This window comes from Scyliorhinus torazame, chromosome 23 (assembly GCF_047496885.1).
Source record: "Scyliorhinus torazame isolate Kashiwa2021f chromosome 23, sScyTor2.1, whole genome shotgun sequence".
Classification (NCBI taxonomy): domain Eukaryota; kingdom Metazoa; phylum Chordata; class Chondrichthyes; order Carcharhiniformes; family Scyliorhinidae; genus Scyliorhinus; species Scyliorhinus torazame.
The window spans coordinates 29,132,828-29,277,006 of record NC_092729.1 but is presented as its reverse complement, the minus strand read 5'-3'; positions in this window follow the sequence as shown (position 1 = coordinate 29,277,006).

Here is a 144,179-nt window from a genome sequence, read left to right as displayed (position 1 = left end):
CCTATCGTCCCTGCCTCCACTACCTCCTCCGGTAGTGAGTTCCAGGCACCCACTACCCTCTGCGTAAAAAACTTGCCTCGTACATCTACTCTAAACTTTGCCCCTCTCACCTTAAACCTATGCCCCCTAGTAATTGACCCCTCTACCCTGGGGAAAAGCCTCTGACTATCCACTCTGTCTATGCCCCTCATAATTTTGTATACCTCTATCAGGTCGCCCCTCAACCTCCTTCGTTCCAGTGAGAACAAACCGAGTTTATTCAATCGCTCCTCATAGCTTATGCCCTCCATACCAGGCAACATTCTGGTAAATCTCTTCTGCACCCTCTCTAAAGCCTCCACATCCTTCTGGTAGTGTGGCGACCAGAATTGAACACTATACTCCAAGTGTGGCCTAACTAAGGTTCTATACAGCTGCAACATGACTTGCCAATTCTTATACTCAATGCCCCGGCCAATGAAGGCAAGCATGCCGTATGCCTTCTTGACTACCTTCTCCACCTGTGTAGCCCCTTTCAGTGATCTGTGGACCTGTACTCCTAGATCTCTTTGACTTTCAATACTCTTGAGGGTTCTACCATTCACTGTATATTCCCTACCTGCATTAGCCCTTCCAAAATGCATTACCTCACATTTGTCCAGGTTAAACTCCATCTGCCATCTCTCCGCCCAAGTCTCCAGACAATCTAAATCCTGCTGTATCCTCAGACAGTCCTCATCGCTATCCGCAATTCCACCAACCTTTGTGTCGTCTGCAAACTTACTAATCAGACCAGTTACATTTTCCTCCAAATCATTTATATATACTACAAAGAGCAAAGGTCCCAGCACTGATCCCTGTGGAACACCACTGGTCACAGCCCTCCAATTAGAAAAGCATCCCTCCATTGCTACCCTCTGCCTTCTATGGCCTAGCCAGTTCTGTATCCACCTTGCCAGTTCACCCCTGATCCCGTGTGACTTCACCTTTTGTACCAGTCTACCATGAGGGACCTTGTCAAAGGCCTTACTGAAGTCCATATAGACAACATCTACTGCCCTACCTCTTGAGTGTTCTTGCAGATATGGGGTACAGTGTGTCACGTGAAAAACACAAAATGTATTCATTAATTTGCTTGAGTAAACATCCTCTTCTTTAATTCAAAAATGAGATAATCCATAAAGAAAGTATTCTTAATGCACATTTCCTCCATTTAAGTGGTGAACAATTGACAAAGTGTGATAAGTAACTCCTCAGGGAATCTCCTTAATCCAACAAAATTGCATTCGCCCAAGCTTTTACAATGCCTAGTTGCATCTCTGGTCCTAAAATCTTTGTTGTCTTTCAATCTAAGATTTTTCTTTATCCATGACTGCAGCAGTCGCGCACATCCTGGAACCCAGGCTTTTGGGTATTGGGCAGAGCTGGATTGGATTGGAATGGTTTATTCTCACCTCCACCGGGGTACAGTGACAAGCATTGTTCTGCGTACAGTTCAGACAGATTATTCCATAAATGAAATGAAAATACATAGGGTATACATAAAATACACCATGTAAATTCATAGGCACTGGCATCGGGTGAAGCATACAGGTGTAGTATTACGCAGTAGAGAAGCGTGCGAATAGATCAGACCAGTACATAAGAGGTTCGTATAGGAGTCTGGTAACAGAGGGGAAGAAGCTGTTTTTGAGTCTGTTCGTGCGCGTTCTCAGACTTCTGTATCTCCTGCCCAATGGAAGAAGTTGGAATAGTGAGTCGGCCGGGTGGGAGGGATCTTTGATGATGCTGCCCGCTTTTCCAAGGCAGCGGTAGGTGTAGACAGAGTCAATGGACGGGAGGCGGGTTGGTGTAATGGACTGGATGTGTTCCCGAACGTCTGTAGTTTCTTACGGATTTAGGCCGAGTAGGTGATATACCAGGCTGTGGTGCAGCAAGATCGGATGCTTTCTATGGGGCATCTACTAAAATCGGTAAAAGTCAGTGTGGACATGCCGAATTTTCTTAGTTTCCTGAGGAAGTATAGGCGCTGTAGTGCTTTCTCGTTCGTAGCGTCGACCAAGGGTGGACCAAGACATATGTTCAGTATGTGCACACCTAATATTTCAAGCTGTCAACCATCTCCACCACGGCTTCGTTGATGCAGAGAGGAGTGTATAAAATACTTCACTTCCTGAAGTCAATGACCAGCTCTTCAGTTTTGCTGACATTGAGGGTGAGATTATTGTCGTTAAACCACACCACTGGGTTCTCTATCTCCGTCCAGTATTCTGACTCATCGCTGGTCGTGATCCTACCCACTACAGTTGTATGGTCAGAAATCTTGTATGGCACTTTTTACACAGACTCTTTTTACAGCAGGGTGCGGTTCACATAAACACTGTTTACAGTACGCACTTTTTGCATATACTATTTATAGCAGTGTACGGTTTACATAAACACTGTTTACTGTAGGGCACTGTTTACGTCGCCTTTACAGCAGTGTACGGTTTACATACACACTGTTTACTGTAGTGCGCTGTTGACATATACTATGTTTACAACAATATACAGTTCACATAAACACTGTTTACTGCAGGTCCGGATCAGATAGACTCTGTTTACAGCAATGTCCGGTTGAAACATTGTTTACTGTAGGGCACGGTTTAAATTGATATTGTTTACTTTAGGCACTGTTTGCATAGACTGTTTACAACTGTGTACGGTTTACATTAACACTGTTTACTGTAAGGCATTGTTTGCAGCAGTGTACGGTTTACATTAACACTGTTTAGTCCACTGATTACATAGACATTGTTTACAGCAGAGTACGATTTACAGAAACACTGTTTACTGCAGGGGACTCATTACACAGACTCATTTTACAGCAGTGTACGGTTTACGTTAACACTTTTCACTATAAGGCACAGTTTACAAAGGGTCTGTTTACATTAATGTAAGGATTACTTTCACTCTGTTTACTGTATGGTGCTGTTTAAATACTGTTTACTGGCGGGCACTTTTACATAGACTGTTTCCAGTAGTGTACGGTTTTATTTTCTCTGTTTACTGTAAGGCACTGTTTTCAGCGACTTTCCTTACAGCAGTGTACATTTTACTGTTTACTCTAGGACACTGTTTACATAATGTGGAGATGCCAGCATTGGACTGGGGTGAGCAGAGTAAGACGTTCAACAGCTTTGTTTCAAATGACTAGCTTTTGGAGCACTGCTCAGTACAGCAGTGTACTTTTTACATAACAACTGTTTCCAGTAGATCACTGATTAAAAATACTCGGTTTGCAGCAGTGTACGGATAACGTAAACCGTGTTTACCGTAGGGCTCTGTTTACCTTGACGCCATTTACATCAGCGGACGGTTCACATCAGCATTGTTTACTGTTGGCACTGTTTATTTAGACTGTTTACTGTAGGGCATTGATTAAATACTAGTTACTGTTTGGGACTCTTTATATAGACTCTGCTTACTGTATGGCACTGTTTCAATACTGTTTACTGTAGGGCACTGTTTGCGTAGATCCTGTTTATAACAGTTACGATTTACATAAACGCTGTTTACTGTAGTGCACTGTTTACATAAACTCTGTTTATAGCAGCGTACGATTTACATAAACACTGTTTACTGGAGGGCACTGTTTACTTCGACTCCATTTACAGCAGCCTACGGTTTACATAAACACTGTTTACTGTAGCGCACTGTTGACATAGACTCCGGTTACAGCAGTGCACGGTGTATCTAAACAATGTTTTCTGTAGTGCATTGTTTACATAGACTCCGTTTACAGCAGCCTACGGTTTACATAAACACTGTTTACTGTAGCGCACTGTTGACATAGACTCCGGTTACAGCAGTGCACGGTGTATCTAAACAATGTTTTCTGTAGTGCATTGTTTACATAGACTCTGTTTACAACAGTATAGGGTTTACATAAACACTGCTTACTGTGTTGCACTGTTTACATAGACTCTTATTACAGCAGGGTACGGTTTTCAAAAACTGTTTACTGTCGGGCACTCTTCACATAGACTCTCTGACAGCAGTGAACGGTTTACATCGACACTGTTTACTGCAGGACACTGTTTACATAGACTCTGTTTTCCAGCAGACTACAGTTTATGTTGGCACTGTTTACTGTAGGGCGTTGTGTCCATAGACACTGTTTGCAGTTGTGTCCGGTTTACATGAACACTGTTTACTGTCGGTCAGTGTTTACATGGACTTTGTTTACAGCAGTATACGATTTAATAAACACTGTTTAATTTAAGGCACTGTTCACATAGAGTTTTTTTACAGCAGTGTACGGTTCACGTAAACATTGTTTCTTGTAGGGCACTGTTTACATTCACTCTGTTTACAGCAGTGTACATTTTACATGAACACTATTTATGGTAGGACACTGTTTAATAGACGCTGTTTACAGCAGTGTGCGGTTTACATTAAAACAATTTGCTGAAGGGGACTGTGACATAGACTCTGTTTACGGCAGGCTATGGCTTATATAAATACTTTTTACTGCAGACAGCTGGTTTCATGGACTCTGATTACAGCAGCGCCTGGTCAACATTCACAGTTGTGTACGGTGTACTTTAACTCTGTTTACTGAAAGGCACAGTTTACATAGACTCTATTTACAGTAGTGTTTACTTGTCCCATTGGGCAGACGCAACATGGGTTCATAAAGGGCAGGTGTGCCTAACTAATTTATTGACATTTTTTGAGGACATTAACAGTGCGGTAGATAACGGGGAGCCAATGGATGTGGTATATCTGGATTTCCAGAAAGCCATTAAAAAGGTGCCACACAAAAGGTTGCTGCATCAGATAAAGATGCATGGCAGTAAGGGGAATGTAGTAGCATGGATAGAGAATTGGTTAATTAATAGAAAGCAAAGAGTGGGCATTAATGGGTGTTTCTCTGGTTGGCAATCAGTAGCTAGTGGTGTCCCTCAGGGATCAGTGTTGGGCCCACAACTGTTCACAATTTACATAGATGATTTGGAGTTGGGAACCAAGGGCAATGTGTCCAAGTTTGTAGACGACACTAAGATAAGTGGTAAATCAAAAAGTGCAGAGGATATTGGAAATCTGCAGAGGGATTTGGATAGGCTAAGTGAATGGGCTAGGGTCTGGCAGATGGAATACAATGTTGACAAATGTGAGGTTACCGATTTTGGTAGGAATAACAGCAAAAGGGATTATTATTTAAATGATATCATATTAAAACATGCTGGTGTGCAGAGAAACCTGGGTGTGCTAGTACATGAGTCGCAAAATGTTGGTTTACAGGTGCAACAGGTGACTTAGAAGGCAAATGGAAATGTGTCCTTCATTGCTAGAGGGATCGAGTTTAAGACTAGGGAGGTTATGCTGCAATTGTATAACGTGTTAGTGAGGCTACACCTGGAGTATTGTGTTCAGTTTTGGTCTCCTTACTTGAGAAAGGACGTACTGGCACTGGAGGGTGTGCAGAGGAGATTCACTCGGTTAATCCCAGAGCTGAAGGGGTTGGATTACGAGGAGAGGTTGAGAAGACTGGGACTGTACTCCTTGGAATTTAGAAGGATGAGGTGGGGGGGTCTTCTAGAAACATATAAGATTATGAAGGGAATAGATAGGATAGATGCGGGCAGATTGATTCCACTGGCGGGTGAAAGCAGAACTAGGGGGCATAGCCTCAAAATAAGGGGAAGTAGATTTAGGACTGAGTTTAGGAGGAACTTCTTCACCCAAAGGGTTGTGAATCTATGGAATTCCTTGCCCAGTGAAGCAGTAGAGGCTCCTTCATTAAATGCTTTTAAGATAAAGATAGATAGTTTTTTGAAGAATAAAGGGATTAAGGGTTATGGTGTTCGGGCCGGAAAGTGTAGCTGAGTCCATAAAAGATCTGCCATGATCTCATTGAATGGTGGAGCAGGCTCGAGGGGCCAGATGGCCTACTGCTGCTCCTAGTTCTTATATTCTTATGTCCTTATGTTTACTGTCGGGCACCGTTTTAATACTGTTTGTATATGGCACTTGTACATAGACTGTTTACAGTAATGTACGGTTCCCTTTCCCTCTGTTTACTGTAGCGCACTGTTTACATATGCACGGTTTACTGTAGTGCACAGTTTACATAGTCTCTGTTTACAGCAGTGTACATTTCACATAAGAACTGTTTACTGTCGGGCACTGTTTGCACAGACTCTGTTTACAGTAGTGTACGGTTTACGTAAACACTGCTTAGTGTTAGGCTCTGTTCTCACAGACTAGTTTACAGCAGTGAGTGGTTCACATAAACACTGTTTACTGTAGGCCCAGTTCATATATTCTCCGTTTACAGCATTTTCCTGATTAAATACATTGTTTACTTGAGGGCAATTTTAAAAATATACTATACCTACTGCAGGGCACATTTACATAGACTGTTTACAGTAGTGTACAGTTTACCTGAACATTGTTCGCAGTAGCGCACTGTTTACATAGATTATGTGTACAGCAGTGTACGGTTTACCTAAACACTATTTACTGTAGGGCACTGTTTACACAGCACTGTTTACAGCAGTGTACGATTTACAGAAATAATGTTTACTGTGGGGCATAGACTCTGTTTGCAGTAGTGTACGGTTTACTTTCACTCTGTTTACTTTCGGGCACTCTTTGAATAGACTCTGTTTACCAAAGAGCGCAGTTTAAATTCTGTTTACTGTTGTGCACTGTTAACATAGACTCTGTTTACAGCCGTGTACATTTTACAGCAACACTGTTTACAGTAGGGCACTGTTCACATTGACTCTGTTTACATGTCGTCTTCGGTTCACATAAACATTGTTTTCTCTCGGGCACTGTTTACATAGACTCTGTTTACAGCTGTGTACATTTTGCATAAACACTGTTTGCAGTAGGGCACTTTATATAGCAATGTCCGGTTTAAATATACTGTATACTGTAGGTCACTGTTTAAATATACAATGTTTACTGTAGGGCACTGTTTACATGGACTATTTTCAACGATGTACCATTATGGGTACGATTAACACTGTTAACGGTCGGGCACCGTTTACATAGACTCTGTTTGTAGCAGTGTATGATTTAAATAAAGTTTGTTTACTGTAGGGCACTGTTTACATAGACTCTGTTTACAGCAGTATACCGTTTACATAAAGACGGTTTACTTGCGTGCTACATATACAAAGACTCTGTTTACAGTAGTGTACGATTAATTAACACCGTTTACTGGCGGGAAGTGTTTAGTATACTCTGCTTACAGCAGTGTACGGTTTACATAAACATTGTTCCCTTTAGGGCACTGCTTACAAATACTCAGTTTCCAGCAGTGTACGGTTTGCATAAACACAGTTTACTATAGGACACTGTTTACATGAACTATTTACAGCAGTGGTCGGTTTACATTAACATTGTTTACTGTCGAGCAATGTGTATACAGACTCTGCTTACAGCAGCGTATGGTTTACATCAGCACTGTTTATTGTACGGGACTGTTTACACGACTCTGTTCACATCAATGTCCGGTTTAAATATACTGTTTACTGTGGGGCACTGTTTAAATAAACGATGTTTACTGCAGGGCACCTTTACATAGACGATTTACGGTATGTACTGTTTATATAAACATTGTTTGCACGAGCGCTCTTTTCCCTAGACTGTTTGTAGAAATGTACGGTTTACATGATCACTGCTTACTGTCCGGCACTGTTTAGATTATGTTTACGGTAGCGCACACTTTCACTCTGTTTACTGTCAGGCACAGTTTACATAGTATCTGTTCACAGGAGGGCACAGCTTAAATTCTATTTACTGTTTACATAGACTGTTTGCAGTCGTGTATGGTTTACTTTCACTCTGTTTACTGTAGGGCACTGTTTACATGGACTGTTTACAGCCCTGCACATTTTGCATCAACACTGTTTACAGTAGGGCACTGTTCACATAGACTCTGTTTACAGCAGTGTACGATTTACATGGACACTGTTTACTGTAGGGCACTGTTTACATAGACTGTTTACTGTAGGGCGCTGTTTACATGGACTGTTTACAGCCCTGTACATTTTGCATCAACACTGTTTACAGTAGGGCACTGTTCACATAGACTCTGTTTTAGCAGTGTACGATTTACATGGTCACTGTTTACTGTAGGGCACTGTTTACATAGCCTATTTACAGCAGTGTACGGTTTACATAAAGACTCTTTACTGTCCAGCACTGTTTACATAGCCTGTTTACAGTAGTGTACGGTTTGCATAAACATTGTTTACATTTAAGCACTGTTTACATAGACTGTTTTGTGTAGTGTACTGTTTGCATATTCACTGATTACAGCAGTGTACGTTTTACAAAAACACTGTTTGCATTAGTGTGCGGTTTACTTTCACTCTGTTTACTGTAGCGCACTGTTTACATAGACTGTTTACTGTAGGGCACATTTGAAATTATTTTTACTGTAGTGCACTGTTTACATAGTCTCTGTTTACAACAGTGTACATTTCACAAAAGGACTGTTTACGGTAGGGCACTCTTTACTCAGACTCTGTTTACAGCAGTGAATGGTTCACATCAACACTGTTTACTGTAGGCCCAGTTCATATATTTTCTGTTAATAGCATTGTCCGGCATAAATACGGCAGTGCATTGTTTACATAGGCAGATTACAGTGGTGTACGGTTTGCATTAACATTGATTATTGGAAGGCTCAGTTTGCACAGAGCCTGTTTACTGTAGGGCAAAATTTACATAGACTCTGTTTACCGTAGTTTATGGTTTAAATTAACACTCTTTAACGGAGGGCAATGTTTACATCGACTCTGTTTACAGCAGGGCACTGTTTAAGTAAACACTGAATACTTTAGGACACCGTTTACACAGCACTGTTTACAGCAGTGCATGATTTACATAAACACTGTTTCCTGTGGGGCGCTGCTTACAAAGACTCCGTTTCCAGCAGTGTACGGTTAACATCAACACTGATTATTGTAGGGCGCTGTTTACATACACGGTTTACAGCGATTACGGTTTGCATAAACACTGTTTACTGGAGGACACTCTTTACATGGACTATTGACAGCAGTGTACGGTTTACATTACATTGTTTACTATCGGGCACTGTTTATACAGACTCTGTTTACAACAACGTACGGTTTACATAAGCACTGTTTACTGTACGGGACTGTTTACATCGACTCTGTTCACATCAATGTCCGGTTTAAATATACTGTTTACTGCAGGGCACATTTTACATAGTATCTGCTCACTGGAGGGCACAGCTTAAATTCTATTGACATTAGGGTACTGTTTATATAGACTGTTTGCAGTAGTGTATGGCCTACTTTCACTCTGTTAACTGTAGGGCACTGTTCACATACACTCTGTTTACAGCCGTGCACATCTTACATCAACGCTATTTACAGTAGGGCATGGTTTACATTGACTGTTTACAGCGGTTTTCGTTTTAAGTTAACACTGATTACTGTAGGGCGCTGTTTGCTTAGACATTGTTTACAGTGGTGGACAGTTTTCATAGACACTGTTTACTGTAGGGCACTTTTTACATTGACTCTGGTTACAGTAGTGTACGGTTAAGTATCACTCTGTTTACTGTAGGGCGCTGTGTACACAGATGCTGTTTGCAGTAGTGTCCGGTTTACGTTCACACTGTTTACTGTAGTGATGAATGGCTGATGAAATTCAACGTGGGCAAGTGCGAGGTCTTGCACTTTGGAAAAAAGAATAGAGGCATGGACTATTTTCTAAACGGTGACAAAATTCATAATGCTGAAGTGCAAAGGGACTTGGGAGTCCGAGTCCAGGATTCGCTAAAGGTAAACTTGCAGGTTGAGTCCGTAATTAAGAAAGCAAATGCAATGTTGTCATTCATCTCAAGAGACAAAGAACAAAGAACAAAGAAATGTACAGCACAGGAACAGGCCCTTCGTCCCTCCAAGCCCGTGCCGACCATACTGCCCGACTAAACTACAATCTTCTACACTTCCTGGGTCCGTATCCTTCTATTCCCATCCTATTCATATATTTGTCAAGATGCCCCTTAAATGTCCCTATCGTCCCTGCTTCCACTACCTCCTCCGGTAGTGAGTTCCAGGCACCCACTACCCTCTGCGTAAAAAACTTGCCTCGTACATCTACTCTAAACTTTGCCCCTCTCACCTTAAACCTATGCCCCCTAGTAATTGACCCCTCTACCCTGGGGAAAAGCCTCTGACTATCCACTCTGTCTATGACCCTCATAATTTTGTATACCTGAAAGACTTGGAATATAAAAGCAGGGATGTACTTCTGAAGCTTTATAAAGCATTAGTTAGGCACCATTTAGAATACTGTGAGCAATTTTGGGCCCCACACCTTAGGAAGGACATACTGGCACTGGACCGTGTCCAGCGGAGATTCACACGGATGATCCCAGGAATGGTAGGCCTAACATACGATGAACGTCTGAGGATCCTGGGATTATATTCATTGGAGTTTAGGAGGTTGAGGGGAGATCTAATAGAAACTTCCAAGATAATGAATGGCTTAGATAGGGTGGATGTAGGGAAGTTGTTTCCATTAGCAGGGGAGACTAGCACCCGGGGGCACAGCCTTAGAATAAAAGGGAGTCACTTTAGAACAGAGATGAGGAGAAATTTCTTCAGCCAGAGAGTGTTGGGTCTGTGGAATTCATTGCCACAGAGGGCGGTGGAGAACGGGACGTTGAGTGTCTTTAAGACAGAAGTTGGTAAATTCTTGATTTCTCGAGGAATTAAGGGCTATGGAGAGAGAGCGGGTAAATGGATTTGAAATCAGCCATGATTGAATGACGGAGTGGACTCGATGGGCCGAATGGTCTTACTTCCGCTCCTATGTCTTATGGTCTTATGAAGGAGCAGTGCTCCGAAAGCTAGTGACATCGAAACAGACCTGTTGGACTTTAACCTGGTGTTGTAAGACTTCGCACTGATTACTGTAGGACACTGTTGACATAGACTCTGTTTACATTAGTGTACGGTTTACTTTCATTCTGTTTACTGCAGAGCACAGTTTACATAGACTCTGTTTAAAGCAGTGTATATTTTAAACAAACACTGTTTACTGTAGAGCACAGTTTATATAGAATCTGTTTCCAGCAGTATACCGTTTACATAAACACTGTTTACTGTACAGCACCGTTTATATAGAATCTGTTTCCAGCAGTATACCGTTTACATAAACACTTTTTACTGTAGAACACCGTTTATATAGAATCTGTTTCCAGCAGTATACCGTTTACATAAACAATGTTTACTGTAGAGCACTGTTTACATAGACATTGTTTGCAGCAGTGTACGATTTATAGAAATACTGTTTACTGCAGGGCACTGTGTACAGAGACTCTGTTTACAGTAGTGTACGATTTACATAAACAACGTTTACTAAACGGGCCATTTGCCTCGACCCTGTTTACAGCAGTGTGCGGTTTACATTAGCACGTTTTACTGTAGGGCAGTTTCCAGAGACACTGTTTACAGTAGTGTACTGTTTACATAAACAATGTTTACTGTAGAGCACTGTATACATAGACTCCGTTTACTATAGGCCACTGTTTTAATACTGTTTGTATAGGGCACTTTTAAATAGACTGTTTACAGTAATGTACGATTTCCTTTCACTCTGTTTACTGGAGAGCACTGTTTAAATAGACTCCGTTTACTGTAGGGCACTGTTTAAATAGACTCCGTTTACTGTAGGGCACTGTTTTAATAGACTCCGTTTACTGTAGGGCACTGTTTTAATACTGCTTGTATAGGGCACTTTTACATAGACTGTTTACAGTAATGTACGGTTCACTTTCACTCTGTTTACTGTACGTCAGTGTTTACATAGACTCTGCTTGCAGCAGTGTACATTTTACATAAACACTGTTTGCTTTAGTGCACTGTTTACATAGACTCTGATTACCGTGGGGGGCTCAACACATTCTGTTTACTGTAGGTCACTGTTTACATAGACACTGTTTACAGTAGTATACGGTTTACTTTCACTCTGTTTATTGGAAGGCACTCTTTACATAGACTCTGTTTACAGCAGTGTACATTTTGCATGGACACTTTGCAGTAGGGTACCGTTTACATTGACTGTTTAGAGCAGTGCACGGTTTACATAAACACTTTACTGTAGAGCGCTGTTTGTATAGCCTGTTTAAACTAGTGTATGGTTTACTTTAACACTGCTTACGGTAGGGCTCTGCTTAGACAGACTTTGTTTCCAGCAGTGTACGGTTTATATAAACACTGTTTACTGTACGGCACTGTTTACAGAGACTCTGCTTCCAGCAGTGTACGTTTTACGCAAACACTGTGTACTGTAGGGCACTGTTCCCGTAGACTCTGCTTACAATAGGACACTCTTTAAAGAGACTCTGTTTTCAGTAGTGTACGGTGTTCTTTCAGTCTGTTTACCGTCGGGAACTGTCTACTAAACTATGTTTACAGCAATGTACAGTTTACATCCACACTGTTTACTGTCGGGCACTGATTACAAAGAGTGTTTACAGCAGGTCACAGTATAAAAGTGATCCCCTACAGTGCAGACTTTGTTTGCACTGAGTGCTGAATTTGGTGCATTTGAGTGCGATAGTGAGAGTTTGCTGACCGAGGGAGTGCTGAATTTGGTGCATTTGAGTGCGATAGTGAGAGTTTGGTGACCGAGGGAGTGCTGAATTTGGTGCATTTGAGTGCTATAGTGAGAGTTTGGTGACTGAGGGAGTTAGGTGAGGAGGGAGTAAGGTGCTCCTTTCATTTTGTTTCCGACATTTCCGCAAAGAGTGCGAAGAGAGCCAGGAGTTTACAGGAAGTGTAGCTGACTGGGAGCAGAGTCGGAGGGCGGAGATCTAGTTAGTCCACACAGCAGCTATATTCTGTAAGGTAAGAGGGGATGGAGGCTAGGCCAGTTACATGCTCCTCCTGTAGGATGTGGGTGGTGAGGGATACCACCGGTGTCCCCACTGACTATACCTGCGGGAAGTGCACCCAACTTCAGCTCCTCAAAGACCGTGTTAGCGAACTGGAGCTGAAGCTGGATGAACTTCGGATCATCCGGGAGGCAGAGGGGGTGATTGAGAAGAGTTACAAGGAGGTAACCAGACCCAAGGTACAGGACAAGAATAGCTGGGTTACAGTCAGGGGGAAAAAAACAAACAGGCAGAAAGTGCAGGGATCCCTCGTGGCCGTTCCCCTTCAAAACAAGTGTACCGTTTTGGATGCTGTTGGGGGGGATGACCTACCGGGGGAAGGCCCTAGCGGCCAGGTCTCTGGCACTGAGTCTGGCTCTGGGGCTCAGAAGGGAAGGGGGGAGAATAGAAAAGCAATAGTTGTAGGAGATTCAATGGTTAGGGGAATAGATAGGAGATTCTGTGGTCGCGAGCGAGTCTCCCGGAATGTATGTTGCCTCCCGGGTGCCAGTGCCAGGGATGTCTCGGATTGTGTCTTCAGGATCCTTAAGGGGCAGGGTGAGCAGCCAGAAGTCGTGGTGCACATTGGTACCAACGACATAGGTAGGAAAAGGGGTGTGGAGGTAATAAACAAGTTTAGGGAGTTAGGCTGGAAGTTAAAAGCCAGGACAGACAGAGTTGTCATCTCTGGTTTGTTGCCGGTGCCACGTGATAGCGAGGCTGGGAATAGGGAGAGAGTGCAGTTGAACACGTGGCTGCAGGAATGGTGTAGGAGGGAGGGCTTCAGGTATTTGGATAATTGGAGCGCATTCTGGGGAAGGTGGGACCTGTACAAGCAGGACGGGTTGCATCTGAACCAGAGGGGCACCAATATCCTGGGAGGGAGTTTTACTAGTACTCTTCGGGAGGGTTTAAACTAATTTGGCAGGGGAATGGGAACCGGATTTGTAGTCCAGCAACTAAGGTAGCCGATATTCAGGACGCCAAAGCTTGTAATGAGGCAGTGGGGAAGGGAACACTGACAAAGGAGAGTACTTGCAGGCACGGAGAGGGGTTGAAGTGTGTATACTTCAACGCAAGAAGCATCAGGAATAAGGTGGGTGAACTTAAGGCATGAATCGGTACTTGGGACTACGATGTGGTGGCCATCACGGAAACTTGGATAGAAGAGGGGCAGAAATGGTTGTTGGAGGTCCCTGGTTATAGATGTTTCAATAAGATTAGGGAGGGTGGTAAAAGAGGTGTGGGGTGGCATTATTAATTAGAGATAGTATAACAGCTGCAGAAAGGCAGTTCGAGGAGTATCAGCCTACTGAGGTAGTATGGGTTGAAGTCAGAAATAGGAAAGGAGCAGTCACCTTGTTAGGAGTTTTCTATAGGCCCACCAATAGTAGCAGAGATGTGGAGGAACAGATTGGGAAACAGATTTTGGAAAGGTGCAGAAGTCAGAGGGTAGTAGTCATGGGCGACTTTAACTTCCCAAATATTGAGTGGAAACTCTTTAGATCAAATAGTTTGGATGGGGTGATGTTTGTGCAGTGTGTCCAGGAAGCTTTTCTAACGCAGTATGTAGATTGTCCGACCAGAGGAGGGGCAATATTGGATTTAGTACTGGGTAATGAGCCAGGGCAAGTGATAGATTTGTTAGTGGGGGAGCATTTTGGAGATAGTGACCACAATTCTGTGACTTTCACTTTAGTAATGGAGAGGGATAGGTACGTACAACAGGGCAAGGTTTACAATTGGGGGAAGGGTAAATACGATGTTGTCAGACAAGAATTGAAGTGCATAAGTTGGGAACATAGGCTGGCAGGGAAGGACACAAGTGAAATGTGGAACTTGTTCAAGGAACAGGAGCTACGTGTCCTTGATATGTATGTCCCTGTCAAGCAGGGAAGATATGGTCGAGTAAGGGAACCATGGTTGACAAGAGAGGTTGAATGTCTTGTTAAGAGGAAAAAGGTGACTTATGTAAGGCTGAGGAAACAAGGTTCAGACAGGGCATTGGAGGTCTACAAGATAGCCAGGAGGGAACTTAAAAAAGGGATTAGGAGAGCTAAGAGAGGGCATGAACAATCTTTGGCGGGTAGGATCAAGGAAAACCCCAAGGCCTTTTACACATATGTGAGAAATATGAGAATGACTAGAGCGAGGGTAGGTCCGATCAAGGACAGTAGCGGGAGATTGTGTATTGAGTCTGAAGAGATAGGAGAGGTCTTGAACGAGTACTTTTCTTCTGTATTTACAAATGAGAGGGGCGATATTGTTGGAGAGGACAGTGTGAAACAGATTGGTAAGCTCGAGGAAATACTTGGTAGGAAGGAAGATGTGTTGGGCATTTTGAACAACTTGAGGATAGACAAGTCCCCCGGGCCTGACGGGATATATCCAAGGTTTCTATGGGAAGCAAGAGATGAAATTGCAGAGCCGTTGGCAATGATCTTTTCGTCCTCACTGTCAACAGGGGTGGTACCAGGGGATTGGAGAGTGGCGAATGTCGTGCCCCTGTTCAAAAAAGGGACTAGGGATAACCCTGGGAATTATAGGCCAGTTAGTCTTACTTCGGCGGTAGGCAAATAAATGGAAAGGGTACTGAAGGATAGGATTTCTGAGCATCTGGAAAGACACTGCTTGATTAGAGATAGTCAGCACGGATTTGTGAGGGGTAGGTCTTGCCTTACAAATCTTATTGAATTCTTTGAGGAGGTGACCAAGCATGTGGATGAAGGTAAAGCAGTGGATGTAGTGTACATGGATTTTAGTCAGGCATTTGATAAAGTTCCCCATGGTAGGCTTATGCAGAAAGTAAGGAGGCATGGGATAGTGGGAAATTTGGCCAGTTTGATAACGAACTAGCTAACCGATAGAAGTCAGAGAGTGGTGGTGGATGGCAAATATTCAGCCCGGATCCCAGTTACCAGTGGCGGTACGCAGGGATCAGTTCTGGGTCCTCTGCTGTTTGTGATTTTCATTAATGACTTGGATGAGGGAGTTGAAGGGTGGGTCAGTAAATTTGCAGACGATACGAAGATTGGTGGAGTTGTGGATAGTAAGGAGGGCTGTTGTCGGCTGCAAACAGACATAGATAGGATGCAGAGCTGGGCTGAGAAGTGGCAGATGGAGTTTAACCCTGAAAAGTGTGAGGTTGTCCATTTTGGAAGGACAAATATGAATGCGGAATACAGGGTTAACGGTAGAGTTCTTGGCAATGTGGAGGAGCAGAGAGATCTTGGGGTCTATGTTCATACATCTTTGAAAGTTGCCACTCAAGTGGATAGAGCTGTGAAGAAGGCCTATGGTGTGCTCGCGTTCATTAACAGAGGGATTGAATTTAAGAGCCGTGAGGTGATGATGCAGCTGTACAAAACTTTGGTAAGGCCACATTTGGAGTACAGTGTACAGTTCTGGTCGCCTCATTTTAGGAAGGATGTGGAAGCTTTGGAAAAGGTGCAAAGAAGATTTGCCAGGATGTTGCCTGGAATGGAGAGTAGGTCTTACGAGGAAAGGTTGAGGGTGCTAGGCCTTTTCTCATTAGAACGGAGAAGGATGAGGGGCGACTTGATAGAGGTTTATAAGATGATCAGGGGAATAGATAGAGTAGACAGTCAGAGACTTTCTCCCCGGGTGGAACAAACCATTACAAGGGGACATAAATTTAAGGTGAAAGATGGAAGATATAGGAGGGATATCAGAGGTAGGTTCTTTACCCAGAGAGTAGTGGGGGCATGGAATGCACTGCCTGTGGAAGTAGTTGAGTCGGAAACATCAGGGACCTTCAAGCAGCTATTGGATAGGTACATGGATTACGGTTAAATGATATAGTGTAGATGTATTTGTTCTCAAGGGCAGCACGGTAGCATTGTGGATAGCACAATTGCTTCACAGCTCCAGGGTCCCAGGTTCGATTCCGGATTGGGTCACTGTCTGTGCGGAGTCTGCACGTCCTCCCCGTGTCTGCGTGGGTTTCCTCCGGGTGCTCCGGTTTCCTCCCACAATCCAAAGATGTGCGGGTTAGGTGAATTGGCCAATGATAAATTGCCCTTAATGTCCAAATTGCCCTTGGTGTTGGGTGGAGGTGTTGAGTTTGGGTGGGGTGCTCTTTCCGGGGGCCGGTGCAGACTCGGGGGGCCGAATGGCCTCCTTCTGCACTGTAAATTCAATGATAATCTATGATTAAACTAGGACAAAGGTTCGGCACAACATCGTGGGCCGAAGGGCCTGTTCTGTGCTGTATTTTCTATGTTCTATGTTTACATAAATACTGTGTACATTAGTGAACACTTTACATCTGCTGTGTTTACGGCAGTGTACATGGACACTGTTTAGTGGAGGGCACTGTTAACATTCTTCCTATTTACAGCAGTGTATAGTTTACAAAAACACTGTTTACTGTAGGACACTGTTTACTTGGACTGTATTTACAGCAGTGTACGATTTACATAAATACTGTTATCTGTATGGCCCGTTTACATAGAATCTGTTTACAGCAGTGCACAGCTTACGTAAACACTTTACTGTGGGGCGCTGTTGACATAGACTCTGTTTACAGTAGTGTACGGTTCACATTAACACTGTTTACGGTAGGGCACTGCTTAGATAGACTGTCTACAACAGTGTTCGGTTTACATAAGCACTGTTTACATAGACTCTCTTTACAGCAGCGCACGGTATAGAGAAACATTCTAGGGCACTATTTGCATAGACTTTGTTTACAGTAGTGTACGGCTTATATAAACACTGTTTATTGTGCTTTATGTAGACTCTATTGGCAGTAGTGTACGGTTTACATTAACACATTTACCTGAAAGGCACTGTTTATATCGACTCTGTTTACAGCGGTGTACTGCTTAGATTCACAGTGTTTACTGGAGGTAACTGTTAACCTACTCTCTGCTTCCAGCAGTGTACGGTTTACATAAATACTGTTTACTGTATTGGACTGTTTACAGAGACTCTATTTGTGTACGGTTTACATTAACACATTTATCTGAAAGGCACTGTTTATATCGACTCTGTTTACAGCGGTGTACTGCTTACATTCACAGTGTTTACTGTAGGTAACTGTTAACCTACTCTCTGCTTCCAGCAGTGTAAGGTTTACGTAAACACTGTTTACTGTGGGAAACTGTTTACATTTACTTTGTTTTCAGCAATGTAACGTTTATATAAACACTGTTTACAATTGGGCACTGTTTACATCGACTGTTTACAGCACTGGACCATTTATCTTCACACTGTATACTTTAGGGCACTGTTTATGTACTTACTTTACAGCAGTGTACCGTTAACATAGTCACTGTTTACTGTCGGGCCCTGTTTACATAGAGTCTGTGCAGGGCAAGGTAAGGTTTATTTAAAAACTGTTTACTGTAGGGCACTGTTTAGAATGACTCAGTTTACAGCAGTGTACGGATTACATACACACTGTTTACTGTAGGGCATTGTTTACATTGACTTTGTTTACAGCAGTGTACGGTTTACATAAGCACTGTTTATAATTGGGTAATCTGTTAACATTGACTGATTACAGCATTATGCAGCTCACATAAACACGCTTTACAGTTTACACGGGCATTGTACACATTGACTCGTTTTACAGCAGTGTACGGTTTACATAAAATGTTTACTACCGGACGCTGTGTACATAGAGTATGTTTACAGCAGTGGTAAGGTTTACATAAACACTGTTTGCTGTAGGGTACTATTTACATAGACTGTTCACAGCATTGCACGGTTTACAAAAACATTGTTTACTGAAGGGCACTCTTTACATAGACTCTGTTTACAGCAAGGTACGGTTCACAAAATCTCTGTTTACTGTAGGGCACTGTTTATGTAAACTGTTTACGGCGCTGTACAGTTTAAATAAACACTGTTACTGCAGCGCACAGTTTACATGGACTTTGTTTACAGCCGTGTACGGTTGACAAAAGTACTGTTTTCTGTCGTGCACTGTAAGCATAGACTATTTTTACAGCGGTGTACGGTTTACATAAACACTGCTTACTATAGGGCGCTGTTTACATAGACTCTGCTTACAGCAGTGTACGGTTTCCATAAACATTGTTTGCTGTAGGGGACTGTTTACATCGACTATGTTTACAGCAGTGTACGGTTTCCATAAACATTGTTTGCTGTAGGGGACTGTTTACATCGACTATGTTTACAGCAGTGTACCGTTTCCATAAACATTGTTTGCTGTAGGGGACTGTTTACATCGACTATGTTTACACCAGTGTACGGTTTCCATAAACATTGTTTGCTGTAGGGGACTGTTTACATCGATTATGTTTACAGCAGTGTACGGTTTACATAAACATTGTTTGCTGTAGGGGACTGTTTACATCGACTATGTTTACACCAGTGTACGGTTTACATAAACATTGTTTGCTGTAGGAGACTGTTTACATCAACTATGTTTACAGCAGTGTACGGTTTCCATAAACATTGTTTGCTGTAGGGGACTGTTTACATCGACTATGTTTACAGCAGTGTACGGTTTACATAAACGCTGATGACTGAAGAGCACTGTTTACATAGTCTGTTTGCAGCATTGCACCGTTTACAAAAATACTGTTCACTGTAGCGCACTGTTTATATAGAATCTGTTTCCAGCAGTATACTGTTTACATAAACACTGTTTGCTGCAGAGCACCGTTTATATAGTATATGTTTCCAGCAGTTTACCGTTTCCATGAACACTGTTTACTGTAGAGCACCGTTTATATAGAATCTATTTCCAGCAGTATACCGTTTACTTCAACACTGTTTGCTATAGGGCACTGTTTACATTGATTCTGTTTACAGCAATGTACGGTTTACATAAACAATGTTTACTGTAGGGCACTGTTTACATAAACATTGTTTGCGGCAGTGTACGATTTATAGAAATACTGTTTACTGTAGGGCACTGTGTACAGAGACTCTGTTTACAGTAGTGTACGGTTTACATAAACAATGTTTACTGAACGGGCTATTTGCCTCGACCCTGTTTACAGCAGTGTGCGGTTTACATTAGCACTTTTTAACTGTTGGGCAGTTTCCAGAGACTCTGTTTACAGTAGTGTACGGTTTACATAAACAATGTTTACTGTAGAGCACTGTTCACATAGAGATTGTTTGCAGCAGTGTACGGTTTATAGAAATACTGTTACTGTAGGGCACAGTTTCCAGAGACTCTGTTTGCAGCAGTGTACGGTTTACATTAACACTGTGGACTGTAGGGCACTGTTTTGATACTGTTTTTATCGTGCACTTTTACATAGTCTGTTTACAGTAATGTACGTTTCCCTTTCACTCTGTTTACTGTCGGGCACTTTTTACATAGACTCTGCTTACAGCAGTGTACATTTTACATAAACACTGTTTGCTTTAGTGCACTTTTTACATAGACTCTGATTTCCGTAGGGCACGTAATACATTCTGTTTACTGTAGGACACTGTTTACTGAAGTATACGGTTTACTTTCACTCTGTTTACAGGAAGGCAGTCTTTACAATGACTCTGTTTACAGCAGTGTACATTTCGCATGGATACTGTTTGCAGTAGGGTACCGTTTACAATGACTCTGTTTAGAGCAGTGCACGGTTTACATAAACACTTTACTGGAGGGCGCTGTTTGTATAGCCTGTTTACACTAGTGTATGGTTTACTTTAACACTGTCTACGGTAGGGCACAGCTTAGACAGGCTTTGTTTCCAGCAGTGTACGGTTTATATAGAGTTGAGGAAACACAAAGGCAAAAAAACCATAATGGGAGTTATGTACAGGCCTCCTAACAGTGGCCAGGACCAGGGGCACAATTTGCACCACGAAATAGAAAGTGCATGTCAGAAAGGAAAGGTCACAGTGATCATGGGGGACTTCAATATGCAGGTGGACTGGGTAAATAATGCTGCCAGTGGACCCAAGGAAAGGGAATTCATTGAATGTTTACAGGAGGGCTTTTGTAACAGCTTGTGATGGAGCCCACGAAGGGACAGGCCATTCTGGACTTAGTGTTATGTAATGAGCCAGACTTGATTAAAGATCTTAAAGTAAGGGAGCACTTAGGAGGCAGTGATCACAATATGGTAGAATTCAATCTTCAATTTGAAAGAAAGAAGGTAGAATCAGATGTAAAGATGTTACAGTTAAATTAAGGTAACGACAAGGGCATGAGGGAGGAACTGACGAAAATCGACTGGGAGCAGAGCCTAGTGGGAAAGACAGTAAAACAGCAATGGCAGGAGTTTCTGGGAGTAATTGAGGACACAGCACAGAGGTTCATCCCAAAGAAAAGAAAGGTTATCAGAGGGGGGATTAGGCAGTCATGACTGACAAAGGAAGTTCGGGAATGCATCAAAGCAAAAGAGAAAATCTATAATGTGGCAAAGAGTAGTGGGAAGTCAGAAGATTGGGAAGGCTACAAAGACAAACAGAGGATAACAAAGAGAGAAATAAGGAAAGAGAGGATCAATTATGAAGGTAGGCTAGCCAGTAACATTAGGAATGATAGTAAAAGTTTCTTTAAATACATTAAAAACAAACGGGAGGCAAAAGTAGACATTGGGCCGCTCCAAAATGACGCTGGTAATCTGGTGATGGGAGACAAGGAAATAGCTGAGGAACTAAATAAGAACTTTGCGTCAGTCTACAAAGTAGAAGACATGAGTAATATCCCAACAATTCCGGAGAGTCAGGGGGCAGCGTTGAATATGGTAGCCATCACAAAGGAGAAAGTGCTAGAGAAACTAAGAGGTCTAAAAATTGATAAATCTCCGGGCCCAGATGGGCTACATCCTAGAGTTCCAAGGGAGATAGCTGAAGAAATAGTGGAGGCGTTAGTTATGATCTTTCAAAAGTCACTGGAGTCAGGGAAAGTCCCAGAGGATTGGAAAATCGCAGTTGTAACCCCCCTGTTCAAGAAGGGAAGAAGGAAAAAGATGGAAAATTATAGGCCAATTAGCCTAACCTCGGTTGTTGGCAAGATTCTAGAATCCATTGTTAAGGATGAGATTTCTAAATTCTTGGAAGTTCAGGGTCGGATTAGGACAAATCAGCATGGATTTAGTAAGGGGGGGGGGACGTGCCTGACAAACCTGTTAGAGTTCTTTGAAGAGATAACCAATAGGTTAGACCATGGAGAGCCAATGGATGTTATCTATCTTGACTTCCAAAAGGCCTTTGATAAGGAGCCTCACGGGAGAGTGCTGAGTAAAATAAGGGCCCATGGTATTCGAGGCAAGGTACTAACATGGATTGACGATTGGCTGTCAGGCAGAAGGCAGAGATTTGGGATAAAAGGTTATTTTTCGGAATGGCAACCGGTGACGAGTGGTGTCCCGCAGGGTTCAGTGTTGGGGCCACAGCTGTTCTCTTTATATATTAACGATCTAGATTACGGGACTGTGGGCATTCTGGCTAAGTTTGCCGATGATACAAAGATAGGTGGAGCGGCAGGTAGCATGGAGGTGGTGGGGATGCTGCAGAAAGATTTAGACAGGTTAGGAAAGTGGCCCAAGAAATGGCTGATGAAATTCAACGTGGACAAGTGCGAGGTCTTGCACTTTGGAAGAAAGAATAGAGGCATGGACAATTTTCTAAACGGTGACAAAATTCATAATGCTGAAGTACAAAGGGACTTGGGAGTCCTAGTCCAGGATTCTCGAAAGGTAAACTTGCAGGTTGAGTCCGTAATTACGAAAGCAAATGCAATGTTGTCATTTATCCCAAGAGGCTTGGAATATAAAAGCAGGGATGTACTTCTGAAGCTTTATAAAGCATTAGTTCGGCCCCACTTAGAATACTGTGAGCAATTCTGGGCCCCACACCTCAGGAAGGATATACTGGCACTGGAGCGGGTCCAGCGGAGATTCACACGGATGATCCCAGGAATGGTAGGCCTAACATACGATGAACGTCTGAGGATCCTGGGATTATATTCATTGGTGTTTAGGAGGTTGAGGGGAGATCTAATAGAAACTTACAAGATAATGAATGGCTTAGATAGGGTGGACGTAGCGAAGTTGTTTCCATTAGCAGGGGAGACTAGGATCCGGGGGCACAGCCTTAGAATAAAAGGGAGTCACTTTAGAACAGAGATGAGGAGAAGTTTTTTCAGCCAGAGAGTGGTGCGTCTCTGGAATTCATTGCCACCGAGGGCAGTGGATGCCGGGACGTTGAGTATCTTTGAGACAGAAGTTGATAAATTCTTGATTTTTCGAGGAATTAAGGGCTATGGAGAGAGCGGGTAAATGGAGTTGAAATCAGCCAAGATTGAATGGCGGAGTGGACTCGATGGGCCGAATGGCCTTACCTCCGCTCCTATGTCTTATGGTCTTATATAAACACTGCTTACTGTACGGCACTGTTTACAGAGACTCTGCTTACAGCAGTGTACGTTTTACGTTAACACTGTTTACTGTAGGGCACTGGTCCCATAGAATCTGCTTACAGTAGGACACTCCTTAAAGAGACTCTGTTTTCAGTAGTGTACGGTGTTCTTTCGGTCTGTTTACCGTCGGGAACTGTATACTAAACTATGTTTACAGCAATGTACAGTTTACATACACACTGTTTACTGTCGGGCACTGTTGACATAGAGTGTTTACAGCAGGTTACGGTTTACATAAATACTGTTTACATTAGGGAACACTTTACATCTGCTTTGTTTACAGCAGTGTACATGGATACTGTTTAGTGGTGGGCACTGGTAACATTGTTCCTATTTACAGCAGTGTACAGTTTACAAAAACACTGTTTACTGTAGGGAACTGTTTACATGGACTGTATTTACAGCAGCGTACGATTTACATAAATACTGTTAACTGTAGGGCCCGGTTTACATAGAATCTGTTTACAGCAGTGGACAGTTTACATAAACACATTACTGTGGGGCGCTGTTGACATTGACTCTGTTTACAGTCATGCACGGTTCACATTAACACTGTATACGGTAGGGCACTGCTTAGATAGACTGTCTACAACAGTGTTCGGTTTACATAAGCACTGTTTACATCGACTCTCTTTACAGCAGCGCACGGTATAGAGAAACACTGTTTACTGTATGGCACTATTTACATAGACTTTGTTTACAGTAGTGTACGCCTTATGTAAACACTGTTTATTGTGCGGCGGTGTTTATGTAGACTCTTTTGACAGTAGTGTACGGTTTACATTAACACTTTTACCTGAAAGACACTGTTTATATCGACTCTGTTTACAGCGGTGTACTGCTTACATTCACAGTGTTTACTGTAGGTAACTGTTAAACTAGTCTCTGCTTCCAGCAGTGTGCGGTTTACATAAATACTGTTTACTGTATTAGACTGTTTACTGAGACTCTATTTACAGCAGTGTATGGTTTACGTAAACACTGTTTACTGTGGGAAACTGTTTACATTTACTTTGTTTTCAGCAATGTAACGTTTATATAAACACTGTTTACAATTGGGCACTGTTTACATCGACTGTTTACAGCACTGGACAATTTGCATTTACACTGTTTACTTTAGGGCACTGTTTATGTACTTACTTTACAGCAGTGTACCGTTAACATAGTCACTGTTTACCGTCGGGCCCTGTTTACATAGCGTCTGTGCAGGGCACGGTAAGGTTTACTTAACCACTGTTTACCGTAGGGCACAGTTTACACTGACTCAGTTTAAAGCAGTGTACGGATTACATAAACACTGTTTACTGTAGGGCATTGTTTACATAGACTTTGTTTACAGCAGTGTACGGTTTACATAAGCACTGTTTATAATTGGGCAATCTGTTAACATTGACTGATTACAACATTATGCAGCTCACATAAACACGCTTTACAGTTTACACGGGCATTGTACACATTGACTCGTTTTACAGCAGTGTACGGTTTACGTAAAATGTTTACTACCGGACGCTGTGTACATAGAGTATGTTTACAGCAGTGGTAAGGTTTACATAAACACTGTTTGCTGTAGGGTACTATTTACATAGACTGTTTACAGCATTGCACGGTTTACAAAAACATTGTTTACTGCAGGGCACTCTTTACATAGACTCTGTTTACAGCAAGGTACGGTTCACAAAATCTCTGTTTACCGTAGGGCACTGTTTATGTAAACTGTTTACGGCGCTGTGCAGTTTAAATAAACACTGTTACTGCAGCGCACAGTTTCCATAGTCGTTGTTTCCAGCCGTGTACGGTTGACAAAAGCACTGTTTTCTGTAGTGCACTGTAAGCATAGACTATTTTTTCAGCGGTGTACGGTTTACATAAAAACTGCTTACTATAGGGCGCTGTTTACATAGACTCTGCTTACAGCAGTGTACGGTTTCCATAAACATTGTTTGCTGGAGGGGACTGTTTACATCGACTATGTTTACAGCAGTGTACGGTTTCCATAAACGTTGATTACTGAAGAGCACTGTTTACATAGACTGTTTTGTAGCATTGCACCATTTACATAAATGCTGTTTACTGTAGAGCACCGTTTATATAGAATCTGTTTCCAGCAGTATACCGTTTACTGTAGGGCACCGTTTATATAGAATCTGTTTCCAGCAGTGTACTGTTTACATAAACACTGTTTACTATAGAACACCGTTTATATAGAATCTGTTTCCAGCAGTTTACCGTTTACATAAACCCTGTTTACTGTAGAGCACCGTTTATATAGAATCTATTTCCAGCAGTATACTGTTTCCATAAACACTGTTTGCTCTAGGGCACTGTTTACATTGATTCTGTTTACAGCAATGTACGGTTTACATAAACAATGTTTACTGTAGGGCACTGTTTACATAAACATTGTTTGCAGCAGTGTACGATTTATAGAAATACTGTTTACTGTAGGGCACTGTGTACAGAGACTCTGTTTGCAGTAGTGTACGGTTTACATAAACAATGTTTACTGAACGGGCTATTAGCCGCGACCCTGTTTACAGCAGTGTACGGTTTACATTAACACTTTTTACTGTTGGGCAGTTTCCAGAGACTCTGTTTACAGTAGTGTACGGTTTACATAAACAATGTTTACTGTAGAGCAGTGTATACATAGACTCCGTTTACTGTAGGGCACTGTTTTAATACTGTTTGTATAGGGCACTTTTACATAGACTGTTTACAGTAATGTACGTTTCCCTTTCACTCTGTTTACTGTAGGACACCGTTTACATAGACTCTGCTTACAGCAGTGTACATTTTACATAAACACTGTTTGCTTTAGTGCACTGTTTACATAGATTCTGATTACCGTAGGGCACTCAATACATTCTGTTTACTGTAGGGCACTGTTTACATAGTCACTGTTTACAGTAGTATACGGTTTACTTTCACTCTGTTTACTGGAAGGCACTCTTTACAGAAACTCTGTTTACAGCAGTGTACATTTTGCATGGACACTGTTTACAGTAGGGTACCGTTTACATTGACTCTGCTTAGAGCAGTGCACGGTTGACTTAAACACTTTACTGTAGGGCGCTGTTTATATAGACTGTTTCCACTAGTGTACGGTTTATATAAACACTGTTTACGGTAGGGCACTGTTTAAAGAGACTCTGTTTTCAGTAGTGTACGGTGTTTTTTCGGTGTGTTTACCGTCGGGAACTCTATACTAAACTATGTTTACAGCAATATACAGTTTACATACACACTGTTTACTGTAGAGCGCTGTTTAAAGATACTCTGTTTTCAGTAGTGTACGGTGTTCTTTCGGTTTGTTTACCGTCGGGAACTGTATACTAAACTATGTTTACAGCAATGTACAGTTTACATACACACTGTGTACTGTCGGGCACTGTATACATAGAGTGTTTACGGCAGGTTACGGTTTACATAAATACTGTTTACATTAGGGAACTCTTTACATATGCTTTGTTTACGGCAGTGTACATGGACACTGTTTAGTGGAGGGCACTGTTAACATTGTTCCTATTTACAGCAGTGTACAGTTTACAAAAACACTGTTTACTGTAGGGAACTGTTTACATGGACTGTATTTACAGCAGTGTACGATTTACATAAATACTGTTAACTGTAGGGCCCGCTTTACATAGAATATGTTTACAGCAGTGCACAGTTTACGTAAACACTACTGTGGGGCTCTGTTGACATAGACTCTGTTTACAGTCGTGTACGGTTCGCATTACACTGTTTACGGTAGGGCACTGCTTAGATAGACTGTCTACAACAGTGTTCGATTTACATAAGCACTGTTTACATAGACTCTGTTTACAGCAACGCACGGTACAGAGAAACACTGTTTACTGTAGGGCACTATTTACATAGACTTTGTTTACAGTAGTGTACGGCTTACGTAAACACTGTTTATTGTGCGGCGGTGTTTATGTAGACTCTTTTGGCAGTAGTGTACGGTTTACGTTAACACTTTTACCTGAAAGACACTGTTTATATCGACTCTGTTTACAGCGGTGTACTGCTTATATTCACAGTGTTTACTGTAGGTAACTGTTAAACTAGTCTCTGCTTCCAGCAGTGTGCGGTTTACATAAATACTGTTTACTGTATTAGACTGTTTACTGAGACTATATTTACAGCAGTGTATGGTTTACGTAAACACTGTTTACTGTGGGAAACTCTTTACATTTACTTTGTTTTCAGCAATGTAACGTTTATATAAGCACTGTTTATAATTGGGCAATCTGTTTATGACTGATTACAGCATTATGCAGCTCACATAAACATGCTTTACAGTTTACACGGGCATTGTACACATTGACACGTTTTACAGCAGTGTACGGTTTACGTAAAATGTTTACTACCGGACGCTGTGTACATAGAGTATGTTTACAGCAGTGGTAAGGTTTACATAAACACAGTTTGCTGTAGCGTACTATTTACATAGACTGTTTACAGCATTGCACGGTTTACAAAAACATTTTTTACTGCAGGGCACTCTTTGCATAGACTCTGTTTACAGCAAGGTACGGTTTACAAAATCTCTGTTTACCGTAGGGCACTGTTTATGTAAACTGTTTACGGCGCTGTGCAGTTTAAATAAACACTGTTACTGCAGCGCACAGTTTACATAGACTTTGTTTACAGCCGTGTACGGTTGACAAAAGCACTGTTTTCTGTCGTGCACTGTAAGCATAGACTATTTTTACAGCGGTGCACGGTTTACATAAACACTGCTTACTGTAGGGCACTGTTTACATAGACTCTATTTACAGCATTGCATGGTTTACAAAAACAGTGTTTACTGCAGGGCACTTTTTACATAGACTCTGTTTACAGCAAGGTACGGTTTACAAAATCTCGGTTTACCGTAGGGCACTGTTTGTGTAAACTGTTTACGGCGCTGTACAGTTAATGTAAACACTGTTTACTGCAGCGCACAGTTTACATAGACTCTGTTTACAGAGGTGAACGGTTTACATAAACACCGCTTACTGTAGGGCGCTGTTAACATAGACTCTGTTTACAGCAGTGTACGGTTTCCATAAACATTGTTTGCTGTAGGGGACTGTTTACATCAACTATGTTTACAGCAGTGTACGGTTTCCATAAACATTGTTTGCTGTAGGGGACTGTTTACATCGACTATGTTTACAACAGTGTACGGTATACATAAACGCTGATTACTGAAGAGCACTGTTTACATAGACTGTTTGCAGCATTGCACCGTTACATAAACACTTTTTACTGTAGGGCGCTGTTTACACAGACTCTGTTTACAGCAGGGGGCGGTTTACAGAAACACAGTTTACTGTAGGACACTGTTTACATAGACTCTGTTTACAGTAGTGCACGTTTTAGATAAACATTTTATAAGTCGGGCATTTTTAACATAGAGTCTGTAGAACGATACTTTTCATTGTACATCAGTACACGTGGCAATAAAAAAATCCAATTTAATAAGGAGCTGTTGCCATAGACTCTTTTTACTTTAGGGCACAGTTTACGTAGACTCTGTTTACTATCAGACACTGTTTACATAAACTCTGTTTACTATAGTGCACCCTTCTTGTAGACCCTGTTTACTGCTGGGCACTGTTCCCTTCGTCTATGTTTAGTGCAGGTTACTGTGTTAATAGACAGCCTTGACCGTAGGACAGCGTTCACATAATCTCTGTTTAGTGTCGGTACTGTTTGCATCTACTCTGTTTACTGCAGTGCACTGTTTAGATTGAATTCTCACTATCGGGGACTGTTCACATCGACTCTGTTTACTGGTGGGCACTGTTTACATAGCCTATGTTTACTGTTCTGTACTGTTTGCAAAGATTGTTTACGGTAGTGCACAGTTTACATCGATTCTGTTTACTATAGGCACTGTTTTGTATAGTCTCTGTTTACTGCCGTACACTGTTTATATAGACTGCTGTAGGCCACGATTTTGATCGATTGTTTACTGTTTTTACACGGTTTGCATAGGTTCTAGTTGCTGTTGGGAACTGTTTACATTGACTCTGTTTACTGTAGTGCACCGTTTACATCCCATTGGCCGAACGAGTCCAAATACCTCGGGGAGCTTGCCCCTTAAACTGGCAGGCCACCACATTCCTCCCCTTCATATTCCAGATGAACATTCTCAAATAACAAGCGAGCTATTGACAAAATGCACAACACACGTCTCTCAAAACAGTCTCTTTCGAGTCAGTCAGTCAGTGGACAGGTTAGTCCTCTGGCAGTCACGAAATTGACTGGCGGGAGCTTCAGCAGTGGAGGTGACGGGTGTGTTGGCGCTGAGTGGGCAGACTCTCGATAGGCGAAGATGTATCCATTCAGGTGGTTTCCCTGTCCCCTTCCGACATGAACACTACTGGGTTGATCCTCGGTGCAGCTTGCAGCAACATTACTTTCATTCACATCCATCTCACTGGGAAGCCTCCGCGCGCCAGGTGGCTCCACTCGCTCGGTGTCTGGTTCAATCCTCCTTCAGTGGTCCAGCTTTGTTTTTTAACACTCTCCCCCAAATGTTTTCACCGTCGGACACTGGTCCTATTTTGGTCACGACCGGTCCCGGATCCAGCACCGAAATTCTTAATGTAAACTAAATGACCCAGTACAAATGTCTTTTCTGCTTTCCTGGAATCGCTGTGTCTTTTCCGTTCATTCTGTACGGCCTCCAACTTCCTCAAACAACTTGAAAATATAAGATTCAATCGTGTACTGATGCGTCTGCCCATCAGCAGCTCGGCGGTTATAGTGTATGTGGGAGTGGGAGTATTGTGAGTAAGGACCGAGCCAATCTGATTTACAAAGGGGCTGAAGACTGTTGTTTCCTGATAGCCTTGACGTTTCGAAGTCTCTATCAGCAGATTCATTTGAAGCAGGGTGGCACAGAGCTTTTCAAACGTGTTCGATGCTGTTGGTCCTCATAAATGATTGGGATTCTTCACTTGTCAAAGCAGTCCCGTTAACTGAGACCAGAACCTCAGGTAACCCAAGGCTGGAGAATGTCTGTCGCAACTTTTATGCTGCCACCGATGAGGTTGTTGTCATCGTTTCTCGCATTGCCAAACACTTGGACTGAGCATCTCGAATAAACAAGGACATGGGACCGATCAAAGCGCCACCAATGTCGATGTACTGTCTCACCTCGGGGTGATCTGGTCACTCCCCGAAACGCATAAGGCCTCAGATGGAGAGCATTGCTGCACTGGACACACTGTTTGAGCAGGGTCTGCAGGTCAATGTCCATCCCAGGACAGTACCAGTAACTGCGTGTGCGCATCATCATTTTTGTCATCCCAGGATGGGTGCAGGGTGCTCCTGTAACAATAGCGTCCAAGTGGGAGTGAGGACGGCCACCCGAGATCCCCATAACACGCCGTGTTCATAACAACTCATCCTTTCTTATCTGAAAGGGTCGCAGTAATTATGCCCTATGATCACACGGCCAACCGTAGAGTCATAGAAGCATATACTTTACAGTGCAGAAGGAGGCCATTCCGCCCATCGAGTCTGCACCGGCTCTTGGAAAGAGCATCCTATTGAAGCCCACGCCTCCACCCTATCCCCGTAACCCAGTAACCCCACCTAACGTTTTTGGACACTAAGGGCAATTTATCATGACCAATCCACCTGACATGCACATCTTTGGACTGTGGGAGGAAACCGGAGCACCCGGAAGAAACCCACGCACACACGGGGAGAAACTGCAGACTCCGCACAGACAGTGACCTAAGGCGGGCAACGAATCTTGGGACCCTGGAACTGTGAAGCAACTGTGCTAACCACTGTGCTACCAAGCTGCCCACCATGCCGGACCATGTGCTTCATTCGAGTTATAAACGGTTTATTTTGTGTTCAAAGTGTTATCAGCCTCACTGATCCTGGAAAGTAGAAAAGAAGTGCAAAGCAGGAACGTTCTCCTGCGGCACCGGTGGGGGGGGGGGGGGGGGGGTTGGACTCTGAGGTAGAGAAAGAACTTTCAAAGTGTCCGCATTCAAAACGTGGGTGCCCAGCCAATGTTGAAACGTATTCCTTCAGATTTCTAACTGTAGAGCCGAGCGTAGGAATTTGACTGAAGATACGGCGGGAGGGGGGGGGGGTGGGGGGGGGGGGGGCGGGGGGTTGGGATATCAGGGAGAGTAACCTTATCCTCCCAAAACAATTCCACCAGGGCTTGGTGACCAGTAACAACTCTGAAATATAGTCAGAGACCTATTGGTGGATCTTCGAACTCGCACGGCCAGTCTCTGGCAATATGCTTGTTCAGCAGTTAATGTCCTCGAGGAATCGGTAACAGGCTTTTCCGCACAATCATTCACCGTATGGACCAGGACCGCCCCTATTCCACAAGAGGGCATGTCACAGGTGAGGATTATCTGTTTTGATGGGTCAATGTGGAACAAGAGACTGGATGACTGTTGAGCTCCTTTAACCTGTTCAAACGCTTCTTTCGGATGTTGTTCCCAATACCAGGAGAACCTGGGAGCGAGGAGCACCCCCCCCCCCCCCCCCGCACCTCTTCCCCAGCCTCCGACACCGAGCGTCCTCATCTCCAACCCTGAGATTTTTCCGGAACATGTGTGGTGCATAAATAAAAGCAGCAGCACATTTATAATTAGAAGTCGGTGTATTTTGTTACAGGCTGAATTGATCTGTTTAAAAAGCAGCTTATGCCACGTGTTTGCTTTCTGGGCTCGCGCTGCGGAAACCCGAGTTCGATTCCAGCTCTGTACAATAACTGACCTGTCACACCTTGTCAATTACTCACCACCTAAATGGAGGAAAAGAGCATTAACGATTCTCTATTATACATTTTTTGAAATTTCGGAACAAGATTGTTTACGCAGGCAAATTGATTCATCCATTTTTTTCCCCGTGATGCGCTGTTCCCCAGATCTCCAAGAACAGTCAGGTAGTTCGAAAGCATCCCGTACCAAGCAGTGTGCTTGATTGCTCCTCCTGCCACAAGCATTCAATCCCTCCGCCACAGCCATCCCAAAATGCACCGCAATAACTCAACAAAGTTCCTAACCTAGAAAGAGATCAGAAAAGATTTGCTGGGCTGCTACCGGACTTGATGTTTTGAATTAAACGGAGCGATTGGAAAGACTTGAACATTTTTCTTGGAGACGAGAGTAGATCAATATAGAAAGGAAATTAAGGGGCAATTTCGTGTGGCCAGTCCACCTACCCTGCACATCTTTGGTTTTGGGGGAGAAACCCACGCAAAACCGGGGAGAATGTGCAAACTCCACACGGACAGTGACCCAGAGATGGAATCGAACCTGGGACCTCGGCGCTGTGAGGCAGCAGTGCTAACCACTGGGCCATCCTGCTGTCCCTATTTGTCATTCTAACGGTGGAATGAATCATGTAAATTCTGCTTCAGAGGAAACTCGATCTAAGGTATTTCTAACAGCATGAATCCTTGAAGATAGAAACAATGTGCTTGCTGCAGTAAGGTGGAAGGGAGTGGTGTGCAATATACTCCAGCATTAAACACTCTCACCCCATTTCTCTCTTTACCATTCTCCTTTATTCTGTTTCTGTTTTGTTTCTATTGATATCGTGTGAAGATTTGATTAGCTGTGGGTCTCTTAAGCAAGATATTCTTCTACATTTTTTCCAGGCAGGCACAATCTGCGACTTTGTTGCTTTTTGCAATCACAGCAGACATGATGAATAATTGGAAATTCACAACACCGAAGGAGGCTCCTTGTTCCACAATTACTGTGCCTGTGCCCATTATTACTATTCTGCAGATATATGGTCAGATTATTGAAGACAAGAGTTGGGACGTCTTGCTGAAGTTCTACAGGACATTGGGAAGGACACACTTGGAATACAATGTACAGTTCTGGTCACCCCCAATATAGAAAGGAAATAATTAACCTAGAAAGAGATCAGAAAGGATTTCCTGGGCTGCTACCGGACTTGTGTTTTGAATTATACGGAGCGATTGGATAGAATGGAACATTTTTCTTGGAGACGAGGGTTGATCTTGACGTGGGCTATATAATAATGAGGGGCATAGATAAAGTAGATTTTCCCAAGGTTAGTGGAATCCAAAATTAGAGGGCATGGGTTTAACGTGAGAGGGGAGAGATTCAAAACGGTCCAGGTGAACAATTGTTTCACACAGAGGGTGTTGAGTGTCTGGAACGAGCTGGCAGAGGCAGTAATGGAGGCGTCGACAATTCTGCCTTTTAAAAGCATTTACATAATCATATGGAGGAGGTGGGTACAGAGGAATATGACCAATGTGGGTAATTGGACAGGCTTTGTGTAGTAAAAACTGGGCGGCATGGCCACGTTAGGCCGAAGGGCCTATTTCCATGCTGTAAACTTCTATGACCTGTCCCACCTTCCAGATCTGTGTCGCTGCAGATTCGAGCACATCATCTAATGTCCAAATCGGTTTGAAATTTTGCTGTGGGTGTCTGCCTCGATTTTTCTTATCGACAGTGAACTCTGAGGGAATGAAAGTGTCTGAGGATCAGGCAGCAACTGACATTGAGGCAGAAGCTCAGCTGTGATCAAACTGAATGTTGTGGTAGGAGTGAGTGGTCGTGTCGTCTCTCAATGTTATAATTTGCTATTAGTTCCAGTTGGCACAGCACTCTCAGCTCGCAGTTGTATATAACTGCGAGATAAGATTGATAAGTTACATCTTTCGAATAATGATTTCAATGTCCTGGGATATATTTCAATTATCTGGTCTGCTCTGCCTGTGAGATTGGTGGAGGCAGATACAACAGTGGCTTTCAAATGTCAATGTGAGAAACAACAGCAATGAAATGCATGCCTTTTGGGAAAAGGTCGATCGAGTGGGATTCAATGATCCGCTAATCTAAAGAGCCTATGAGGTTAAACGGAATAAATGTCCTCCTACGGTACTTCACGCACTTTTAAGTTTTTGGTCTCGTATGGCTGTGAGATGATGTGCACCAACATCTGGAGTTTCCCGTCAATGTTACCCACCACGGCGAGTAGGATCACGTAATCCTTTATATACAATGTGCCCATATCTAAAACGACGTCAGCTTTAGCTCACTGGTTACTTCACAGCGTCAACTTAATTATAAGTTCGAACCTGCCTCAAACATGTGTGTTGCATCAATAAAAGCAGCAGCACATTTATAATTAGAAGTAGGTTCATTTTGTTTAGAGGTTGCATTGATCTGTTTTGAAAAGAGACTTGTGCCACGTGCTTACTTTCTGATCTCACACTGCGGAAACCCAAGTTCGATTCCTGCTCTGTATAATATCTGACCTGTCACACTCTTTCAATTAATCACAACCGAAATGCAGGAAAAGAGCATGGAAGATTATCGATTGTACATTTTTTTAAATTTCGGAACAAGATTGGTTACGCAGGCAAATTGATGAATCCATTCTTTTCCACGTGAAACGCTGTTCCCCAGATCTCCAAGAACACTCAGGGAGTTCGAAAGCATCCCGTACCAAGCAGTGCGCTTGATTGCTCCTCCTGCCACAGACATTCAATCCCTCCGCCACAGCCAACCCTAAATAAACCGCAATAACTCAACAAAGTTCCTCGGGCAATTGTTCCTTCGGCAGTACCTTCCAGACGTACGACCACAAAGATTTTGAAAAACTAGACAAGCCCCTACTTTGGACAATCCCCAACTGGATCTTACCTCCAAATCACTCACCACTCCCACTAGGATCCATATTAACGTTCCTTCACGGTAACGGGGAAAACAATAATGTTGCTTCCGCCGTAAAGGCACGTTCGGTGTATTCAAACCTCAACGGCCTGCAACGCTTCAATAAAGCAGCTATCCACCACCTTCTGAAGGGCAGCTAGGGATGGGCAATAAATTCCGTCCGAACCAGCAACTCTCACGTCCAGTAAAAGTTATCTTCTTAATGCATTGGTGCTTTGAATTGCTTGGGCCTGGGATGAACTGTTCTCCATTCTTGAAACAAAAATATTGGGTACCCAATTCATTTTTCCCAATTAAGGCGCAATTTAGCGTGGCTAATCCACCTACTCTGCACATCATTGGGTTGTGGGGGCATAACCCACGCAAACACAGGGAGAATGTGCAATCTCCACACAAAGAGTGACCCAGAGCCGGGATCGCACCTGAGAACACGACGCCATGAGGCAGCAGTGCTAGCCACTGCGCAACCGTCCTGCCCCTGTTTGTAATTCTAACGGCGGAATGAATCATGTAAGGGGACTCCGACGCCGAAATTGTGTTCAGTGATTGGCCAGAGAATCCGGTTTTACTCCAAAATCGTGTGTAACCCCCCTCACCGCCCCGGACCATCCCTCAACAGACCCTCAACCCCCGCCGAAGTCCACCTGTCACAGGAACGGCTACCCCGCCCCCCCCCCCCCCCCCCCCAACCCCACAGACTGCGGCACCGTCTGCAACCGCCACGCCAGGAAAGTCGAGAGGACACGTGTCCCTCGCCATCGTGAAGTCGGCCCATCGGAGGCGGAGCATCGGGGGAGGGCCTCAGCTGATGTTCAGAGGCTGTCCTAACGGCGTACGTTGTTTTTGAGGGGTTGGAGCATGCGCAAAACTTGTGCTTCAGAGGAAACTGGATCGAAGGTATTTCTAAGAGCATGAATCTTGGAAGATAGAAACAATGTTCTTGCTGCAGTAAGGTGGAAGGTAATGGTGTGCAATGTATCCAGCAGTAAACGCTCTCTCCTCCTTTCTCTCCTTACCACTCCCCTTTGTTTCTCTTTTGTTTCTATTGGCATCGGGTGAAGATTTGATTTGCGGTGGGTCTCTTGAGCAAGACATTCTTCTACATCTTATTCCAGTCAGACACGTTTTGCGACTTTTTTGCTTTTTACACGGCTGTAAAAATGATGAATAATTGGAAATTCACAACACAACTCTTTGTTCCACAATTACTGTGTCTGTGCCCATTGTTACTATTATACAGATACATGGTCAGAAATTGAATACAGGATATGGGACGTCTTGTTGAAGCTGTACAAGACATTGGGAAGGACACGATTGGAAGGCTGTGTACAGTTCTGGTCACCGTAATATAGAAAGAGGGCGGAAAATATTTGCTCGGCTGCTTCCGGTCTTGAAAATTTGAGTTATAAGGAGCGGCTGGATAGACTGGAACATTTTTCTTGAAGGCTAGAGGTGATCTTCACAACGGATATAAAATAATGAGGGGCATAGATAAGGTAGATTTTCCCCAAAGGTACTGGAATGCAAAACTAGAGGGCATAGGTTTAAGATGAATGAGGAGAGAAACAAAAGGATCCAGAGGAACAATTGTTTCACACAGAGGGTGATGAGTGTCTGGAACGAGCTGGCAGAGGCGGTAGTAGAGGCGTCTACATTGTTGCCTTACAGAGGCAGTTACAGAGACAGATACAGATACAGTTACAGAGACAGTTACAGAGACAGATACAGAGACAGATACAGAGACAGTTACAGAGACAGATACAGAGACAGATACAGAGAATGTTACATAGACAGTTACAGAGACAGATACAGAGACAGTTACAGAGACAGTTACAGAGACAGTTACAGAGACAGATACAGAGACAGTTACAGAGACAGTTACAGAGACAAATACAGAGTCAGTTACAGAGACAGTTACAGAGACAGTTACTGAGACAGTTACAGAGATAGATACAGAGACAGATACAGAGACAATTACAGAGACAGATACAGAGACAAATACAGAGTCAGTTACAGAGACAGTTACAGAGACAGTTACAGAGACAGATACAGAGACAAATACAGAGTCAGTTACAGAGACAGTTACAGAGACAGAGACAGTTATAGAGACAGATACAGAGACAGTTACAGTGTACGGTGTATCTAAATGTCGGGAATTGTTTACATAGACTCTGTTTACAACAGCATAGGGTTCACATAAACACTGCCTACTGTAGTGCACTGTTTACATAGACTCTTATTACAGCAGGTTACGGTTTTTAAAAACGTTCTCCTGTAGGGCACTGTTTACATAGACTCCACTTACAGCAGTGCACGGTTTCACAGACACTGTTGACTGAAGGACACTGTTTTCATAGAATCTGTTTACAGCAGAGTACGGTTTACGACGGCACTGTTTACTGTAAGGCGCTGTTTACATAATCGCTGTTTGCCGTGGTCTCCGGTTTACATTAAGACAGTTCACTGTCGGGCAGTTTTTACATGGACTTTGTTTACAGCAGTATACGACTTAATAAACTGTTTAATTTAGGGCACTGCTCAAATTGATTTGTTTCCTGTGGTGTACGGTTCACATAAATCCTGGTTATTGTAGGGCACTGTTTACATTCACTCTGTTTACAGTAGTTTACATTTTACACAAACACTGTTTACAGAAGGAACAAATTTACATATACTCTGTTTACAACTTTGTACGAATTACAGACGCACTGTTTACTGTAGGGCACTGTTTACATAGACTCTGTTTACAGAAGTATATGGTTTACTTTCACCATGTTTGCTGTCGGGCACTGTTTCCATAGACTCTGTTACTGTACGGCACTGTTTAAATTTTGGTTACTGCAGTGCACTGTGTACATAGTCTTTGTTTATAGCAGTGTACATTTTACATATGCACGGTTTACGGTAGGGCATGTTTGCACAGACTCTGTTTACAGTAGTGCACAGTTTACGTAAACACTGCTTCCTGTAAGGTTCTGTTTACACACACTCTTTACATTAGTGCACGGTTTACTTTCATTCTGTTTACTGCAGGGCATTGTTCACATCGACTCTGGTGACAGCAGTGTACGGTGTATCCAAATGTAGGACATTGTTTCCATAGACTCTGTTTACAACAGAATGCGGTTTACATAAACACTGCTTACTGTAGTGCACTGTTTACATAGACTCTTATTACAGCAGGGTACTGTTTTCAAAAACTTTTTACTGCAGGACACTGTTTACATAGAATCTGTTTACAGCAGAGTACGGTTTACGTCGGCACTGTTTACTGTAAGACGCTGTTTACATAATCGCTGTTTGCCGTGGTCTCCGATTTACATTAAGACATTTCACTGTAGGGCAGTTTTTACATGGACTTTGTTTACAGCAGTATACGACTTAATAAACTCTGTTTAATTGAGGGCACTGTTCAGATAAAGTTGTTTACTGTGGTGTACGGTTCACAGAAGTACTCTCTCCCTCTCAGTCTCTCTCCCTCTCAGTCTCCCTCACCCTCTCAGTCTCTCTCCCTCTCAGTCTCTCTCTCCCTCTCAGTCTCCCTCACCCTCTCAGCCTCTCTCACCCTCTCAGTCTCTCTCCCTCTCAGTCTCTCTCCTCTCAGTCTCTCTCTCCCTCTCAGTCTCTCTCCCTCTCAGTCTCTCTCTCCCTCTCAGCCTCTCTCACCCTCTCAGTCTCTCCCCCTCTCTCAGCCTCTCTCACCCTCTCAGTCTCTCTCTCCCTCTCAGCCTCTCCCCCTCTCAGTCTCTCACTCTCTGTCTCTCTCACCCTCTCAGTCTCTCTCCCTCTGTCTCTCTCCCTCTCTCTCACCCTCTCATTCTCCCTCACACTCTCAGTCTATCTCGCCCTCTCCTCACCCTCTCAGTCTCTCACCCTCTCCGTCTCTCTCCCTCTCAGTCTCTCTCACCCTCGCAGTCTCTCTCCCTCTCAGTCTCTCTCTCCCTCTCAGTCTCTCTCCCTCTCAGCCTCCTCTCTCCCTCTCAGTCTCTCTCTCCCTCTCAGTCTCTCTCACCCTCTCAGTCTCTCTCACCCTCTCAGTCTCTCTCCCTCTCAGTCTCTATCACCCTCTCAGGCACTCTTCCTCTCAGTCTCTCTCAGTCTCCCTCACCCTCAGTCTCTCTCCCTCTCAGTCTCTCTCTCCCTCTCAGTCTCTCTCACCCTCTCTCACACTCAGTCTCTCTCTCCCTCTCAGTCTCTCTCCCTCTCAGTCTTTCTGACCCTCGCAGTCTCTCTCGCTCTCAGTCTCTCTCTCCCTCTCAGTCTCTCTCCCTCTCAGCCTCCTCTGTCCCTCTCAGTCTCTCTCTCCCTCTCAGTCTCTCTCACCCTCTCAGTCTCTCTCCCTCTCAGTCTCTCTCACCCTCTCAGGCTCTCTTCCTCTCAGTCTCTCTCCCTCTCAGTCTCCCTCACCCTCTCAGTCTCTCTCCCTCAGTCTCTCTCTTCCTCTCAGTCTCTCTCACCCTCTCAGCCTCTCTCACACTCTCAGAGAGAGAGATGAAGATTTATAGAGAGAAAGATAGATAGCGATACACAGAGAGCGAGCAAGAGAAAGAGAGAGATACAGAAGAAGAGAAAGAGTGAGTGAGTGAGATAGAGAGAGACACATGTAGAGAGATACATAGAGAGTGATAGAAATATAGAGTGAGATACAGAGAGAGCGAGGTACAGAGATATATATCGAGAGAGAGATATAGTTCCAGAGAGATACAGAGAAAGACATAGAGACACGCAGAGAGAGGTACAGAGAGAGAGATGAACAGACAGATACAGAGAGAGATACAGGGAGCGAGATACCGACAGCGATATAGAGAAAGATACCAAGCAGAGAGATACAGAGAGAGATATACAGAGATGTACAGAAAGAGAGAGAGTGAGAAAGGTACAGCGGGTGTGATAGAGATAGAGATAGAGAGAGACAGATACAGAGAGACAGAAAGAGAGAGACAGCAGAGAGAGATACAGAGATATAGAGAAAGAGAGAAAGAGAGACGCAGATATGTATAGAAAGAGACAGAGAGAGAGAAAGAGAGAAAGAGAAAGAGAAAACGAGCCAGAGAGAGGGAGAGACAGAAAGAGAGAGAACTAGAGAGCGAGAGATAGAGAGAGATATTCGGAGAGAGCTGTTACGGAGAGATAGCCAGATAGAGATTTGCAGCGAGGATGATAAGGAGAACGATACTGAGAGAGCGAGACACAGACAGCGTAATACAGAGAGTGAGATATTGAGAGGGACGTAGACATACAGAGTGAGATGCTGAGATAGAGCGATGCGGAGAGAGACATGCAGAGAGATATATACAGGGAGTGAGATACAGAGCGATACCGGGAGAGGTATCGAGAGAGAGATTACAAAGCAGAGCGATTCAGAGAGCTATATACAGAGAGAGAGGGGCACAGAGGGAGAGATATATACATCGAGGGAGTGCGTGACTGGGACAGAAAGAGAGAGGCACAGAGAGACAGAAAGAGAAAGACAGTGTAGAGCGAGAGAAACAGCAGGGGGAGAGAGATACAGAGAGAGATACATTGAGAGAGATACAGAGAAATAGATACAGGGAGAGAGAGATGCAGCTATATATAGAGAGAGATACAGAGAGATAGAGAGAGAGAGAGTTACAGAGAGAGATACAGATAAAAATATAGAGTCATGCATTGAGAGACATGCAAAGAGAGAGATTCACATACAGAGATACAGGAAGAAAGATAGAGGGAGCGAGATACAGAAAGCGATACAGAGAGAGGCGCCGAGAGAGTGAGATACCAAGCAGAGAGATACAGTGCGAGATACATAGAGTTATACAGAGAGAGAGGGAAAGAAAAGTACAGAGGGCGAGACAGAGAGAGGCGCCGAGAGAGTGAGATACCAAGCAGAGAGATAACGTGCGAGATACACAGAGTTATACAGAGAGAGGGGGGAAGAAAAGTACAGAGGGCGAGACAGAGAGAGAGAGACGGAGAGACAGAGAGCCAGAGATAAAGAGGAAGATATACAGAGGAACGGAAAGAAAGAGAGAGGATACACAGAGTTACGGGAGAGATACAGCGCAGGAGAGAGATGCAGAGAGAATGATACATTGAGGGGGAAACAGAGACATAGGTACAGAGAGAAAGCGATGCCTATATATATGTAAATATAAATATATAAGTCTATATATTTAGAGAGGGAGAGAAAGGGGGTTTAGATGGAGAGAGCGAAAGAGAGAGGGAGGTAGAGATAGATACCGAGAGAGATGGAGAGAGTTACAGAGAGAGAGGGGGATCCAGTGAGAGAGATAAATGGAGGTATAAAAAGAGAAAGAGAGCTACAGAGACAGAGCTACAGAGAGAGAGATACAGAGAGCGAGACTGAGACGGATACAGAGATACGCATACAGAAAAATAGAGACAGAGAGACATAGAGAGAGAGATGCATGGAGACATATATATGTATATATATATATATATATATAGAGAGAGAGAGAGAGAACGATACAGAGATGGATGCATAGAGAGAGGTATAGAGAGAGATATACAGGGAAATCTCGTGAGGGATATAGACATATATATACCGAGAGCGAGAGAGAAATTGAGCTGCAGAGAGAGAGACACAGAGATTGAGATACAGAGAAAGAGATAAAGAGAGAGATGCAGAGAGACAGAAAGAGAGACAGCGGAGCACCGAGAGGCACACAGAGAGATACAGAGAGAGAGAGAGATACATCGAGCGATATAGTGAGAGAGATACAGGGAGATACACAGACAGATATATATATATGTATATATATATATATATATATATAGAGAGAGAGAGAGAGTTAGAGACAGATATACAAAGAGAGATATACAGAGAGAGCTTGATATAGGGAGACAACGAGCTAGAGATACAGCGAGAGAGAAAGCGAGAACGATATAGAGAGCGAGATACAGAGAACGCGAGATACAGAGAGAGATATATAGAGAGATATACCGATACAGAGAGAGATACAGAGAAAGGTACAGAGTCATGCAGAGAGAAATGCAAAGTGAGGGATACAGAGAGAGAGATACACAGACAGAAATACAGAGAGAGAGATTCAGGGAGTGAGATACGGAGAGCGATGCAGAGAGAGGTACCGAGATAGAAATACCAAGCAAAGAGATACAGAGAGAGAGATACAGAGATATATATACAGAGAGAGAGAGAGAGAGAGATGCACAGAGAGTGAGATACAGAGAGAGCGAGATACAGAGAGAGAGATGTAGAGATAAATATAGAAAGAAGTACAGACAAAGATAGAGGGACATAAATATATATTTATATCTATATATATATATAGAGAGAGAGGTACAGATAGAGAAATGGAGAGAGATGTACAGGGAGAGATATAGAGAGGAATATATAGAGATAGATAGAGACAGCGAGAGATAAATAGAGCTACACAGAGAGATACAGCGATTGAGATGCAGAGCAAAAGATACAGAGAGATAGAGACAAAGAGAGCGTGACAGAAAAACAGCGAGATACACGCAGAGAGATAGAAGGAGAGAGAGAGATGCAGCGAGAGATGCAGTGAGAGAGATAGAGAGGAATGGATTCAAAGAGAGACGCACAGAGATATATACAGTAAGAGATAGAGACATAGATATATACAGAGAGAGATACAGAGAGATATATACAGACGCAGAGAGATATAGAGGAGGTTTCAGAGAGGGGTGGGAGGGAGAGAATGATAGAGAAAGAGAAAGAGAGTGTGAGAAATACAGAGAGAGGCACACTGAGGGCTTGAGACAGACACGCAAAAAGAATGATACAAGTGAGAGGCACAGGGAGCGAGATTCTGAGAGCGATACAGAGAGAGGTACCGAGACATAGACATCAAGCAGAGTGAGACAGAGGTATATACAGAGAAATACAGAGAGAGAGGGGGAGGTAGAAAGGGAGATACATATATATGGAGAGAGATATAGAGAGTCAGAAAGAGAGGGAGGCAGTGGATAAGCAGAGATGCAGGGAAAGAGATATAGCGGGGGGGGGGGTGGAGGAGGGGGGGGTAGAGAAAAGCAGAGAGATGCTTTGGGAGAGGTGCAGAGGTATAGATACACGCAGAGAGTGATGCAGATATATATGTATATATATATATATATATAGAGAGAGAGAGAAGTAGAGAGACACATATCGACTGAGATGCAGAGAGCGCGTGAGAGACACAGAGAGAGATATACAGAGAGCGAGAGTGAGACAGAGACGGATACAGAGAGAAACATACAGAGAACGCGAGATACAGAGAGACAGGTATCGAGAGAGATATAGAGATACACCGAGAGGTACAGAGAAAGATATAGAGTCATGCATAGAGAGACATGCAGAGAGAGAGATTCAGAGAGAGATACACTGGCAGTAATACAGAGAGAGAGATTGAGGGAGTGACATACGGAGAGTGATACAGAGAGAGGTTCCGAGAGAGAGATGCCAAGCAGAGAGATACAGAGAGAGATACAGAGATATACAGAGAGAGGTACAGAGGGCGAGATACAGAGAGAGAGAGAAATACAGAGATATACAATGCGAGAGCTCCGGGGATATAAAGATAAATACAGGGTTGAGAGAGATAACCAGAGCTACACAGATAGAGATGCCGAGATTGAGATGCAGAGTCAAAGATACAGAGAGATAGAGACAAATAGAGCGTGACAGAGGAACAGCGAGAGATACATAGAGAGTTATACGGAGAGAGAGATACAGCGAGCGATACAGTGGGAAAGATAGAGAGGTATAGATACAGAGAGAGATGCACAGAGATATATATAGTAAGAGATAGAGACATAGATATACAGAGAGAGAGAGAGACAGAGAGATATATGCAAACGTAGAGTGATATAGAGAATGGTTGAGAGAGAGGGGTGGGAGGGAGAGAATGAGCGACAAAGAGATAGAGAGATTCAGAGAGCGATACAGAGAGAAATACCGAGAGATAGATTCCAAGCAGAGCGAGACAGATATATATATATATATACAGAGAAATACAGAGAGAGAGGGGGAGGGACAGAGGGAGATACATGTATATAGCGAGAGATATAGAGAGTCAGAAAGAGAGGCACTGTGGATAGAGAGAGATACAGAGACAGAGATATAGCGGAGAACAGATACAGAGAGATACCTTGGGAGAAATGGAGAGATATAGATACACGCTGAGAGGGATGCAGATTATATATGTGATGTCAGAGAGTGGGTGGGTCTGAAGTCATGTCAGCCATTTTGCAGTTTAGATTTGCAGGTTTTTAGTTTCAGTTTTGAAAAGAGCTGGGTGTGTGCCTGTGTTTTGCAATGAGCTGGATCTCTGTCATCAAAGACTATCTCTGGATCATTCGGGTGATTTAAAGTAAAGCCGTTAACCTGATGTGATTTTGTTTCAAGGTGTTAAGTCTCTTGGAAGTTTGAAGGAACATTTTAAGGAATTATTTACTGATGCAATATTTTCTGAGTTATCTTTGAAGTAATGGGTGTTAATAGATCCAATGTTAATTTCAGATGTTAAGTTGAGTTCATAGAATAAACAGTGTTTTGTGTTTAAAAACTCACGTGTCCATAATTGTAATCCCACTCGTCGGAAAAAAGCCGAGTGCCAGGAAAAGCAACAAATTCATTATAGGGAGAGGTTGGTTGAACTCCATGATACATTTTGGGTTCTGAAAAAGCCTCTCACATAACAATTGGGAGCTCGAGGGGGATAAACGTCTATCTATTGGATTGGCTTTTGTGAACTTAAAGACAGTGAAGGATTGTTGCTTTTCCGGTGTGGTATTTTAGTTTAAGTGGGGAGAGTGTTGTAAACAATGGCTCTTTCAGAGGCTCAGAAGTTTTTTGGGGTGGAGAATGTTACACGTCGTACTTTACGGACAGAAACGAAAAGCAAACTGTTAGATTTGGCAAGAACATTGCAGTTAACATTACCTGACAAAATGCGAAAGGATTAGGTAATTCTGGCAGTGGTTAAGCATTTAAAGTTGCCTGAGATAGAGTTCGACTCATTGGAAATGGCAAAAATTCAGTTGCAAATTAAACAAATGGAACATGAGAAAGAATTAAAGCAGCTGGAATACGAGAGTGAGTGAGAGGGGAAAAAAGGAAAAGAGAGAGAGAGGAAAAAGAAAGAGAAAGAGAGAGAAGAAAGAAAGAGAAGGAGAGAGAGAGGACAAAGAAAGAGAAAGAGAGTGAGGAAAAAGAAAAAGAGAGAGAAGAAAGGAGAAAAGAAAGAATAGCCATCGCAGAACAAAAAGAAAAAGAAAGGGAGATACAGATCAGGGAAAAAGATAAAGAGAGGGAGTTTGAACTTCAGAAAATGGCCATGAAATATGACCATCAGTTAAAATTGGCAGACGTCAAGGGAAACTTACAGTTGGATGATAGTGATGAGGATAGTGAGAAAGAGCGTCATAGTCGAAGGCTTGGGGGGGGGGGGGGGAGGAGATCTATTTAAATATGTCCAAACATTGCCAAGGTTTGAGGAGAAGGAAGTGGAAGCCTTTTCCATTTCATTTGAGAAGATAGCTAAACAAATGAAATGGCCACAGGACATGTGGGTATTACTGATTCAAACAAAACTGGTAGGTAGAGCGAGTGAAGTGATTGCACGGAGGGGGTATCTGGAACGTATGAGGAGGTGAAGAAATCCATCTTAAGTGCATATGAGCTAGTCCCTGAACTTTACAGATAACCGTTTAGAAAGTTAAGGAAATGATTTGGTCAAACATACATGGAGTTTGAAAGGCTCAAACAGAGTAATTTTGATAGGTGGATAAGGGCTTTGAAAATAGACCAAACGTAGGAAGCTTTCAGAGAAATTGTACTTTTGGAGGAGTTTAAAAATTCAATTCCTGAGGTAGTGAGAACTCATGTGGAAGGACAGAGGGTTTAAACTGCGAGATTAGCATCGGAAATGGCAGATGATTATAAATTTAGCTCATACATCAAAGATTGGTTTCCGACATCAGTTTCAGCCGGTAAGGGATAGAAACTGCGGACATGAGAAATACTCAAGTGGTAAAGGTAAAGGTGATCTGATGGGAGACAATAAAGAGAGTACACCTCAGATGAAAAAAGAACTCCAGGAGGGTGGAAAAGAAATAAAAAATGTCAAATGTTTTCACTGTAATAAACTAGTGTTGGTGGTTGAAGAAAAGCACGGGGAAGGCTGATGTCGTAAAACAGGATAAGACAGTGGGGTATGTTGGAGTGGTAAAGGAAGGCCCACGGGAAGCGAAGGAGGCGCAAACGATTGCACAGCCTGTTCAAGAAATAATTGTTAAGAAGGTGTCAGATGTCTTCAAAGAATTTACTTGTGTCGGTAACGTTTGCTCATATGTATCAGGAGGAGCAGGTAAAGAAGTCACAATTTTAAGAGATACAGGAGCTAGTCAATCTTTAATGGTAAGAGATGAGGAATTATGTAGTTTGGAAAGAATGTTGCCAGAAAAAGTGGTGATATGTGGAATTCAGGGTGAGAGGAGTAGCGTTCCATTATATAAGGTAAGGTTGGAAGTCCAGTGAAGAGTGGTGAAGTGGTAATAGGAGTAATAGATAAACTATCTTGTCCAGGAATACAGTTTATCTTGGATAATGATATAGCTGGATCGCAGGTGGGAGTGATGCCTACTGTGGTTGATAAGCCAGTGGAAAATCTGAAGTGTTGAAGGACGAATATTGTGGGAGTTTTCCGGATCGTGTAGTAACAAGGTCGCAAAATCACTGTTAAGACAAGAGGAGAACTCAAAGAGTGAAGGTGTAGTTGAAGTGTAATTACCAGAAACGATTTTTGATCAGCTGGTTGAAAAAGAACAAGAACAGGTGGAGGATGAGGCAGATATTTTTAGTTCAGGCAAATTGGCGGAGTTACAACAGAAAGAAGTAAAAATAAAACGGATATATCAGAAAGCATGTACGGACGAGGAAGCTCAGAGTGTTGGTATATTGTTATTACCGTAAAAATGATATCTTTGTGAGAAAATGGAGACCTGTACATATGCAGGCGCATGAAAACTGGGCAGTTCATCAAGTAGCATTGCCGGTAGTGTATAGAAAGGAGGTGTTGCAGTTCCACATGAGGTACCAGTGGGAGGTCATTTGGGAATAAGGAAAACTCAAGCTAAAATCCAGAAACATTTTTATTCGCCTGGACTACATAAAGATGTAATTAAATTTTTTCAATCATGTCACACATGTCAAGTGATAGAGAAACCTCAAGCTGTGATAAAACCAGCGCCCTTAATACCCATTACAGCATTTGAGGAACCTTTTACAAGGGTCCTGATCGATTGTGTAGGACCGCTGCCTAAAACAAAAAGTGGGAATCAATACTTTTTGACTCTAATGGATCTGTCTACTAGGTTTCCAGAGGACAATCCAGTACGTAATATTATAATTAAAGGGTTTGTGGAGGATTATTTACGAGAATTCTTTCCGAGATATGGACTACCCTCAGAAATTCAATCGGATCAAGGAACGAATTTTACTTCAAAGTTATTCAAAGAAGTTATGAATAGCTTAGGAATAAGACAATTTAAATCAATTGCGTGCCATCCAGAATCGCAGGGAGCGTTAGAAAGGTGGCATCAGACATTAAAGACAATGTTGAGGACGTATTGTCAAGATTATCCAGAGGATTGGGATGAAGGAATTCCATTCATATTGTTCGCAATTAGGGATGCACCGAATTAGTCTACCAAATTTAGACTTTTGAACGAATTTTTGGTCATGAGGTAAGAGGACAACTTAAATTGATTAAGGAAAAATTGGTGGGTGAGAAATCGGAAATTACACTGTTGGATTACGTGTCAAATTTTAGGGAACGATTAAATAGAGCAGGTGAATTGGCTAGACAATATTTGAAAGAAGCACTCAGGAATGGAATTGCCGGAAGGGCAGGAGATACATAATAATACTGATCTTTCGTGTCACAAATAGGCTTAAAATAACATTGCAATGGAGATACTGTGAAAGGCCCCTAGTCACCATACTCCGGCGCCTGTTCGGGTACACTCAGGCAGAATTCAGAAAGTCCAATTCACCTGACAAGCACGACTTTCGGGAATTGTGGGAGGAAACCGGAGCACCCGCAGGAAACCCACGCAGACAAAGGAAGAACGCGAAGACTCTGCAGGGAATCGAACGGTAAATCTGGCACTTTGAAGCAACAGTGCTAACCACTTCTTGGGCGGTTGAAAGCTGCTTTTATTGCTGGTTTGAGAACTAATTTGTCCATTGCGCTAGAATTGTGTTTCCCGAATGGAACCGATTGTCAACAACATACACGCTATTAGTAGGTCAAAGTGTTCAAATTGACTGTGATATGGATGCTAAGACTCGTACTTTCGACACAGAAACACAGTGCATCATTCCAGTCAACAATACTGCTTTCACTCATTAAAATGTATCACGGGAGTATAAATCCATGATGGGTAAATGCCAGTTTTGTGGAAAAGAAGGACATTGGGTCAGGTCATGCCAAGGTCGTCAACAGGAGGGCCAGGTATATGACGTTACTTGCGGAGAGCCATTCCCCAGGGTTGTGAACCTCGCCCACCCCCTGCCTGTGGGGTTAAACAACTTCCCCCCTTGTTGGGTTAACTGTAGTCACCTTGTGGGGTCGGCACTGTTACATCGGACCTATTCTCATTCTCAGGCCGTTAAAATTGCCTGCCGACTAATTTTACATTTTTGCCATCTCCATATGCTGTCTGCTGCAACTAGAGTTCCAGCCTTCCCCTCTCCCCTTGTCTCTCCCTCCTGTCTCCTCATACCCGTATGCTTCATCCTTACAGCACCCCCCGCGCCCTCGCCTCCGGATTTACGCCCTACATCTCTGCCACCTTCTTTTGCCCTTTGTTTTCCCTGAATTTCTTTCTTTCCCCTCCTGTCTGCCAGGCACGCCGCAGCCTCCTCCTTCACTGTACTCCCCATACAACAGCTTACTCGCTAGTGTAGTGAATCACCTCATGGCCAGTCTCCCCTATTTATGCCCATAAGGCTCTCCCCCTCTCCCGCCATCCCCACATTTCTGCTCTCAGTCGTTCCTGCCGCTCCCGACTCTCGCAACTCGGTTTCTAGCCCATGAGTGGTCTCAGTGCCTGCCTGGACTATTCTCATGGACCAATCTGTTGGCCTCCTCCGGGGCGTGGAAATACTACTCTTTCCCTTTATAGAACATAGAACATACAGTGCAAAAGGAGGCCATACGGCCCATCGAGTCTGCACCGACCCACTTAAGCCCTCACTTCCACCCTATCCCGATAACCCAATAACCCTTCCTCACCTTTTTGGACACTCAGGGCAATTCTGTGGGAAGAAAGCGCAGTCAGTGATCCATATATTGCCAGGTGAAGTATGACATCTGTGTTAGCTTTTTTAAAGAGCGGAGATGTTGCTGTTATATTCGGCCCGGCGCTTGGCCAGATCTTCCACAAAGTCTTGGTACAAGCGGGTGGAATGTCCCTCCCACGTTTCCTCTCTTTCACCCAACTCAGGATTCGCGCTGTGTCCTGCACCTTGTGGAATTTAAAAATTATCGCCCGTGGAAGTTCACCGGCTCTGGGCTACTGTCGAGGTGACGTGTCCACATCCGGGAACTTGGCAAAGACCTGATCACTGACCAATTTCCCGAACATCAGCGATATATATTCCGTGGGGTTCCTCCCCTCATACCTTCCGGCAGCCTCATGATTCTTGGGTTTTGACGTCGAGACCTGTCCTTCTGGTCGTCGGGCTTTTCTTCTAAGCCACTCTGGGTCTTGATCAGTCTCGCCACCTCAGATTCGAGAGTCACAATTCGATTCCCTGAGTCCGTGGCGGCCCTCGCGAGGTCTCTCGCCATCGAATCTTGGGTCACAAGCCGGCGCTCCCTTTTGGCCACAGCCTTGTTCAAAGTGGCCTCTCTCAGCTCCACTGCTGTCTCGACGGCTGACCAGAAGATTTTCTTCAGCACATTCCTGCGGCTTTGGAGCTTGGAGGTGATGAAGCCCAAACGGCTGTCCATCAGCACATGGATCTGCGCTGAAAACTCTGTGGAGTCGGTCCTTCCTGGTCCCGTGCCACCTCTTGTGGCTGCAAACTCTGATGCTGAGATTTCCCTTTCCTCGTTCTTTCTGGCTCTTCCACCGGGAGGTTGGCTCTTTCCCATTCGTTTTTATTTATTTTTAGGGGGGTTTCTCGATCAGGTTTGAGGAGTGTGGCTGGGGTTGGTTGGGGGGTGGGTGCAGGAAAGGGGGCTCGTGGATATGTTTGTACTCGTTTGATGGGATTAACAGGTCGTAATCGAGGTATGCATACGAGGCTCATTTTATGTGCGACCTCATAGCTCATCGCCACACCGGAATTCCAGAACATTCTTCAACTGCTGTCTGAACTGAGTCTGTGAAACGGCATAAATCGCAGTGTTTGTGCAGCAACTCAGGAGCTGCAGCATGAAAGAAAATTCCAGAACATAAGCATCTAAATATACAGACCGATACATCAAAAAATACATCCGCCACCATATCGAATAAAACATTACCATTGACCATAACAAAATGAAATTGGCCGATATAACAAACAGTAAAATGATGGATTTCCTTCGGCTCTCCATCTCTGGGTCTCTGGGACAGGCCCCACTGCTGTGAGCCCGGAGTCTCCTGCGGGCCCTGCTGCTCAGAACAATGTGTCTGACGGTGAGAACATTGAACAGCAGAATCAGGGCAAATGGAACACACGGGGTTAGAATGTTGTGGAGGAACTCGATTGCTGTCCATTCCGGAGAGACCATCACATCTTCGATGATATCACAAAACCAGGGGAGGTTCACCAGCAAATACAGACCTGTGAACATAAAGTACCAGAAAATATTCTTCAAACAGCTCAGCACAGTCACTGTTCCCAGAACCACAACTGCCGTTTTCTCGCTGCAATATTTACTTTTCAGCATCGGGCAACAAATAGCCACAAATCGATCAAAGGTGAAAGTGACGGTGAACCAGACAGAACAGTCAGTGGCTGCATAAAGCAGGACGGCGTGGATATTGCACACGGGGATGGACTGCAGGAAATAAAACTGCTTATCAAAGACAATGGGAATGTGTCTCAATATCAGGTCGAGAATAACGACCAGTAGATCTCCCACTGCCATGGCCGCCAGGTAACAAGTGACACATTTGGACAGTCCACAGTTTTTCGTCTTCAGGATCACAAAGGTGATGATGTTCACTGAAAGAAAGGAAAATAAACAATGAAAATAAATATACATCAGTCTGGGGCAGGCATTACCAGTTTGATTGACGTGTTGCTGACGAAGACAAACAAATAAACACAAATACACAATCACAGGCACAGAGACACAGGCACACACACAGACACACAGAAACAAATACACAGGCACACGCGCACAAATCGACACAAATACACACCGTCAGTCATTGAGACACAGATAGACAGACACACTGTATCAAAGTGATAGAGACTGAAATACACAAACTTACAGACACACAGAGATACAAATGCACAGACACACATCCACAGAGACACAGATACACGGACTTATAGATATAGCGACTCAAATACACACACTTAGAACATAGAACATAGAACGGTACATCACAGAACAGGCCCTTCGGCCCACGATGTTGTGCCGAGCATTGTACGAAACCAAGATCAAGCTATTCCACTCCCTGTCATTCTGGTGACCTCCATGTGCCGATCCAATAAAAGCTTGAAAGTTCCTAAATTGCCCGACGCCACAATCACAGCAGACAGTCCATTCCACACCCTAACCACTCTCTGAGTAAAGAGCCTACCTCGGACATCCCTCCTATATCTCCCACCTTGAATCTTATAGTTATGCCCCCTTGTAACGTCTACATCCACCCGACGAAATTGTCTCTGAACGTCCACTCTATCTATCCCCCTCATTATCTTATAAACCTCTATTAAGTCGCCTCTCATCCTCCTCCGCTCCAAAGATAAAAACCCTAGCTCCCTCAACCTTTCCTCATAAGACCTATCCTGCAAACCAGTCAGCATTCTGGTAAATCTACTTTGACCGTTTACAATGCTTCCACATCCTTCCTATAATGAGGTGACCAGAACTGCACACAATACTCCAAATGTGCTCTCACCAGGGTCGTGTATAGTTGCAGCATAACCCCGCGGCTCGTAAACTCAAGCCCACTGTTAATAAACGCTAATACACAAAAAGCCTTCTTCACGGCTCTATCCACTTGCGTGGCAATCTTCAGAGATCTGTGGACATGAACCCCAAGATCTATCTGCTCCTCCACATTCCTCAGAACCCTGCCGTTGACCCTGTAATCCGCATTCAATTTTTTTCGACCAAAATGAATTACCTCGCATTTATCAGGGTTAAACTCCACCTGCCATTTTTCAGCCCAGCTCTGCATCCTATCAATGTCTCTTTGCAGCCTACAACAGCCCTCCACCTCAGCATGGTGTCATCAGCAAATTTACTGACACACCCTTCAGCCCCCTCCTCCAAATAATTGATAAAAATCGCAAATCGCAAATGACCCATCACTGATCCCTGTGGTACTCCGCTGCTAACTGGTCTCCAGTCTGAACGTTTTCCATCCACCACCACCCTGTGTCCTCTATGTGATAGCCAGTTTTTCATAGAATTTACAGTGCAGAAGGAGGTCATTCGGCCCATCGAGTCTGCACCGGCTCTTAGAAAGAGCACCCCACCCAAGGTCCACACCTCCATCCTAACCCAGTAACTACACCCAACTCTAAGGGCAATTTTGGACACTATGGGCAATTTCGCATGGCCAATCCACCTAACCCGCACATCTTTGGATTGTGGGAGGAAATCGGAGCACCCAGAGGAAACCCACGCACACAAGGGGAGGATGTGCAGACTCCGCACAGACAGTGACCCAAGCCGGAATCGAACCTGGGACCCTGGAGCTGTGAAGCAATTGTGCTATCCACAATGCTACCGTGGTGCCCCTAATTTACTTATCCAATTGGCCAAATGTTCCTCTATCCCGCACCTCCTTACTTTCTTCATTGCCGACCATGTGGAACCTTATCAACGCCTTACTAAAATCCATGTATACGACATCAACTGCTCTACCTTCACCTACACACTTGGTTACCTCCTCAAAGAATTCAATCAAATTTGTGAGGCATGACCTACCCTTCACAAATCCGTGTTGACTAATCCGGATTCAGCTGCATCTTTCCAAATGGTCATAAATCCTATCCTTCAGGACCGTTTCCATTATCTTCCCGATCACCGAAGTAAGACTAACTGGCCTATAATTATCAGGGTCATTCCTATTCCCTTTCTTGAAGAGAGGAAACAGCATTCGCCACTCTCCAGTCCTCTGGCACTATCGCCATGGACAGCGGGGACCCAAAGATCAAAACCAAAGGCTCTGCAATTTCATCCCTTGCCTCCCAAAGAACCCTTGGGTAGATCCCATCAGGACCAGGGGACTTGTCGACCCTCAGGTTAATTCAAAATTGCTAATACGTCCTTCCTCAGAACATCGTCCTTCCTCAGAACATCTCCCTCCTCCTGCCTACCCGCCTGAAACACACTCCCATCCTCAAAAACATGGCCCCTCCCCTTTGTGAACAGTGAAGAAAAGTATTCATTCAATGCCTCTCCTATTTCTTCTGCCTCCATGCACAGGTTCCCACGACTGTCCTTGACCGGCCTCTATCAAAGTGACGACCCTCACCCTGGTCATTATTTTATTTCGCACATAATAGAAAAAAGCCTTAGGGGTTTTCCTTGATCCGACCCGCCAAGGAATTCGCATGCCCCCTCCAAGCTCTCCTCAGCCCTTTTTTCTGCTCATTCCTTGCTACCTTGTCACCCTCAAGCGACCCTACTAAACCTTGTTTTCTCGTCCTTACATATTCTTCTTTTTTCCTCTTGACAAGACATTCAACCACTTTTGTGAACCATGGTTCCCTAACACGGCCGTTTCCTCCCTGCCAGACAGGGACATGCCTATCATGGACACGCAGTATTTGTTCCTTGAACAAGCTCCACTTTACATTTGTACCTTTTCCTGACAGATTTTGTTCGCATCCTACGCTCCCTAATTCTTGCCTAATCGCATCATTATTACCCCTCCCCCAATTATAAACCTTGCCCTGCCGTATGACCCTATCCCTCTCCATTGCAATAGTGAAAGACACCGAATTGTTGTCACTATCTCCAAAGTGCTCTCCCACAAACAAATCTAACACTTGACACGGTTCATTACCCAGTCCACATCCAATGCCGCCCCCCCCCTCCCTCTTGTCGGCCTAGCCACATAGTGTGTCAGGAAACCCCCCTGTACACACTGTACAAAAACTGCCCCATCCGAACTGTTCGACCTATAGAGGTTCCAATCAATATTTGGAACGTTGCAGTCACCCATGACAACTACCCTGAGACATCCACACCTATCCATAATCTGTTTTTCAATTTCTGCCTCCACATCTCTATTACTATTTGGGGGCCTATATAAATCTCCTAAAAATGTGACCGCTCCATTCCTATTTCTAACGTCGGCCTATAGTACCTCAGTGGCCAGATCCCCTTCAAACTGCCTTTCTGCAGCCGTTAAACTATCCTTGATTAACAATGCCACTCCTCCACCTATTTTACCACCTTCCCTACTCTTACTGAAACATCTATACCCCGGAATGTCCAACAACCATTCATGTTCCTGTTCTAACCATGTCACCGGAATGACCACAGCATCGTAGTCCCAAGTACCAATCCACGCTCCACGATCAGCTACCTTATTCCGGATGCTCCTTGCATTGATGTAGGCACACTTCAACCGTCCTTTCTGTCTGCCAGTACACGACCGCGACCTTGATACCCTCCTCAGTGCCTCACTACTCCCGACACTGGCTTCTGGAATACAGCTCGTTTTCCCAGACCTCTGGCAAATTAGTTTAATCCCCCCCCCCCCCCAAGAGCCGTAGCTTACAGATACACGTACACACATGCGCAGGTTTGCAGAGACAGAGACACAAATGCATACAATCACAGTAAAGAGCCAAAATGCACATAATCACAGAAACACAGGCAAAAATACACTCAAAGGCACAGAGAGACACAAATACGCACACACAGCGACACACATACACGAACGCACATGCTGAAATGCACACCTTCACAGACACAAATGCACACACTCAGAGACACAACTACACACACTCACAGACACAGAGACACCATTACGAATGCTCACGAACACAAGAACACAAATACGCGCACTCACAAACGCAGGGAGAGGCTCATACACACTCACAGACAGAGAGCGACAAATACACACACTCACAGACACAGAGCGACAAATACACACACTCGCAGTCAGAGAGCTGAAATAAACACACTCGCAGACAGAGATACACAAATAAACTCACTCACAGTGACACAGATAACCCCACAGAAAAACATGCCCACACACGAACTGCCACAGGCACCCTTACACATACTCACACACAAAAACATTGACACGCACAAAAACGCTCAGAGAAACACATCGTAACACACATACTCACACCACCGCACATCCATACTCTCCCTCTCTGTCTCTACCTCTCTTTCTCTCACACACACAGGCACACACACCCTCACAAACCGACTGGCTCAATTACAAATACACATACCCACAAACATATAAAACCCACCACACATAGACCCACACACAAGCACCATCAAATAGATTCATACACACGCATAAACCCACATACATACACATACAGCCACACAGATACCCTCACACACACGCACAGATACACCAATCAGCACCCACAGACGAACGCCCACTTCATATACCCAGAGTAAACATCTTAACAACTATCAACACCAATAAACCCACATAGTAAAACAATACTCTCTAAATATCTCTCAATCCTTCCTTGCACCATCCATAAGACAAAAATAACCCTAATTCAGAAAGACATCAAGATTATCTTCACCACTTTGAAATCACCAAATGATCATTCATCAGCTTGCAGAGATTCATGCACATCTTGCTGCGACTGCAGCTTCTCCAAATCTAAAACCAAACTAAACACACGCTGTAGCTGCGAGCCCAAAGCGAAAATAAAAGCAGACAGACAGCGCAGTAACATCCATACTCTGACATCACTGATCAACACCCATTTCTTAAAGGTACATCCACTACAGCTATTCGATAAACACCCATTTCTTAAAGGTACATCCACTACAGCTATTCGATAAACACCCATTTCTTAAAGGTACTCCCACTTGACATATGTGTGTGTGAATGTATGTGCATGTGTGTGTTTCTGCATGTATATTTGCGTGTGAGTTTTTTGTTGGTGCTGGTGTGTGTGGCCGCACGTTTCTATGTGCGTGACTGTTTGTGTGTGTGGCTGAGTGCGTGCGTGATTGTTTGTGTTTGTGGGTGAGAGATTGTCTGTGGGACAATGTACGGAAGTGTGATCGTCTGTGAGCAGGTGTGTCCGCATGAATGTCTGGGAGTATGTGTGTGTGCATCTGAGTGCGGGGGTGGTGGGGTAGGGCGTGTATGTATGTGTGGTTGTGTATATGTGCGAGTGTTTGAATGTGTGCGTCTGTCTGTGTGGTTAGATGAATAACGTTTACTCATGTGTACCAGAAGGAGCAGGTAAAGAAGTCACAATTTTAAGAGATACGGGAGCTGGTCAATCTTTAATGGAAAGAGATGAGGAGTTATGTAGGTTGGGAAGAATGTTGCCAGAAAAGGTGGTAATATGTGGAATTCAGGGTGAGAAGTGTAGAATTCCATTATATAAGGTCAGGTTGGAAAGAGTGGTGAAATGTAGTAGGAGTAATAGAGAAACTCTCCTGTCCAGGAATACAGTTTATCTTGGGTAACGATAGAGCTGGATCGCAGGTGGGAGTGATGTCTACTGTGGTTGATAAGCCAGTGAAATTCAGACAACTGAAGAGTTGAAGGACGAATATCGTGGGATGTGTCCGGATTGTGTAGTAACAAGAACGCAAAGTCACAAATTAAGACAAGAGGAGAAATCAAACAGTGAAGATAAAGGTGAAGTGCAATTATCAGAACGGACTTTTGATCAGATGGTTGAAAAAGAACAAGAACAGGTGGAGGATAATTTTAATTCAGGAAAATTGGCGGAGGTACAACAGAAATATATAGAAATAAAACGGATGTTTGAGAAAGCATACCCGGAAGAGGAACCTGTGGGTATACCGGGGTGTTATTACCGTAAAAATAATGTCTTGATGAGAAAATGGAGACCTTTTCATATGCAGGCGGATGAAAAGTGGGCAGAAGTTCCATCAAGTAGTATTGCCAGTAGGGTATCGAAATGAGGTGTTGCGAGTTGCACCTGGGGTACCAGTAGGAAGTCATTTGGGAGTAAGGAAAACTCAAGCTAAAATGCAAAGCATTTTCATTGGACTGGACTTCATAAAGCTGTCGTGAAATGTTGTCGATCAAGTGACAGGGAAACCTCAAGCAGTCATACAATCAGCGCCCTTAATACCCATTCCAGAATTTGAGGAACCCTTTACAAGTGTCTGAATTGATTACGAAGGGCCGCTTCCTAAAACGCAAAGTGGGAATCAATATCTTTTGACAATAATGAATGTGTCTACTAGGTATCCAGAGGCCATTCCAGTACGCAATATTACAGCTAAAATGATTGTGGAGGAGTTAGTTAAATTCTTGACAAGATATGGACTACCCACAGAAATACAATCGGATTAAGGATCAACTATTACCTCAAGGTTATTCAAAGAAGTTATGGATGGCTCCTAAATAAAATAATTTAAATCAACTGCGTACCATCCAGAACCGCAGGGAGCATTAGAAAGTTGCCATCAGACATTAAAGACAATGTTGAGGGCTTATTGTCGAGATTATCCAGAGGATTAGGATAAAGACATTTCCTTCGTACTGTTTGCAATTCGGGATGCACCTAATGAGTCAAGAACATTCAGTCCATTTGAACTAATTTTTGATCATGAAGTACGAGGACCACTTAAATTGATTAAGGAAAAAAATGGTGCGTGAGAAATCAGAACTTACATTTTTTGATTACTTGTCAAATTTGAGGGAACGATTAAATAGAAAATGAATATGAAATGAAAATCGCTAATTGTCACAAGAAGGCTTCAAACGAAGTTACTGTGAAATGCCCCTAGTCACCACATTCCGGCGCTGTTCGGGAGGCTAGTATGGGAATTGAACCGTGCTGCTGACCTGCCCTGGTCTGCTTTCAAAGCCTGCGATTTAGCCCTGTGCTAAACCAGCCCGTCCTTCATGCAGACATTATCCCCATCTTTCACGGCCCCGTCTTCCTCCCATTCCTTTGTTTTATAACCTGCTGTGTCAAGCTGTACTTTCACTATGCGGTCTGGATCCTGCTCATACGCAGCAACAGGTGTTATTTCCCCTCTCTGTACACTCTGCATCTGCGCGGTGAGAGATTTGGCCGCCCTATAAGCGGAAGCATTGCCCAGCGGCAGCGGGGTCTGGATCTTTCTGTGTGCGCTTATCTTGATTACCACGACAAATAGAGCAGGGGAATTAGCTTGGCAGCATTTAAAAGTTACACAAAATGTGATGAGAAATGGGTAGCGGACAAATTCGGAGTTTTGCCAGTGGAGATAAGGTTTTAGTACTGTTAGCAGTGGCAGGTGGACCTTTAAAAGCAAGGTTTTGTGGATATTATCAGACTGAAAGGAATTTAAGTGAGGTGAATTATGTGGCAAGAAGGCCATATAGAAGGAAAACTCACCGAGTGTGTCATGTGAATATGCTTAAAAGGTACTTTGAAAGGGAAGGAGAGAAAATGGAGGTTTTAATGAATCTAAATCAAAATGAGGAACCAAACCCAAATGACTTTGAATTTCACATACCTCAAATTAAATTGGAAATCGAGGAGGTTCTTAAAAATTGAGATAAATTGTTGAGTTACCTTCCAAAGGAAAAACGAACTGACCTGAAAGAGTTATTGATATCACATGGACACGTTTCTGGAGATAAGTTGGGAGGCACATGATGTAGATGTGGGAAATTTTGTTCCAATCAAACAATATTCAAAAAGACTTAAACCATTAAAATTGGCACAGGTTAACAAGGAGATTGAAAGTATTCTTAAAAAGGCAAAATTAAAGTGGGTTGCAGCCAATGGAGCTCTCCCATAGTGATGGTACCAAAACCAGATGGTACCCAACGGTTGTGTGTGGACTATAGATAGAGTAATGCAGTTACAACAACGGACTCGATATTATCCCACGTTTGGAGGATTGCATTGAGAGAGTGGGACAATCAGCTTTTATTTCCAAACTGGATGTACTGAAAGGTTACTGGCAGGTACCTTTATCCGAAAGGGCTAAGGAGATTTCAGTTTTTGTGACTCCAGATGGTAGCTACCAATTCAAAGTTATGCCATTTGGCATGAAAAACGCCCCTGCCACATTTGAACGGTGAACTACCAAAGTCATTTCAGGATTACCCAATAGTGCGGTAAACATCGACGATCAGGTAATTTTCAGCCAGAGATAGAAAGAACATTTAAAACATCTGATGGAGTACTTCGATCGACTTCAGGAGGCGGGTTTGGGGGTAAACCTAGGAAAAAGTGAATTTGGTCAAGCCCAAGTCACTTTCCCTGGCCATTCAGACGGACACGGATAAGTGGTCACACGGGATGTGAAAACAAAAATTATTGAGGAGGCTCCAATACCCACGTCACGAAGGGAAATAACGCGATTTCTTGGCATGAGTGGATTTGATCGAACATTTGTGCAAAGTTTTTGTAGCGTGGTTTCTCCACTGATAGATTTGCTAAAGAAACGTCGAAAATTTCAGTGGACAGCGGAGTTTCAACAGGCATTTGACTGCCTGAGAGCTGTGATAACCAATGCTCCTTTGTTGAAGAATTACAAAGGACTCTGTGATCAGATTGAACTAAAGTATCTCACTTTAAAGAGAAATGCCGAGGCGTAGAGAAATGGATGGATAGTGCCTTCATGTCGAAAGAGACTGTCAATCGAGAAGGATTCCAGTTGGTAGAAGAAGAACAAGAATGGAAAATGTTATTATAAATGTTTGCGTGTTTTGTTTTGTTATTTTCCATATTTCTTCAAGGAAAGTGAAAAGGTGAAAAATGAAACCATCTTGAAATTGCTCGTTTATTTTACTTTCTTGGGGGGAGGTCTCATGTGAGAGTACCTTTAAGAAATGGGTGTTTAGCGAATAGCTGTAGTGGATATACCTTTACGAAATGGGTGTCAGTGATGTCAGAGTGTGGGTGGGGCTGTGCTGTGTGTCTGTTTTTACTTTCGCTTTCGCCTCGCAGCTACAGGGTGTTTTTAGTTTCGTTTTAGATTTGGAGAAGCTGCAGTCACAGCAAGATGTGTATAAATCTCTGTAAGCTCATGAATGTTCATTTGGTGATTTCAAAGTGGTAACTGTTCTCAGTAGTGAAGTTAAACCTGACGTATTTCTGTAAAAAGGGTTCTTTTTGTCTTATGGATGTTGCAAGGAATGATTAAGAATTACTTAGAGCGTACTGTAGTCTTTACATAGAACATAGAACTTTACACCAGAGTACAGTCCCTTCGGCCCACGATATTGTGCCGAACTGGTCTGAAACTAAGATCAAATCAACCTCCTCCCAATCATTCTAGTGCACTCCATATGCCTATCCAATAACCGCTTGAAAGTTCCTAAAGTGTCCGACTCCACGTCACCCAGCAACCTTCATGCGTAGGAGTAACGACATCCCTGTAGCATCTATTTGTAACCGACTCTGCCTCCCGAATGATCCTCAGTTCATCCAGCTCCAGCTCCAGTTCCCTAACACCGGCCTTTGGGGAGCTGGAGATGGGTGCAATTCCCGCAGGTGAACTCATCAGGGCCACTGACGGTGTCCCTCACCTCGAACATCCTGCAGGAGGAACATTGCACTGCCCTCTCTGCCATCCCTTCCATTTATCCACTTGACAATTGCAGAGAGAGACAAAAAGCTTACCTGATTTTCACACTCCCCGCAGTTTAGAGGTTGTGGAAGGGTGGAGAGAGGAAAGGGAAAGAAAAGCTTACCTCACCAACTCACCACACAGTCCTTTGTTTTGGTTAGAAGTGGAGGCTTTGGCGGGTTTCTTGGTGTTGATACTTAGGATGTTTACTGTGGATTTATAAAGTGTTACCTGGTTTCATAAATAAACAGTGTTTTCATTTAAAAGTAATGTAGGTTTCTGTTGCATCACCCCTGCAAAGTGGACCCCTGTGCTCGCCATAACCACAATCCATTCAAAGCTGTGGGTCAGGTGAACTCCATGATACATTTTGGTGTTCTCTAAACCCTGGCCCATTACAACACTTACATGCCCACACCCTGAATGTATCCACAAATACCCACACACACCCAATCACGCACTTCACCTCTCATGCACACAATACACATCCACTCATATACACACATGTACATTTCCATATTTGCACATACACACTTACCAACACACCCATATACAGACACAGGCAGACATACGCCCACATCCAAACACTCACAGACATACAGAACCACACAGAAACATACGCAGTCATACACGCTCACCCATACCGATCATACAGTCATCCACATGCACACCCCTAAATTCATGCACAAACACAAACTGTCAGACATACATATATGTTCCCACAGATACCCAAATACAGACCCCACACACGCGCACAATCATGCACACCCCCATTCACCCAAAACCGAACACACACGTACCCACACACAGAGACCCCCCCCCCACACACATACACTCCCACTCACATACCATTCATACACAAACAGATACACACACAAACACACTCACCCACACCCACTCACATACCACCACATATATACACACAACCAAACAATCACATGCATACCCAAGCGCGTGTACACACGCCAACGTACACACCAAAAACACACAAATACACACACACTCAAACACACACAGCCAATCACACGCAAACCCAGAGACTCACTCCCCACCCACACGCATACTCACCCACACAACACATGCTCAAGCCGAGAAACAGACAAGTAGCCATACTCACCCATAAACACACAAAAAAATGCACAGGACACCCTCACAGCCACCCACACACATTCATACCCGACACACACACAAGCAAACATGCACACTCACCCACGCTGCACACAAACACCCACATGCCCAGACTCACAAATGCAACCACGTACACTCATACAAACATATTGACACCCATACCAAAGCACACCTGTAATCACAGACACATACACACAGAAACGGCCGCACACACAGACCTAACTGGTTAATTACCGCCCCATCTGTCTGCTGCCGATCATTAGCGATATGATGGAACGGCTCAACAGTTGTGCAATGAAGCGGCACTTACTGAGCAGTAACCGGCTCACAGACGCTCAGTTTGAGTTGTGCCAGGGCCACTGACCTCGCCATAGCCTTTGTTCAAGCATGCAGAACACACTTAAGTAAGAAGGGAGGTGACATCAAAGCAGCATTTGATCGAGTATGGAATCAAGAAGCCCGAGCAAAACTGGAATCAATGGGAATGAGGAAGACCCTTTGCTGGTTGGAATCATACCTAGTAGGAGGGAAGATGGTTAAGACTCTTGGAGGTTATCCCACAATACCAAACAAGGAGAAAGAGCCACAGAGAGAGCTTTAGGGTCACACGTCACAGAAACAGGCCCTTCGGCCCACCATGTCTATGCTGACCATCAGATGCCTTGATAATTAGTCCAGTCAGAGCCATCTCCTTTGTCTTTGTACACGGTGACCATTGTTATATCACCGATGGCGTGAATCACCAATCTTTCCTCCCAACAGAGATTTCTCAATGACGCTGGATTTCCACTGTTATTGATTTCAGCAACAATTTCATACTTCCTGTGTATTCCCAATGGAAAGATGGTCAATGGTCTGGTTCATCTGAATCATGGTGGTCTTACTGCCCAGCTCCTACGTTAAAGTCTAGAATGGAGCCGAGTGGGTCTAAGTGGTAACGCTCACCGTGTTTGAGGTCGTCCTTCACTCACCAATCCAGCTGCTTGCTGCGTTCAATGATGATCATCTATGTCTATCTCTTCAATGGGGCTAATTAGTTACTGTTTGACCCAATGCGTTCTTGGTTCCTTCATACATCCCTCTGACAGCCTCGGATTCAGCAGCATATTCGTTGTTGTTGCAGAGTTTTAACCAGTATTGATTGGTACATTGCTGAGCAATCTGCTGAGATCTGGCAAAACTGAGAACATCTCTATTTTGGTCGGGGGCGTATTTCTAGTTAATGGAAGCTCTCCTGCTGGTTAGGGTAACTAGCTCCATTTCAGTTCTATAATCCTTAAACCAATCAGCATTCCTCTGGTCTATTTTCCAGTATTCAGCGACTGCAGAGTTATAGACGATGTTGTGTAGATAGTCCCACTTTGACACCACTCTCTGATCTTGGATGTTGTGCGAACCAGCCTAAACCAGGATGTTGAGGAACTCCTGGCTCCGTTTGGACTCACTGGGGTGGTCAGTGTTAACCCGAGGATGCGCTCTCTTCTTGGAGTTCAGTCATCACGATTGAAGTGTGTTTTGTTCTGTGAGACCGGCCCCATTCTTATTTGATTCCTCTTGGATTTTGCTGTCGCAAGAATGTGTTGTGTTTCTCTATGCAGGATCCATATTGAGCGGGTCCAGTTACTTACAGTTCGGTAATGTCCACACTGAGCCGCGTAAATTCATTCTCGATCAGAGCTGTCTTGTGTATATCATCAACGTGCAGAATGTTATTGGTCAGGCCAGGACACAGGGTCATTATCATCCAGCTTGTGAAAGGAAAGACTGCTGATTGTCTTTGCGAAGTTTATCTTGCCTGGTGTACAGATTAACAAACTGCCTGTTCAGAGAGGACCCCTTAAGCTTCAATGATCCATTGGACCAGGAGACCGCGATGAGGCAGCAGTAAAAGGACTGGCGACTAAGGAAGGTAGCTATTCACTGAAACCTCATGTTTTCATCCACTGTTGACAGCAACCCCTGGTGTTCGAGCGCTGTGAGAGTTGATAACCGATATCTGCTTCTTCCTGTGTTGTGCTATCGGGAGAGACAAAGCTGGCGTGTTCTCTCCAGGGTACAGGCCTGGGTAAGTAGTCTGGTGAACCTGAGTTGTCCAAGCATCAGGATCTCTCTCTCTGGCCATTGCTAGTATTGTTCCCAGGAAAGGGGGGAATCAGTGCTGTTTGGTACCAGGTCTGCTGCTGGGCATGCAGAAATGCTGCCTGATAGATGACAGATTCCCAAATACAGGAATTCACTCCGGATTTTCTGTCAGGACTTATTCACTTAGTCTACCTATCTCCCGAGAACCCCACACTGGAAATGTCCAGCAGTGTGCGTGCAAGGTGTATGGATCGAGATTTTCACAGAACAGGGACAGCAGGGGCTGTGTCAATGAAAGTTAGTGTCAGGGAGTGATATGGGTTTGAGATTAGGAACAGGGCGTTTGAGGGGTTGCCGGGTGCTATCAGTCTCTTTTTATATTTGAACAAGCAGAAACGTTCTGGGGAATGACAAGAGAGTTGGGCAATTGGACGGAGGCATTTAATCAGATCTGTTAGCAAATTATTGATTTGACAGAGCACAGGGTGATAGAGGTCAGTGAGCACAAGGATGTTGGATGAATTGGATTTGGTCACAGATTGGGATATGGAGAGCAGAGTTCCAGGTCAGATTTGATTCTGCACTTTGTAACTCGGAGGCAGTTCAGCAGAGATTTGGAATAGTCAAGTCAGAAAATCACATTGTCAGCTGGGATGATCCAGAGGACGATATTCTGGAGGTGACTGTGGACATGATTAATGATCGGGTGGATATTGGGTCAGACGAAGGCTGAGGATTAAAGGCGAACAGAAGTGGTAATCAGTGGATCACAAATATAATCGCTGCATATGGGAACTGAGCAACAATTCCACGCGAAGCCAGAGGAGAGAGTGAAGAAAACAAGAACGATGAAACATTTAGCCGTGTTTTGTAGAGTTAGTAACTGCATTCAGAAACTCAACTGAAACAACAGCAGCAAACAGGGCGGATTAAATGACAAGAACAGGAGTCTAGTTAAACACGGTTTATAGAATTAATATCTAGACAGGGAGACTTACCAGTAACACCAGTAATAGCCAGGATCGGATAGTATCCCGCTTGAATAATCATAAGTACATCTTGAATCCTAGATGCTAATGAAATCCAATCTTGGGAAAGCCAAAAAAGACCCTGGTACAAACTCCTGTCCATTGTTGGAACGTCCCGATCGATTGTTCCCAGATTCTAATCCACTGTAGAAAATTCCAAATCTGTTGTTCTCAGATTCTGCTCCCTCCTCTCGGTCTCTCTGAAGCCGTTGATCTCTGTTAGTGTTGGATTTGATGCTTCCCCAAACAGTTTGTGATAACACATTGAAAGGAATCCTTATTAATAGAAGAGGGAACCCCTCCAGTGACACGATTAGAATCCATGGAGGCCGACATTAATTCCAGCCACAGAACAAGCAGGATCAGTTAACTCCTTTCAATCCAATTATTTTTATATCACAATGAACTCTTTCTGGATTTTCTGAGGGTCAGTGTGGATGGAAAGGTGGAAATAATAGCGGGGGCAACAATAATATTTAAATCCTCCTTTGATATGTGAGCGGCCTCTCTCATATATTGATCTTAGATGAGCTTATCATTACTAAGTGTTCACAGAGGCTGCTGACGGCAAGGCTGCAGTTTGACCTCAACATTTGTTGAACTTTCTGTCTCATACAGAAAAACCTCAGTAAACTGCATCATATTGAACCACCTCTCCGCGTTGTGTGCAGCACACAATTAGCAAGAGACTTTACATAGAACGAGCGCTCAGTGTTTTTTCTAGTCATGTTGGGAGGAACTGTGACAGTTATAGAACATAGAAAATACAGCACAGAACAGGCCCCTCGGCCCACGATGTTGTGCCGAACCTTTGTCCTAGATTTATCATAGATTATCATTGAATTTACAGTGCAGAAGGAGGCCATTCGGCCCTTTGAGTCTGCACCAGCTCTTGGAAAGAGCACCCTACCCAAACTCAACACCTCCACCCAACACCAAGGGCAATTTGGACATTAAGGGCAATTTATCATTGGCCAATTCACCTAACCCGCACATCTTTGGACTGTGGGAGGAAACCGGAGCACCCGGAGGAAACCCACGCAGACACGGGCAGGACGTGCAGACTCCACACAGACAAGGACCCAAGCTGGAATCGAACCTGTGACCATGGATCTGTGAAGCAATTGTGCTACCACAATGCTACCGTGCTGCCCTTAAGAACAAATAAATCTACACTATATCATTTTCCCGTAATCCATGTACCTATCCAACAGTTGCTTGAAGGTCCCTAATGTTTCCGACTCAACTACTTCCACAGGCAGTGCATTCTATGCCCCCAATACTCTCTGGGTAAAGAACCTACCTCTGATATCCCTCCTATATCTTCCACCTTTCACCTTAAATTTATGTCCCCTTGTAATGGTGTGTTCCACCTGGGGAAAAAGTCTCTGACTGTCTACTCTATCTATTCCCCTGATCATCTTATAAACCTCTATCAAGTCGCCCCTCATCCTTCTCCGCTCTAATGAGAAAAGGCCTAGCACCCTCAACCTTTCTTCGTAAGACCTACTCTCCATTTCAGGAAACATCCTGGTAAATCTTCTTTGCACCTTTTCCAGAGCTTCCACATCCTTCCTAAAATGAGGCGACCAGAAATGTACACAGTACTACAAATGTGGCCTTACCAAAGTTTTGTACAGCTGCATCATTACCTCATGGCTCTTAAATTCAATCCCTCTGTTAATGAACGCGAGCACACCATAGGCCTTCTTCACAGCTCTATCCACTTGAGTGGCAACTTTCAAAGATGTATGAACATAGACCCCAAGGTCTCTCTGCTCCTCCACAATGCCAAGAACTCTACCGTTAACCCTGTATTCCGCATTCATATTTGTCCTTCCAAAATGGACAACCTCACACTTTTCAGGGTTAAACTCCATCTGCCACTTCTCAGCCCAGCTCTGCATCCTATCTATGTCTCTTTGCAGCCGACAACAGCCCTCCTTACTATCCACAACTCCACCAATCTTCGTATCGTCTGCAAATTTACTGACCCACCCTTCAACTCCCTCATCCAAGTCATTAATGAAAATCACAAACAACAGAGGACCCAGAACTGATCCCTGCGGTACACCACTGGTAACTGGGATCCAGGCTGAATATTTGCCATCCACCACCACTCTCTGACTTCTATCGGTTAGCCAGTTCGTTATCCAACTGGCCAAATTTCCCACTATCCCATGCCTCCTTACTTTGTGCAGAAGCCTACCATGGGCAACTTTATCAAATGCCTTACTAAAATCCATGTACACTACATCCACTGCTTTACCTTCATCCACATGCTTGGTTACCTCCTCAAAGAATCCAATAAGATTTGTAAGGCAAGACCTACCCCTCACAAATCCGTGCTGACTATCCCTGATCAAGCAGTGTCTTTCCAGATGCTCAGAAATCCTATCCTTCAGTACCCTTTCCATTACTTTGCCTACCACCGAAGTAAGACTAACTGGCCTGTAATTCCCAGGGTTATCCCTAGTTCCTTTTTTGAACAGGGGCACGACATTCGCCACTCTCCAATCCCCTGGTACCACCCCTGTTGACAGTGAGGACGAAAAGATAATTGCCAACGGCTCTGCAATTTCATCTCTTGCTTCCCATAGAATCCTTGGATATATCCCGTCAGGCCCGGGGGCCTTGTCTATCCTCAAGTTTTTCAAAATGCCCAACACATCTTCCTTCCTAACAAGTATTTCCTCGAGCTTACCAATCTGTTTCACACTGTCCTCTCCAACAATATCGCCCCTCTCATTTGTAAATACAGAAGAAAAGTACTCATTCAAGACCTCTCCTATCTCTTCAGACTCAATACACAATCTCCCGCTACTGTCTTTGATCGGACCTACCCTCGCTCTAGTCATTCTCATTTTTCTCACATATGTGTAAAAGGCCTTGGGGTTTTCCTTGATCCTACCCGCCAAAGATTGTTCATGCCCTCTCTTAGCTCTCCTAATCCCTTTCTTCAGTTCCCTCCTGGCTATCTTGTATCCCTCCAATGCCCTGTCTGAACCTTGTTTCCTCAGCCTTACATAAGTCACCTTTTTCCTCTTAACAAGACATTCAACCTCTCTTGTCAACCATGGTTCCCTCACTCGACCATCTCTTCCCTGCCTGACAGGGACATACATATCAAGGACACGTAGCACCTGTTCCTTGAACAAGTTCCACATTTCACTTGTGTCCTTCCCTGCCAGCCTATGTTCCCAACTTATGCACTTCAATTCTTGTCTGACAACATCGTATTTACCCTTCCCCCAATTGTAAACCTTGCCCTGTTGCACGTACCTATCCCTCTCCATTACTAAAGTGAAAGTCACAGAATTGTGGTCACTATCTCCAAAATGCTCCCCCACTAACAAATCTATCACTTTCCCTGGTTCATTACCCAGTACTAAATCCAATATTGCCCCTCCTCTGGTTGGACAATCTACATACTGTGTTAGAAAAGCTTCCTGGACACACTGCACAAACACCACCCCATCCAAACTATTTGATCTAAAGAGTTTCCACTCAATATTTGGGAAGTTAAAGTCGCCCATGACTACTACCCTATGACTTCTGCACCTTTCCAAAATCTGTTTCCCAATCTGTTCCTCCACATCTCTGCTACTATTGGGGGGCCTATAGAAAACTCCTAACAAGGTTACTGCTCCTTTCCTATTTCTGACTTCAACCCATACTACCTCAATAGGGTGATACTCCTCAAACTGCCTTTCTGCAGCTGTTATACTATCTCTAATTAATAATGCCACCCCCACCTCTTTTACCACCCTCCCTAATCTTATTGAACCATCTATAACCAGGGACCTCCAACAACCATTTCTGCCCCTCTTCTATCCAAGTTTCCGTGATGGCCACCACATCGTAGTCCCAAGTACCGATCCATGCCTTAAGTTCACCCACCTTATTCCTGATGCTTCTTGCGTTGAAGTATACACACTTCAACCCATCTCCGTGCCTGCAAATACTCTCCTTTGTCAGTGTTCCCTTCCCCACTGCCTCATTACAAGCTTTGGCGTCCTGAATATCGGCTACCTTAGTTGCTGGACTACAAATCCGGTTCCCATTCCCCTGCCAAATTAGTTTAAACCCTCCCGAAGAGTACTAGCAAACCTCCCTCCCAGGATATTGGTGCCCCTCTGGTTCAGATGCAACCCGTCCTGCTTGTACAGGTCCCACCTTCCCCAGAATGCGCTCCAATTATCCAAATACCTGAAGCCCTCCCTCCTAACCATTCCTGCAGCCACGTGTTCAACTGCACTCTCTCCCTATTCCTAGCCTCGCTATCACGTGGCACCGGCAACAAACCAGAGATGACAACTCTGTCTGTCCTGGCTTTCAACTTCCAGCCTAACTCCCTAAACTTGTTTATTACCTCCACACCCCTTTTCCTACCTATGTCGTTGGTACCAATGTGCAGCACGACTTCTGGCTGCTCCCCCTCCCCTTAAGGATCCTGAAGACACGATCCGAGACATCCCTGGCCCTGGCACCCGGGAGGCAACATACCTTCCGGGAGTCTCGCTCGCGACCACAGAATCTCCTATCTATTCCCCTAACCATTGAATCTCCTACAACTATTGCTTTTCTATTCTCCCCCCTTCCCTTCTGAGCCCCAGAGCCAGACTCAGTGCCAGAGACCTGGCCGCTAGGGCCTTCACCCGGTAGGTCATATCCCACAACAGCATCCAAAACGGTATACTTGTTTTGAAGGGGAACGGCCACGAGGGATCCCTGCACTGTCTGCCTGTTTGTTTTTTTCCCCCTGACTGTAACCCAGCTATTCTTGTCCTGTACCTTGGGTGTGGTTACCTCCCTGTAACTCTTCTCAATCACCCCCTCTGCCTCCCGGATGATCCGAAGTTCATCCAGCTTCAGCTCCAGTTCCCTAACACGGTCTTTGAGGAGCTGAAGTTGGGTGCACTTCCCGCAGGTATAGTCAGTGGGGACACCGGTGGTATCCCTCACCACCCACATCCTACAGCAGGAGCATGTAACTGGCCTAGCCTCCATCCCCTCTTACCTTACAGAATATAGCTGCTGTGTGGACTAACTAGATCTCCGCCCTCCGACTCTGCTCCCAGTCAGCTACACTTCCTGTAAACTCCTGGCTCTCTTCGCACTCTTTGCGGAAATGTCGGAATCAAAATGAAAGGAGCACCTTACTCCCTCCTCACCTAACTCCCTCGGTCACCAAACTCTCACTATCGCACTCAAAAAGCACCAAATTCAGCACTCCCTCGGTCACCAAACTCTCACTATCGCACTCAAAAAGCACCAAATTCAGCACTCAGTGCAAACAAAGTCTGCACTGTAGGGGATCACTTTTATACTGTGAATCTAGCCTCTGAAAAACTGGCCTAATCCAATTCACTAATTAACAAGCTCCAGCTGCAAGTGCCTAGAAGTAGAAGCCTGTTTAAAGCTGATTGAAAATTCACCTTCTTCTAAACCAAACAGCAACTTTTAAGTTAATTAACTAAATAAAAGAAAGACTAAACTTTAGATAAAAATGAAGCCTTATACTCCCTCGGTCACCAAACTCTCACTATCGCACTCAAAAAGCACCAAATTCAGCACTCAGTGCAAAAAAAAACCAAGTTCCTTTAAGAGTTTCAGTTATAGAACATAGACCATAGAACATTGCAGCGCAGTACAAGGTCTTCGGCCCTCGATGTTTAGAGGCTGTTTAGCACAGGGCTAAATCGCTGGCTTTGAAAGCAGACCAAGGCAGGCCATGAAAACGGTTCAATTCAATTAACAGCCTCCCCGAACAGACGCCGGAATGTGGCGACTAGGTGCTTTTCACAGTAACTTCATTTGAAGCCTACTTGTGACAATAAGCAATTTTCATTTCATTTCATTTTCATTTAATTTAATGTTGCGCCGATCTGTGAAACCACTCTAAAGCCCACCTACACTATTCCCTTATCGTCCATATGTCTATCCAATGACCATTTGAATGCCCTTAGTGTTGGAGAGTCCACTACTGTTGCAGGCTGGGCATTCCACGCCGTTACTACTCGCTGAGTAAAGAACCTACCTCTGACATCTGTCTTATATCGATCTCCCCTCAATTTAAATCTTTGTCCCCTCGTGCTAGACATCACCATCCGAGGAAAAAGGCTTTCACTGTCCACCCTATCCAATCCTCTGATCGTCTTGTATGCCTCAATTAAGGCACCTCTTAACCTTCTTCTCTCTAACGAAAACAGCCTCAAGTCCCTCAGCCTTTCCTCATAAGATCTTCCCTCCATAATCAGGCAATAATCTGGTAAATCTCCTCTGCACCCTTTCCAATGCTTTCACATCCTTTCTATAATGCGGCGACAGAATTGCACGCAATACTCCAAATGCGGCCGCACCAGAGTTATGTACAGCTGCAACATGACCTCATGGCTCCGAAACTCAATCCCTCTACCAATAAAAGCTAACACACCGTACGCCTTCCTAACAACCCTCTCAACCTGGGTGGCAACTTTCAGGGATCTATGTACATGGACACCGATATCTCTCTGCTCATCGACACTGCCAAGAATCTTACCATGAGACCAGTACTCTGTCTTCCTGTTATTCCTTCCAAAATAAATCACCTCACACTTTTCTGCATTAAACTCCATTTGCCACCTCTCAGCCCAGCGCTGCAGCTTATCTATGTCTCTCTGTAACTTGTAACATCCTACCGCACTGTCCACAGACTTTAGTGTCATCTGCAAATTTACTCACCCATCCTTCTACGCCCTCCTCCAGGTCATTTATAAAAATGACAAACAGCAGTGGCCCCAAAACAGGTCCTTGTGGTACACCACTAGTAACTGGACTCCAGTCTGAACATTTCCCATCAACCACCACCCTTTGTCTTCTTCCAACTAGCCAATTTCTGATCCAAACTGCTAAATCACCCTGAATCCCATGCCTCCGTATTTTCTGAAGTAGCATACCGTGGGGAACCTTATCAAACGCTTTCCTGAAATCCATATACACCACATCAACTGCTTTGCCCTCAGCTACCTGTTTGGCCAACTTCTAAAAGAACTCAATAAGGGTTGTGGGGCACGACCTACGCTTCACAAAACCGTGTTGACTATCTCTAATCAAATTATTCCTTTCCAGATGATTATACATCCAATCTCTTATAAACCTTTCCAAGATTTTGCCCACACAGAAGTAAGGCTCACTGGTCTATAGTTACCGGGGTTGTCTCTACTCCCCTTCTTGAACAAGGGGACAACATTTGCTATCCTCCAGTCTTCTGGCACTATTCCTGTCGACAACGATGACTTAAAGATCAAAGCCAGTCTCCTCCCTAGCTTCCCAGAGAATCCTAGGATAAATCCCATCCGGCCCAGGGGACTTATCTATTTTCACACTTTCCAAAATTGCTAACAGCTCCCCGTTATGAACCTCAAGCCATTCTAGTCTAGTAGCCTGAATCTCATTATGCTCCTCGGCAACATTGTCTTTTTCCTGTGTGAATACTGACGAAAAATATTCATTTAGCACCTCTCCTATCTCCTCGCACTCCAAGTACAACTTCCCATGACTGACCTTGACTGGCCCCACTCTTACACTAGTCATTCGTTTATTCCTGACATATCTATAGAAAGCATTAGGGAAATCCTTGATCCTACCTTCGAAAGACTTCTCATGTCCCCGCCTTGCTCTTCTTAGCTCTCTCTTTAGGTCCTTCCTAGTTAACTTGTAACTCTCGTGCGCCCTAACTGAACCTTCATATCTCATCTTTACATAAGCCTCTTTCTTCCTCGTGACAAGTGTTTCGACTGCCTTAGTAAACCACGGTTCCCTTGCTCGACCACTTCCTCCCTGCCTGACAGGCACATACTTATCAAGGACACGCAGTAGCTGTTCCTTGAACAACCTCCACATTTCCATTGTGCCCATCCCCTGCAGTTTTCCTCTCCATCCGCTGCATCCTAAGTCTTGCTTCATCGCATCATAATTGCCTTTCCCCCAGATATAGCTCTTGCCCCGCGGTATTTACCTATCCCTTTCCATCACTAAAGTAAACGTAATCGAATTGTGGTCACTATCACCAAAGTGCTCATCTACCTCCAAATCTAACACCTGTCCTGGTTCATTACCCAGTACCAAATCCAATATGACCTCGCCTCTCGTTGTCCTATCTAGATCCTGTGTCACGAAACCCTCCTGCACACATTGGACAAAAACAGACCCATCTAAATCACTCGAACTTTGGCGTTTCCAGTCAATATTTGGAAAGTTAAAGTCCCCCATAACAACTACCCTGTTGCTTTCGCTCCTATCCCGAATCATCTTTGCAATCCTTTCCTCTGCATCTCTGGAACTTTTCGGAGGTCTATCGAAAACCCCTAACAAAGTGACCTCATCTTTCTTGTTTCTAACCTCAGCCTATAGTACCTCAGTAGACGAGTCCTCATCAAACGTCCTTTCTGCCACCGTAATATTTTCCTTGACTAACAATGCCACCCCTCCCCCTCTTTTACCACCTTCCCTGAGCTTACTGAAACATCTAAACCCCGGCACCTGCAACAACCATTCCTGTCCCTGCTCTATCCATGTCTGCGAAATGGTTACAACATCGAAGTCCCAGGTACCAACGCATGCCGCAAGTTCACCTACCCAATGCTTCCGGCATTGAAGAAGACACACTTTAAACCACCTTCCTGCCTGCCGGTACACTCCTGCAACTTTGAAACCTTACTCATGACCTCACTACTCTCAACCTCCTGTATACTGGAGGTACAATTCAGGTTCCCAAGCCCCTGCTGAACTAGTTTAAACCCTCCCGAAGAGCATTAGCAAATTTCCCCGCCCAGGATATTGGTACCCCTCTGGTCCTCTAATGTTCAAAGCTATAATCCGGATGCAACAGTGACGGTGACAAGTGTTGTTTAAATTAAAAATATTGAATATTGAATGAAGATTACAAGAAGAAAGACAATATGACAAATACAACTGATGGTATATATCATAAAGTTGCAGAACCGCAAGCCAGGGACCAATATCCTTGCAGAGATTTTCGCTCTTGCTGCTGTGGATAGTTTGATCTAGATTGACAGGGGGTGTAAATCTGAGCGGGCAGACGTTAGAGAGTGAAATATAGATAGGAATGAAAGACAGGAAAGGAGACATAAATGTAGAAGGAGGGAGAAACATGGGCTAACAACAAAGAAGGCATAATTAAGAAAACAGCTTGTAAACATTTTTTTTAAAGACAAATCGAAACGCACAGTCTCTAAATACACGGCGCATTTGTAAGAAGGTAGAGGAATTAGGAGCATAACCTACGGATAACAAACACAAGGCGGCATGTTTGGTAAGGATAGATAAAAAGGAAAAGGGGTGGGTGATGCTCTTCGTTGATAAAATCCATGCATGTGTAAAATACGGCATAGGCAATGATACTCCAAATGTACAATGAATCTGAGTGGAAGTAAATGGCAACAGGCAGCCGAAAGCATTATTCGGAGTTGTCAGTATTGTCATCTGTCGTGTTAAGGTACGATCGCATTTGACAGTTAATTCGAGACGCGTGTAATCAGGATGCTACAGTAATCACTCGTGGCTTTAATCTACTCGGAGATTGAGCAATAATTCGGTAGTGTCTGAACTCGTGGAGTGTGTACGAGATGGTTACTGAGAACAAAATGTAGATTAACCAACTATGGAATATCCTGGGCCAGATCGATTTCTGAGTCCAGGGGCTGGATTCTCCGATTGCCGACGCCGAAATTGTGTTCAGCGATTGGCCAGAGAATCCGGTTTTACTCCAAAATCGTGGGCGGAGCCGTTTTCCGCATGCTCCAACCCCTCAAAAACAGCTTAGTCGAGGCGTACGCCGTTGGGACAGCCTCAGAACATCAGCTGAGGCCCTCCCCCGATGCTCCGCCTCCGATGGGCCGACTTCACGATGGCGAGGGACACGTGTCCTCTCGACTTTCCTGATCCTGGCGTGGCGGTTGCAGACTGTGTCCAGCGGTGCCGCAGTCAGTGGGGTTGGGGGGTGGGGTAGCCGTTCCTGTGACAGATGGACTTCGGCAGGGGTTGAGGGTATGGTGAGGGATGGTCCGGGGCGGTGAGGGGGGTTACAGGGGACACTATCTTGCGGGGTCCGCGGACGGCCGGCGCCATGTTGTACGGCAGGCTGCTGCAGGCCACCGCCGTGCGCATGTGAGGCCAGGAACCCGGTCCTTCTCCATCCTGATCTGCAGGTAAAGCCGGGGGTTTATGTGACGCGGCTGCTGGCCCCCCACTGGGCGGAGCATCGGTGCGGGGGCGGAGCCGAGATATTGGCCGTACGATCCGAACCTAGCCGCAAAATCGGAGACTCCGGCTCGAAGTGTTGCCGCCAACGGAGAATTCCGAACCTTTCCTGACAGAAACTAGCTCCACACCTGCCCCGATTCTGCAGCTATTTCGGGGGCCGCGTGGTTCACCATGGGCTGAATTCTCCATTCTGGAGGCTAAGTGTTGATTCCTTTGGAAAACGGTGGAGTTTCCCGACGTCGAGATGGGGTTCATCGCTGCAGCCATTGAACCGCCCCCAAGGGGATAGCACGGGCGCAACGTGGAACGCCACAGTCCGTTAACAGAACGGCGGCCCATTCGCCGGTTCCATAATTGACGCCCTGGCGCGGCTGCAAAAAATGCATTCTCCCACTCCCACACACAAGCGTCGCAGCCAACATGGCCGCAAGGAGGGCAGCGCCGCGCTTCCGGGACGCCGAACTGCAGACTCACCTTGACACCGTGGAGGAGAGGAGGCTGATGATGGATCCCGGGCGTGGACCGAGACCATCAGGCGTCATCGTTCGCCGAGCCTGGGCGGAGGTGGGAGCCGCAGTCACGGCCGTCGGGGTGCCCCGGACTGGAGACCCAGCGCTGTGCCCTTGGTACCAAGCACTCTACCCCCACACACATGTGACCAGGACCCCCCCCCTCCCATGGGGACGGCCGGACCCCCACCTTGAACCACATATCTGCTGCACTGGCCGGGTACCCTGGCCACTGATGCCATCAAATTCCCAACCCTCGGGCTGCATGTGGCATGACATCTAACACTGTTGCTGTTTGTGCTTGCCTCCCCCCCCCCCACCCCCAGGAAAAGGCCGCGACAAGCGCCGTGAGCGGGCGCAGACAGGAAGGGGACCACCAGACCTGTGTCTCCTCACCATGGCCGAGCAGACGTCACTTGACGAGAGAGGGCGCCAATGTGTAGGTAGGCGGCGCCCCCCCCCCCCAGACAATGCCAGAGACGATGCCAAGAAACAGCCGACCACCGACAGGGAGAGCAGCCGGAAAACCAGCCCTCTGCCCGAGACCCAGGACACCACGGAGTGTAGGTCAGAGGAGGACACAGACGTTCGTTTACAGCTGTCTCGAACACTGTCCACCATTTCAGAGACTGTCACAACCCTAGAGGTCATACTTTTTAGCTCACTGCCTAACTCGCTGAACTCCTTCTACAGGTCCTCAACACACTTCTTGCCTATGTCGATAGTACCTATCTGTACTATGACGTCCGGATGACGTTCGTTCAGAGACATTCCTTGACCCTGGGACCGGGGAGCCAACATACCATCCTGGAGTCTCGTTCACGTCCACAGAAGCGCCTATCTCTGGCCGTTACTCTCGAGTCCCCGATAACTATCGATATCCTGCAGCCACTGTTCTGGTTGCTTTTGAAGGAGGCTGGAGAGGAAATTGCTGAGGCCTGAACAGAAATCTTTGGATCCTCACTGTCTTCAGGTGATATCCCGGAGGACTGGAGAATAGCCAGTGTTGTTCCTTTGTTTCAGAAGGATAGCAAGGATAATCCAGTGAACTACCGGCCGGTGAGCCATACGTCAGTGTTAGGGAAATTACTGGAGAGAATTCTTCGAGACAGGATCTACTACCATTTGGAAGCAAATGGACGTATTAGTGAGAGGCAGCATGGTTTTGTGAAGGGGACGTCGTGTCTCACTAACTTGATAGAGTTTTTCGAAGAGGTCACAAGGATGATTGATGCAGGTAGGACAGTGGATGTTGTCTTTCTGGACTTCAGTAAGGCTTTTGGCAAGGTCCCTCATGCTGGCCTGGTACAAAAGGTGAAGTCATACGGGATCAGGGGTGAGCTGGCAAGGTTGGGACAGAACTGGCTCTGTCATAGAAGTCAGAAAGTAGCGACGGAAGTGTGCTTTTCTAATTGGAGGGCTGTGACTAGTGATGTTCCGCAGGGATCAGTGCTGGGACCTTTGCTGTTTGTACGATATATAAATGATTTTGTGTAAAATGTAACTGGTCTGATTAGTAAGTTTGCGGACGATACAAAGGTTAGTGGAATTGCGGATATCCACCTTGCCAGCTCACCCCTGATCCCGTGTGATTTCACCTTTGGTACTAGTCTACCATGAGGGACCTTGTCAAAGGCCTTACTGAAGTCCATATAGACAACATCCACTGCCCTACCTGCATCAATCACCTTTGTGACCTCCTCGGAAAACTCTATCAAGTTAGTGAGACACGACCTCCCTTTCACAAAGCCATGCTGCCTCTCACTAATACGTCCATTTGCTTCCAAATGGGAGTAGACCCTGTCTCGAAGAATTCTCTCCAGTAATTTCCCTACCACTGAAGTAAGGCTCACCAGCCTGTAGTTCCCTGGTTTATCCTTGCTACCCTTTTTAAACAGAGGGACGACATTGGCTATTCTCCAGTACTCCGGGACATCACCTGAAGACAGTGAGGATCCAAAGATTTCTGTCAAGGCCCCAGCAATTTCCTCTCCAGCCTCCTTCAGTATTCTGGGGTAGATCCCATCAGGCCCTGGGGACTTATCTACCTTAAAACAATTTAAGACGCCCAACACCTCGTCTTTTTGGATTTCAATGTGACCCAGGCTATCTACACACCCTTCTCCAAACTCAACATCTACCAATTCCTTCTCTTTGGTGAATACTGATGCAAAGTGCTCATTTTTAACCACGCCCATTTCCTCTGGCTCCACACATAGATTCCTTTGCCTAACCTTCAGTGGGCCAACCCTTTCCCTGGCTACCCTCTTGCTTTTTATGTACGTGTAAAAAGCCTTGGGATTTTCCTTAACCCATTTGCCAATGACTTTTTGTGACCCCGTCTGGCCGTCCTGACTCCTTAAGTTCTTTCCTACTTTCCTTATATTCCACGCAGGCTTCGTCTGTTCCCCGCCTTCAAGCCCTGACAAATGCCTCCTTTTTCTTTTTGACGAGGCCTACAATATCTCTCGTTATCCAAGGTTCCCGAAAATTGCCGTATTTATCCTTCTTCCTCACAGGAACATGCGGGTCCTAAATTCCTTTCAACTTGAAAGCCTCCCACATGTCAGATGTTGATTTGCCCTCAAACATCCGCCCCCAATCTAGGTTCTTCAGTTCCCGCCTAATATTGTTATAATTAGCCTTCCCGCAATTTAGCACATTCACCCTAGGACCACTCTTATCCTTGTCCACCAGCACTTTAAAACTTACTGATTTGTGGTCACTGTTCCCGAAATGCTCCCCTACTGAAACTGCTACCACCTGGCCGGGCTCATTCCCCAATACCAGGTCTAGTACAGCCACTTCCCTAGTTGGACTGTCTACATATTGTTTGAAGAAGCTCTCCTGGATGCTCCTTACAAACTCTGCCCCGTCTAAGCCCCTGGCACTAAGTGAGTCCCAGTCAATATTGGGGAAGTTGAAGTCTCCCATCACCACAGCCCTGTTGTTTTAACTCTTTTCCAAAATCTGTCTACCTATCTGCTCCTCTATCTCCCGCTGGCTGTTGGGAGACCTGTAGTAAACCCCCAACATTGTGACTGCACCCTTTCTTATTCCTGATCTCTACCCATATAGCCTCACTGCCCTCTGAGGATTGATCCCGTAGTACAGCTGCGATATCGTCCCTAACCAGTAGCGTAACTCTGCCACCCCTTTTACATCCCCCTCTATCCCGCCTGAAACATCTAAATCCTGGAAGGTGTAGCTGTCAATACTGCCTTTCCCCCAACCAGGTCTCTGTAATGGCAACAACATCATAGTTCCAAGTACTAATCCAAGCTCTAAGTACATCTGCCTTACCCCTAATACTTCTTGCATTAAAACATGTGCACTTCAGGCCACCAGACCCGCTGTGTTCAGCAACTTCTCCCTGTCTGCTCTGCCTCAGAGCCACACACTCCCTATTCCCTAGTTCTCCCTCAATGCTCTCACCTTCTGACCTATTACTCCCGTGCCCACCCCCCCCTGCCATACTAGTTTAAACCCTCCCGTGTGACACTAGCACACCTCGCGGCCAGGATATCTATGCCTCTCCAGTTTAGATGCAACCCGTCGTTCGTATATCGGTCATACCTGCCCCGGTCCAAATAACGGAAAGACACTTGGAGTAGTGTTCAATTCTGGTCGCCACACTACCAGAAGGACGTGGAGGCGTTAGCGAGGGTGCAGAAGAGATTTACCAGGATGTTGCCCCGTATGGAGGGCATTAGCTATGAGGAGCGGTTGAATAAATTCGGTTCGTTCTCACTGGAACGACGGAAGTTGAGGGGCGACATGAGAGAGGTCTACAAAATTATGAGGTGCATAGACAGAGTGAATAGTCTGAGGCTTTTCCACAGGGTAGAGGAGTCAATTACTAGGGGGCATAGGTTTAAGATGCGAGGGACAAGGTATAACGAAGATGTAGGAGGCAAGTTTTTTACACAGAGGGTAGTGGGTGCCTGAAACTCGCTGCCGGAGGAGGTGCTGGAAGCAGGGGCGATAGTGACATTTAAGGGGCATCTTGACAAATAAATGAATAGGATGGGAAGAGAGGGATGCGGACCCAGGAACTGTAGAAGACTTTAGTTTAGACGGACAGCATGGTCGGCACGTGCTTGGAGGGCCGAAAGGCCTGTTCCTGTGCTTTACATTTCTTTGTTCTTTGTTCCCCTGATATGCTATGTCCCTCAACAGTATCCAAAACGGTATACCTGTTAGAGGAGGGCACAGCCACTGAGGATTCCTGCGCTGACTGCCTGCTCTTCCTAGCGTTTACACATCGGTTTTCCTGGATCTTGGGTGTGGGCACGCTTTCCGTAAGCTGCATGCTCCTAAGTGCATCCAACTGCTGTTCCAACCGAACCACGGGCTCTTTGAGGATCTCCCATTGGTTACACTTGCTGCAGATGTAGTTGAACGGAACGCTGGAAACGTCACAGATCTGCCACATCTCGCAGTTGGAGCACTGCACCCCGCTGAGTGCTATTTAAGCACTAGTTAATTAATTTAAAATAAATACTTGAATTATTGTTGGAATGAGTTACAAATGTCTCTGTTCTCCTTTGTGATCGTATCGGTCAATGTGCTTCCGGGCACATATCAAGCACTTTCCAGTGAAACGCATTACGTATTTATCAAAATATGCCTCCAACATAAGTTCGTCATTCTTTCTACAGTTGTTGCTATTCCATGATGATCCCTAACCTCAATAACTTGATTAATTACAAATTATGATACCGGTTTGGCACGATGTATAACCCGTCTTAAATAATTTACCGGTCCTTGATGTCTTACTTGTTCTTCTACTTCTTCAATGATGATGAGAATGGGTTCGAATTGGTTTCAAAACAAATCGTATCTTTGGAATTGAATAATACCCTCACTTTGAGTTTGATGCATCGGGGCAGCAAACTGGCCTCTTGCTTAGCGAACTCTTCTGCACTTTGATTGGCTGCTGGCGGGGGTCTATGACGAGTCTTTACCTTAATTACCTCATATTGTTCTCCGTAGGCGTTCCCGATTACATACTGTATTAATGTAGTTGACGGGAGAGGTTCTTCATCGATTAACACAAACCCTCCAGCTTCCTATATCGGCAAAAATTCAGTCAGTCCATTAGAAACATCCATGCTGTCTGAAAAAATGTCATGTGGTTAGACGGGGGAGGGAGGGGGCGTGGGGGTGACGCGTTCCGGGTAGGTGACTATAAATGTTACTGCTGTTCATCAAACACTCTGAACGCCCGTGGCACTGGGCAGGTTCAATGTCCTTACCTCGAGAACCCACCCTTGATTGTTTTCCACATGATGGCCACATCCGATTTCCCTCACTCCATCCTCAATCGAGGATCCCATTATAAGTTATTTCCGTGGTTCTTTGTGTCTGTCTATTATTCTCTGGTTTCTACTGAGCAATAGGGCACTTCCCCTCCTTCCCTCTTTTTTCTTGGCAGAATTGGCCCCTTCGGACCAGGTTCTGCTACCAGCTGACATTTCAGCTCTTCCCCGCCATTGCTGATGCCTGCAAGGAAAGTGGGTGTAATACTTCTGTCAACAGGAATGTGCTTCCCTTGTAACGTTATCTTTCATAGAGATTTGTGATCTGACTAAGAATTCCATCTCTTATGCGTCCATCTAATAATAATTGGAGAGGTGTCTGTTGTGCTAAAATGGTGTATTCAGGCCAATTGGAGAGCTGAAAAGTTGTTCTGCCCCGGAAACTGTCAGTATGTGGCGTTCAAATGTGGAAAATGCCTGTTCTATTGGGTAGAAGTGCCGCGACGCACAGACAGCCTGTCCCAGTCTCCCGGTACTTTCCTGTAGTAGACCAGCAGAGATAGAACTGTCCATCGCCGCTATTTGAATGTCAAAAGGGAATTCTGGATTATGGCTGGCGCCTGGGTCAATGTATTTTTTAGTTTACGAATGACCTGTGTGAACAGCTCAGTCCTATTCCAAGGGATGTTTTGTTTTTGGTAAATGAGACAACGGTGAAGCTTTTTGTCCCTAAACAGTGAATGTGGTTTCAGCAATATCGAAACAATCCTAAAAAACAATCTTAAGAATTTTAAATCGAGGGTAAAGGGAATTGTCAGGTGGTCTATAGCCTTTTCCTTTCTATGTCTCGATTCGTCCAGGTCACCATTGCGCCGAAGAATGCGACCCGGCTTTCCATGATCAGAGCGTGTTGGTTTAACGTTTTGTCCCAGGATGGCGAGAAGGCCAAGCAAATCATCGAGGATATCTGTGTCCCTCTCTATGGATCTTTTGGAGGAGAAGGCCGTCGACGTACTGAATAAAAATTTGATGTTTGGAATATGGGAATCCCTGTGGCAAACATGTGCAGGTGTAGTGTTGACCCAAGAAAGTGAAGGGAAACTTACATTGCCATTCCCTTCTGAACGAAATTGACCAACATCCATTCCATGTATCTAAAACAGTAAAATGTCGGGCTCGTGAAGTGTTTTTTTAACCAAAACCTCGGAACTGCTCACAACTGCGGTGGAGGTCGATACTTAGGGGCCAGGATTCATCCGGCTTCTTTATTGGCCTGATAGGTGACTTCTTTGATGAGCGTACGGGAAGTTGGACTCTCTGCACCACTAATTCGGCAATTACTTTCGGCACATTATCTCCTGATAGCTTGGGGAAACCATTTGACTTCTGAGCTTGGGTCCAGCCCCTCTCTAGCGACCTCTGCTGACATTCCGCCCCTATTATATTGGTGTTGGGCTGAAACAGGCTGTCGATTCCAGAGCACATGTTGTGACGAGAGAAACCCTGACATTCTGCCTGGCTGAACGCACAGATGACCCACGGTACACATTTGGTCCATGTATTTTCACACAGCGATCGGGGATAGTGCGTTTAACTCTCCATTAATTTGTCAAACTATACAATTTGCTGTGTCAAAGGATAAATTAAACTTTCACCTTCGCTCGAAGCCGAGGATATCTTCTGTCCAAGGGATAAATCACTCAAGATAGCAGAATGGAAAATCAATATGGCTTTCAGTTTAAACTCTAAAGGGTCAGTTTCTCCACCTTGTTGCAAGTGCCGTTGAAACCGCTCAACATGATTTCCCTTTGAATGTACCATTCAATTCGGGGAGAGCTACTGGTGTTATGTGTGATGCGGGACCCTCCATTATCCGATAGACATTTGCTGGATGCCTCCTACCCAACCGTTCACTAGGCGCTCAATATTCTCACATTTGACGCTGCAGGACCATCCTGCAAAGGCCTGACACCGCCATTGATTTCAAGGCGGGGCGTGGGTAGATTGAGTTAGGAGCGAGCGCTCCTCAAAACTAAGAGATTTATCTTTCATGCATACTCGTTCCTTTTGATTTCTTTCAGGCCCGTCAGAGGACTGTCGAGGTTTCTCAGGACCTTGTGAATAATGATTAGGTTCGCGAGGGTTTTGGAAATAAGTGACGGAGTCGGTCACAATTATAATTCGGGCCGGTTGACGCTCGTCCTTGTCTTGTCAGTGGAGAGGGATGTGTCCTGCTTGTGGGCTCACCATGTCTCTTACCTGGACGGGTTTCTCGGGATAGGGAGAGGAATGTAGCTGTATTCTTATCTCTCTGTGTCCTCCGACATTTTCCCAGATTTCCCCATACGCCCGAGCCGGAGCAACAACATTTTGCCATTTTGGGGGAGATCCCCGTGGCCTGAGCTTCCCTTTTCCGTGCTCGGGATCTACGGTGGTGGAGTCATGTCGCAGCGTGTGTTGAATAGGAAGGTTCAACAGATTTCCAAGTTTTCTGACCATCATGGGTTGCATGTGAGACGAATGCATTAGTCAAACTCGTGTTATCTGTGGTGCGGGTGTCTTGTCAGAACGAATAATTTTGACCCGAGTTGTGATCTCTGGAAACTCACCACTGTTGGCATTACAGAGTTTGCTACAAAGTTTGTAATTCGCCCCTGTCTTGTTCATCTTGTTCACTGTACACACCTCAATTCCTCGGCGTCACTCTGATATCCATGGCTGATTGTTAGATTTTATTCATGTCTGAATAACATTGAAAATAGTTAACTGCACCTGCGTTTTCGCTGCTCAGGTTGTTATTATTCCCTGAAGGACATTAGTGAGCCAGCTGGGTTTTTACGGCAATCGATTTGTCTCATGGTCACCGTTCGGCATTTTTTTCTGTATATTTATTGGATTCAACCCCTCCAAATGCCCTGGTTGCATTCAAACCAAGAACCCCAGAGCATTTCCCTGCGTTCCTGAATTACGACTAACTGCTTTTGTCAGATAATGGAAATCGGATCAGCCTCCGTGGACGCAAATTGGTTCCCTTGAGAGATTCCAATTTTTAAATGAGAACGTGGAACATACAGTGCAGAAGTCGGCCGTTCGGCACATCGAGCCTGCACCGACATGCTTAAGCCCTTCCTTGCACCCAATCCCCGTAACCCAATAACCCCTCCTAACCTTTTTGGAGACTAAGGGCAATTTAGCATGGCCCATCCACCTAACCTGCACGTCTTTCGACTGTGGGAGGAAACCGGAGCACCCGGAGGAAACCCACGCACACGCGGGGAGAACGTGCAGACTCCGCACAGACAGTGACCCAGTGGGTACTCGAACATGGGACTCCGTCGCTGTGAGGCCACAGTGCTATCCACTTGTCCTACCGTGCTGCCCACTTTCTTTAAACCAAGACTCCTTTCAAGGTGCTCCTTTCAATGTCTCTTCGGCAGCATCGCTTTGGCAACTGAGAGAGATCAGCGGCTCCAGAGGGTGGGAGGCGAGATATTGAAATGTGACATTCACAGCCTGGCATGTTACAACAATGGCTGTGACTGTGAGAACAATGGATTGGAATGATACAACAATGAGTCTGAGAACAGTCGGTAGGAATACTACATCAATGGATGAGAATCTGGAAGCAATCCTAGTTGACCAGAATCTGAGCACGAAAGACTGGAATGTTCCAACAGTAAACGGGAGTATATTCGGCGCGCTTTACCAAGTTTCTACATTTTATAAATGGATGTCATTGGGAAGACGGACCTATTTCGCACTCCAGATCATTTAGGCGGGTTACTATTCCTTTCTCGCTGGGTTCGATGACCCTGGTAAGAAACATTACGTGATATTAATTTTCCAATGCATTGTTAACCACGGGATTTTGTTGTCATTGATATTTGGATGTGAAAATGCATTTTGTGAAGTTCAATCTGAAACACCTTTACCTCTCCATCAATGTAGTTTCACTGATCTGTCAAATGTCTGAGTCTTAAAAGAAGATAGTTCACAATCTGGGAGGTAAGTCTCTCCTTTAAAAACACTTGTCTTTGCAGGAGCGGGCCAGTCGATTTCAGAGGGAGCGGTGCGTTAGTGATTTCTGGGAGACCTTCACAGGAGCAGGCTAGTCAATTTCAGCGGTAAACACTTACCTGGTCCCGTTTTCGGTCCCTCTTTGCTGTTTCTTTTAATTTTAGTGTTTAAGGCGGGAACATGAAGTTCGACCCGCGGACTTCTGGGAAGACCCTCACCAATAAATTCTGGTGGAGAGGAAACCCGAGACACGACACGTGTAGTGTCTCCCACCCGCCCTCCTCCTCTAACCTAATAATAAAACCCATTGGTGTGAGGTAAGTACCATATTTTATTATTATTATTATTTTTTAAACAAAAAATTAATTTAGTTGTTAGCCAGATCTTGGTAGAAAGTTAGAGGGATGGCAGGGAAGTGAGTGCAATGTTCCTCCTGCAGGATGTTTGAGGTGATGGATGCCGTTAGTGTCCCTGCTGATTTTACCTGCAGGAAGTGCTGCCATCTCCAGCTCCTCCAAGACCGAGTTAGGGAACTGGAGCTGGTGTTGAAAGAACTTCGGATCATTCGGGAGGCAGAGGGAGTCATAGATAGCAGCTTCAGGGAATTAGTTACACCAAAGATTGGAGATAGATGGGTAAGAGGGACTGGGAAAAAGCAGTCAGTGCAGGGATCTCCTGCGGTCGTTCCCCTGAGAAACAAGTATGCCGCTTTGGATACTTGTGGGGGGTGGGGGACGACTTACCAGGGGTAAGCAATGGGGTACGGGCCTCTGGCACGGAGTCTGTCCCTGTTGCTCAGAAGGGAAGGGGGGAGAGGAGCAGAGCATTAGTAACTGGGGACTCGATAGTCAGGGGCACAGATAGGAGATTTTGTGGGAGCGTGAGAGACTCACGTTTGGTATGTTGCCTCCCAGGTGCAAGGATATGTGATGTCTCGGATCGTGTTTTCTGGGTCCTTAGGGGGAGGGGGAGCAGCCCCAAGTCGTGGTCCACATTGACACTAACGACATAGGTAGGAAAGGGGACAAGGATGTCAGGCAGGCTTTCAGGGAGCTAGGACAGAAGCTCAGAACTAGAACAAACAGAGTTGTTATCTCTGGGTTGTTGCCCGTGCCACGTGGTAGTGAGAGGAGGAATAGGGAGAGAGAACAATTAAACACGTGGCTACGGGGATGGTGCAGGCGGGAGGGTTTCAGATTTCTGGATAACTGGGGCTCTTTCTGGGGAAGGTGGGTCCTCGACAGACAGGATTGTCTACATCTGAACCTGAGGGGCACAAATATCCTGGAGGGGGAGATTTGTTAGTGCTCTTTTTTTTTGTGGGGGGGGGGGGTTAAACTAATGCACCAGGGGCATGGGAACCTGGATTGTAGTTTTAGGGTAAGGGAGAATGAGAGTATAGAGGTCAGGAGCACAGATTTGACGTCGCAGGAGGGGGCCAGTGTTCAGGTCGGTGGTTTGAAGTGTGTCTACTTCAATGCCAGGAGTCTACGAAATAAGGTAGGGGAACTGGCAGCATGGGTTGGTACCTGGGACTTCGATGTTGTGGCCATTTGGGAGACATGGATAGAGCAGGGACAGGAATGGATGTTGCAGGTTCCGGGGTTTAGGTGTTTTAGTAAGCTCAGAGGCATGGGATTCAGGGTGATTTAGCAGTTTGGATCAGAAATTGGCTAGCTAAAAGAAGACAGAGGGTGGTGGTTGATGGGAAATGTTCAGAATGGAGTTCAGTTACAAGTGGAGTACCACAAGGATCTGTTCTAGGGCAGTTGCTGTTTGTCATTTTTATCAATGACCTAGAGGAAGGCGCAGAAGGGTGGGTGAGTAAATTTGCAGACGCTACTAAAGTCGGTGGTGTTGTCGATAGTGTGGACGGATGTAGCAGGTTACAGAGGGATATGGATAAGCTGCAGAGCTGGGCTGAGAGGTGGCAAATGGAGTTTAATGTAGAGAAGTGTGAGGTGATTCACTTTGGAAGGAATAACAGGAATGCGGAATATTTGGCTAATGGTAAAGTTCTTGGAAGTGTGGATGAGCAGAGGGATCTAGGTGTCCATGTACATAGATCCCTGAAAGTTGCCACCCAGGTTGATAGGGTTGTGAAGAAGGCCTATGGAATGTTGGCCTTTATTGTTAGAGGGATTGAGTTCCGGAGTCAGGAGGTCATGTTGCAGCTGTACAGAACTCTGTTACGGCCGCATTTGGGGTATTGCATACAGTTCTGGTCACCGCATTATAGGAAGGACGTGGAGGCTTTGGAGCGGGTGCAGAGGAGATTTACCAGGATGTTGCCTGGTATGGAGGGAAAATCTTATGAGGAAAGGCTGATGGACTTGAGGTTGTTTTCGTTGGAGAGAAGAAGGTTAAGAGGAGACTTAATAGAGGCATACAAAATGATCAGTGGGTTGGATAGGGTGGACAGTGAGAGCCTTCTCCCGCGTATGGAAATGGCTGGCACGAGGGGACATAGCTTTAAACTGAGGGGTAATAGATATAGGACAGAGGTCAGAGGTAGGTTCTTTACGCAAAGAGTAGTGAGGCCGTGGAATGCCCTACCTGCTACAGTAGTGAACTCGCCAACATTGAGGGCATTTAAAAGTTTATTGGATAAACATATGGATGATAATGGCATAGTGTAGGTTAGATGGCTTTTGTTTCGGTGCAACATCGTGGGCCGAAGGGCCTGTACTACGCTGTATCGTTAAAAAAAAATCTGTGCAATTGCTTTCACATTGAGGGGAGTCCAGACCCCACATCATCTCCAGTACCAAAACTGTATTTTATCACTTCCAGAATATCACTTCCCCAATTCTGCCTTCGAAAACCCCTTCACATATTCTCAAAATGTGTCTTTGTTACAGTAGGACTCGAGAACTCCAATGCCATCAGCTAAACACTTCAGGTTACCAAACGTTGTAGTGCACAGAACATCCATACATCTGTAATCTGATCTGTAAATCACAGAAAATCAGTTCAATCAACATTCTGATGCATGATGTAGAGGTAGCGGCGTTGGACGGGGGTTGGCAGAATAAGAAATCTTACAACAGCAGGTTAAAGTACAACATTTTTGTTTCGATACACTAGTTTTCGGAGCGCAGCTCCTTCCTTAGGTCCACCTCACCTCAGGAAGGAGCTGCGCTCCGAAAATAGTGACTCGAAACCGACCTGTTGGACTTTAACCTGGTGTTGTTGACTTTATTCTGATGCAAGCATCCGTACATCTGTTCCCGTTCGCGCTGCTCATTGACTTTTTCCATATTCCTGCAACATCTATCCATTGACGGTTGTTCCTAGCTTATTTTGAAGTTTATTTATTTGTACATGTATCTCTTCTTGTTTGTTAGTGGGGGAGCATTTTGGAGAAAGTGACCACAATTCTGTGACTTTCACTTTAGTAATGGAGAGGGATAGGTACGTGCAACAGGGCAAGGTTTACAATTGGGGGAAGGGTAACTATGATGTTGTCAGACAAGAAGTGAAGTGCATAAGTTGGGAACATAGGCTGGCAGGGAAGGACACAAGTGAAATGTGGAACTTGTTCAAGGAACAGGTGCTACGTGTCCTTGATATGTATGTTCCTGTCAGGCAGGCGAGAGATGGTCGAGTGAGGGAACCATGGTTGACAAGAGAGGTTGAATGCCTTGTTAAGAACAAAAAGGAGACTTACGTAAGGCTGAGGAAACAAGGTTCAGACAGGGCATTGGAGGGATACAAGATAGCCAGGAGGGAACTGAAGAAAGGGATTAAGAGAGCTAAGAGAGGGCATGAACAATCTTTGGCGGGTAGGATCAAGGAAAACCCCAAGGCCTTTTACAATATGTGAGAAATATGAGAATGACTAGCGTGAGGGTAGGTCCGATCAAGGACAGTAGCGGGAGATTGTGTATTGAGTCTGAAGAGATAGGAGAGGTCTTGAACGAGTACTTTTCTTCTGTATTTACAAATGAGAGGGGCGATATTGTTGGAGAGGACAGTGTGAAACAGATTGGTAAGCTCGAGGAAATACTTGTTAGGAAGGAAGATGTGTTGGGCATTTTGAAAAACTTGAGGATAGACAAGTCCCCCGGGCCTGACGGGATATATCCAAGGATTCTATGGGAAGCAAGAGATGAAATTGCAGAGCCGTTGGCAATGATCTTTTCGTCCTCACTGTCAACAGGGGTGGTACCAGGGGATTGGAGAGTGGCGAATTTCGTGCCCCTGTTCAAAAAAGGGACCAGGGATAACCCTGGGAATTACAGGCCAGTTAGTCTTACTTCGGTGATAGGCAAAGTAATGGAAAGGGTACTGAAGGATAGGATTCCTGAGCATCTGGAAAGACACTGCTTGATTAGGGATAGTCAGCACGGATTTGTGAGGGGTAGGTCTTGCCTTACAAGTCTTATTGAATTCTTTGAGGAGGTGACCAAGCATGTGGATGAAGGTAAAGCAGTGGATGTAGTGTACATGGATTTTAGTAAGGCATTTCATAAGCTTCCCCCTGGTCGGCTTATGCAGAAAGTGAGGAGGCATGGGATAGTGGGAAATTTGGCCAGTTGGATAACGAACTGGCTAACCGATAGAAGTCAGAGAGTGGTGGTGGATGGTAAATATTCAGCCTGGATCCCAGTTACCAGTGGCGTAACGCAGGGATCAGTTCTGGGTCCTCTGCTGTTTGTGATTTTCATTAATGACTTGGATGAGGGAGTTGAAGGGTGGGTCAGTAAATTTGCAGACTATACGAAGATTGGTGGAGTTGTGGATAGTGAGGATGGCTGTTGTCGGCTGCAAAGAGACATAGATAGGATGCAGAGCTGGGCTGAGAAGTGGCAGAAGGAGTTTAACCCTAAAAAGTGTGAGGTTGTCCATTTTGGAAGGACACATATGAATGCGGAATACAGGGTTAACGGTAGAGTTATTGGCAATGTGGAGGAGCAGAGAGATCTTGGGGTCTATGTTCATACATCTTTGAAAGTTGCCACTCAAGTGGATAGAGCTGTGAAGAAGGCCTATGGTGTGCTCGCGTTCATTAACAGAGGGATTGAATTTAAGAGCCGTGAGGTGATGATGCAGCTGTACAAAACTTTGGTCAGGCCACATTTGGAGTAATGTGTACAGTTCTGGTCGCCTCATTTTAGGAAGGATGTGGAAGCTTTGGAAAAAGTGCAAAGAAGATTTACGAGAATGTTGCCTGGAATGGAGAGTAGGTCTTACGATGAAAGGTTGAGGGTGCTAGGACTTTTCTCATTAGAACGGAGAAGGATGAGGGGCGACTTGATAGTGGTTTATAAGATGATCAGGGGAATAGATAGAGTAGACAGTGAGAGACTTTTTCCCCGGGTGGAACAAACCATTACAAGGGGACATAAATTTAAGGTGAAAGGTGGAAGATATAGGAGGGATATCAGAGGTAGGTTCTTTACCCAGAGAGTAGTGGGGGCATGGAATGCACTGCCTGTGAAGTAGTTGAGTCGGAAACATTAGGGACCTTCAAGCAGCTATTGGATAGGTACATGGATTACGGTAAAATGATATAGTGTAGATTTATTTGTTCTTAAGGGCAACACGGTAGCATTGTGGATAGCACAATGCTTCACAGCTCCAGGGTCCCAGGTTCGATTCCGGCTTGGGTCACTGTCTGTGCGGAGTCTGCACGTCCTCCCCGTGTCTGCGTGGGTTTCCTCCGGATGCTCCGGTTTCCTCCCACAGTCCAAAGATGTGCAGGTTAGGTGAATTGGCCAATGATAAATTGCCCTTAATGTCCAAAATTGCCCTTGGTGTTGGGTGGAGATGTTGAGTTTGGGTAGGGTGCTCTTTCCAGGAGCCGGTGCAGACTCAAAGGGCCGAATGGCCTCCTTCTGCACTGTAAATTCAATGATAGAACATAGAACATAGAACAATACAGCGCAGTACAGGCCCTTCGGCCCACGATGTTGCACCGAAACAAAAGCCATCTAACCTACACTAAGCCATTATCATCCATATGTTTATCCAATAAACTTTTAAATGCCCTCAATGTTGGCGAGTTCACTACTGTAGCAGGTAGGGCATTCCACGGCCTCACTACTCTTTGCGTAAAGAACCTACCTCTGACCTCTGTCCGATATCTATTACCCCTCAGTTTAAAGTTATGTCCCCTCGTGCCAGCCATATCCATCCGCGGGAGAAGGCTCTCACTGTCCACCCTATTCAACCCCTGATCATTTTGTATGCCTCTATTAAGTCTCCTCTTAACCTTCTTCTCTCCAACGAAAACAACCTCAAGTCCATCAGCCTTTCCTCATAACATTTTCCCTCCATACCAGGCAACATCCTGGTAAATCCCCTCTGCACCCGCTCCAAAGCCTCCACGTCCTTCCTATAATGCGGTGACCAGAACTGTACGCAATACTCCAAATGCGGCCGTACCAGAGTTCTGTACAGCTGCAACATGACCTCCCGACTCCGGAACTCAATCCCTCTACCAATAAAGGCCAACACTCCATAGGCCTTCTTCACAACCCTATCAACCTGGGTGGCAACTTTCAGGGATCTATGTACATGGACACCTAGATCCCTCTGCTCATCCACACTTTCAAGAACTTTACCATTAGCCAAATATTCCGCATTCCTGTTATTCCTTCCAAAGTGAATCACCTCACACTTCTCTACATTAAACTCCATTTGCCACCTCTCAGCCCAGCTCTGCAGCTTATCTATATCCCTCTGTAACCTGCTACATCCTTCCACACTATCGACGACACCACCGACTTTAGTATCGTCTGCAAATTTACTCACCCACCCTTCTGCGCCTTCCTCTAGGTCATTGATAAAAATGACAAACAGCAGCGGCCCCAGAACAGATCCTTGTGGTGCTCCACTTGTGACTGTACTCCATTCTGAACATTTCCCATCAACCACCACCCTCTGTCTTCTTTCAGCTAGCCAATTTCTGATCTACATCTCTAAATCACCCTCAATCCCCAGCCTCCTTTTTTTTTTGCAATACCCTACCGTGGGGAACCTTATCAAACGCTTTGCTGAAATCCATATACACCACATCAACTGCTCTACCCTCGTCTACCTGTTCAGTCACCTTCTCAAAGAACTCAATAAGGCTTGTAAGGCATGACCTACCCTTCACAAAGCCATGCTGACTATCCCTGATCATATTATTCCTATCTAGATGATTATAAATCTTGTCTCTTATAATCCCCTCCAAGACTTTACCCACTACAGACGTGAGGCTCACCGGTCAAGAGTTGCCGGGGTTGTCTCTGCTCCCCTTTTTGAACAAAGGGACCACATTTGCTGTCCTCCAGTCCTCTGGCACTATTCCTGTAGCCAATGATGACATAAAAATTAAAGCCAAAGGTCGAGCAATCTCTTCCCTGGCCTCCCAGAGAATCCTCGGATAAATCCCATCAGGTATCGGGGACTTTTCTATTTTCAGCCTGCCCAGAATTGCCAACACCTCTTCCCTATCTACCTCAATGCCATCTATTCTATTAGCCTGGGGCTCGGCATTCTCCTCCACAACATTATCTTTTTCCTGAGTGAATACTGACGAAAAATATTCATTTAGTATCTCGACTATCTCTTCAGACTCCACACACAATTTCCCATCCCTGTCCTTGACTAGTCCTACTCTTTCCCTAGTCATTCGCTTATTCCTGACATACCTATAGAAAGCTTTTGAGTTTTCCTTGATCCTTCCTGCCAAATACTTCTCATGTCCCCTCCTTGCTCGTCTTAGCTCTCTCTTTAGATCCTTCCTCGCTACCTTGTAACTATCAAGCGCCCCAACTGAAACTTCACACCTCATCTTCACATAGGCCTCCTTCTTCCTCTTAACAAGAGATTCCACTTCCTTGGTAAACCACGGTTCCCTCGCTCGACGCCTTCCTCCCTGTCTGACCGGTACATATTATCAAGAACACGCAGTAGCTGATCCTTGAATAAGCCCCACTTATCCAGTGTGCACAACACTTGCAGCCTACTTCTCCACCTTATCCCCCCCCCCCCAAGTCACGTCTAATGGCATCATAATTGCCCTTCCCCCAGCTATAACTCTTGCCCTGCGGTGTATACTTATACCTTTCCATCATTAACGTAAACGTCACCGAATTGTGGTCACTGTCCCCAAAGTGCTCTCCTACCTCCAAATCCAACACCTGGCCTGGTTCATTACCCAAAACCAAATCCAACGTGGCCTCGCCTCTTGTTGGCCTGTCAACATATTGTTTCAGGAAACCCCCCTGCACAATGATAATCTATGATTAATCTAGGACAAATGTTCGGCACAACATCGTGGGCCGAAGGGCCTGTTCTGTGCTGTATTTTCTATGTTCTATGTTCTATGTTCTTTGTCGCAATCCCCGCCTCTCTGTGTCACCAGGGGCCTGCACTGAGAGTGTTAAGTGGCTGGACGAGAGAGCTTTATCGCTGGGTAAAAAACAGCGAGTTCAATTGGTGAGTTCTAACGGGTTATAAGGGTGTAACTAGTAGTTAAACTGATCTTCAATTGCAAGCTAAATTAGCCCTCAAATCGGGTAATTGAAAGCTGCTCGTTTGGCTAGTTGTATTCCTGAAAAAGGATTCAGATGAGTTACACTCACCTGTACCTGTTGGATTGTGCAACTGGTTTAATCCTCTTTCCAGGCCATTGGATATTGAGGCCGATAAACAGGAAAGACACGCAGTACTGTTTTCTGCACTGTTTGGCAGTACTGATTGTCTGCATTGTGAGTGCTACTTGGCAGGGCGAGAGTGCTTGGCAGTTGGGTGGAAAACACGGAGTTGGGTGAAATTGGCTGAAGGTGAAACGGAAATATCGGACGCAGAGCTGAGCAGGAGATTATCGAACAGACCTTGGGAATGTAAAGAGGTTTCATGATTCACTGACACATTCTTCCGACTTGGGGGACGGGGGGCATGAAGAGTGTCATCACAGGAAGGTGTGATTTCCTTGGCGAATAAGGAATCTGTTCAAATTTGAAAATCCATTTGAAATTTCTTGTTATATATTGTCTTCATATTGAGGTAATGGGGAAATATTAAAAATGCTTTAAATGTTAAAAAAATTTAAATTACATTTTAAAAATGAGAGCTTGAGGGGGGGGGGGGTGTTCTTCCGGCATGATATAAGAGCTGATGTGCCCCATTGTGGTATCTAGTGACCACATGTGTAGTAAGTGTTGGCTGCTCGAGGAACTCCGGCTCACAGTTGATGAGTTGGATTCTGAGTTTCAGGCGTTGCGACAGATCAGTGAGGGGGAGAGGTACCTTGTGTTCCAGGAGGTAGTCCCACCAATTAAGCGGCAATTTAGCATGGCCAATCCATCGATCCTGCACATCTTTTGGTTTTGGGGGCAAAACCCACGCAAACACAGGAAGGATGTGCGAACTCCACACAGAGAGCGTCCGAGAGATGGGATCGAACCTGGGACCTCGGCATCGTGAGGCAGTAATGCTAATCACTGTGCCACGTGCTGTTCTTTGTCAATAGTTTTACTGAAATCCATGAAAATAACATCCACCGCCCTCCCCTCATGAATCATCTTTGTCACCTCCTCAAAAAACCTTGAGCAACTTGGTGAGGTGCGACCTCGCCTTCACAAAACCATGCTGTCTATCTCAAATTAGCCCATTTCTTTCCAAATGAGGATCAATCCTGTCCCTGAAAATACTGTCCAATAATTTACCTACAGGCGACGCGAGGCTCAACGCCATATAATTTCCTGGATTATCGCTGCTGCCTTTCTCAAACAGCGGTAACACGTCAGCTATTCTCCAGTCCTGTGGTATCTCACTAGTGGCCAATGAGGACACAAAGATGTCAGTTAATGCCCAAGCTATTTCCTCCCTTGCTTCCCTCAGTATTCTGGGGTAAACACATCCGGCCAAGGAGACGGATCTACTTTAATATATTTTAAAAGACCCAATACTTCCTCCTTTTTGATTTGAACATGGCCCAGACTATCCACACACCTCACCCAAGAATCGTCTTCCACAAAGTCCTTTTCCTGGTGAACACTGATGAAAAGTACTCACTTAGAACCCGTCACGTCCTCTGGTTCAACATATAGATACCCCACTCACCTTAACCGGTCCATTCCTTTTGCTGGTCAGCCTTTTTTCATACAATCATAGAATTCACTGTGCAAAAGGAGGCCATTCGTCCCATAGAGTCTGCACCGGCCTTGGAAAGAGCACGCTACCCAGACTCACGCCTTCAGCCTATCCCCGTAACCCAGTAATCCCACGAAACCATTTTGGACATTATGGTCAATTTAGAATTGCCAATATACCTCACCTGCACATCTTTGAGGAAAGTGCAGCATCCGGAGAATAAAATCCATGCTGACACGGAGAGAACGTCACGACTCCGCACAGACAGTGACCCCAAGCCCGGAATCGAACCTGGGCCTGGAACTGTAAAAGAACAGTACCAACCACTGTATACCGTGCCGACATAATATTCGAACCGGATCAATAATCGTTCTGTCAAACTAACGTTTTTCTCTCCATCCAGATGCAGAATTTCACTGTTTATTTTGCTTCCCTCCAGCTAATGTCGCTACGATTGTGACCCTGACTCTTCGGAATTGTGGACTCTCCAGATGTGTCACTCGCTACCTGCTGGCCATGGCAGCAGCAGATCTACTGGTCATTATTATCGATCTAATATTCAGACACATCCCGATTGTTTACTGGGAGCGGTTTTATTTCCTGTGGTCTATGCCTGTGTGTAATATCCATGCTGTCTTTCTTTATGCAGCTACGGGCTGTTCTGTCTGGTTTACTGTGTCTTTCACCTTTGATCGATTTGTTGCCATTTGTTGTCAGAAGCTGAGCAATAGACATTGCACTGAGAAAGTGGCGGCTGTGGTTCTCGGAACCGTGGCTGTGCTGAGCTGTTTCAAAAACATTTTTTGGTATTTCATGTTGTCAGACCGGTACACGATTAGAAACACACCCATCTTCTGTATTATAACATTCTCCACTCAAGTATCTCCTGTTTGGATAGCCATCGAGTTTCTGCATCACATTGTGACCCCGTGTGTCCCATTCGTCCTGATTCTGTTGCTTAATGTTGCAACCATCAGACACATAGTGGTGAGCAGTAAAGCCCGCAGCCGACTTCGGGCCAACAATGCTGCGAAGAGTTCCAGAGACCCCGAGATGGAGAGTCGAACAAAATCAATCATATTGCTGTTCGTTATCTCGTTGAATTTCATCCTGTTATGGACAGTTTTAATGGTGTATTCTATATGGAGACGGACATATTATTTGATAGATGATTCTGCATTGATGAGTGATGTTGTTCTGGAAATTGGCTTCATGTTGCAGCTTCTGAGCTGCTGCACAAACACTTGTATTTATGCCGTGACCCAAACTATTTTTAGGGTGCAGTTGACGAATGTACTGAAATATCCATTTGTTTCGAATTTTCGATGCATTCAGAGATGTTCAGAAATGAATAATTGACAATTTGGAGAAATTAATTGCTTGTTTCAATTCTCCCATCGCTGTCGTTGGGAGAGAGCGGACCGGAAGTACTCCCATGGGAAAAAAGTTGGGGGACCCACTGTCACTGTCGCAACATTAGCAGGTGTTGCTCTCTTTGGTTGGCTCTGAATCTGACGGTCAATATGGTCGCCTTCCTTAATCCGAATTATGTTTGCTCTAGAGTACCCAGGTATCTTTCGATACCGCCACAACTTTCAAACCCGAATACTGATCAAAGAGTCGGTGCACCAGTTAGTTAATTCAAAGTCAATATTATTTATTTACACACACAGTAATATCTACTCATGCACGAAATAATACAGATTAAACCATCAGGACTGCTAAATCCTATAATTAGCTTCGGGCGCCCACTAAGTCAGAGGAGCAATGACCGTTGTTCGGTTCTGAGGCTGCTGGGGTCGAAGTGGTGAAGGGGAAACAGCTAAGGTCGCCCGTCTGGTAGCGAGCGTTGACCTTGGACTTACTTGCTTCTGGTACAGCTGGTGGACGGGTTTCTCCGCTGTGAGAGTCAAGTCGAAGAGAGCAATACTCACTTGGGGCCTTCTTCTTATCTCTGAAGGGGCTTTGCCCGCTTTTGGGTGGGCCTAGAACTTGGCCCCAATCAATTGGGCCATATCTTCATCACTCGTATTGATCTTGACCAATAAAGGGGTGGGTGCCCTAATGGCTGGGCATGTCCTAGGTGGCCGTTGGCATGCTTTGTTTTCTGCATTCGGTTTGGGGAACTGGCGCCGCGAAGTCTGGGGCCGGTTCGGTTACTTATGTACCTTCCTTTGTTCCCGGAGATGGGCCAACTATATACTACTGTGTCTGGGAGCTACTTTTCCAATATGCAGACAGGCTCTGTGCCTGCTTGTTTTCTTACCATTGTCCATTTTCCCCTGCAATCTTTGCAAATGTCCATTTTGTATTCTGGAAGTGGCCATCCCAGATGGTTACACCCCTTCCTTGTGATCCTCAACACGAAGCGTGAAGGAGCAAATAACCGCGACGTCTTCATTCTCTTCCTAAGTTGGGCACCCGTAAGCACGTCATAGGCTCTACCCTGCTCTGTCCTATGAATTGCAACTTGTACCTAAATTATTTATGTCCATACATCGTTATAAAATTCTACGCGGCGCTATGACAATCAGGCATGCATTACAAAATAAAAAAACTGTAACCTCTAACTATCCTTAAATGAACTGTCCTTACTCCTACAATCAAAATAATTTACCACATTTTTAACTGTACAAATAGCAGCAACACAGGGCTCTCTGGCTTGGCCGTCAAGCACAGGGTTTTACATTTATTTTTATTGGAACGAACAAAACTCATACAAAAAACATCGAGGCACTTTAATTCACTTAAAGGGGTTGGAGGGTTTGTTGAAGTCCGAAAATAGGGGATCTGAGGACGTATATCGGAGTGCTACTGCGGGAGGCTTTCCTCCGCCATTTCCTCAGTCTTAGAGACTGAACGACACTGCAGACTATTGCAAGTACTAATAGTGATTCCACAAAGTAGGATAGGGAATACCAGGTGATGAACCAGTCACACCAGGTCGCTGTATCGGTAACTATCTCGGGGTTTAGTGTATGGCAGGGGTGGGAAACATTTACGGCCTGCGATCAGAGGGGGGGGGGGGGGTAGCCTCTGCGCGCACCTGCAGGGATCCCGCTAAGATCCAGCTGTAGAGCATGATGTTTGTCTTCATCTTTCCTTCTTTCTGTCTCCTTCTTTTCTTCTTCTGAGGTTCCAAAGTTCTATGGACACAAGCATAATATCTGTTATTATCTTGCTTAAGATCTCGTATGTCTGTCTGTCTCATCTCATCATTGCCTAATTGCCAATTACTCATTATAATTGGTCACCATCTGTGACTGCCTTTTTTTTTAAAACCAGGTATTTTGGAAAAGATATCCGAGAAGAAACAGACACAGTGCGAGCCGTCCCGCAGCCCGTGTAATCTACCATCCTAGTGTTCGAGTATGTAAGTAGCATTTCGAAGTAACCAAAGGGTTGCCATAAACAAAAAAAAAAGAGTTTTGAACTTAGAGAGCAAAAATGGGGTGCGTATGGGCCGCGGCGGGAAAGAATGGGTGAAAACCCCAGGTAGGACGCTGACCAGTGCCGTTTGTGCTCTACCCGAGCGCAGCTGACCAGAGGGGGGTCCTCAGGCAGGGCGGGGACCAGTGCTGTTTCTCCACTGTCTGAGCGACAGGCAAGTACGGAACGAATATGTGGTCGTCGTGGGGGCTGCCTCTCTTGATTACCTTCATATCAGGAGAGTAGCTATGATTGGTTGTCTGCCGACAAACTAGTTCCTCTGAACGGTTGTCTGTCGACAAACCTGTTCCATTAACTGCCAGTGGGCCTTAGAAGAGTGGTGGCGGGGGCCATGAAAAACTTTAAATGGGCAAACAACATTTAACATTCACAATAACAAACAAACATTCAGTACAAACATGGTGCAGGTTCCATCAGAAAGGACACCATAACTCTCCATCGGTTCCTTTTTACCATCATCTGGACATCTCATTGCTCAGTAGCGAACAGAGCCGCAAAGGGATTCGTTTGGTGGGAGTCAGACTCTATGTTAGCATCTTCTCCCGGCTGCCATATTCTTGACTGGAGTAGGTTTGCTAAATCTGCGGTGGGCTAATTGGGGTCCATCTCATCGTTCCGGATGAGCCTGAACGAATTGTCTTTGCGCCAAAATTTTGGTATCAAGGTTGGAGCTGCTAGGTTTTAATCCATAAACGCCGGACGGTGGGTCTGGGTCAGGGGCTATAACGTATGTTATCTTGAAGGGGTCGCTGGAATCATGTTAGGTATCGTGGGATTCGGGTCTAGTGCAGGGGTGTAATCGTAGCGTGGTGTGCTGGGGCTGTCGCTAACGCTATCGCTGTCGCTGCTGGTTAAAGGAAGGGAGAGGTGGAGTCATGCCTCTGCGGGTGGAGTCGAAGTCGTGTCTGAGGACGGGCTGGACTGGTTGGGGAGGGTCATTCGTGGGAGCGGCGTGTTCATCTGCTGCTGCAAGCAAGATGTGGTGTGCATGGTTGTTCTGCGAGCCACAAGCCTTAAGCTGGTCTATGTGAAACCACGCATACTTGCCATTGGGACGTGTGCAGAGGGGCTGACTTTGTCAGAGATGGAGTACGGTCCGGACAATTTGGGGGAGAAAAATGAACTGGGGTTGTATAGGGATAACATCACTTGCTGCCTTACAGCAAACTCGGTGGCGTGTACCGTTTTATCAATGCAAGCCTTGCTTTGTTTCTTCACTGTCCCAAGTCTAACAGCTGCTGCGAGCTGTGCTGCCTTCACATTATCATTAATCTGCTGGACTGATTTTTCATGCGTGAGGGCGGTGACTGTGGGGCTGGCCAAATCCAGTCCTAATAAATATTCTGTCCCTTTCATGGGGCGTCCGGTCATGAGGGTGTGGGGGGTGTGTCCTGTGGACGTGGATACCGTGTTTCTTATGAACATCAGTGCAAAGGGGAGAACTGAGTCCCAGGTGCTATTGTGCTGTTGCACCATTTTCCTGAGGGTGGCTTTCAGAGTACCGTTCATCCTCTCAATGCCGCGTGAGTGGGGCTGGTATGTTATATGAAACGTTTGCTTTATTCCGACATTTGTGAGGACGTTTTTCATCACTCGTCCTGTAAAATGGGAGCCTTGATCGGACTCTACACTGCGTGGGAGGCCCCATCTTGTAAAGATGTGCTGTGCTAGGATTTTAGCTGTCGTTTTGGCAGTGTTTGTTCTGGATGTAAAAGCTCCCACCCATTTTTGTGAAGGTGTCGATGACCAGCAGCCCATACTTAAAACAATTTCTGCAATTTGGGGGGGGGGGTGTAGGGGCCCTATATAATAGGGGTGTGACTTAGCTGAGCTTTTCTTGCATGTCTGTCCGGATTGTTCTGGGCACAGATTAAGCAATTCTCAATGAAATGAGTAACATTGGTTTTTAAATCAGGCCACCAGCAGAAAGGTCTGAGGTGTGCTAGGGTGGGTTCAATGCCCTGGTGCCCATGATTGTCATGGAACTGACAAATAATTTAGTTCTTCTCCTGGCTAGGGAATAGATAAATGCCGTCTTTTAAAATCACACCGTCATGTATGGTTATCGCGTTTTTAATCTTATCATAAGGGGCTGTGAAATTGCCTTTTAAAACTTCCCTGAGCTTCTCATCTTCTTTTTGAGCCTTTGCCAAATCTTGAATGTTGGTCTGTGAGAGCTGATCCGCGTGGACTGGGGCGCTTTCGGGGGGTTCCAAAAGTGACCATGTCTGGAAACTGCCTTCGGTAGGGCGTCTGCCTTAACGTTACCGGGGATGGGGGGGGGGGGGGGGGAGAACGATGATGACTACGAACTTTAATAATGCCGTATTTCCTATCTTGAGCTGTCTCTAGGATATGTAGGAATAATGGGGCTGAGGGTAGGGGCTTTCTGTCTGCGGAAACGAATCCTCTATTTTCCCATAGGGGTAGGAATTCGGTTAAACTGTTGCAGACATAAAAAACTGTCCGAATATATGTCGGCTGTGGTCGGAAACGAGTCGAGTTGATCTACAATGTGCCCTCTGGCTGCCAGCTCTGCTGCCTACGAGCCCAAGTGTCCTGGCAATTTCAACGAAATCTCTTCTGGGCCGCGTCCCTGTGCGTCCTCTTATGTAAATACCGCAACCAGTATTTCTTTTCCCATTTAAAACTATGGAGGAGCCATCCACATAGGTTATAATGGGTGCGCACGTGTCTGTGGGCTGGGGTCTCTGGGGTGTAGTACCTGTTTTCCTGGGAGCTCACTTAGGTATCAAGGATCCTATATTATGTTTAGTGGAGATGATCTCACACTCGTGTGGGGTCCCTGCATATTGTAAATTATCGGCTAGGAAAGTGTGGGTCTTGGTTCTTTTAACTGTTATGTCCCGCCCCTGTAAAAGAAGGGTCCAACGGGTTGCACGGATCTGGCTGACTGTGCCATCCTTAAGTCGACCATCTAGCAGTAGCTGAGTTGGGGTCTGTTCAGTGAGAATGGTGATGGGGTTGAGTCCTGTCATGTCGGCGAAGTATTGTACTGCCCACAAATCTGCGAGCAGGTGCCTTTCGCAGGCAGAAAATCCTTGTTTGACAGGATCTAACACGCATGAGGCGTATGCCACGGGGCCTAAGCGATCATATCGTTCTTGGAGGAGCACGGCCGAAAGGCTTTGGACGGTGCTTGCTACTTCGAATGCGTACGGGGAAAGTGGATATGGGACCTGTAATGCGGAGGCTGTGCTGAATGCTCTTTTTAAAACATCCACGGCATCCGTGTTCTGTGGAAGCCATTCCCAAGGCGCTTGTTTCTTGAGAAGTTCGGATAGGGGCGCTGCTTTTATGGCAAAACCGTGAATGTGGTTTCGGCAGTAGCCAACCAGTCCTAGAAATGACCGGAGAGCTGTTATGTTATGGGGAAGCGGCAATTTGACGATCGAGTCAATCGTCTTTTGCTCGATCACGCGTTTACCATATGTGAGTACTGTACCCAAGTAAATCACTTTTTCATGCAAAATCTGGGCCTTCTTGGGGTTCACTTGACATCCAATCTGTTGTAGGAGTCCGAAAAATGTGCTCTCCCTTTGTGTTCGCCTGTAGTAGCATATCATATACATATTGGACCAGACAATCGGGTCGGGAACATTTTGCTGATCCATTTGCCAGCTATCGGTGGAAAATGGAGGGGGAGATGTGGAAACCTTGTTAAAGGCATGTCGACGTGTATTGCTGCCCGTGGAATATAAAGGCGAATGTATATTGGCACGCTTTATCATATGGAATGGACCAAACGCCTTTGCTAAGTTCAAAATCGAAAACAACTTTGACTGTAGTCCCTTTTTTAGCATGGTCTCGGGACTCGTGGATACGGTGGGGGCTGCTACTGGGGTTACTTTGTTCAGTTCCCGATAATCAATGATCAGTCGCCATGATCCATTGGGTTTCCTGACGGGCTAAATTGGTGCGTTATTCGTGGAGGCGATTGATCTGAGTACGCCTTGATCAACCAGACTGTATTACCTTTGACATTTCTCCCTCTGCTTCTTGGGGAAAACCGTACTGCTTTTGGGGTCTGGGGTCGGGACCTGTAATATTCACTAAGCTATCTTGCCACAGTCGTGCTTGTGCTGTGCAAATGCTGCTTTGTGTTGCTGCAGGACTTCCCTAACCTGTTTGTCCTGACTAATGGCTCGAGGGTCGAACCAGAAGTCTCGTACTGCGCTGATTCAGTTTGCATACTCTCCAACTGTGAGCGTGGCGGTGGTTCGTGCTGCCTTTGCCATTCTCCATACACATTTATTTACCGGATCAAATGAGAGGTTGTGGAAGCTCAAAAAGTAAATTCCAGGATGTGTTCAGCTGTCTGGGGTAGATCGACCACAACTACGGGGTGTTTAGTCGTAAAGTTCCCTCTTTGTATCGCTGCAGGGGCTGTGAAGTGTCCCTGTTGTAAATGACCTGTAAAACCGCTGAGTGTGATGGTGTCTGTTGTGGGCCACGTGTCTCGTTGAAACATTGTGGAGGAATGGAGTGTGGTGCGGGACCCTCCTGTGTCCCAAAGAAATTCTATGGTGTTTCCCCGTACTTTGCCTGCTTCTCCTGGACAACCGGACTTGTTCCAAAGAGTGTCGCAGATCCAAGTTGGGGATCCCGAACACGGTCAGTCGGTGCCGATCATGTCTGCGTTCTCAGAACGGGCGCTAACGTTATGGATTGGCTTTGCCCTATTCTTATTACGGTGCCTGCCTGTTGGTTTCTCTGGTGCTTCTGGGGCGCATTGCACTCTCGTGCATAGTGTCCTAATTGTCCACAATTATAACACTCCTGGGATTTGGGTTGCTGTGGGCTGTTCCTGCCCTCATTTACCCATGCGGGGTCCTGGTGCATCCTAACTGGATGCATGTCTGCCTGCTTTTAATCTGGTTTTAAAAATGCGGTTTTCAGAGGTTATCATTAAATTTACAGTGCAGAAGGAGGCCATTCGGCCCATCGAGTCTGCACCGGCTGTTGGAAGGAGCACCCTACCCAAGGCCAACACCTCCACTCAACCCCCATAACCCAGTAACCCCACCCAACACTAAGAGCAATTTTGGACACTAAGGGCAATTTATCCTGCCCAATCCACCTCACCTGCACATCTTTGGACTGTGGGACAAAACCGGAGGAACCAGAGGAAAGCCACGCACACACGGGGAGGATGTGCAAACTCCGCACAGACAGTGACCCAAGCTGGAATCGAACCTGGGACCCTCGAGCTGTGAAGCAATTATGCTATCCACAATGCTACCGTGCTGCCCACGATTTCGCCTTGGATGGACTGTTCCTAAGCACGGGACAATCTTTTCAAAACCCATTTCTCGTTGTGCGGCTCGTCTGAGGGGGTAGTAATTTGTGCAAGCTCTCTGCCCTGCCTCTGTCGCATGAGAGAATTGGATTCGAGTCCACTTGGCCATATTATCCATGGTCAAATGGGCGCGGGCTACCTCTCCGAATACTGCTGTGAAATCTATCCACAAGCGTTCAGCATACGCTGTGGGGTGCTCTCTCTTCTTTTGCCTCCACTTGTTTAGGCCTTCTACTTGGTCTCCTTTGTTATAGCCGATCGCATCTAGGATCGCTGTGTGCATTTCTTGTAGGGTGCCTCCTCCTACATTCTGTGGGTCGGGAAGGGATGCCACGACTGAAGGGTCGAGGCTTAAAACTGTAAGCTTCACTTGCTCCTTTTCATCCAGGTCGTACCATGATCGCCTGCTCTTGCAAAGAACTGGTGGGGGTCCGATGTGGGTAGGAACGGTGTTATTTTATCAGACGTGTCTCTTAATTGAGTGACGGTTAACGGGTTAGTGTGGAAGAAATCTGTGTTCCCTTCTGCTGTGGCCCTGCGCTGTGTGGTGACAGGGTTCATCGGGGTGTGTTCTGCCTGTTCAGTTGGGCGTTGGGGTACTTTTCATTTCTGTGGTTTTTCCTATGTTCATGTCCCATGTACATATCTATGGGGAGTGTCATTTAACTCCTGCCAATCGGGGCTATTTTCTTGCTCGAGCTGGGGTCCGAACCTGCTCTGCCACCCATTTTGAACAGAAACCAGAGACTGCAATTTGCTTCCGGCACTTTGCGTGGTCTACCGAGCTCTGCCTTTGTTCCGTTGTGAAAGTGTGGAGCGCTCGTAGAGCTGCTTTTAAGTTGTTGCACTGTTTCTGCAACTGCTCGACCTGTTGTTCGTTTTCCTGTCTTACCGACACCGCGCGTTGCGTGTCCTGGTAGGCTTTGTCATATTTGGACTGAAAGCTGCTCAAATGGGCGAGACAAAACTGGTGTGCCCGCTTGGCATCAGCCACCTCCTTGTCCCTCGCCGCTAACTGCTCTCACAGTTCCTTGTTCTCTCTCTCATATCCACTCACATCTCCTTTACTATTCTTGTCTCTCTCCTCAATCACTCTATGGAGCATCCTCACGACATCCTCTTGTACCTCGCAATTGTGCCAAGCAGGACACGATTGCCATCGGCTTGCGAGCTTTCCCTCAGCTCTTCTTATGGATCTCTGTCAGGTTCTCCCACCAAGTATGCCCTCTGCTTCCGGGACCTGTTTCGTCATTGGCGCAGAATTCACTCCAAAGGGCCCAAGCTTTTCCTTTGAGATACTTTCTGATCTCTTCTTCCCATACGGGACACTGTCCTACTCTACTGGTCGCGGCAACGTCGAATTCCTGGGGGTTCATAAGGCGTTCCATTGTCTTCATTGCCATTTTTCTCTATCTCTGTGGTGTCTACCGAATTTCGAACAGAGGTTGATAAAGTGGTGATATGAACACGCGTACGGCTTATGCTAATATCCGGCCTATCAAACTCCCAATAGTTTTACGCAACAAAATCTCTCAGGTTTACCTTAGATCCCTGTTAGTACTCATGCATTAACAGGCTTTCGAATCTTGGAGGTTTGATCAGTATTGTTCTTACACTTGTGGTTTTTCTGTTTCCAATTGGATTCCAATTCAAATTTGGGTTCTCTCGGAGTGACTAGGCCGCTTCCAGGTCGAGTCCCGTCAGAGGTCGCCAGTAAATGTTGCTCTCTTTGGTTGTTTCTGAATATGGCGGTCAATATGGTCGCCTTCCTTATTTCTAATTTCGTTTGCTTTAGAGTCGCCAGGTATCTTTCGATACCGCCACAAGGTTCAAACCCGAATACTGATCGAAGAGCCGGTACACCAGTTAGTTAGTTCAACGTCAATACTATTTATTTACACACACAGCAAGTTCTACTCGTGCACGAAATACTACAGACTAAACTATCACGACTGCTACTACTTAGCTTCGGGCGCCCACTCAGTAAGAAGAACAATGGCTGTTGTTCGGATCTGTGGCTGCTGGGGAGGGAGTGGGAGAGGGGAACAGCTAAGGTCGTCCGTCTGGTTTCGTGCGTTGATATTGGCCTTACTTGCTTCTGGTGTAGCTGGTGGAAGGGTCTCTCCGCTTTGAGAGCCGATTCCAAGAGAGCGATTCTCTCTTGGGGCCTTCTTCTTATATCTGAAGGGGCTTCGCGCGCTTTTGGCGGGCCTTGGACTTGGCCCAAGCAATTAGGCCGTTTCTTGATCATTCGCATTGATCTTAACCAATGAATGGGTGGGTGCCCTCATGGCTGGGCGTGTAATAGGTGGCCATTAGCCTGGCTTTGCTTGCGCTTTCGGTTTGGGGTACTGGCGGCGTGAGGTCTGGGGCCAGATCGGTGACTTCATTATCTTCCTTTGTTCACGGAGAGGGGCCATCCATACGCTAATGTGCCTACAGTTTCAGTCTCGTCTTGGAGTTATTTCTCCAATATGCAGTCAGATTCTGTGCCTGCCTGCTATCTTAGCATTGCCCATATTTCCCTGCAATCTTTGCAATTGTCCATTTTGTATTCTGGAAGTGACCATCCCAGATGGCTGCACGTCCACTCCCGTGTTTACGCCATGCAAGATACCGTTCCCGTCCATTCCAGCATGGTTCCTAGTATCCCCAATATCACTCCCTCCACAGGTTCAGATGTATACCTTGTCTCCCGGTTGAACACCTCTGTCCTGCATCTGCCTGCTTCAATACTGCCTCTGAAGATCTGAATTCCGTTGCACTACAACGCCAATCTCGGGGAACGCCAGACTAAGGCAGGTTATCAACCTCCTGCCCAACAACAGCAGTTGTTCCGGTGCCGCTCTGGTCGTAACGTGTGGTGTGTTATGGTAGCTGAAGAAAAAAACATACCAACCTCGTATCTACAGCATGGACTGTTTCTGCAAGTCCATCATGAAAGTCTGCCCTGCTCGTTCAGTCACACTGTTTGAGGAAGTTTAGTCTACAGCGGTGTGGATGTGATTCCTTCCGTTTGTCTCGCTAGAAAATCTTTATCCATGACCTCCAGGATGTCAAGTCTATTAAATGAGAGGCCTACCTTCTCGGTGGCAGCCGTCGAAGTGGTGAATGGCATACGTTGGATGTCTAACGTTTTGGAATGGACATCCACTATCAATAAGAACATTGAGCCCTGAAAATGCCGGGCAAAATGCGCATGCAGGTGCACCCAAGGTCTGCCGGGTGATTGCCATGGACGAAGGGGTGTGACTGATTGCAACTTCTGGTCTGTTACATTGATGGCCCAGCCGCACGATGCCAGGCTCCAGGTCTGACCACCGTATGTAGCTCCTGGTTGTCATTTGCATTTGCACTGCTGCCTCACGCCGCTGAGTTCTTAGTTTCAATTCCGGCTCTGGGTCACTGTCCGTGTGGAGTTTCCATCTTTCTCCCCATTTTTGCGTGGGTTTCTCCCCCACTACCAAAGATGTGCAGGGTAGGTGGATTGGCCACACGAAATTGCCCCTTAATTGGAAAAAAGGAATTGGGTACTGTATATTTATTTTTGAAGGTTGGAGACCAGTTCATACAGGCCCCTGAAATTCAAAGCACTAATGCATAAAAATATCACTTTTACTGGATGTGAGAGTTGCTGGTTGGGACAGAATTTATTGCCCAATCCCAGTTGTCCTTCAGAAGGTGGTGGTGAGCTGCTTTCTAGAATCGTTGCAGGCCGTGAGTTTGGGGTACACCCAAATGCTTTTAGGGAGGAAGCTAAATGATTTTTCCTCGTTATCGAGAAGGAACGTTTTTATGGTTCCAAGTGGGAGTGGTGAGTGATTTGGAGGGGGAATTGCAGTTGGTGATTTTCCCAAGCAGGGGCTTGTTTAGTTCTTCAAAATGACAGTGGTCGTAGGTCTGGAAGGTGCTGCCGAAGGAACAATTGCCTGAGGAACTTTGTTGAGTTATTGCGGTGCATTTTGGGATGTCTGTGGCGGAGGGATTGCAGGCCTGTGGCAGGAGGAGCAATCAAGCGCACTGATTGTTCCTGGATGTTTTCGAACACCCTGAGTGTTCTTGGAGATCTGGGGAACAGCGTTTAACTGGAAAAAAATGGATTAATCAATTTGCCTGCGTAATGAATCTTGTTCCGAAATTTCAAAAAATGTATAGTAGATAATCATTAATGCTCTTTTCCTCCATTTAGGTTGTGAGTAATTGGCAAAGTGTTACAGGTCAGTTATTGTACAGAGCCGAAATCGAACTCGGGTTTCCGCAGCGCGAGTCCTGAAAGCAAACACGTGGCAGCAGCTGCTTTTTAAACAGATCAATGCAGCCTGTAGCAAAATACACCGACTCCTAATTACAAATGAGCTGCGGCTTTTATTTATGCACCACACAGGTTTTGGAAATTTAACAAACGCCAGGCAGCGCCCACGGTGAGACAGGCTCGAACTTACTCGAAAGTTGATGCTGTGAAGTAACCAGTGAGCTACAGCTGACGCAGACGTCAAGCACGGACACATTGTTTATAAAGGATTACCGTGATCAAACTCGCCGTGGTGGGTAACATTGACGGGAAACTCCAGGTGTCGCTGCACATCACCTCATAGGCAGACTTGACCAAAAATGTAAAAGTGCGTGAAGTAACAACGGAGGACATTCATTCCGCTTAACCTCAGCGGCTCTTTAGATTAGCAGATCATTCAATCGCACTCGACCGAACTTTCCCCAGAGGCATGCATTTCATTGCTGTTGTTTCTCGCATTGAAATTCGAAATCATTGTTGTATCTGCCTCCGCAAATCTCACAGGCAGTGCAGACCAGATAATTGAACTGTGTCGCAGAACATTGTAATAATTGTTCGAAAGATGTAATTTAAAAATCTTACCTCGCAGTTATATTGACCTGCGAGCTGCGAGTGTTGTGGCAACTGGAACTGATAGAAAATTACAACACGGCCACTCACTCCTGCCCCAACATTCAGTTTGATCACAGCTGAGCTTCTGCCTCAATGTCAATTCCTGCCTGTTCCTCAGATACTTTCATTCCCTCAAAGTTCACTGTCGTTAAGATAAATCGAGGCAGACACCCACAGCAAAGTTTCAAACCGATTTGGACTTTAGGTGGTGTGCTCGAATCTTCAGCAACACAGATCTGGAAGGTGGGACAGGTCATAGAGTTATCGAAGTTTACAGCATGGAAATAGGCCCTTCGGCCTAACTTGTCCATGCCGCCCAGTTTATACTACACAACCCCGGTCCAGTTGTCCACATTTGGTCATATTCCTCTATACCCATCTTCTCCACATAACTATCTAGATGCTTTTTAAAGGCAGAATTGTATACGCCTCTACTACTGACTCTGCCAGCTCGTTCCAGACACTCAACACCCTCTGTGTGAAACAATTGTTCTTCTGGACCCTTTTCTATCTCTCCCCTCTCACCTTAAAACTATTCCCTCTAGTTTTGGATTCCACTACCTTTGGGAAAATCTACTTCATCAATGCCCCTCATTATTTTATAGCCGACGTCAGGATCACCCCTCGCCTCCAAGAAAAATGTTCCAGTCTATCCGGCCGCTCCGTTTAACTCAAACTATCAAGTCCGGTCGGAGCCTAGCAAATCTTTTCTGCCTCTTTCTCGGTTAATAATATCCTTTCTATATTAAGGTGACCAGAACTGTACACAGTATTCCAACAGTGTCCTTCCCAATTTCTTGTACAACTTCAGCAAGACGTCCCAACTCCTGTATTCAATTATCTGGCCATGTATCTGTATAATAGTAATAATGGCCACAGACACAGTAATTGTGGAACAAAGAGCCTCCTTCAGTGCTGTGAATTTCCAATTATTCATCATGTTTGCTGTGGTTGCAAAGAGCAACAAAGTCGCAGAATGTGTCTGACTGGAAAAAGATGAACAAGAATATCTTGCTCAAGAGACCCACAGCAAATCATAACTTCACCCGATACCAATAGAAACAAAACAGAAACAGAATAAAGGAGTGGTAAAGAGAGAAAGGAGGAGAGAGCGTTTAATGCTGGAGTACATTGCACACCACTCCCTTCCACCTTACTGCAGCAAGCTCATTGTATCTGTCTTCCAGGATTCATGCTGTTAGAAATACCTTAGATCTAGTTTCCTCTGAAGCACATTGAACATAGAACATTACAGCGCAGTACAGGCCCTTCAGACCTCGATGTTGCGCCGACCTGTGAAACCACTCTAAAGCCCATTTACACTATTCCCTTATCGTCCATATGTCTATCCCATGACCATTTGAATACCCTTAGTGTTGGCGAGTCCACTACTGTTGCAGGCAGGGCATTCCACACCCTTACTACTCTCTGAGTAAAGAACCTACCTCTGACGTCTGTCTTATATCTATCTCCCCTAAATTTAAAGCTATGTCCCCTCGTGCTAGACATCACTATCCGAGGAAAAAGGCTCTCACTATCCACCCGATCCAATCCTCTGATCATCTTGTATGCCTCAATTAAGTCACCCCATAACCTTCTTCTCTCCAACGAAAACAGCCTCAAATCCCTCAGCCTTTCCTCATAAGATCTTCCCTCCATACCAGACAACATTCTGGTAAATCTCCTCTGCACCCTTTCCAATGCTTCCACATCCTTCCTATAATGCGGTGACTGGAATTGCACGCAATACTCTTAATGCGGCCGCACCAGAGGTTTGTACAGCTGCAACATGACCTCATGGCTCCGAAACTGAATCTCTCTACCAATAAAAGCTAACACACCGAAAGCCTTCTTAACAACCCTTTCAACCTGAGTGGCAACTTTCAGGTATCTATGTACATGGACACCGAGATCTTACTGCTCATCCACACTGCCAAGAATTTTACCATTAGCCCAGTACTCTGTCTTCCTGTTATTCCTTCCAAAATGAATCACCTCACACTTCTCTGCATTACACTCCATTTGCCACCTCTCAGCCCAGCGCTGCAGCGTATCTATGTCCCTCTGTAACTTGTAACATCCTTCCGCACTGTCCACAACTCCACCGACTTTAGTGTCATCTGCACATTTACTCACCCATCCTTCTACGCCCTCCTCCAGGTCATTTATAAACATGACAAACAGCAGTGGCCCCAAAACAGATCCTTGTGGTACACCACTAGTAACTGGACTCCAGTCTGAACACTTCCCATCAACCACCACCCTTTGTCTTCTTCCAGCTAGCCAATTTCTGATCCAAACTGCTAAATCTCCTTGAATCCCATGCTTCCGTATTTTCTGCAGTAGTCTACCGTGGGGAACCTTATCAAACGCTTTACTGAAATTCATATGCACCACATCAACTGCTTTAGCCTCATCCACCTGTTTGGTCACCTTCTCAAAGAACTCAATAAGCTTTGTGAGGCATGACCTACCCTTCACGAAACCGTGTTGACTATGTCTAATCAAATTGTTCCTTTCCAGATGATTATACAACCTATCTCTTATAAACCTTTCCAAGATTTTGCCCCCAACAGAATAAGGCTCACTGGTCTATAGTTACCGGGGTTGTCTCTACTCCCCTTCTTGAACAAGGGGACATAATTTGCTATCCTCCAGTCTTCTGGCACTATTCCTGTTGACAAAGATGACTTAAAGATCAAAGCCAAAGGCTCAGCAATCTCCTCTCTAGCTTTCCAAAGAATTCTAGGATAAATCCCATCCGGCCCAGGGGACTTATTAATTTTCACCCTTTCCAGAATTGTTAACACCTCCTCCTTATGAACCTCAAGCCCTTCTAGCCTAGTAGCCTGAATCTCAGTATTCCCCTCGACAACATTGTCTTTTTCCTGTGTGAATACTGACGAAAAATATTCATTTAGCACCTCGCCTATCTCCTCGGACAACAAGCACAACTTCCCACTACTGTCCTTGACTGGCCCTACTCTTACCCTAGTCATTCTTTTATTCCTGACATCTCTATAGAAAGCTTTAGGGTTAGTTATCCTTGATCATACCTGCCAAAGACTTCTCATGTCCCCTCCTGGCTCTTCTTAGCTCTCTCTTTAGGTCCTTCCTAGCTAACTTGTAACTTTCGAGCGCCCTTACTGAACCTTCATGTCTCATCTTTACATAAGCCTCCTTCTTCCTCTTGACAAGTGTTTTGACTGCCTTAGTAAACCACGGTTCCCTTGCTCGACCACTTCCTCCCTGCCTGACAGGCACATACTTATCAAGGACACGCAGTAGCTGTTCCTTGAACAAGCTCCACATTTCCATTGTGCCAATCCCCTGCAGTATTCCTCTCCATCCGATGCATCCTAAGTCTTGCCTTATCGCATCGAAATTGCCTTTCCCCCAGATATAACTCTTGCCCTGCGGCATATACCTATCCCTTTCCATCACTAAAGTAAACGTAATCGAATTGTGGTCACTATCACCAAAGTGCTCACCTCCTAATCTAACACCTGTCCTGGTTCATTACCCAGTACCATATCCAATACGGCCTCGCCTCTCGTTGGCCTATCTACATACTGTGTCAGGAAGCAGAAGTTACATGATTCATTCCACCGTTAGAATGAAAAAGTAGGGTCAGCACGTTGACAGGGCGCCGAATTTTCAGGTTCGATCCCGTCTCTGCGTTACTCTCCGTGTGGAGCTTGCACTTTCTCCCCGTTTTTGCGTGGGTTTCTTCCCCACAACCCAAAGATGTGCAGGGTAGATGAATTGGCCACGCTAAATTGCTCCGAAATTGGAAATCATGAATTGGATACTCGATGTTTTTTTTTAATGAATGGAGAACTGTTCATCCCAGGCCCCAGAAATTCAAAGAACCAATGTATTAAAAAGATCACATTTACTGGATGTGAGAGTTGCTGGTTGGGACAGAATGTAGTGCCAATCCCGAGTTGCCCTTCAGAAGGTGGTGGTGAGCTGCTTTCTTGAATCGTTGCTGGCCCTGACGTTTGGGTAAACCCAAAGTGATTTTGGGGAGAAAGCCAAATGATTTTTCCCCGTAAACCTGCAGGAACGTTTATATGGTTCCAAGAGGGAGTGGTCAGTGATTTGGAGGGGAAATTCCAGTTGGTCATTGGCCCAAGTAGGGGCTTGTCTAGTTCTTCAAAATGATAGTGGTCGGAGGTGTGGAGGTGCTGCCTGAGGAACAATTGCCCGGGGAACTTTGTGTGTTATAGCGGTTATTTCGGGATGGTTGTGGCGGAGGGATTGAATGCTTGTGGCAGGAGGAGCAATCAAACGCACTGCTTGTTCCTGGACGCTTTCGAACTCCCTGAGTGTTCTTGGAGATCTGGGGAGCAGCGTTTCACGTCGAAGAAAATGGATTAATCAATTTGCCTCCGTAACCAATCTTGTTCCGAAATTTCAAGGAACCTATCATAGATAATCGTTCATGCTCTTTTCTTCCATTTAGGTTGTGAGTAATTGACAAAGGTTGATAGGTCAGTTATTGTACAGAGCTGGAATCGAACTCGGGTTTCCGCAGTGTGAGATCAGAAAGTGAACAGGTGGCACAAGGCTCTTTTTAAACAGAATAATGCAATCTCTGGGAAAAAAACACACCTTCTTTTCATTATAAATGTGCTGCTGCTTTTGGTTGTGCAACACACATGTTTTGGAAATGTGAAAAACGCCATCAGCGACCACGGTGAGACATGTCGGAAAGTGCAATCAAGTTGAATCTGTGATGTAACCAGTGAGCTAAAGCTGACGTCCGTTTCACGCATGGGCACATTTTAGATAAATGTTTACCGTGATCATACTCGCCGTGGTGGGTAACATTGACGGGAAACTCGAGGTGTTGGTGCACATCACCTCACAGCCAGACGTGACCAAAACATAAAAGTGCGTGAATTACCGACGGGGGACATTCATTCCGTTTAACATCAGCGGCTCTTTAAATTAGCGGTTCATTCAATCCCACTCGATCGACCTTTCCCCAGAGGCATGCATTTCATTGCTGTCGTTTATCGCATTGAAATTTGAAAGCCACTGTTGTGTCTGCGTTCACCAAACTCACAGGCAGTGCAGACCAGATAATTGAACTGTATCCCAGAACATTGAAATAATTATTCGAAAGATGCAACTTAAATATCTGATCTCGCAGTTATATTCATCTGCGAGCTGCGAGTGCTGTGCCAACTGGAACTGATAGGAAATTACAACATAAGGAAACTACAAGGCCGGTCACTCCTGGCCCAACATTCAGTTTGATCACAGCTGAGCTTCTGCCTCAATGTCAATTCCTGCCTTTTTCAGATACTTTCATTCCCTCAAAGTTCACTGTCGGAAAGATAAATCGAGGCAGACACCCAGAGCTAAATTTCAAACCGATTTGGACATTAGTTGGTGTGCTCGAATCTGCAGCGACACAGATGTGGAAGGTGGGACAGGTCATAGAGTCATCGAAGTTTACAGCATGGAAATTGGCCCTTTGGCCTAACTTGTCCATGCAGCCCAGTTTTTACTACCCAAAGCCTGCCGATTGCCCACATTTGGTCATATTCCTCTATACCCATCTTCTCCATATATCTATGTAAATACTTTTTAAAGGCAGAATTGTAGACGCCTCCATTACTGCCTCTGCCAGCTCGTTCCAGACACTCAACGCCCTCTGTGTGAAACAATGGTTCCTCTGGACCCTTTTGAGTCCCCACCCTCTCACCTTAAACCTATGCCCTCTAGTTTCAGATTCCACTACCTTTGGTAAAATCTACTTAATCCATGTCCTTCATTATTTTATAGCCGATGTCAAGATCATCCCGAGCCTCCAAGAAAAATATTCCAGTCTATCCAGCCGATCCTTATAACTCAAATCATGAAGTCCGGTAGCAGCCTCGCAAATCTTTTCTGCCCTCATTCTAGGTTAAAAATATCCTTTCTATCTTAGGGTGACCAGAACTGTACACAGTATTCGAAGTGTGTTCTTCCCAAAGTCCTGAAGAACTTCAGCAAGACGTCCCAACTCCTGTATCCAATAATCTGACAATGTATCTGTAGAATAGTAATAACGGCCACAGGCACAGTAATTGTGGAACAAGGAGCCTCCTTCAGTGCTGTGAATTGTCAGTTATTCATCATGTTTGCTGTGGTTGCAAAAAGCAACAAAGTCGCAGAATGTGTCTGACTGGAAAAAACGTAGACGAATATCTTGCACACGAGACCCACAGCTAATGAAATCTTAACCCGACACCAATAGAAACAAAACAGAAAGAGAATAAAGGAGAATGGTAAAGAGAGAAAGGGGGAGGGAGCGTTTAATCCTGGAGTATATTGCACTCCACTCCCTTCCACCTGACTGCAGCAAGCACATTGTTTCTATCTTCAAAGATTCATGCTGTTAGAAATACATTAGATTCGCTTTCCTCTGAAGTAGAAATTACAAGATTCATTCCACCGTTAGAACGACAATTAGGGACAGCAGGATGGCCCAGTGGTTAGTACTAAATGCTTCACGCTGAAGAGTTTGTAGGTTCGATTCCGGTTCTGGGTCACTGTCCGTGTGGAGTTTGCACATTCTCCTCGATTTTGCGTGGGTTTCTCCCCCACAACCAACGATGTGCAGGGTCGGTGGATTGGCCACACGAAATTGCACCTTAATTGGAAAAAAGGAATTGGGTACTGTATATTTATTTTTGAAGATTGGAGAACAGTTCATTCCCAGGCCCCAGAAATTCAAAGCATCAACGCATTAAAAATATGACTTTTACTGGATGGGAGGGTTGCTGGTTGGGACAGAATGTATTGTCCATCCCTAGTTGCCCTTCAGAAGGTGGTGGCTGATTTCTTGAAACGTTGCAGGCCGGGAGGCTTGGGTACACCCACGTGCTTTAAGAGAGGAAGCTAAATGATTTGTTTCCAGTTACCGTGAAGGAACTTTTATATGATTCCAAGTGGGAGTGGTGAGTGATTTGGAGGGGGAATTGCAGTTGGTGATTTTCCCAAGTCGGGGCTTGTCTCGTTCTTCTAAATGACAGTGGTCGTAGGTCTGGAAGGTGCTGTCGAAGGAACAATTGCCTGAGGAACTTTGTTGAGTTATTGCAGTGCATTTTGGGATGTATGTGGCGGAGGGATTGAATGCTTGTGGCAGGAGGAGCAATAAAGCGCTCTGCTTGGTCCTGGATGTTTTCGAACACCCTGAGTGTTCTTGGAGATTTGGGGAACAGCACATCACGTGAAAAAAATGGATTAATCAATTAGCCTGCGTAAACAATCTTGTTCCGAAATTTCAAAAAATGTATAATAGATAATCGTTAATGCTCTTTTCCTCCATTTAGGTTGTGAGTAATTGGCAAAGTGTGACAGGTCAGTTATTGTACAGAGCTGGAATCGAACTCGGGTTTCCGCAGCGCGAGCCCAGAAAGCAAACACGTGGCATCAGCTGCTTTTTAAACAGATCAATGCAGCCTCTAACAAAATACACCGACTCCTAATTATAAATGTGCTGCTGCTTTTATTTATGCACCACACATGTTTTGAAAATATATAAAACGGCAGGCAGCGCCCACAGTGAGACAGGTCCGAACTTACTCGAAAGTTGATGCTGTGAAGTAACCAGTGAGCTAAAGCTGACGCTGTCGTCAAACATGGACACATTGTTTATAAAGGATTACCGTCATCAAACTCGCCGTGGTGGGTAACATTGAGGGGAAACTCCAGGTGTCGCTGCACATCACCTCACAGCCAGACGTGACCAAACATGTAAAGGTGCGTGAAGTAACAACGGAGGACATTCATTCCGTTTAACCTCAGTGGCTCTTTAGATTAGCAAATCATTCAATCCCACTCTACCGAACTTTCCCCAGAGGCATGCATTTGATTGCTGTTGTTTCTCACATTGAAATTTGAAAGTCACTGTTGCATCTGCCTCCACCAATCTCACAGGCAGTGCAGACCAGATAATTGAAATCTATCCCAGAACATTGTAATAATTGTTCGAAAGATGTAACTTAAAAATCTTAGCTCGCAGTTATATTGACCTGCGAGCTGCGAGTGCTGTGGCAACTGGAACATATAGAAAATTACAGCAGGGCCACTCACTCCTGCCCCAACATTCAGTTTGACCACAGTTGAGCTTCTGCCTCAATGTCAATTCCTGCCTGTTCCTCAGACACTTTCATTCCCTCAGAGCTCACTGTCGTTAAGATAAATCGAGGCAGACACCCACAGCAAAATTTCAAACCGATTTGGACATTAAATGGTGTGCCCGAATCTGCAGGTACACGGTTCTGGAAGGTGGGACACGTCATAAAGTCATCGAAGTTTACAGCATGGAAATAGGCCCTTCGGCCTAACTTGTCCGTGCGGCCCAGTTTTTGATACACAAAGCCTGTCCAGTTGTCCACATTTGGTCATATTCCTCTATTCCCATCTTCTCCATATAAATATCTAAACGCTTGTTAAATGCAGAATTGTACACGCCTCTACTGCTGCCTCTGCCAGATCGTTCAAGACACTCACCACCCTCTGTTGGAACAATTGTTCATCTGGACCCTTTTCTATCTCTCTCCTCTCACCTTAAACCTATGCCCTCTAGTTTTGGATTCCACTACCGTTGGGAAAATCTACTTCATCAATGCCCCTCAAATGTTCCAGTCTATCCAGCCGCTGCGTTTAACTCAAACTATCAAGTCCGGGAGGAGTCTAGCAAATCTTTCCTGCCTTCTTTCCAGCTTAATAATATCCTTTCTATATTAGGGTGGCCAGAACTGTACACAGTATTCCAACTGTGTCCTTCCCAGTTTCAGTACAACTTCAGCATGACGTCCCAACTTCTGTCTTCAATAATATGGCCATGTATCTGTAGAATAGTAATAATGGGCAGGCACAGTAATTGTGGAACAAAGAGCCTCCTTCAGTGTTGTGAATTTCCAATTATTCATCAAGTTTGCTGTGGTTGCAAAAAGCAACAAAGTCGCAGTTTGTGTCTGACTGGAAAAATATAGAAGAATATCTTGCTTTAGAGACCCACAGCTAATCAAATCTTCACCCGATACCAATAGAAACAAATTAGAAACAGAATAAAGGAGAATGGTAAAGAGAGAAAGGGGGTGAGAGCGTTTAATGCAAGAGTATGTTGCACACCACTCCCTTCCGCCCTACTGCAGCAAGCACATTGTTTCTGTCTTCAAGGATTCATGGTGTTAGAAATACGTTAGATTCACTTTCCTCTGAAGCAGAAGTTACATGATTCATTCCACCGTTAGAATGACAAATAGAGACAGCAGGATGGCCCTGTGGTTAGTACTGCTGCCTCACTCCGCTGAGTTCTCAGGTTCGATTCCATCTCTGGGTCACTGTCCGTGTGGAATTTGCACATTCTCCCCGGGTTTGAGTGGGTTCCCCCCCACCCCCCACAACCAAAGATGTGCAGGGTAGGTGGATTGGCCACACGAAATTGCCCCTTAATTGGAAAAAAGGAATTGGGTACTCTATATTTATTTTTACAGAATGAAGAACAGTTCATTCCCAGGTCCCAGACATTCAAAGCACCAATGCTTTAAAAAGATCACTTTTACTGGATGGGAGAGCTGCTGGTTGGGACAGAATATATTGCCCATCCCTGGTTGCCCTTCAGAAGGCGGTGGTGAGCTGCTTTCTTGAATCGTTGTGGGCCCTGAGGTTTGGGAACACCCACGTGCTTTAAGAGAGGAAGCTAAAAAAAAATCCCCGTTCCCGTGAAGGAACGTAAATATGGTTCCTAGTGGGAGTGGTGAGTGATTTGGAGGGGGAATTGCAGTTGGTGATTTTCCCAAGTAGCGGATTGACTAGTTCTTCAAAATGACAGTGGTCGTCGGTCTGGAAGGTGCTGTCGAAGGAACAATTGAATGAGGAAATTTGTTGATTTATTCCGGTGCATTTTGGGATGTCTGTGGCGGAGGGATTGAATGCATGTGGCAGGAGGAGCAATCAAGCGCACTGCTTGGTCCCGGATGCTTTCTAACCACCTGAATGTTCTTGGAGATCTGGGGAACAGCGTTTCACGTGGAAAAAAATGGATTAATCAATTTGCCTGCGGAAACAATCCTGTTCCGAAATTTCAAAAAATGTATAATAGATAATCGTTAATGCTCTTTTCCTCCATTTAGGTAGTGAGTAATTGGCAAAGTGTGACAGGTCAGTTGTTGTACTGAGCTGGAATCGAACTCGGGTTTCCGCAGCGCGAGCCCAGAAAGCAAACACGTGGCAAAAGCTGCTTTTTAAAACAGATCAATGCAGCCTGGAACAAAATACACCGACTTCTAATTATAAATGTGCTGCTGCTTTTATTTATGCACCGCACATGTTCCGGAAAAATCTCAGGGTTGGAGATGAGGACGCTCGGTGTCGGAGGCTGGGGAAGAGGTGCGGGGGGGGGGGTGCTCCTCGCTCCCAGGTTCTCCTGGTATTGGGAACAACATCCGAAAGAAGCGTTTGAACAGGTTAAAGGAGCTCAACATTGTTGTTCCACATTGACCCATCAAAACAGATAATCCTCTCCTGTGACATGTCCTCTTGTGGAATAGGGGCGGTCCTGGTCCATACGGTGAAAGATTGTGCGGAAAAGCCTGTTACCGATTCCTCGAGGACATTAACTGCTGAACAAGCATATTGCCAGAGACTGGCCGTGCGAGTTCGAAAATCCAACAATAGGCCTCTGACTATATTTCAGAGTTGTTACTGGTCACCAAGCCCTGGTGGAATTGTTTTGGGAGGATAAGGTTACTCTCCCTGATATCCCAACCCCTCCCCCCCCCCCCCCCCCCACTCCCGCCGTATCTTCAGTCAAATTCCTACGCTTGGGTCTACAGTTAGAAATCTGAAGGAATACGTTTCAACATTGGCAGGGCACCCACGTTTTGAATGTGGACACTTTGAAAGTTCTTTCTCTACCTCAGAGTCCAACCCCCCCCCCCCCATCACCGGTGCCGCAGGAGGACGTTCCTGCTTTGCACTTCTTTTCTACTTTTCCAGGATCAGTGAGGCTGATAACACTCTGAACACAAAATAAACCGTTTATAACTCGAATGAAGCACATGGTCCGGCATGGTGGGCAGCGTGGTAGCACAGTGGTTAGCACAGTTGCTTCACAGTTCCAGGGCCCCAAGATTCGTTTCCCGCCTTAGGTCACTGTCTGTGCGGAGACTGCAGTTTCTCCTCGTGTCTGCGTGGGTTTCCTCCAGGAGCTCCGGTTTCCTCCCACAGTCCAAAGATGTGCAGGTTAGGTGGATTGGTCATGATCAATTGCCTTGCATGTCCAAAAACGTTAGGTGGGGTTACTGGGTTACGGGGATAGGGTGGAGGCGTGGGCTTCAATAGGATGTTCTTTCCAAGAGCCGGTGCAGACTCGATGGGCGGAATGGCCTCCTTCTGCACTGTAAATTCTATGCTTCTATGAGTCTACGGTTGGCCGTGTGATAATAGGGCTGAATTACTGCGACTCTTTCAGATAAGAAAGGATGAGTTGTTATGAACACGGCGTGTTATGGGGATCTCGGGTGGCCGTTCTCACTCCCACTTGGACGCTATTGTTACAGGAGCACCCTGCACCCATCCTGGGATGAAAAAAATGATGATGCGCACACGCAGTTACTGGTACTGTCCTGGGATGGACATTGACCTGGAGACCCTGCTCAAACAGTGTGTCCAGTGGAGCAATGCTCTCCATCTGCGGCCTTATGCGTTTCGGGGAGTGACCAGATCACCCCGAGGTGAGACAGTACATCGACATTGGTGGCCCTTTGATCGGTCCCATGTCCTTGTTTATTCGAGATGCTCAGTCCAAGTGTTTGGCAATGCGAGAAACGATGACAACAACCTCATCGGTGGCAGCATAAAAGTTGCGACAGACATTCTCCAGCCTTGAGTTACCTGATGTTCTGGTCTCAGTTAACGGGACTGCTTTGACAAGTGAAGAATCCCAATCATTTATGAGGATCAACAGCATCGAACACGTTTGAAAAGCTCTGTGCCACCCTGCTTCAAATGAATCTGCTGATAGAGACTTCGAAACGTCAAGGCTATCAGGAAACAACAGTCTTCAGCCCCTTTGTAAATCAGATTGGCTCGGTCCTTACTCACAATACTCCCACTCCCACACACACTATAACCGCCGAGCTGCTGATGGGCAGACGCATCAGTACACGATTGAATCTTATATTTTCAAGTTGTTTGTGGAAGTTGGAGGCCGTACAGAATGAACGGAAAAGACACAGCGATTCCAGGAAAGCAGAAAGGACATTTGTACTGGGTCATTTAGTTCTTTTAAGAATTTCGGTGCTGGATCCGGGACCGGTCGGGACCAAAATAGGACCAGTGTCCGACGGGGAAAACGTTTGGGGGAGAGTGTTAAAAAATAAAGCTGGACCACTGAAGGAGGATTGAACCAGACACCGAGCGAGTGGAGCCACCTGGCGCTCGGAGGCTCCCCAGTGAGATGGACGTGAATGAAAGTAATGTTGCTAAAAGCTGCACCGAGGATCAACCCAGTAGTGTTCCGGTCGGAAGGGGGCAGGGAAACCACCTGAATGGATACATCTTCGCCTATCGAGAGTCTGCCCACTCAGCGCCAACACACCCGTCACCTCCACTGCTGAAGCACCCGCCAGTGAATTTCGTGACTGCCAGAGGATTAACCTGTCCACTGACTGACTTACTCGAAAGAGACTGTTTTGAGAGACGTGTGTTGTGCATTTTGTCAATAGCTCGCTTGTTATTTGAGAATGTTAATCAGGAATATGAAGGGGAGGAATGTGCTGGCCTGCCAGTTTAAGGGGCAAGCTCCCCGAGGTCTTTGTACTCGATCGGCCAATGGGATGAGAGGAGGCACGGCGGGCGTCGAGCGGATTTCCGCCAGTTGGAGTTTGGAGTCTTGTATCCTGGTAGCTTTTATCTCATTCCCTATCTAGTGTGCACGTTAAATAAATCGCTCATTCATAAATCCATCTCGTGGTTTCCCGTCTATCAAGATATTACAATTACATAAATTAAAACCAGTTCCTCCATCAATCCTCTCGTCATTTTGAAAAATCAGTACATTTAGGACAGATGATGTGATTTTTCCCGATGTTAGCCGGAATTCTGCTCACTCATTGCACCATTTTCACGCCGAGAAATAATATTCCTGTCCCCATTCTGACCTCGAGAAATCGCCTCATTGCTCACATTATACTGGCTTCTCTGCCACGCCAGGGTTTACATAGATTTCACATAGAATTTACAGTGCAGAAGGAGGCCATTCGGCCCATCGAGTCTGCACCGGCTCTTGGAAAGAGCACCCTCTCCAAGCCCACATCCCCACCCTATCCCCATAACCCAGTAACCCCACCCAACACTAAGGGCAATTTTGGACACTAAGGGCAATTTATCAAGGCCAATCCACCTAATCTGCACATCTTTGGACTGTGGGAGGAAAACGGAGCACCCGGAGGAAACCCACGCACACACGGGGAGAACGTGCAGACTCCGCACAGACAGTGACCCAAGCCGGAATCGAACCTGGGGCCCTGGAGCTGTGAAGCAATTGTGCTATCCACAATCCTACCGTGCTGCCCTCTCTCTCTCTCATTTTATAAACAGGATGGGACATTAATAATTCTCCAATCCCCTGGAACCACTCATTTATCAATGAGGATTCAATATCACGTCAGTGTTTCCACTATTTGGAACATTCCATCCCTCAGTCACTCTCACACAGCCAATCTAGACCCGGATAATCTTCTACTTCATTGCGATATGGAATCATAGAATCTACGGCACGGAGACAGGCCCTTCGGCCCAACCTTGTCCATTGCAATCAAAATGCGCATCTATAAAAAGTGTTGGACTGAAAGGGGTTAACTGACCCTGTTTGTTCAGCGTCTGTAATTAATGCCAGTCCCGAGGCATCCTAATTGTGTCGCTGGAGGGTTCCCGTCTTCTATTCATAAGCGATTCATTTCAATGTGTTTATCCCAAACTGTCAGCGGGCGCATCAACTCCAACACTGACAGAGATCAGCGGCTCCAGAGAGACCGAGAGGATGGAGCAGAATCCTCGGACCTCTATATTAATGGACAAGAGTTTATCTGAAGGTCTTTACTTTATTACTTCTAGTAATTTATTATGGCGGATTGAAGGTGTAACGCTGATTATTCAAGCGGGTTATTATCCGCTCCTGGCTATTGTTGGTGCCCCTGGTAAGTCTTCCTGTCCAGGTATTTATTGCATAAACCACTTTAAGTGTATTTTCGCTCTCGTTATTTATATCTTGGAAAGACTGAATCCAAGTTCTTCAATTCCAGTCAGTATGCCAACCCCTATCCATTGGCTACAGTTAGCGCTCTGCCTGATAACGGGTGTTGTTCCCCACTCCACACTCCCTTTGAGACTGAAAGGTTTATATCCCGACGTTCTCTCCATTCCCAATCCTGCCCACTTGCCATCGCCGGCACTGCTTCATCTCAGCTGCAGAATAGACCACCACCTGTGTAGTTGTTAAATCCAGGCTCGGCAATGCCAATGATGTTCTCCTCACATAATTCCTGTTACAAATCGTCATGAATCGCAGCTCAACCACAACTCTGCTGTCCATATCCTAACTCTCACCCAATCCCGTCACCTGTTACCCCTGTTTTCACTGATCCACATTGGTTCTCAGTCCAGCAACATCTCAATATCAATATTCCCATTCTGTGATTGCAATTCTCCACCTACTCACCTATCAATTGATACCATTCCCGGTGAATGTGAAAATGAGTTAATTGTCATTACTTGTCCAGTTCTGTTATTGAAAGGTTAGTGGAGGTTCTGTGGATGAGTACCTGGAGGTTGTGTTGTGAACTGCTGCACACATTCAGGGAGGACAGAGGATTTGTTCATCCAGCACTAGATGAGGTAGGGACCTTTAGTTAAAGTGTATGTGGCCCTGCAACATGACAAACAAATGGAGCAGATGCTGCAGGGAAGGGACGCGCCGTAGTGAGGCAGATGAAGCGGCTCTGCCCGGCCCACCTGGGGTTTCATAAGAATGCTTCACTAACCAGGGAGTTCATGTTGGAGATGTGCAGAGCTTTGCTGAGGCCACAGATGGATGGAGTACTGTGTGCAGTTCTGGTCGTCACATTGCTAGAATGATGTAATTGCACTGACGAGGGTGCAGAGAAGATTCATCAGGTTGTTGCCTGGGGTAGAACATTTAAGTTATGGCGCGGGTTTGGATAGGCTTGCATTGTTTTCGCTGGAGTAGACCACTAAGCGGCGACCTGATCGAGGTGTACTAGATTGAGGAGTATGGGCAGGGTGGCTCGGGAGGAGCTGGTCCTCTTAGTTGAAGAGTCAGTCACAAAGGGACTTAAGCTCAAGGTAAAGGGCAGGGCGTCTGTGTTGTGAGGAATACCGTTTTACCCAGAAGGTGGGAATGGACTGGAAAACACTGCCTGTGTGGGTGGTAGGGGCGGGTTCCTTCACCTGCTTGAAGAAGTATTTTGATGTGGACTTGGCAAGTCACATCATCCAAGATTATGGGTCATGTGCTGGTAAACTGGATTAGGTGGTTTGGTCAGGTGTTCCTCCCGTGTCGGTGCAGGATTGATGGGCCGAAGGGCCTCGTCTGCATTCAGAGATTGTGTCTTTCTGTGAAGTCGCCGATCCAGTACAATTCAAACCTACACTTAACCCAGGAGCAAAGTGTTATGCGACCCTGATTCAACAAGGAGGTGGTTACAGAACGGTGTCACCTCCTTCAACACGACCTTGAGCCTCACGCCGGGATGAGGGGGAGTCGTTAGCGACACACTTTAATTTATGATCTCTACATCGAAACCCTAAAGCCCGTCACAGCCACGGTGACCATAAAACTGAGGTGGTTTGAAACAAGACTGCGGAGGCTCCTTGTTCAACAAAACGGTGTCATTAAAAACAAGGAAAAGGGCTCCTAAATAGGTAGGCTGGCTGCCTCACAGCGCCATGATTCCGGCTTCAATCCCGGCATTGGGTTGCGGTGTGGGTTTTGTACCTTCTCCCAGTGCTTGTGTGGGATTCCTCCGGGTGCTCCAGATTGTTCCCACAGCACAAAGATGTGCACGTTAGATTTATTGGACATGCTGAATTGCCCCTTTCTGTCCAGGGATCTACAGGTCAGGTTATGGGGATGGGGAGGCGGGGGAGGAACTAGGCCTGGGGAGCGTTATTTTGCAGAGGGTGGGCGCGGGCTTGATGGGCCTTTTCTGTACTTTAGGAATTCGATGGTTCTAAGGATAAAGGCACAGGGGTCTCTGTGACAGGCCTGCTGAGTTGAGATCTGATCTGCGGGATTTCACATCTCTGTTTGTCCTGCTCAGTGTGTCGCTCCTGCGTTGTCGCTTCAGCAGGTTGGCCCCTCATTGTCAGGTCTGCCTGTCACTGCTCCGAGCATGTTACCCTGCACTCCTAATTGAAGCAGGGTGGATTCCCAGGATTGATGTGATTGGGAGAGTGGGCAATATGATCGGCCATGAGGTTACAGTTTGTGGTTGTTGCAGTTCTGCTGCTGCTGATGACCCACAGCGTCTGATCAAAGCCCAGATTTGAGATGCACGATCTGTTTGAAATCTCTCCTATTTAGTGCGATGGTGGTGCCACACAACCCAATGGAGACTCTCCTTACAGCCAAACTGATCTACATTCCTTTCCGGCCTGTCTGCAACTCAGTGTTCTTTTATTCATTGACGGTGTGGGTATCTCTGGCTATGTCAGTATTCACTGATCTCCCCTAGTTGCCGTTCACAAGGTAGTGGGGAGCTGTCTACATGGCCCGGTGCAGTCACGGAGGTGTAGTTGCAGTCAGTGTGTTTTAGCGAGGGAGTTCCAGGATTTTGACCGAGCTATAGTGAAGGAACAGCGATACATGTCCAGGTCAGCATGGTGAGTGACTTGGAGCGGAACCTTCAGGTGGTGGGGTTCTCGGGTATCTGCTGCTCCTGTCCTTCGAGCTGTAATCGTTGTGAGCTTGGAAGGCGCTGGCCAAGGAAACTTTGTGATTTCTCCATTGCATATTTGAAATGGTACACGCGGTTGTCATTGTGCGGATGAATATGTGAGTGTGAGTGTGTCTATGTGTGTGTTCATTTGAGTATGTCTGGATGTGAAGGTGGATGTGTGTGCAGGTTTATGAGTTTGTGTGTATTGGGAGATATGCCTGTGGGTGTGTGCGTGTGAGAGTGTGCCTGTGCTCGTGTGTATTGTGTGTTTATAGGTGTGTGGCTGAGTGTGTGTGTCAGTGTATATTAGTGTGCGTGTGAGTTTGGATGTGTGGGTGGTTGTATGTGGCGGTGGCGTGGACGTCGTTGCATCTTTGTGTGTGGTGTGGGTGGCGGGTGCGGGTGGGTTCGTGTTTGAGTGTGGGTGTGTTTTGATGAGTATGTGTGTGCGTGTCTGTGACTATGTTTCAGTGACGGGGGTGTCTGGTTGTGTCTGCGTATGTGAGTGTGGGTGAGTGCATATATGTGCGGTGCGTGTGCGGCTGTGTGTGTTTGCGTGTGTTTATGTGTGTGTATGTCTGTGTGGGTGTTTGTGTGTCTGTGTGCATGTTTGCGTGGGTGTCGGTCTGTGTGTGCTTATGTGGTTGTGTCTGTGTGGTTGTTCGGGTGACTGTATGGACGTGTTCATGTGTACGTGTTACTGGGCATTTGGTTATGAATGTTCTTTGGTGTGCGCGTTTCGGTGTTTGTGTGTACGCATTTGGGTGTGCATGAGGTTGTTATTGTGCATATGCTTGTTGGTGTGTGTGTCGGCTGAGAGTGTGTATGTGTGGGTGTATGCGTGGGTGTGTGGGCGTGTCTTTGTGTGTTGGCGTGTGAGTGTATGTATATATGTGAGTGTGAGAGAGTGTGTGTGCCGGTGTGTGCGCCTGTTTGTGTCTGCATTTGGTTGTGTCTATGTATGTGTGTCTGTGTGTATAGGTGTGTGGGTAATTGTGTAGCTGTGTGTGTGTTTATGTGCGTAGATTTGTGTGAACGGGTGCTTATGTATTTGGGTGTGAGGAGGTGTTTGTGGGTGGGCGGTATATGTGGACTGTGTTTGAGAACGTGTTTGGTTGCGTGTGTGTGAGAGAGGGTCAGTGTGTGTGAGGACGTGTGTCTGTGGGTGTGTGTTTTAGTGTGAAAGTAAGTCTGTTTCTGTGGTTGGATTTGAATGTGAGTGTGTGCGTGTGGGTATGAGATGTATGTGTGTGTGAGAGGGTGTGTGGGGGTTTCTGTGTGTGGGTCCGTGTTTGGGTGTGCGTGTGTGCTTGTGAGCTTCTGTGTGTGCGCGGCTGATGTGTGTGTGAATGGGTCTGTGTGTGCGTGGAGGGTGTACGCCTATTTGGGTGAGTTGGTGGAGTGTAGGCAAGTAAACGTGTGAGGTTGTGCGTGTGTTCTTGTGTGTGTGTGCGAGTGTGTGGCTATGGGCCTGTTTGTGGAAATGTGTGAGTGGGAGAGTATGTGTATGCGTGCCTGTGTGAGCGTCTTTGAGTGTGAGGGTGAGGTTGTGTGTTGGTTTGCATGTGTGCGTATGTGAGTGTGTCTGAGTGTGTGTATGTGCGCGTCTTGGTTTGGGTGTGTGTATGTGAGAGTTTATGCGTTTGTCTTTGTGGTGGTGCATTTTTGTGTGTGAGGGTACGAGTGTGCGCCTGTGTATGTGGGCGTGTTTGTGTGAGGACGTATGTATGTATCCGTCTTTGTGTGTGTGGGTATGTGTGTGAGTGTGTTTGGGTGGATTTGTATGTGTGGGTTTGCATGTGGTGGTTTGTGTTTGTGCATATGCGTGTGCATATTCGTGTTGCTGTGTGTGAGTGTGCGTTGGGGATCTCTGTGAGAGGGTCTCTGTGTATATGTGGGTGTTTATGAGAGTGTGTGTATGAGTGTGCGTGGGGGGACTGTATATATATGTGTATATGTGTATGCATGTGTGTCTTTGTGTTTCTGTCGGGGTCTTTGTGTATGAGTGAGTTTGTGTGTGTTTGAGTGGCTGTGTGTTTGGGGGGAGTATGTGTATGCGTATGTAGTATGTCTGAGTGTGTTTGGATTTTGTGTGCTTAAGTATATGTGTGTTCATTTTGTGTTTGGGGGACTAATTTTGCAGGTGTGTGTGGGGGTAAGTTTTAGAGTGTCTGTGCGGCTCTGTGTGCATTGGTGTTTGTGTGTGGGTACGTGAGTGCATGCCAGGGTGTGGGTGTGGGTGTGTTTGCATGTTCTTGGGTGTGTGGGTGGGTGCAGTGGAATGTATTTGTGGGTACAAATATACGTGTGTGTGTTTGTGTTTGTATGTGTGTCTCTGTGTCTGTGAGTGTTTGTATTTGTGTATCTGTGTCTGAGTGTCTGTATTTGTGTCTCTGTGATTTTGTGAGTGTGTGAGTTTGCATTTCTGTGTCTGTGACAGTGCATTTGTGTATCTGTGTCTGCGTGTCTGTATGTGTGCCTCTGTGCATCTGTGTGTGAGTTTATTTGTGCATATCTGTTTGTCTTAGTCAACACCACCTCTATCAAACTGGGAACGCCTTCCCCAGCCAGATGTATAATTTCATTGTCTACTTCCCTTCCTCACAGTGAACCTCATCACAATTATGATCCTGAAGAGAAAAAATTGTGGACTGTCCAAATGTGTCACTTGTTACCTGGTGGCCATGGCAGTGGGGGATCTACTGGTCGTGATTCTCGACCTAATATTGAGACACATTCCCATTGTCTTTGATGAACAGTTTGATTTCCTGCGGTCCATCCCCGTGTGTAATATCCACGCCGTCCTGCTTTATGCAGCCACTGACTGTTCTGTCTGGTTCACCGTCACTTTCACCTTTGATCGATTTGTGGCCATTTTTTGCCCGAAGCTGAAAAGTAAACATTGCAGCCAGAAAACGGCGGCTGTGGTCCTGGGTACAACGACTGTGCTGAGCTGTTTGAAGAACATTTTCTGGTATTTTATGTTCTCAGATGCGTATCTGTTGATGAATCTGCCCTGGTTTTGTCATGTCCCAGGAGATGTTGCGTTCTCTCCTGTCTGGACAACAATCGAGTTCCTCCACAACATTCTAACCCCGTGTGTTCCATTCGCCCTGATTCTGCTGCTCAATGTTCTCACCGTCAGACACATTGTCCTGAGCAGCAGGGCCCGCAGGAGACTCCGGGCTCACAGCAGTGGGCACAGTGCCAGAGACCAAGAGATGGAGAGTCGGAGGAAATCAATCATGTTACTGTTTATTATCTCGGCCAATTTCATCCTGTTATGGTCAACGTTAATGTTTTTTTCTATGTGGAACCGGCTGGATTATCTGGGGTATACCACTGTATGGGTAGATTATTATGTTATGGAATTGGGGTTCATGTTGCAGCTCTTGAGTTGCTGCACAAACACTGCGATTTACGCTGTGACACAGACTCAGTTCAGACAGCAGTTTAAGAATATGCTGACATTTCCCTTTAGTCCGATTCTTCAATTTATGACATCCTGTGAGGGAACCACAACCACACGGCCCCTCTCTCCTCACACTGCCAGTAAAACTGCCCATCACCAGCCAGACTCACCCTGATTTGCCATCCTGCATTACCAGGGTCGTTGGCTATTTATGTTACCATTGGAGATGGTCGCCGGCCACTTTGGGTTTTGTGTGTGTATGTGTGTGGGTGGTGGGGCCGGCGATGCGAGGCCAAGAGGTTACTCTGGGAGGGGCAGCTACCACCTCATGAGAACTGCAGCGGCCCCTGGGAATCGGGAGGAGGTAGAGGAGAAGGAACGCCACCAACTACAATGGGGAAAAGGCTAGAAAAGATCTCAAATGAAATACATCCGCTGACACAAGCATTATTTTAATGTTTCCTAAATTATTGAAACTTCCAGGTTCATGAAATGGAGAAATTCTCTTTATCAGGCAATAAAAAAACGTAAAAGACCTAAGCACCAACATTCAGAATAATAGGGCAGCATTACCGAGGCCCACTCACCTGCGCCATCCCGGAACCCCGCCTAACCGCCAACAACCCTCCAAATCGCTTCTCACACCCCGCTGAGGTGTGGGGGACTCTTTCGTCCGTTGTATAAAAGGTCGGTCAGGAAGGTATCCACCAGGGGAGAAACCCAGCTGCTGCTGAGTCATTCCCCCATGACCAATCAGCTGAGTCTAGTGGGGAATGTCTGAATCACACACACACCTTTACCATTCGGGTCAAACTAGCTTTTTCAAGTTATCCCCGGTATAACCCGTATCTTCATGGAATAATTTTATTTACTTACCACTTAGTAACTTACACATGGGTCCAGCTTGCTAAGTGAAGTAAAGAAAACGTCATAAAGAAAATAATAATCACCACTCTTTCAGGTTATCAATTTCAACTTAACTTTATTTTCAAGTTAAAAGAGAATAACTACATTTACAGAATGGTAAAAGGATCTTTTCTTGTTCGGGCCAGTTGCAAACTTTCAAATCACTCTTGGCAATCAGTTTTCTTTAACTTTTGGTCTTCTGCTGACTTCTCTGGGCTACTTGGTCTGTCGATGTTGCTTGTCCCATCACCGAGGAAGATTCTGATTATCAGCTCTTTTTTTTTTTGGGGGGGGGCAATGTGGGCGGCGCAAATTGTGGGGGGATTATTATTGGCTGTCCTGTAACTTGACTAACCTGGTTGGTGGATTTAAACACATTCTCTATTCAGCCCCTGTGCTGTGCAAGTCTGCCTATATTTAGTGTTTAAAGTGATAATTACCTCCTGTTCTGGTCTACATGTGACTGCAGATGCATAGAATTCTGCTTTAATCTTACCTTCCCTCTGAAATAGCCGAGTTAGAGACTGAGATCCAGTGCAATTATCATGGATACATCATGCTGGCCTTTCCAGAGATGTCCAAACCACATGGCAGAATGGACAAAGAAAACATCTCATTGTATTCTTGTTGACAACACTAAATGGAAAAAATACATACCTCTGTTGTGGGACGTCTGTTGATGCAATTCCGCAAGCGCCAAACTGGCGAAAAACAACAGAATCAGCGAAACACAAAGTATTCAAATTAAATATATAATTCCACCCTCATCCACCCCACAGCAATCCTCAAACTATCTGGACAATGGTTAAAGTTGTAGACAACATGCAGACGGGTAAAGTGACCTATTCCACTGCATGGGTCTGATCTAATCATAAAGATTAATTTCAAAACCAAATGCTGTGTAGACTGAAAACTGACAGAGGACGAAAACATTCTTAAGAAGTTCAACAGTCCAGGCAGCATCGGTGGAGATAATCCAGTTAACGCTTCAGTTCAGGATGTCCTGCCATCATAAGGAAAGAATGATAAAAATGTCAGAGTAATAAACCAGGGGAAGAAGGACGGGTCAGGGCGAGCAAAGGATGAGTGTGTGTGAGTGTGGAGACAAACAATGATGGAAGAGAAATATATTTCATGATAGAAAGACAGAGGGAACGGTCATGGCAGTAGCAATGAAATAAACATTGATTGATACATGTGTCATGTGAGAGTACCTTTAAGAAACGGGTGTTTATCAAATAGATGCAGTTATGTCAGAGTCTGGGCGGAGCTGAGCTGTCTGTCTGCTTTTACTTTCGTTTTTGAGCTGGCTGCTACAGTGTGTGTTTAGTTTCGCTTTCAGAGTTGGAGCTGCAACCAGCCAAACAAGATGTAATTTTGATCTCTCTCTGCATGAAAAGAATGTCTTCAGATTACTTGCTAATTTCAAAGTGATATCTGCTCTCAGTAGAGAATTTAAACTTGATGTCTTTGTTAAAGAGGGTATTTGTCTTTTGGATGTTGCTGGGAATGATTAAGGGTTACTTATAGAGTGCTGTATTCTTTGGGGGGAGTTTTTGAGTTGATAGTTGCCAAGATGTTTACTATGTGTTTATAACATGTTAACTTGATTCATATGATAAACATTGTTTTGTTTGAAAAGCACTTTTGATTTCTGTTGCATCACACCAAAGTGGGCCGTTGTGCTCGCCATAACTACAATCTATTTGAAAGTTGTGGGTCAGTTGGACTCCATGATACACTTTTGTGATCTCGAAACACTGGCCGGTAATATATGAAACCGATCTGATTGTAACATGATGCGAGAAAGAAAGAAAACCAGGCCAACAATGTCAAATAAATATCAAACACAAACAACAAGATGTAGACACAGGTTAGGAGATAAAGCTGTTGAACTCAATATTAAGTCCAGATATATGTGGATTTCTGAGTCTGGACGATCATGAGCTCATTGTCGAGGTTGCATTGAACTTCACTGGAACAGCCCAGCAGACCAATGACAGAACGATCAGAGTTGAAGCAAGGCAGCGAATAAAAATAACACGACGGTCATGATTAAGCTAGTGGACAGAGCAGAGGTGTTGTCTGCCTTTTGACACAACGTCCGTGGCTGAGATACTCCGCGTATCATAGCTGCCACCTTTTCCAAGATACACCAATTGAAACTTGGCTGTTTGACTGCATACACACTCCAAACCCGAAAATCTAGATAACCGCTCAAAAGCTCTGATCTAGCCTGAATTTATACCTGACAGAATAGACATAGGTAAATATAAAGGGAATTAGGAGGATTGATTCCACAACATTATTTCAGGGAAAGAGTCGAAAGATATTTCCATGGGCGGAGAAGGGTTGGAGGAATATTTTGGGACAAACAGATCTGATTTAAGATTAATAACACATGACACAACGCATTACACAAGCTTGCCACCCGCACATTGATTCTGCCTATACCTCCCGATTCCTCAGGCCGGCGGACACCATTCCCACACAGGCGTTGCCTTCTTCCAGACCCTTCCATCAGACAGAAGATAAAGAAGAAACAGCTTGTTGCCCAAAGCTGCTAGACTCCTCAACGACTCCCCCTCGGACTGATCTGCTCCCTGTAAGGCACTATTCACGACGCCCTATGTTACTCTTGCTCATGTATTTGCTTTGTTTGGCCCTTTGTTCCGCATGGTAACCAATTACTGTTTGTCGATGTACCATTTGTCAATCTACTCTGTCAATTATTATTTTCGTCCACTATGTACATCTCATTGGCAGCAGAAAATACTTTTTAATGTACTTCGGTTATTGTGACAATAAATCAAATCAAAACAAATTAAATAGGTGCTACCTTGTTCATCTTATTTTAGTGATGACAACATAAAGGATAACTTGAGTTCATAGAATAAACATTGTTTTGTTGTTAAAAATACTGGGCTACTTCTGCTGTTGCATGACTGTGGGCTGTAGAATGTGCTCCCCAAACCACAATCTATTAAAAGTTGTGGGTCAGGTGAACTCCATGATACACTTTGGGATTCTCTAAACAACGACCCGTAACAACTGGGGGCTCATCCGGGATAAAAGTCTATCTATTTGATTGGCTGAGTGAATTAAAGACCGTGGGGTGAGCATATTGTGGTTGATTTTCAGGTGTGATATTTTCGTATAAGTGGGAAGGGATGGTGGTGTTGTGGACAATGGCTCTTTCAGATGCTCAGACGTTTTTGGGGGTGGAGACGGTCACTCACAGTACCTTACGGACAGCGACTAAAAGCAGACTGTTATATTTGGCAAAAACATTGCAGTTAACATTACCTGACAAAATGCGAAAAGATGAGGTACTTATGGCAGTGGAAAAGCATTTAAAGTTGCCTCAGATACAGTGTGACTCATTGGAAATGGCAAAAATTCAGTTACAAATTAAACAAATGGAACATGAGAAAGAATTAAAGCAGCTTGAATATGAAAGAGAGAGCGCGGAAAGAGAAAGTGAGAGAGAGGAAAAAGAAAAGGAGACAGAAGAAACTGGTAAAGAAAGAATAGGTCTCGCAGAACCAAAATAAAAATAAAGGGAAATAGATAAAGAGAGAGAGTTTGAACTTCAGAAAATGGCCATGAAACATGACAGTCATTTAAATTTAGCAGACGTAAAGGGAAATGTACAGTTGGGGGATACTGAGTAGGATAGTGAGAAAGAGCGTCATAGTCGAAGGCGTGGTGGGGATCTATTTCAATATGTCCAAGCATTGCCAACGTTTGACGAGAATGAGGTAGAAGCCTTTTTCATTTCATTTGAGAAGGTAGCTCAGCAAATGAAATGGCCACAGGGCATGTGCGTACCTGATTGAAACAAAGCTCGTAAGTAGGGCTGGTAAAGTGTTCGCAGCACTACCGGAGGAGGTATCAGGGTCGTATGAGGAGGTGAAAAAAATCAATTTTAGGTGCATTTGATCTAGGTCCTGAAGCTTACAGATTAAGGTTTAGGAATTTAAGGAAATAATTTGGTCAAACATACATCCAGTTTGAAAGGCTCAAACAGAGTCATTTTGATAGGTGGATAAGGGCTTTGAAAATAGACCAAACGCATGAAGCTCTCTGAGAAATTATACTTTTGGAGGAGTTTAAAAATTCAATTCCTGGTGGAGTGAGAACTCAGGTGGAAGAGCAGAGAGTTAAAACTGCGAGATTAGCAGCAAATATGGCAGATGATTATGAATTAGTTTTTAAATCAAAGCTTGGTTTCCGACATCAGTTTCAGCCTGTGAGCGATAGACACTGGGAAGATGAGAACTACTCAAGTGGAAAAGGTAAAGGTGATCCGATGGGAAATAAAAAGGAGAGTGTACCTCAGATTTTTTTTTTAAATCCAGGAGGGTAGAAAAGAAATGAAACTTTTGAAATGTTTTCACTCAAATAAACTAGGCCATGTAAAGTCACAGTGACGGTGGTTGGAGAAAAGCACTGGGAAGGCTGATGTGATGAAACAGGATAAGACAGTGGGGTTTGTTAGAATGGTGAAGGAAAGCCCAAGGGAAGTCAAGAAGGTGCAAACGATTGTACAGACTGTTCAAGAAGGTGCCAGATCTCCTTAAAGAATTTACTTGTGTGGGTAAAAGTTTACTCATGTGTATCAGGAGGAGCAGATAAATAAGTCACAATTTTAAGAGATACGGGAGCTAGTCAATCTTTAATGGTAAGAGATGCGGAGTTATGTAGGTTGGGAATAATGTTGCCGGAAAAGGTGATAATATGTGGAATGCAGGGTGAGAGGAGTAGCGTTCCATTATATAAGGTAAGGTTGGAAAGTCTAGTGAAGGGTGGTGAAGTGGTAGTAGAAGTAGAGAAACGATCTTGCCCATGAATAAAGTTTATCTTGGGTAATGATATAGCTGGATCGCAAGTGGGAGTGATGCCTACTGTGGTTGATAAGCCAGTGAAAAATCAGACAACTGAAGTGTTGAAGGGCGAATATCCTGGGATTTATCCGGATTGTGTAGTAACAAGGTTAAGACAAGATGATAAATCAAAGAGTGAAGATGAAGTTGAAGTGCAATTATCAGAAACGATTTTTGATCAGATGATTGAAAAAGAACAAGAACAGATGGAGGATAAGGCGGATATTTTTAGTTCAGGAAAATTGGCGGAGTTAAAACAGAAAGATATAAAAATGAAACAGATGTATCAGAAAGCATATGCCGAAGAGGAATCTGAGTGTTTCAAAGTGTGTTATTACCGTAAAAGTGATGTATTGCTGAGAAAATGGAGACCTTTACATATGCAGGCGGATGAAAAGTGGGCAGAAGTTCATCAAGTAGTATTGCCGGTAAGGTATAGAAAGGAGGTGTTGCGAGTTCCACATGAGGTACCAGTGGGAGGTGATTTGGGGATAAGGAAAACTCAAGCTAAAATCTTGAAACATTTTTATTGGCTTGGACTACATAGCGATGGAGTTAAATGTTGTCAATCAAGTCACACATGTCAAGTGATACCCCAAGCAGTGATAAAAACCAGTGCCCTTAATACCCATTCCAGCATTTGAGGCTCCATTTAAAAGGGTCCTACTTGATTGCGTAGGGCCGCTTCCTAAAAAAGCCGTGGGAATCAATATCTTTTGACTATAATGGATGTGTCTACTAGGTTTCCATTACGTAATATTACAGCTAAAAGTATTGTGGAGGAATTACATGAATTCTTTACTAGATATGGACTACCCACAGAAATACAATCGGATCAAGGATAAATTTTACCTCAAAAGTTATTCAAAGAATTTATGGATAGCCTGGGAATAAAACAATTTAAATCAACTGTGTATCATCCAGAATCGCACATTGCGTTAGAAAGGTGGCATCAGACATTAAAGACAATGTTGAGGGCTTATTATCAAGATTACCCAGAGGATTGGGAGAAAGGAATTCCATTCGTACTGTTTGCAATTAGGGATGCACCGAATGAGTCAACCAAATGTAGTCCTGTTGAACTTATTTTTGGTCACGAGGTAAGAGGACCAGTTAAATTGATTCAGGAAAAATTGGTGAGTGAGAAATCGGAAATTACATTATTCGATTACGTGTCAAAGTTTAGGGAACGATTAAATAGAGCAGGCAAATTGGCCAGACAACATTTAAAAGGTGCACAAAATGTGATGAAACGGGTAGCGGACAAGGAATCCAAAGTTCGTAATTTTGCCAATGGAGATAACGTTTTAGTGTAGTTACCAGTGGTAGGTGAACCTTTAAAAGCTAGGTTTTGTTGACCTTATCAAATTGAAAGGAAATTCAGTGAGGTGAATTATGTGGTAAGAACACCAGATAGAAGGAAGACTCGCCGAGTGTGTAATGTGAATATGCTGAAAGGGTACTTTGAAAGGGAAGGAGAGAAAAAGGAGGAGATTTTAATGATTCTAACTCAAAGTGAAGAGCCAAATCCAGATGACTGAATTTGGCATATGTCAAATTAAATAGGATAATGAGGATTTTCTTAGCAATTGGGATAAATTGTTGAGTTATCTTCCGGAGGAAAAACGAACAGACCTGAAAGAGTTATTGATATCATATGGGCAAGTTTGTGGAGATAAATTGGGAAGTACTAAACTGGCTATACATGATGTAGATGTAGGAAATGCTGTGCAATCAAACAACTTCCATGTACACATCCTTTAAAATTGGCACATGTTAACAAAGAGATTGAGAGTATGCTTACAAATGGCATAATTGAAGTGGGTTGCAACCAATGGAGCTCACCCATAGTGATGTTAGCGAAACCAGACGGTACCCAACGGTTGTGTGTGGGCTATAGAAAGGTTAATGTAGTTACAAGAACGGACTCTTATCCTATCCCACGTCAGGAGGATTGCATTGAGAAAGTGCGACAGTCCGCTTTTATTTCCATTTGGATTTACTTAAAGGCTACTGGCAGGTACCGTCTGGTCAAATAGTTATGCTATTTGGCATGAAAAACGCCCCAGCCACATTTCAACGGTTAACTAACAATGTTGTTTCAGGATTACCTGGATTGTGCGGTATACATCGACGATCTGGTAATTTTCAGCCAGACATGGAAAGAACATTTAAAACATTTGACCGACTTCAGGAGGCGGGTTTGGTGGTAAACCGAGCCAAAAGTGAATTTGAAAAAGCCCAAATCACTTTCCTTGAGGAGTATCCGATACCCTCGAGACGAAGGGAAATAATGCAATTTTGTGGAATGAGTGGATTTGATCGAACATTTGTGCAAAAGCTTTGTAGCATGATTACGCCACTCATGGACTTTCTGAAGAAACCTCGAAAATGTCAATGGACAACGGACTTTCAACAGGCATTTGAAAGCCTGAAAGCTGTGATAACCAATGCTCCTGTGTTGGAGAATTGCAAGGGACTCAATGATCAGATTGAACTAAAGTATCTGAATATAAAGAGAAATGTCGAGGCGTAGAGAAATGGACTGATCTTGCAGAGACCTCCTTGTTCAAAGAGACTGTCAATCGAGAAAGATTTCAGTTGGAGTATGAAGAAAGAACAAAAAAAAGGACTATATTTTTATACCTGTTCGCGGGTGTTGTTTTTTGCAACGATAAAGTATATTTACTGTGTTCATTATTGAAAGGATGTTGAAAAGCTGAAAAATCGAACCATCTTGAAGTTGATGGTATATTTTCTTTGTGGGGGTGGTGTCATGAGAATGTCGCTTTAAGAAATGGTTAGCTGCTCATGTTACTGCAGTTATGTCAAAGTGTGGGTGGAGCTGAGCACTGCTTCTGCTTTTTAGTTTCACTTTGCAAAAAGCTTGGGCGTGTCTGGGTTTTCCAATCAGCTGCAGTTGAAGTTAAACAAAGAGCTGTCCCGTTGATCTCTGCCATCCAAAGACTATCTCTGGATCATTTGGTGAAATCAGAATTATAAATGTTCTCAGTAGTGAATGTGTACCTAATGTGCTCCTGTTTAATTGTTTGTTAAGTCTTTTGCATGTTAAAAGGACAGCTTAAAGGAGTACTTAGTGTTGTATTGTTTGGGGGTTATCTTTCAATGAATGTTTGCTCAGGTATTCACTGTTTGTTTTAAAACGGTTAACTTGAGTTCCTAAAATAAACAATGTGTTGTTTCAAAAAATACTGGTCCATTTCTGCTGTACCATACCTGCAGAGTGAGCCGTGTGCTCCCCATACCACAATCTATTGAAGGTTGTGGGTCAGGTGATCTCAATGATTTACTTTGGGGTTCTCTAAACCATGACCCATAACAATTAACTTACATATTTGACTTTGTCTATAAATATGTTTCTGGAACCTAACTTTTCATTCACCTGAGGAAGGAACAGTGCTCCGAAAGCTAGTGATTTGAAACAGAGCTATTGGACTTTAACCTGGTGTTGTAAGACTTCTTACTGCACATTAAAACAGTCGATGTAAACAGTGCCCTACAGTAAACAGAGTCCATATAGACAGTGACCAACAGTAAACAAAGTCTATGTAAACGGAGCACTACAGTAAACAGAGTCAATGTAAACAGTTCCCAACAGCAACTAGAACCTATGCAAACCGTGTCAAAAGAGTAAACAATCGATGTAAATCGTTCCCTACAGCAGTCTATATAAACAGTGCACTGCAGTAAACAGAGACTATACAAATCAGTGCCCATAGTAAACAGAATCGATGTAAACAGTGCCCTACAGTAAACAATCTTTGCAAACAGTACAGAACAGTAAACATAGGCTATGTAAACAGTGCCCACCAGTAAACAGAGTCGATGTGAACAGTCCCCGATAGTGAGAAGTCAATCTAAACATTGCACTGCAGTAAACAGAGTAGATGCAAACATTACCGACAGTAAACAGAGATTATGTAAACGCTGTCCTACGGTCAAGGCAGTCTATTAACACAGTAACCTACACTAAACATAGACGAAGGGAACAGTGCCCAGCAGTAAACAGGGTCTACAAGAAGGGTGCACTATCGTAAACAGAGTTTATGTAAACAGTGTCTGATAGTAAACAGAGTCCACGTAAACTGTGCCCTAAAGTAAAAAGAGTCTATGTCAACAGCTCCTTATTAAATTGGATTTGTTTATTGCCACGTGTGCTGATGTACAATGAAAAGTATCGTTCTGCAGACTCTATGTTAAAAGTGCCCGACATAAACAATGTTTAGCTAAACCGTGCACTACTGTAAACAGAGTCTGTGTAAACAGTGTCCTACAGTAAACAGTGTTTCTGTAAACCGTCCCCTGCTGTAAACAGAGTCTGTGTAAACAGCGACGACAGTAAAAAGTGTTTTTGTAAACGGTGCAATGCTGCAAACAGACTATGTAAACAGTGCTCTTCAGTAATCAGCGTTTATGTAAACCGTACACTGCTGTAAACATAGTCGATGTAAACAGTCCCCTACAGCAAACAACGTTTATGGAAACCGTACACTGCTGTAAACATAGTCGATGTAAACAGTCCCCTACAGCAAACAATGTTTATGGAAACCGTACACTGCTGTAAACAGAGTCTATGTAAACAGCGCCCTACAATAAACGGAGTCGATGTGAACAGTCCCCGATAGTGAGAAGTCAATCTAAACAGTGCACTGCAGTAAACAGAGGATATGCAAACAGTACCGACACTAAACAGAGATTATGTGAACGCTGCCCTAAGGTCAAGGCAGTCTATTAACACAGTAACCTACACTAAACATAGACGAAGGGAACAGTGCACAGCAGTAAACAGGGTCTACAAGAAGGGTGCACTATAGTAAACAGAGTTTATGTAAACAGTGTCTGATAGTAAACAGAGTCTACATAAACTGTGCCCTGAAGTAAAAAGAGTCTATGTCAACAGCTCCTTATTAAATTGGATTTGTTTATTGCCACGTGTACTGATGTACAATGAAAATTATCGTTCTTCAGACTCGAAGTTAAAAGTGCCCGACTTATAAAATGTTTATCTAAAACGTGCACTACTGTAAACAGAGTCTATGTAAACAGTGTCCGACAGGAAACAGTGTTTATGTAAAACGCCCCCTGCAGTAAAAAGTGTTTTTGTAAACGGTGCAATGCTGCAAACAGTCTATGTAAACAGTGCTCTTCAGTCATCAGCGTTTATGGAAACCGTACACTGCTGTAAACATAGTCGATGTAAACAGTCCCCGACAGCAAACAATGTTTATGGAAACCGGACACTGCTGTAAACATAGTCGATGTAAACAGTCCCCGACAGCAAACAATGTTTATGGAAACCGTACACTGCTGTAAACATAGTTGATGTAAACAGTCCCCTACAGCAAACAATGTTTATGGAAACCGTACACTGCTGTAAACATAGTCGATGTAAACAGTCCCCTACAGCAAACAATGTTTATGGAAACCGTACACTGCTGTAAACAGAGTCCACGTAAACTGTGCGCTGCAGTAAGCAGTGTTTACTTAAACTGTACAGCGCCGTAAACAGTTTACACAAATAGTGCCCTACGGTAAACCGAGATTTTGTAAACCATACCTTGCTGTAAACAGAGTCTATATAAAAAGTGCCCTGCAGAAAACAATGTTTTTGTAAACCGTGCAATGCTGTAGAGTCTATGTAAACAGTGCCCAACAGTAAGCAGTGTTTATGTAAACCGTACACCACTGTAAAAATAGTCTATGCTTACAGTGCACTACAGAAAACAATGCTTTTGTCAACCGTACACGGCTGGAAACAAAGTCTATGTAAACTGTGCGCTGCAGTAACAGTGTTTATTTAAACTGTACAGCGCCGTAAACAGTTTACATAAACAGTGCCCTACGGTAAACAGAGATTTTGTAAACCGTACCTTGCTGTAAACAGAGTCTATGTAAAGAGTGCCCTGCAGTAAACAATGTTTTTGGAAACCGTGCAATGCTGTAAACAGTCTATGTAAATAGTACCCTACAGAAAACAGTGTTTATGTAAACCTTACCACTGCTGTAAACATACTCTATGTACACAGCGTCCTGTAGTAAACATTTTACGTAAACCGTACACTGCTGTAAAACGAGTCAATGTGTACAATGCCCGTGTAAACTGTAAAGCGTGTTTATGTGAGCTGCATAATGCTGTAATCAGTCAATATAAACAATTATAAACAGTGCTTATATAAACCGTACACTGCTGTAAACAAAGTCTATGTAAACAATGCCCTACGGGAAACAGTGTTTATGTAATCCGTACACTGCTTTAAACTGAGTCAGTGTAAACAGTTCCCTACGGTAAACAGTGTTTATGTAATTCGTACACTGATGTAAGCTGAGCCATTCTAAACAATACCCTACAGTAAACAGTTTTTAAGTAGACCTTAACTTTCCCCGCACAGACTCTATGAAAACAGGGCCCGACAGTAAACAGTGACTATGTTAACGGTACACTGCTGTAAAGTAAGTACATAAACAGTGCCCTAAAGTAAACAGTGTAAATGCAAATTGTCCAGTGCTGTAAACAGTCGATGTAAACAGTGCCCAATTGTAAACAGTGTTTATGTAAACGTTACATTGCTGAAAACAAAGTAAATGTAAACAGTTTCCCACAGTAAACAGTGTTTACGTAAACCATACACTGCTGTAAATAGAGTCTCTGTAAACAGTCCAATACAGTAAACAGCATTCATGTAAACCGCACACTGCTGGAAGCAGAGACTAGTTTAACAGTTACCTACAGTAAACACTGTGAATGTAAGCAGTACACCGCTGTAAACAGAGTCGATCTAAACAGTGCCTTTCAGGTAAAAGTGTTAATGTAAACCGTACACGACTGCAAAAAGAGTCCACATGAACACCGCCGCACAATAAACAGTGTTTACGTAAGCCTTACACTACTGTAAACAAAGTCTATGCAAATAGTGCCATACAGTAAACAGTGTTTCTCTATACAGTGCGTTGCTGTAAACAGAGTTCATGTAAACAATGCTTATGTAAGCCGAACACTGTTGTAGACAGTCTAACTAAGCAGTGCCCTACCGTGAACAGTGTTACTGTGAACCGTACACGACTGTAAACAGAGTCTATGTCAACAGCGCCCCACAGTAAAGTGTTTACGTAAACTGCGTATTGCTGTAAACAGATTCTATGTAAACCGGGCCCTACAGTTAACAGTATTATGTAAATCGTACACTGCTGTAAATACAGTCCATGTATTCAGTGTCCTACAGTAAACAGTATTTTTGTAAACTATACACATGTAAATAGGAACAATATTAACAGTGCCCTCCACTAAACAGTGTCCATGTACACTGCTGTAAACAAAGCATATGTAAAGTGTTCCCTAATGTAAACAGTATTTATGTGCAAGTTAACCTGCTGTAAACACTCCATGTAAACAGTGCCCGACAGTAAACAGTGCGGATGTAAACTGTACATTGCTGTAAAGATAGTTTAGCATACAGTTCATGACGGTAAACAGACCGAACGAACACCGTACACTATGAAAACAGAATCTCTTTAAACAGCGCCCTACAATAAACAGTGTTTGCGTAAAACGTACACTGCTGTAAGCAGAGTCTCTGTAAGCAGTGCCCTACCGTAAACAGTGTTTATATAAGCCGTACACTAGTGTAAACAGTCTATATAAACAGCACCCTACAGTAAAGTGTTTATGTAAACCGTGCACTGCTCTAAACAGAGTCAATGTAAACTGTACCCTACTGCAAACAGTGTCCATGCAAAATGTACAATGCTGTAAACAGAGTCTATGTAACGAGTGCCTTCCATGTAAACAGAGTGAAAGTAAACCGTATACTACTGTAAACAGTGTCTATGTAAACAGTGACCTACAGTAAACAGAATGTATTGAGTGCCCTACGGTAATCAGAGTCTATGTAAACAGTGACCTAAAGCAAACAGTGTTTATGTAAAATGTACACTGCTGTAAGCAGAGTCTATGTAAACAGTGCCCTGCAGGAAACAGAGTGAAAGGGAACCGTACATTACTGTAAACAGTCTATGTAAAAGTGCCCTATACAAACAGTCTTAAAAGAGTGCCCGACAGTAAATAGCCTTCATGTAAACAGCACACTGCTTTAAACAGGGTTGAGGCTAATAGCCCGTTCAGTAAACATTGTTTATATAAACCGTACACTACTGGAAACAGAGTCTCTGGAAACAGTGCCCCACAGTCAACAGTATTTCTATAAATCGTACACGGCTGTCAGCAATGTCTATGTAAACAATGCTCTACAGTAAACATTGTTTATGTAAACCGCACACTTCTGTAAAGAGAGTCTCTGGAAACAGTGCCCTACAGTAAAAAGTGTTAATGTAAACCGTACACAGCTGTAAACAGGGTCGAGGCAAATAGCCCGTTCAGTAAACAATGTTTATATCAACCGTACACTACTGTAAACAGAGTCTCTGTAAACAGTGCCCTACAGTAAACAGTGTTTCTATAAGTCGTACACTGCTGCAAACAATGTTTAGGTAAACAGTGCCCGACAGGAAACATTGTTTATGTAAACCGTACATTGCTGTAAACAGAATCAATGTAAACAGTGCCCTACAGTAAACAGTGTTTATGTAAACGGTAAACTGCGTAAAAAGATTCTATAAAACGGTGCCCTACAGTTAACAGTGTTTATGTAAACGGTAAACTGCTGGAAACATATTCTGTATCAACGGTGCTCTACAGTAAACAGTGTTTATGTAAACAGCATACTGCTGGAAACAGATTCTATATAAACGGTGCACTACAGTAAACAGTGCTTATGTAAACAGTATACTGCTGGAAACAGATTCTATATAAACGGTGCTCTACAGTAAACAGTGTTTATGTAAACAGTATACTGCTGGAAACATATTCTATATAAACGGTGCTCTAAAGTAAACAGTGTTGATGTAAACAGTATACTGCTGGAAACAGATTCTATATAAACAGTGCCCTACCGTAAACGGTATACTGCTGGAAACAGATTCTATATAAACGGTGCTCTACAGTATACAGCGTTTATGTAAACTGTATACTGCTGGAAACAGA